A 124,013-nucleotide genomic window follows, 5' to 3' on the forward strand; every position below is an offset into this window, starting at 1 on the left:
TAAATGTGCCAACTTTTGGACTTAATAATACCACTTCTAGGAATTTATCTTAAGGAAATAATTAAGTGTATATAAAAATCCCATGGACAGAGGAGCCTGGGTGGGCTACAGTCCATAGGGTTGCAAACAGTCCCACAGGACTGAAGTGATTTAGCACACATGCACACAGAAAACCTTATTACCTAGTATGATCATCAAAAGAAATCATTAAATTTTACACTAGAATTGTAACAGGAGGGAAATGGACAGGGCACAACTTTTGAAAGCATGACATAGATAAAACATAAACTTATTAGAATCAAATGGGTCCAAGATGGAAGACAAGTTGACTTCAACTCGACCTTGATCCTCAATCAGCAAGCTAAATGACACACTCAGAGGTGCCATGACAGTTCCAAGGCACTGTCAAAAGACCAAGCAGTGGGCAGTGGCCCAATTCCTGGAAATCCCCATCCTTTCCCCAAAATAGTTGGAATAATCCTCCCACTCATTAGCATATGAAATTACCCAGCCCATAAAAACTAACCATGCCACTGTTCGCCACTACATTTACCTTCTGTGATGGCCCACACTCTGTCTGTGGAGTGTGTTTCTCTCTAAATCCACTTCTTACCTATCACTTTGTCTCTCACTGAATTCTTTCTGCGGTGAGACATCAAGACATCTTGTTGTCTGTTTTTCAAGACAAGAACCTGAGCTTCGTTAGGTCCTGAAACCAGGTACTATGGGTTTTGGCTGGGTTTGAGTCCCAGCCATGTGGATTAGAGTCCCAAGCAGGGTTTTGGCTGGGTTTCATTCCCATACACGTGTGTTCAAGTTCCAGTTTAAGGTAAACAATTTCAGAATATATTCACTTAATGCAAAAGGCAGTAAGGAGGAAAGAGCAAAAAAGATATGAAACAGAGAAAACAAACTCAGAATGCCAGACATAAATCTAACCATATCAATAATAACATTAAATGTGAATGGTATCATAGATGGTAAGAAAGCTGATTCTTTAGCTCCTGTGTTTGATCTGGCTGCCCACTATAAAATTTCAAAACTTGCCTCAAAAAATAAACTTATAGTCCTGAGAGCGAGATAGCTTTTCTGTTTCACTTTGACCTTTACTGACTTCATCCAAAAATCCTCCTCAAATGACCTATCTGCAGACTTTCTGCCATCAGAATTCTAATAGGTCTCTGATTCAACATGAACAAACCTTTGTTTTCTCATCCACCCATCACATTCTCTCAGTATGCTTCACACTGCATCTCAGGGGACATGCATATTCCATGCCTTAGCAGTGAGCCATCTGAAAATATAACCTATTTTTCAAATATAAACCAGGTTACAAAAGTGGCCCCTGGGGAACCTGGAGTATGTTCAGATTGCCAATCAAGAACTATTCCAAATATTTTCTCCCATTCTGAGAGGTGTCTTTTTGCCTTGTTTATGGTTTCCTTTCTTGTGAAAAATCCTTTAAGTTTAATTGGGTCCCAGTGGTTTATTTTTGCTTTCCTTTTCATTATTCTAGGAGGTGGGTCAAAAAAGAAGCAACAGATAAACACAAAAAGAAGCAACAGACAAAAAGGAAGCAACAGACAAAAAAGAAGCAACAGACAAAAGGTCCAAAATAAACAGCTCATGGAGCTCAATATAAAAATAAAATCCAATCAAAAAATGGGTGGAAGACCTAAATAGACATCTCTCTAAAGAAGTCACACAGAACATACAGATGGCCAAGAGATATGTGAAAAGATGTGCCACATCACTAATTATTATCTAAATGCAAAAGAAAACAATGAGGTATCACCTCACACTGCCAGAAAGGCAATTATCAAAAAACCTACAAACAATAAATGCTGGAGAGGGTGTGCACAAGAGGGAACCCTCTCAAACTGTTGGTGGAAATGTAAATTGATACAGCCACTATGAAGAACATTATCAGTTCAGTTCAGTTCAGTCGATCAGTCGTGTCTGACTCTTTGTGACCCCATGAATCGCAGCACGCCAGGCCTCGCTGTCCATCACCAACTCCCGGAGTTCACTCAGACTCACGTCCATCGCGTCAGTGATGGAGGTTCCTTAAAAAACTAAACACAGAACTACCATATGACCTGAGGCCCGAGTGGGCAGCTGGCTTTGACAGGAGAGGCAGACCCCGGCCCAGGCCGCTGGGTGAATCATTCCGACCTCCCCAGGAAGGTGGCGGAACTGGGAGCGGCCGCAACCCCCGAGGAGGCCCCTCTCAGACTGTCTCCTCCAGGCAGGCACTAACCTTGCTGGGGCGCTGATGGGGAGTGCCCACAGGGCCCCTTACTCGCAGCTCATAGGAGCGGGCCACCAAGCCCGGGCCGAGCCACCGCCCTCCAGCGGTCCCTCGGCGCCTCATTCGCACGCGCCGTGGCTAGATGCCGCGCGAGGGCCGAGCGTCGAGGCTCAGGAGGCAGGGCAGGGCGCGCACCTCCCTGCCCGCGGAGGCCGTTGCGCGCGTGCGCACGCGCTGCAGGCGCGCGGCCAGAGGGTGGTGTGCTCGGGGCGCGCGGGCACCCTGAGGCCCCCTCCATCGGCTGCTGCGCCTCAGCGTGCTTCTCTGCCTGTTCCGCCTGCTCGCGGCACTTGGCCAGCCCCGGCAGGCGGGAGACCTGCAGCCCCGGGCTAGCGTCCCGCAGCCTGACCTTCCGGTAAGCGGGGACGGGGGCGGCGGGGAATGGGCAAGCACCATGAGGGGCTGGTCTGCGGGCAGCGGACAGCCCTCCGTGGACTCTGAGGTGTGGTATTGCGGCCGCCCCGGAGTGGTCCCTTTGTGAGTGGATGAACCTCAGGTGTCCCTACTTCTACCCTCTGGGAGCGTGCCAGAAGCGGAGCTGCCACACGGGGAAGACCTCGTGTGAATGGAGACTCCGGGGCGCTCTCTGAATTTGCTGCCACGGGGAGGCCCTGTGCGGAGGACGCTAGATCGAGACCTGTGAGAAGGCAGGGGTGGTCTCTGCTGTTGTTTCAGTGGAAGACGATTCGGGAACAGAAGGGAGCCTCAGGAGCCTGCACCGTGGGGATGGACCCCGCAGAGGACTGGTATACGGGAGGACCTGAGTTCTGCCCCAGAACTGCCTGGAAGGAATCTAAGTGGTGGGAGGGATTCAGGAATATCTTCCGTTATGCCCAAAGATCTCTGGCCTTGACCTCCTTCAGGGTTTAATGTGCCCTAGGTTGTGTCCCTCCAACATGGTCGAGAGGCAGGAGCCCTGTGGGGCTGGACTTTTGTCCATTCCTCCCCCAAACCCTGTTAGAATGAGTATGCTCTGTGGTAGCTCAGTTGGCTCCAAGCCGGATGTTAGTGTGGAGGCATTAACTTCTATAAGAGAACAAGGTTAGGGGAGTTGGGGAGGACCAGCGAGTCCTCTGAAATAAAGAAAGGAGATTTGAGACCCTAGACTTGACCCTCAGGAAGAAAATGGTAAAATCAGGTAGAATAACTGACTCTGGCAGGTCCTGTAAAGAAAGTACTTTGAAGGAAAAAAGAAAGGAAATGAAGGGTTATTGAGCACCGGTGTGCTAGGCACTACACTAGCAATGTTGAAACCTATGACTCTTAAAATAACCTTGTGAAATTATCCCTTGAGGTATAATTAAACTGAGACAGATTAAGCAATTTGAGAAAGGTTATAAGGATTAGAATCATGAAATATGGTTTTCAGATTTTATTTGGAAAGTAATATCAGAGACTGCAACGAGAATGTATGTTTGTCTAAGATCTAGAACTATAAAACTCTTAAGCGAAAGAAGGAGAAAATCTTCATAGTCTTGGATTTGGGAATGGTTTCTTAAGTATGACATCAAAAGCACAGACAACAAAAGAAAAAATAGAAAAATTGGGCTTTATCAAAATTTAAAACTTTTGTTTATCAAAGGACACTGTCATGAAAGTGAAAAGACAACCGTGGAATGGGAGAAAATATTTTCAGATCTACAGCTGATAAGGGGTTAATATCCAGTTAAAAACAGAACTTTTACATCTCAACAAGAGCAAAAAATCCAACCTAATTCAAGAATGAGGAGAGGACATGACATGAATATACATTTCTTCAAACAGAAGATATACAAATGGTCAACTAGCACATGAAAAGATGCTCAACATCATTAGTCATTAGGGAAATGCAATGAGATATTAAAAAAAGTCAAACTGTAATGAGATATTCACATCCACAGAAGGCTGTTCTTGAGAGAAAAAAGGAATATAATGTGTCTGCAAGGATATGGAAAAATTCGAATCCTATTGCATTGCTGGTGGAAGTGTGAAATGGTGCAGCTACTGTGGAAAATATTTTGTGGTTCTTCAAAATATTAAAAAGAACTTCCATATGACCTAGCAATTCTACTCTAGGATAAATATCCAAAAGAAATGTGATTGGTTATGGAAACTGACTAAATTCCAAAATTTAGTAGCTTTCTCCCATGAGCAGAGAAATCATATCTGTTGTATTGGTTACCTAACATCATCCCTGCTAACCTTGGCTCACCATTTAGCCTCCACCTCTAGGAAACACAATGGATATGATGAGCTTGTGATTGCATAGTTTCTAGAAATGAGTTCTGAAGAATTGGCCTTCTCATCCCCCTTTAGCCCACATTGAACTAGAGAGAGGGTCTGACACTGATAAAAAAAAAAAAACCTTTTAGTTTTCCTTACTCATCTTTTCAACATTTCTTCAAGAAAAATTTATTGAATACCTACTCTGTGTAAAGCTGTGGGAACTATCTCGATTGTTCCTCCTTCCTGAACTGAAAAATCTGGGGCTCCTTTTTCTGTCTGTAAAACCCTTTGTTTTGGGTTGCTTCCCGACTTTTCAAAAGTTTCTTTTGTGTTTTCATTTCTTGGAGAATACCCCTGTGCAGGTGTGCTAAGTCACTTCATTCATGTCCGACTCTGTGCAACCCTATGGGCTGTAGCCTGCCAGGTTCCTCTGTCCATGGGATTCTCCAGGCAAGAATATTGGAGTGGGTTGCCATGCCCTCCTCCAGGGGATCTTCCCAACCTAGGATTGAACCCAAGTCTATTATATCTCCTGCATTGGCAGGCAGGTTCTTTACCAGTAGCACCACCTGGGAAGCCCTGGGGAATACCCTTCCACATGTTCTGAAGATCACGTTAATTATATTTTTGAGCCTTTTAGGAATGTCTGCATGAAGGCACAAAAGGATAACTTAACATTTAATATGCAGGATGAGATGTTTCCAGCCCTATCAGGAGGGCTGCAGGCTCTCCCTAGCTACATGTCTTTATAGAATAAGCTGAGGGAGAGGAGTTCCCTAGATGCCTTCTCCTCTATTTCTTCCCTGGCTCATACTGTGGAATTAGGGTGTGCCTTGCTTATGCACAAATTCCATACTGCAGACATATGCCTTACTGCCTTACAGATGCTTCTCTTTCATGGTTCAGATCATATCAGTCGCTCAGTCGTCTCCGACTCTTTGCGACCCCATGAATCACAGCATGCCAGGCCTCCCTGTCCATCACCAACTCCTGGAGTTCACTGAGACTCACGTCGGTAGAGTCAGTGATGCCATCCAGCCATCTCATCCTCTGTCGTCCCCTTCTCCTCCTGCCCCCAATCCCTCCCAGCATCAGAGTCTTTTCCAATGAGTCAACTCTTCACATGAGGTGGCCAAAGTACTGGAGTTTCAGCTTTAGCATCATTCCTTCCAAAGAAATCCCAGGGCTGATCTCCTTCAGAATGGACTGGTTGGATCTCCTTGCAGTCCAAGGGACTCTCAAGAGTCTTCTCCAACACCACAGTTCAAAAGCATCAATTCTTCAGCGCTCAGCCTTCTTCACAGTCCAACTCTCACATCCATACATGACCACTGGAAAAACCATAGCCTTGACTAGACGGACCTTTGTTGGCAAAGTAATGTGTCTGCTTTTGAATATGCTATCTAGGTTGGACATAACTTTCCTTCCAAGGAGTAAGCGTCTTTTAATTTCATGGCTGCAGTCAGCATCTGCAGTGATTTCGGAGCCCAGAAAAATAAAGTCTGACACTGTTTCCACTGTTTCCCCATTTATTTCCCATGAAGTGATGGGACCGGATGCCATGATCTTCGTTTTCTGAATGTTGAGCTTTAAGCCAACTTTTTCACTCTCCACTTTCACCTTCATCAAGAGGCTTTTTAGTTTCTCTTCACTTTCTGCCATAAGGGTGGTGTCATCTGCATATCTGAGGTTATTGATATTTCTCCCAGCAATCTTGATTCCAGCTTGTGTTCCTTCCAGTCCAGCGTTTCTCATGATGTACTCTGCATATAAGTTAAATAAACAGGGTGACAATATACAGCCTTGACGAACTCCTTTTCCTATTTGGAACCAGTCTGTTGTTCCATGTCCAGTTCTAACTGTTGCTTCCTGACCTGCATATAAATTTCTCAAGAGGCAGATCAGGTGGTCTGGTATTCCCATCTCTTGAAGAATTTTCCACAGTTGATTGTGATCCACACAGTCAAAGGCTTTGACATAGTCAATAAAGCAGAAATATATGCTTTTCTGGAACTCTCTTGCTTTTTCCATGATCCAGCAGATGTTGGCCATTTGATCTCTGGTTCCTCTGCCTTTTCTAAAACCAGCTTGAACATCAGGAAGTTCATGGTTCACATATTGCCGAAGCCTGGCTTGGAGAATTTTGAGCATTACTTTACTAGCGTGTGAGATGAGTGCAATTGTGGGGTAGTTTGAGCATTCTTTGGCATTGCCTTTCTTTGGGATTGGAATGAAAACTGACCTTTTCCAGTCCTGTGGCCACTGCTGAGTTTTCCAAATTTGCTGGCATATTGAGTGCAGCACTTTCACAGCATCATCTTTCAGGATTTGGAATAGCTCAACTGGAATTCCATCACCTCCACTAGCTTTGTTCGTAGTGATGCTTTCTGAGGCCCACTTGACTTCACATTCCAGGATGTCTGGCTCTAGGTCAGTGATCACACCATCGTGATCATCTGGGTTGTGAAGATCTTTTTTCTACAGTTCTTCTGTGTATTCTTGCCATCTCTTCTTAATATCTTCTGCTTCTGTTAGGTCCATACCATTTCTGTCCTTTATCGAGCCCATCTTTGCATGAAATGTTCCTTTGGTATCTCTGATTTTCTTGACGAGATCCCTAGTCTTTCCCATTCTGTTGTTTTCCTCTATTTCTTTGCATTGATCGCTGAAGAAGGCTTTCTTATCTCTTCTTGCTATTCTTTGGAACTCTGCATTCAGATGTTTATATCTTTCCTTTTCTCCTTTGCTTTTCGCTTCTTTTCTTTTCACAGCTATTTGTAAGGCCTCCCCAGGCAGCCATTTTGCTTTTTTGCCTTTCTTTTCCATGGGGATGGTCTTGATCCCTGTCTCCTGTACAATGTCACGAACCTCATTCCATAGTTCATCAGGCAGTCTATCTATCAGATCTAGGCCCTTAAATCTATTTCTCACTTCCACTGTATAATCATAAGGGATTTGATTTAGGTCATACCTGAATGGTCTAGTGGTTTTCCCTACTTTCTTCAGTTTAAGTCTGGATTTGGCAATAAGGAGTTCATGGTCTGAGCCACAGTCAGCTCCTGGTCTTGTTTTTGCTGACTGTATAGAGCTTCTCCATCTTTGGCTGCAAAGAATATAATCAATCTGATTTCGGTGTTGACCATCTGGTGATGTCCATGTGTAGAGTCTTCTCTTGTGTTATTGGAAGAGGGTGTTTGTTATGACCAGGGCATTTTCTGGGCAAAACTCTATTAGTCTTTGCCCTGCTTCATTCCGTATTCCAAGGCCAAATTTGCCTGTTACTCCAGGTGTTTCTTGACTTCCTACTTTTGCATTCCAGTCCCCTATAATGAAAAGGACAGCAGTGTATTTTCTATTACTGGGTAAGAGATTAGTGTAGATATAGTTTAAAACAGCCTACAATTTATTGTCTCATAGTCTCTGTGGCCTCAGAGGATAAGATGGTTAGATATCATCATTGACTCAATGGATATGAATCTGAGCCAACTCCAGGAGGTAGTAGAGTACAGAGGAGCCTGACATGCTGCAGTCCATGGGATTGCAAAGAGTCAGACATGATTTAGTGACTCAACAACAACAATTTCTGTGGGTCAAGAGACCAGCTTGGTCCCCTGCTTAGGGTCTTACAAGGCTGCAGTCAGTGCAGTGTTGTCTGGGCTGTGCTCTCATCTCGAGGCTTGACTGGGGAAGAATCTTCCAGGGTCACTCAGCTTGTTAGCAGAATTCATTTCTTTGCAGTTGTGGTACTGAGAGCCTAGCTTCTTGCTTGCTTTCAACTGAAGACCACTCTCAACAACAACTAAAGGCCACACACAGTTCCTAGAGGCCACCTGCAGTTCTCTGCCACATGGGCTTTCCCAGCATGGCCACTTCATCAAGACAGGAGGTAGTTTGTAGAGTGAGTATGCTAGAAGACTGTCTTATGTAATATAATCATGCAGTGGCATCCCATCACCTTTGCCGTGTTCTGTGGATTAGAATCAAATCACATGTCCACCCATACTCAGGAGGATGAGATTACACACAAAGCATGAACACCAGGTGGGAATCATGAGGAGAAGCCACTTCAGAGACTTGCTTCTAACATGGAAAGGTTTAGGTTGTCATTGGCTCTCATTTTTTCCATTTCATTCTGCCAAATGGACCTATTCAGCTTTCAGGTTCCACTGTTATTTGCCACCACCTTCCCTTGCCCCTTGAAGATTTTTCCAAACTATTCTCAAGTTACCAGTTTTTTCAGTATTCGCATTGTCCATATGATAGTATCTTCTCTCTTTCTTGGTAAGGACCAAGAAAGCCTCAGTTGCACCTGTCAGTTAAATAAGTAATAAATAAGCATGCTTTGTTGAGGCTTTGTTAATTGATTTCCTTTTTAACTGGAGTGTCTCCCCTGGGACTTCTGGTACAGCTAAAGCTGGTTGGTTTTGTTTCCTTATTTTTTTTTTTTTCCTTCACCAGCCATTTATTTTTACCCATTGCTAATCACTGTTGAGAGGCAAACCACCTTAGGCCTTTAGGATTCCTGAATGTTCTTACTAGGTATGCCAAGACTGCAAAACCCTGTTTCCCAGACCATTTCTCACAATTGAATTTGCAACACGCTACCTTGACAGATAAAGCAACATCTCCCCTGGACAAAGATTAGGCCTGCTTCTTCTTACTATAAAAGCAGTGAATCACCGAACTTCATTGCCACACACATTTGCCTCACTGCCTTACAGATATTCCTCTTGTAACACAGCCCACTGTATGTGCAGGCATCTACCATATATCCTGTGCCAACCCCTTGGTACTTGGTAGGCATGGGAAACTGATGCAAAAACCTATGCTAAAGCTCTTGCTATGCCTGTGCTATGAGTAATAAAATCCTTTACGTCAGACCTAGGAGTCTTACGTCTTCTACCAGCATTCATGGAAGAGTAACATGATACTTAGTTAACTTACAAATAGAGTAAAATCTCACTCTTTGTGCAGTACTTGACAATCATGTTTATCTAGATGGTAAGCTGATTTTGTTAATTTCTCAAGCACCTCATGTGCATATCATGGAGCTTGCAGCCCTGAACCAACCCCTCTCTTGGTCCTGCAACCAACCTGGGTGTAGACATTAAGGAAGGGGACACAGAGATTCGAATGGCTGCACATATGACATGTGAGTAGCCACCTAAGTGTTCCAGTCTGTTGGGTAAGATTTGGGCTTGATGAACTCTTGATGGAGCCTAGGTGGTATTGGACAGTCTCTGCAGTGGCTGATGTACAGAGGTGTGTTACACCAGACGTCCTGTGCTGAGGGTGAGGGTGAGGGTGAGGGTGAGGGAGGTGCATGTGACTCCCTTTAGCTTTACTTGCTGATGAGCACAGAGTGAACACACTCTGTGACCAGATCGAGACCTAGAGGAGAGGTGGGAGATGTGCTGTCCACCCCTACTCCCCCAGTGTCGGCAGCCACCTCTTTAGGACAGGCACACGGGCCAGGCTCTGGGGTAGCGGTCCTAGTTGTGGGTTCACCAGTCTGGAAACCCCCACATTGGGAAGAGCCCGCATTCCCTTCAACCCCAGGCCCATTCATTCCTGCTTGACGGGGGTTCCAGGGCAACAGATGCTCCCAGCTTGGCAGGCAGGAGCCAGGAGGGGTATGGCAGGAATTTTAGCCCAGAAGCTGAGCTAGTCCCGGAACAGGGCTGGGGGTGAGCTGGGCCCCTGAGGGCTCATACATCTAACAAGGGTCAAAGGACCTGGGTGCACTGGTGGTCCTGGGCTCCCAGCTGAGTACTGAGGCCACCAGGGATTGGGTGCCCTGATGACTGTGCAGATGTTATTGAGGGAACTGTAGGGTCCCTGGACTGCAGATGACCCTTTCCTTCCTCAGTGTGTGAGGTTTCTGTGCTCAGTGTAGTTGCAGACATTACCCGATGTGTGGCTGCCTAGGGTCAGGGTTAGCGTTAGGACTATGCATGGAATCGCACTGACATAGTCGTTACAGATTGCAAGTAAAGAGTGGTAAGCATAAGGTAATGTAAAGATTTTTTTGGTAAAACCTACTAGTATTACCTTGATGGAGTAGGTCTGTTTGGTTGACTCTTCCTTTAGATTCTTTTTCTGTTGCATCGGAGAGACTGACTTAGAGTCAGGGCCTTGCAGCAAACTGGGGACGCTCCTGGGGGTGGGAATGGGTGTGTAAGTGAAGGATGGGGCTGCTGAAGAGTACTAGGGACTCACTTGCTGACTGTGACATTTCTTCAAAGCACACAGCCAAGTTGTTGAAGGCAGAGGTATGCACGTGGATCCAAGACTGTCCTTATTAAAGGATAGGCAATGGGACAGAAATTCCAAATTGGAGTTTAGAGGTGGATGAACAGGCCTGGGCTGAGGTGGCCTAAGAGGATTTATGGAGGAGAAAGACTTTACAGGCTGGATTTGGAATGCATTTGTGTTTGTGGCCTGGAGGATGGGGGCTGTGCCTGTTCCATGTGTGTGGTGCCAGGGTCTGTGGAGCATGTCTGACGCTGGGTGTCTATGAGTCTATGGAGGTGTGTTTTCTGAACTTGTCTCTGGCTACTCCGAGTTAGTCTCTGAGTGGCATCACTGAAATTATGTCCTCTTGTGTCTGTAACCGTGTGTCTTTGACTGCAGTGAGGCTCTGCTCTGGCCTCTCACTTTCCCCTGCCTCTCTCCTCTAATGCACCCCAGCTGCCAGCGCTGTTTACCGCAAGAGATGGTTTCCTTTCCCTTCCCGCTGTCTGGATTCCCATGTGTCCGGCTGCCTGCCCGGGGCCCTGCCCCTGGGGCCTCAGTGTGGGGCTTGACCTTGGGAATGATACACTCTGGAAAGCCCCCAGTATGCTCTCTGCCTGGCTGTGGACCCAGAGACGTTCCAGTGGAGGAGGGGGACAGGGTGGGAAAGGGGGGCAGTTGGCAGCAGGCATCCCTCCTTCTGGAAACAGAGATCACCTTCTGGCCCCTTCTCAGGCCCCCTCTCTCCTCCCGTGCTCCCATCAGAGCAAGTACGCAGGGTCCTGGCCTCACTGTGTCTGTGCCTGGGAAGGGACAGTCCTCTCCAAGCCCCGTTAGGCACGGGTCCTCGGTCTCCCCCAGCACCTTGCGTGCCTGCACTGTTCTCACTCCTCATGTCCCCGCCTGCACTCGGGGCTGTCCTCCCTTCTTTCCTCTCCCTGCAGTGGACTCTGTGCTTCCTTCTCCGACAGCCCAGGCCTCTGCCCTGAAGCAGGTGCAACAGGCTTGGCTGACTGGGGAAGAGCAGAGACTCAGCTCCTGTCACATGGCACAGGAAGCAGCATCTTCAGTGGTGTTTATTCCTGTGCCCACCCCGTGCTTGTTGAGATGGTACAGAAACGAAGCAGCCACGGTCCCTGTTTGCTGAGACTCAGTGTTTTACAGGAGAAGTGATTCTGTGGAGAAGCCATCCCCCCACTGCAGGAAGTTGGTTGCCTGAAATCCTCTCTTTAGAATTCTGAAAGGCTCTCTGCAGAGATCAGGCTAAGGGCTCCATGTCAGGACTGGGTGGTACCTCAGAGCAGAGAGGCAAACTCCAAAGTTCCCAAGCAAGCACCACTGTATTCCTAGCATCTGCCAGCAGTTCTGGAGTTTGTGCTCTGCCACGACTGTTTTCATTCTGATTTTAGCTCTTGAGCCAAGGGGGAGCTGGATGGTGGGGCTTGTGCTAGGGTTATAGGATGGGATGAGTGAGACTTCATCCCACTACACCACCCTGCGTGAATCCTAGGCTCTGAGCCTGTCTTCTCTCAGCTCTTGATTTTGCTGAGAAATTGAGAATCCTGAAGGTCTTGGTTCCAGCTCATCTCTCTGCCCCCAGCCCTTTGTTGAAGGACTTGGTCAGCAGCAGATGCCAGGGCTGGCATCCAGCAAGTAGGATACATCGGAAGGACCTGCTCCACCTAAGCCAGGATGTTTGCACACTAACCTCAGCTTCCCACTTGATGCTTAGTCAGTTCCCTTCATTTGGGCCTCCCTCTCCTCTCCTCTGTGGCTCTCTTTTCAACTCCCAGCAGGCTGGCAGGATGTGCCTGCCAGAAGACCTCCTCTGATCTTTGGGGATGCTTTAGGGAAACAATGGAGGGTGTGACTCAGCAGGCTGGAGCCTTGTGCCTCCTCCCCTTGGGGGGCACAGTATCACCATCCAGAGGGACACTCATGCTTCTTCCCATCCTGGCCTTTCTGCATCCTGCTCACAGGACACAGTGTGCTACATGCTGGGTCCTCACAGAGGAAGAGTCCTGCCTCCACCTCCTGGTCTGATGTATGTTGAGCCATCCTGGATTTCCTTAGGAATCAGTGAGGCAGGGGCACCCCACAGAGCCCCACACCATATCGCAAGGAAGCTGCAGCACTTCCTGTCCTTACTGCAGCTTTTGGCTCCTCTGTGGTAGGTCAGAAGGTGAGAATGCAGAAGTGTCACCTTGTGAGAGAAACGAGGTGTGCAAAGCAGAGGTCCCTCCCATCCACTCAGGGCAGCCTCTCTGTCTTTCTGCTTCCCAGTTCTCTCTTCCCATCGGCAGACATCCCTGGTTTCTGGCTGGACACTAGGATGCCACACCTGTAATATTTCTGTGTCTCTAGCCTCATGCCCGAGGCTGCATGCATCTAGAAGATCTCTGCAGTCTTTCCTGCTGCTCCTGCTTCCAGGAGCATCTTCTTCACACATATGATCAGCAACTCAACCACCTTGGACACCTAGTGCTTACGCTGTAATAGTAATTTCTGATGGTAACTTCCAGAATCCATCTCCACCTTTGACTTTCAGCTTTGGTTCTTCATACTCCCGTCCTCTACCCTCAGCCATGGTCCCTTCTCAGCTCCTCTTTTAAGATTGTAAAAAAAACTTAAAAAAAAGTTTATTTATTTATTTGGCTGTGCTGGGTCTTCATTGCTATACTCGGCTTTCTCCGTTTTTGTGAGCGGGGGCCTACTCTCTCTTTGCAGTGTGCGGGCTTCTAGTCGCGGTGGCTTCTGTTATTGCAGGGCATGGGTTTTAGACTGTGAACTTCGGTATTTGCTGCATGCGGCCTAGTAGTTGTAGCACATGGGCTTAGTTGTTCTGTGGCACGTGGAATCCCTTCACACCAGGGGTCAAACCCTTGTCTCCTGTGTTGGCAGGTGGATTCTTAACCACTGGACCACCAGGGGAGTCCCTCATTTACCCTTTAAGTCTTTGCCCAGGCTGTCTTACATGTGGGAGCAACCTTTCTTCTAATGTTCAAAGTCTATCTCATTAATGGTTTCTTCTCTCTACTAACCACCAGCCAACTGTCTGTGCTTTTTCCAAGACCAGCTCCAGGACTTGGATATTTGCTCCTATCTCCTCATCTCTACACCACCACAGGGCTCCAGCCTTCTCTCCTTCCTCTCCTGCAGTATCAGTTTATCACTCCTCAACTGCATCATTGATGCTAGCATCCAGCACATTATGTCTGTGGGTGCTTAGTCTCTCAGTTGTGTCTGACTCTTTCTGACCCCATGGACTGTAGCCCTCCAGGCTCCTCTGTCCATGGGGATTCTCCAGGCAAGAATACTGGGGTGGGTTGCCATGCCCTCTTCCTGGGGATCTTCCCAATCCAGGGATCGAACCCAGGTCTCCCACACTGCAGGCAGATTCTTTACCATCTGAGCCACCTAGGGGGGTTGCTCCCCTTTTTAAAAAACCCCTCCCTGGGTTGCATTTCCTCTTATAGCTATATCCTTGTTTTTCTGCACCTCTGTGGAACAAACCTCCTTGAAGGAATTAATTACACTTTCTATCACCAACTGCTCTCCTTTCATTCTCTCTTGAATCCACTCCAGTCATGCTGTCACTTCCATCACGTTTGAGTCTGTTCTCAAAGCCGCGAGTGATCTCTGTGTTGTTAAATCTAGTGGTCAACTCTGCATCCTCATCTTACTTGGCCAATTCGCAACTTTTCGTGCAGTTGACCAACTTTCTCCTTGCCATATTGCCCGCTCTTGACTTCCAGTATGCCACACTCTTCTGGATTTCCTTCTTCCTCCCTGGTTACTGCTTCTCAGTCTCCTCTGCTTCCTGGTTCTTCTTTTCCCTTCCAATTTCTTAATGTCAAAATGTCCCAGAGTCCAGTCCTCAGATCTGTCCATTTACACTCTTTCCTTTGGTGACCTTATCTGGCCTCATGGTTTTATATTCCTTTATCTGTCCACCCATCTATCATCTGTAGCCAGTACCCTCCCTGAGCACATAAGGCTTCTGTGTTGAAAATAGACTGTATGGTCTCAGAAAGAAGCAGGGTGATTAGTTATAAAACTACTGCTGCAATCATCATAGCAGAGGAAGCAAGAAGGGGTTTCATTTTGTTTTTGGTTCTGGTTTCATTTTGAAGGCAGGGACAATAGAATTTACTGATGTACTGGAAGCTGATTGTTAGAAACGAAAGTCAGGGATGACACCAGTATCTTTGGCCTGAACAACTGGCAAGAGACAGGTGCCATTAACTAATGTGGCAGATACAGTGATTGGAGCAGGTTTAGTATGTGTGATTGGGTGGTGGGACAGGGATAAACAGTTTTGAGGTAAACATTGGACATCCAAGTATATTTTGATTAGACGGTTTGTGCATGTGAGACTTTCTACCCCATAAGATAATGACCTTGGTAGAGGCAAGGCGTGTGTCTTGGTGACTGTTATGTCTGCCACAGTTCCTGGCACATGGTAAGTACTCAGATATTTTAATTGTTAAATGAAAGATGCCTCCAAGGTCATTTTTATTGTGACCCCTTTATGCCACCCTACTTTATTTTTTGGGCTCCAAAATCACTGCAGATGGTGACTGCAGCCATGAAATTAAAAGATGCTTACTCCTTAGAAGGAAACTTATGACCAACCTAGATAGCATATTCAAAAGCAGACATTACTTTGCCAACAAAGGTCCGTCTAGTCAAGGCTATAGTTTTTCCAGTGGTCATTTATGGATGTGAGAGTTGGACTGTGAAGAAGGCTGAGCGCCGAAGAATTGATGCTTTTGAACTGTGGTGTTGGAGAAGACTCTTGAGAGTGCCTTGGACTGCAAGGAGATCCAACCAGTCCATTCTGAAGGAGATCAGCCCTGGGATTTCTTTGGAAGGAATGATGCTAAAGCTGAAACTCCAGTACTTTGGCCACCTCATGTGAAGAGTTGACTCATTGGAAAAGACTCTGATGCTGGGAGGGATTGGGGGCAGGAGGAGAAGGGGACGACAGAGGATGAGATGGCTGGATGGCATCACCGACTCGATGGATGTGAGTTTGAGTGAACTCCGGGAGTTAGTGATGGACAGGGAGGCCTGGCATGCTGTGATTCATGGGGTTGCAAAGAGTCGGACACGACTGAGCAACTGAACTGAACTGAACTGAACAGTCATCCTCATCAGCTGAGTACTTCCTCCTGTGGCAGGACAAGACATACCATAGCACTCATCACACTGATGTATTAATTGCTCTGCTCCCTCAGTCCAGACTTTGCATCAAGTACTATTAAGGTATTGCTATGCATGTACTAGCCACTATTCTAAGCCCTGGGGATACTGTAGTTGTTCAGGAAAGACAGGGTGAGAAACTGAACTATAAGCAGAGACAGTAAAAAATAGAGGAAAGGGGGGCAACTTGATATCAAAATTAGAACCCAGTGACTGACTTGGTGTATGGTCTGAGTAGATGTATAGTGGCATCCATTCCCTGACATTAGAAAACAGTTTGGTGGTGTGGAGGATGTTTGGAAAATTTGGCTTAATTTGCACTGTCTTTGGAGCAAGACAGAGCTTCCCCTGGCTATTGACTGTACAACTAGGGCCCAGAGGAATGGCTAGTGCAGAGAAGTGGCTTTGGGAATTACCAGCACATTAACAGTGAATGATGTTTTGGGTTTGGATATACTGGTATTCTCTCTCAGATGAAGAAACGAGCTCAGAAATATTAAGTAACTTGTCAAATGTCAGATTCTGACTCTGATGATTTTTTCCACATTCCATTCTTGTGAAATTGACCTTAAAGTCTGCGTCCTCTCCAAGGGTCACACATTTGGCCTGAAAATTTCAAAAACACATGCCCAGGGATTTTGTAATGTTTTCCTTGTGTTGTGATTTTGCTGCCCTTTATTCATGTTTATCATCGTTGTCTGAAATGATTCTCTGGCCACTTTAGCCAGAAGTTTCCTTCCAGAGGGAAAGGGGTGATCCAAATCTTTTACTTATACTTAACCTTAAATTGAGTAGAACAAGTACAGCCTTGAGCTATGCTGTTCTGCCATGAACTACTTAATGGTCTGTGGTTCCAGTCTTCCTTCCAGGGAGACCAGTTCCTGCTCCAACCTAGTTAACAGGAGAATCTAGGACAGGGTCCACTTATGCCTCCTCAGGAGGTCAAGGGAATATGAGTATGAAGGCCATTCTGGCGCTTCCTTGGTGGTCCAGTGGTTAAGAATCTGCCTTGCAATGCAGGGAACACTGGTTCAATCTCTGGTCAGGAAAAATTCCCACATACTGCAGAGCAATTAAGCCGGTGCACCACAACTACTGAGCCTAAGTGCTGCAACTACTGAAGCCTGCACATCATAGAGCCTGTGCTCTGCAACAGGAGAAGCCACTGCAACAAGAAGCCTGCACACTGCAACTAGAGGGTAGCCCCCACTCACAGCTAGAAAAATACTGTATGCAGCAAAGAAGACCCAGTGCAGCCCCAAATAATATATATATATAGGCTTCCCTGGTGGCTGAAGTGGTAAAGAATCTGCCTGCAATGCTAGAGACCAGGGTTCAGCCCCTAAAAAGAGATCCATTCTGTGGCCAGGGTCTGGTGGTTGTGGATCATGCATTGGGTGGTGGTGCTGGATGTGGGGGTGGGATGCAGGCTGACTGCACAGGAAGCAAGAAAGAGCTCTAGGAATATCTCAGTATGGCAAGTTATTCAAGAGGCTTCTTATAACAGTATGTAGGAGGAACTCCATTCAATCTAAGGGTTTCAGAGAATTTCATGTAATTACATTAATGATAAACAGATATTTCTCTGAAGTACCCAATTATTGGACATCGTCAGAGAGAAGTAAAGGGGCCATAGACCCTCTTCTGTTCTGAGCATTTTATCTGATTTTTGAAGATTCATGTGTGGCATTAAATTCTAGATTCCTGGCCACTTTCCATGTCTGTTTAATGGAACCAGACACTTTCCAAAGCCTTAAAAGTTTTCTTTTGACAGTCAAGGTGAATCATCTGGTGCTTTCTGCAATGCAGTAAGACATAATCAAGAAATGGGGAATGATGACAGGAGTGAAGGGCTGGAGCTAGCAAGGTTATATGATGAATCTTTGACTGGGGAAAGGACAGGAGTCAACCTCTGAGAGGAAAGCACCAGGCAAATCCCGGCAGGGGCCACAGCTGACTTGAATTTAGCACCATATAATATGCATATATAAATATATACATGAATATGCAGGGAGGTAAGGCTGGTGGAAAGGAAGAAAGTGGAGAAGGATCCCAGGAGTAGGTGGTGTAGAAATGAGACACAGCAGTAGGGCTGAGCGTAGGCTGCTGGCAGTTAACTCGACCACAAGGACCTGTTCAGAAAACCTTGTGTTTGTGGTACTCTCCCAGAAGCTTCAGTGCTAAACTCACTGCTCTTTATTACACTGTGGGCAAACACTGAAGCTGAGATTTACTTACCTTCTTCTTCCAAAAGGAGGACCTTGAGGTGGCTTCCTGGCTCAAGGTTCTTTTGAACCAAGGTTCTTTCGCTGGTTTTAGATAGCAAACTGTCCTTTTCTCTTATCATGCCCTCTTCAGGAACATGTCAGTTTCTATCCCAGGTACTTAGATCCCCATCTACACGATCTTTCTTTCTGTTTCTCTTCCTGCATACCCTTAAGGGAAGGGTCCAGCCCCTTCCCATGTCCTGCTTCCGTGGACTACTTTCCATGTCCCTGATCTTCACTCCAGGTGCCATTCACTCCATGCAGCTGATAGGCAGTGGGAGTGGGATACAGGCAAGAGAGCTCCAGCAGCCTCCCAGGTTTGTGCATGCTAAGTTGCTTCAGTCACGTCCAACTCTTTGTGACCCCATGGACTGTAGCCTGCCAGGCTTCTCTGTCCATGGGGTCCTCCAGGCAAGAATCCTGGAGTGGATTGCCATGCTCTCCTCCATGGGATCTTCCTGACCCAGGGATTGAAACTGTGTCTCCTGTATCTCCTGCATTGGCAGACAGGTTCTTTATCACTGCACTACCTGGGAAGCCCAGAAATATGTAACCAATATCCAACAGGGGCATAGAGGAGAGATTCTACCATTTGCCTTTGACATTTGATTATACTGTCGTTCAGTCCCTCGGTCATGTCTGACTCTTAGAATTGAAAGACATGACAGTAGAAATTTTTTTAAAAAGTAAACAATATAGAGTTTTTTAGATAGATTTGAGGAGTCTTCCATAAAGAAAAGTTCAAAGAAAGAGAAACCAGAAGACCCCCTGGACTGCAGCACACCAGGATTCCCTGTCCTTCACAGTCTCCCAGAGTTTTCTAACTCATGTCCATTGAATCGATGGTGCCATCCAACCATCTCATCCTCTTGTTGCCCCCTTCTCTTCCTGCTCTTATTCCTTCCCAGAAGCAGGGTCTTTCCCAATGAGTTGGCTCTTAGCATCAACTTCAGCATCAGTCCTTCCAATGAATATTCAGGGTTTATTTCCTTTAGGATTGACTGGTTTGATCTCCTTGCAGTCCAAGGGACTCTCAAGAGTCCTCTTCAGCACCACAGTTTGAAAGCATCAGTTCTTTGGTGCTCAGCCTTCTTTATGGTCCAACTCTCACATCTGTACATGATTACTGATTGATTATGTTATCCTGCTTTCCCTGTTGTTTCCTTCTGGAACAGCTATTTTTGGCTATTATACTTCCTTCCTTGTCTCCTGGTTTCTCTTTCCGTGTGCTTTTCTTTCTGGAAGACTCCTCAAATCCGTCTTCAAAACTCTATATTGTTTACTTTTTTAAAAATTCCACTGTCATGTTTTTCATTTCTAAGATCTTATTTTTTGCTCTATGAATGTTCCTTATTGATACTATCTTGTTCTTGTTTCATGGCTACAGCAGTTTTGTCTGTCTCTCAAGATATATTAATGAAAGATTTTTTTCCTCTGCATAAGCTCTATTTCCCCAAGTTGATATTTTCCTGTTTTATTTGGTCTCCATTTTCCATGTTAGAACCTTTCCATAAAAATCCAGTGGTCCTTCGATTGTTCAGAGGAGCTAACATCCTAAATGAAAGCTCAAGTGATGGGAGCTATTTACCAATTTTGAACTTTACGGTAGGGTGATGGGGGCAGGGTCATTTCTTGTAAAGGTCTTTCCTCTTATCTGGTCAGTATTCCAGGGGAAAGTTTTTCAGTCTCTGAAAGATAAAGGCATCAGTGTCCTGAAAGCTGAGTGGGTAGTGTTAGCTTTTAGTGCTGAGCACTCAGATGACATGTCATTTAACTCCCCTGCTTTTTCAATAGTACCAGCACACTCAACCATGCCTTGTATAGCCCCCAATCTAGCATCCTTGTTTTACTGCAGAATACAGATCTCCATACTTAGCTCAGAGTAGTAATGGCATAGCATGAGAGGATATACTTAGGGATAAAACTTATACTTAAGGATAAAACTGCTTCTCAAATTGCTTTCACCCCACCTTCCCTTATACCCCAACCCCTAGTTCCAGAGGTACCTGCTTCTGCCAGTTCCTGAGTCTGTTGGGAAACCTGCAGTGTAAACCTAGATTGCTCAGTTTCCCCACACTACTAGCTTAGGATTCAGCCTTCTTAGGTTAACTCAGTTCCAAGTTTTCCATCTACTTTCCAGCTTCATAATTTTGTCCCTGTTCTGCCTTTCTGGCTCTGATTCTTTAAAAGAAAAATGCATTTGATTCTAGTTTCAGTGGAGTTCTAGAGGAGAAAAATGATTGCCATCACACCCCGGAAAACATTCAATATTTCTGCTTCTCAACTCAGTTATCCCCAATCTTTATACCTTTCTTAACTTCCTCAGCCCATGTTCATGACTATAAGATAGATTAAATCAGATTTGCTTCAGAAATGCAGTTCTTTTTTAGTTGTACTCTATTTGTAATATTTATTTTAATTTTTTAATTAGAGGGTAACTGCTTTACAATGTTGTGTTGGTTTTTGCCATACAACAATGTGAATCAGTCATAATTATATGTATATCCCCTCCCTCTTAAGCCTCCCTCCCATCCCATCTCACCCTTCTAGGTTGTCACAGAGCACCAGGCTGGGCTCCTGTGTTATGTAGTAGCTTCCCACTAGTTATCTATTTTATACATGGTAGTATATATATATATATCATTGCTGCTTTCTCAATTCATCCCACTCTCTCCTTCCTCCACAGAGCTGCAGCTATAAAGGCAAGAGGTAGACTACAACACATTTCTGCAAGGACAACATTTTATCCTTAAACTTCAGCACACTGGATGGTCAAGAACAATTGGCTACATACATTCTTTTTCTTCTGTGAGATTTGGCCTGCTCACATATAAATGGCATTTATAATGTTGGTATCATGCTCCCCTGCTTGGAGCCTGGAGGGGAGTATATCAGCAGTAAGTGGTAGTCAGGGGTGTAGGACAGAGCAGGGGGACCAAGGCCCCCTTCCCACAGCAAGCTTCCAGGCTGAAGCAGGCCTGAACTGGATCAGGGAGAGGATTGATACTGCTCTGTCCAGCTTTGAGTTTTGATTTCTATGTGAGAATTCTCTTCTAAATCGTCTATGGTTGCAACTTCTCACCCAGGGCAGGGGTTTTTACTTGGGGCCATGAACCCACTGGGTCTATGGGTAAAAAAAATCTCTATTTCTACACTGAATGGGAAAAAAGAATGTTTATTTACTTACTAAACTAACTGGAATTTAGCATTTCATTTAGTATAAAATGCTAGCACCAAACCCCAGGAGGATTATTGGTATCTGTGACTGTGTCACAAGTAGAAATCACAGATATTTATAATTTATATTAGGTTCTTTGCAGATGTCTCAGAATACAATTTACCTTCATCATGATGTCAAAATAATGGTGGTTAATACATGTGCCATCAGTTCTTGTAATTTAATGTGCCAGTAAAGCAGCATCAATACCTGATAGCTCAGTTAGTAAAGAATCTGCCTGCAACGCAGGAGACCCTGGTTCGATTCCTGGGTTGGGAAGATCTGTTGGAAGGGATGGGCTACCCACTCCAGTATTCTTGGGCTTCCCTGGCGGCTCAGCTGGTAAAGAATCTGCCTGCAATGTGGAAGACCTGGGTTCAATCCCTGGGTTGGGAAGATCCCCTAGAGAAGGGAAAGGCCTACTCCAGTATTCTGGCCTGGAGAATTCCATCTACTGTATAGTCTATGGGGTCACAAAGAGTTGGGCACAACTGAGAGACTTTCACTTTGATAATGTAAAATATCACAACATTTTTATTTAAAAAAAATTTATTTCTTTGAACTCATTTCATTCTTTTCATTCGTTTTTTTTGGCCATGTCATAAGGCTTGTAGGATTTTAGTTCCCTGACCAGGGACTGAACCCAGGCCCTAGCACAGAGTTCTAACCACTGGACAGTCACGGAATTCCCCACAACATTTTAAATATCTTGGGAATAATCTTTCAATATCATTGGCTTCCTTAATAATCTTATCTATTTTATTTTATTCATTTAAAAACATTATTCCAAGGGGATCCTGAGTTTCAGAGGAGTCTATGACATAAAAAACTCTTGAGACCTTGATCCAGAGGAATATGAAGTCATGAGGCTGCTGAAGTGTGCACTGAGGGTGGGGAAATCTTTACCCCTACTCAGTAAATTCTAAAGGGCTGCAGGAGACAGAAGTCATCCAGCATGTCAGGTACACAGGTAACCTGCTCATCACATGCAGTCTGACCAGGCGCTGTGATGGGCATTGGGATAGAAATCATAGGGGGAGAGGCCCTAGCTCAGATCCCAGGGTTGGGCATAGCTGCTGGGAGTCTCTGAATTGAGATGTACAGGACAGAGAGGAGTTGGGCAGGCTGATGCTGAGAACAGACAGAGTGGTGTTCCATGCAGAAAGTGGAGCTGAGTAAAGGGCTCGAGGAGAGAGAACAAGGCTTGACAGGAACAAAGCTTTCCTGTGCCTGATTGGGGGCTTTGGGGTGGAGAAAGGTGGGGAGGAGGCAGAATGTGGATCTTCTTTGTTTATTAAGTTTGTTGTCAACCCCTACCAGAATATAGTCTGCTTAAGATCTGTCTTACTCTGCTTCCCCCAGGTCTAGAATTGCACCCATGACACAGGCTCAATAAAAACAACTGAATTAGTGAGAGAACAACTGGGAGTCAGATCACAGAGGGCCTGAGAGGTCGTGTTAAGAAATTTTGGGATTTCATCTAAGAGTAAATATATCTGTTTCTGAAATGACTGATCAAGAATAGATTTGTGACGAATTAAAGAGCATTAATTTTACTCCTAAAATTACACTGGAACTCATAAAACTCCCTTTGAAGAGATGTTTATCCAGCTCTTGAGTTCTACCCTGCTTTACAGCAATGGGAAGATGTACCAGAAAACTGAAATTGAAAAATTTTCAGAAAGTCAAAATCCTAAAGACAGTGAAGGACTCTATAAAAATGTATGCCAAAGGCCATGAAATGTGGTTCCTGAACTGTCAGCCTGAGAGGTCACAAGTCAAAGGTCCTTAGAACTAAATTCCCACTCTATGGAAATTTAAGAAATATAAATTCTCAAATAAACCTGATAAATAAATGCAGATGAAAAATTAGAACTGGATAGTTATTCCTAAGTTTTGCACTTGAAAATTTATCTTACTGCATATTTTCAAGTTGAAGCAAGGATTTGTGCCTATTTCCTATTTTCAGCTATGAAAACATCTTACTGTCTAGATCTGGAAAGAAAAGATATTATTTTAAGGCTTGCAAAATATGCTTTGTTGGCGATTCATTCCTATCCTGTGGACTTTTGGATATATACGCTGGAAATCCTTGTAAAGAGGCATCATAGTATATAAACATAAAGGTTGGTTTCCACTTAAATAACCCCAGTACCCACCATCATTTTTATTGTCATGTAGATCTGAAATCCCAGTTGGAGCTTTTCTTCCTTTTAACTACTTCATCCAGTCACCCCTTAATAAATGGAGGGTCTGCATTTACAAGGATTCCATTCTAGTTTTCAGGCCCTCATTTTTCTCTCAAAAGATTTATTTCTCTTTTATGGTTCTGGTTCAAGATGATGGAGTAGAAAGACATACACTCATCTTCTGTGAGACCAACCAAAATTGCAACTAGCTGTTGAACAACTATCAATAGAAAGACACTGGAATCCACCCCCCCCCCCCCAAAAAAAAAAAAAAATACACCACGTCTAAAGACAAAGAAGCGGCAATAAGATGATGGAGGGGTGCAACCAAATAAAATCAAATCCCATACCTGGCGGGTGGGCAACCCACAAACTGGAGAGCAATAATAGCAAAGAAGTTCTCCCACTGTTGTGAAGGTTCTGAGCCCCGTGTCAGGCTTCCCAGCTTGGGAATCTGGCAGAGAAACTGAGAATCCCTAGGGAATCTAACCTTGAGGGCCAGTGGGATTTGATTATAGGACTTCCACAGGACTGGGTAACACAGAGACTCCAGTCTTGGAGGGTACGAACAAAATCTTGTCCGCACCAAGACCCAGGGGAAAGAAGCAGTGACCCCACAGGAGACTGAACCAGACCTGCCTGCTAGAGTTGGAGGGTCTCCTGTGGAGGTGTGGGTCAACAGTGGCTCACCTTGGGGACAGGGGCACTGGTAGCAGCAGTCCTGGAAGGTGCCCCTTGGCATGAGGTCATCAATAACCCTATCATAGAGCCCACATATGCTAGGGCTGGGTCGCCTCAGGCTAAACAACTAACAAGGAGAGAGTGCAAACCCACCCATCAGCAGATAATTGGGTTAAAGCTTTACTGAGCATGTCCCTGCCTACTAGAGCAAGACCCAGTACTCACCTCCAGTCCCTCCCCCATCAGGAAGCTTACACAAGCTTCACAAGCTTCTTAGCCTCATCCACCAAAGGGCAGACAGAAGAAACGGCTAGAACCAAAACCACATTAAAGAAAGTTAATCAGGATGAAAAAGCAGAAGGTTATGTCCCAGATAAAGTGACAAGAAAAACAACTAAATGCAGTGGAGATAGGCAAGCTTCCAGAAAAAGAATTCAGAATGATGATAGTGAAGTTGATCCAGGATCTTGGAAACAGAATGAAGAAGATGCAAGAAATGTTTACCAAAGACCTAGAAGAACTAAAGAACAAGGAGAGATGAAATGATTATACTAGAAGTAATCAACAGCAGAATAACTGAGGCAGAAGAATGGATAAATAGCCTGGAGGACAAAATGGTGGAAATCACTGCTACAGAAGAGACTATAGAAAAAAAGAATGAAATAAAATGAAGACTGTGTAAGACCCCTCTGGGACAACATTAAACTCACCAACATTAGCATTATAGAGGGTCCCAGAAGGAGAAAAAAGCACCTGAGAAAATATTTGAAGAAATAATAGCTGAAAATCCTAATATGGGAAAGGAAATAGTCAACCAAGTCCCTGTTGCTCTCTCCAAGCACAGAGAGTCCCAGGCAGGTTAAACCCTAAGAGGAACATGCTGAGATACACAGTAATCAAAAGGACAAAAATTAATCTACACCACCTTTATGGCAGAAAGCTAAGAGGAACGAAAGAGCCTCCCGATGAGGTCAAAGAGGAGAGTGAAAAAGCTGGCTTAAAACTCAACATTCAAAAAACTAAGATCATGGCATCTGGTCCCATCACTTCATGGCAACAGATGGGGAAACAATGGAAACAGTGACAGACTTAATTTTCTTGGGCTCCAAAATCACTGCAGCCATGAAATTAAAAGATGCTTGCTCCTTGGAAGAAAAGCTATGACAAACCTAGATAGCATATTAAAAAACAGAGACATCACTTTGCCAACAGAGGTCCATCTAGTTAAAGCTATAGTTTTTCCAGTAGTCATGTATGGATGTGAGAGTTGGACCATAAAAAAGGCTGAGCGCCTAAGAATTGATGCTTTTGAACTGTGGTGTTGGAGAAGACTCCTGAGAGTTCTTTGGACTGCAAGGAGGTCAAAGTAGTCAATCCTAAAGGAAACCAACCCTGAATATTCATTGGAAGGACTGATGCTGAGGCTGAAGCTCCAATACTTTGGCCATCTGATGCGAAGAGCCGACTCACTGGAAAAGACCCTGATGCTGGTAAAGATTGAAGGCAGGAGGAGAAGGGGACGACAGAGAATGGGCTGGTTGGACGACATCACTGACTCAATGGACATGAGTTTGAGCAAGCTCTGGGAGACTGTGAAGGACAGGGAAGCCTGAGGTGCTGCAGTCCATGGGGTTGCAAAGAGTTGGACATGACTGACTGAACTAAACTGATCAAGGTGCCAGGTACTGTTCTCAGCACTTTCCTTACATACACTTATTTAGTCCTCATAACCACTCCATGAAAAAGGTACTGTTATCATCTCTGTTTTACCAACGAAGAAGCTGGGGTACACAAAGGTTAAATAAGCTCCTTATTCACAGTTACTGACTAGAAGGTTCATGAGGCAAGGTTCAAACCCAAGCAGGCTGGCTACAGAGCTCAGACCTGTGGCCACTACAATATACTGCCTGTTATTCTGTTGTGTGTGTATGTCTCTGGGTATGTGTGTCTGCAGAAACTCTGCAAAGCCTGCCTTATTTAAACAGTTTTCTTTGGTCACCCATTCAAGCACTGTGTATAGCAGAGGGGAGGCAGCAGCAAACAACAGGGATAAAGCTCAAAGAATATGTCTAGTTAAACAAATACGGGGTCAGTAAGGATGCTGACCAGTTAGAAAGGGTACTAAACAAGTGAGCAGGTAGCCGCATCCAAACCAGGATGAGCAGGGAAACTTCCTAAAGGAAGTGACGTTTAAGCTAAAGCAGAAGGAGAAGCAGGAGTTAGCTAGGCAGGGTGTGTTGCGGGGGCCGTACAGAGGGGTGTCAGAGAAGGGGCCTAGCCCAAGGTCATGAGAATGGCCAGAGTATGTCCTGCCAGTTTTCTACTAAAGCCTCACTACTCTTGGATATCACACCCCAAAGCTGGTCGGCCTGTAGCCCCGCTGGTAGAGAGGACGAGATGTGCCACAGTAGCATACACCACCCTTTTCTTTCCCAGCTAGCTGCCCGGGCCAGGGTTTTAGAGGCGCAGTTTCATGTAGGCACATCCTAGAACTAAAGTTACTTCAGCAATGCCTGCAGCAAAGCTGGAGGAAATACCAGAAGACCAAAGCAAGTGTTTTAAACTGAATTTATGATGCAGAAAATATAATGTATTCTTTAGACATTTGTACTACCATAAATTACACATTATGGGATAATTATTAATGGTTTGAAGAGAAACAGTATAAATGAAATACAGCCAATATTATGAAAATGTAAACCATGTAAATCAAAAATAATTATTTCATTACTTAGAGGTCTTCTTAATATATATGTATGAAATTTCTTACACATACATACAATAAAAGCCCACGAAAACCATGACTCTGAAGCTAATCACTGTACAAATATGAAAATAAATCTTTATCTTTAAGCTCAATTTTATATTCAGCAAGAGGGTTGTGTGGTTTGGGCCTTATGCAAATCACATTTAGTATTAAATAATCAGATGTCACATATGTTATATAAAGCAGCAAGTGGAAAAAAATAAATTATGAAAATGCACGAGGCTAAAAGTTAACAGGGAAAAATGTCTCTATAGCCAGTGTTCTTTTCATGTCGAAACTAAAATAATATCCAGTGTGTCAGGATACATAAAAAAGAGTGTAGTGTAATTGTGATTTTAAAATCTCTACAAGGAATAATTGAGACAAGATGAGTAGAGTAGCAAATTAAGTTCAAGTTAAAAACACTAGCTTTTTGTTATTACCAAAAATAAACTCTTAAATTTGGGAACAGCTTCATAAAATCAAATGTTGGTAATAAACTTAGTTTCCTAGCAGGGCAGTGAAAGAGCTAGCAGTAGCTTTTCTTTAAATAGGATCGCTAACCAGAGCTGTAAGTCTAATTTGAAAGTTGTAAGTCTAATTTGAATTTTGTTGCAAAAATATTTATCCACATTAAGATAGTTAAAGATGTTTGCTTCATTTATCATAGGCACCTATGTAATCTAATCGGTTTGGGTTACTGCCCATATAGTCCAGAAGCAAAGACCAAGATAATACTTCTGTATCAAAGGTATATACTATTATATACATATTGTAAGACAAATATAGACACTGGGGGAAAATAAATAAAGACAACACAGTAACATGTATACTAACACAATTTTGTGCAACTGCACCAAACTCCTAAACTTGAATACCATATATCAACACACAGGTCTGTTAGGTCTGTTCTAACCTGGGCTCCACAGATGCCGAGGCAAACAGCAGTGGTAAAACTTTCATCGCACCATGGCACAAAAATAACCATCCCTCCCTGAATCAGTTTGACAGTTCCCCACCAGCAAGGTATTTCTTTTTAGTAAAAAATGTAAACTTTTTTTCCCTCTCTGGGACCAAAAAACAGGAAACAGGAATCCATGGTAGAGTTGTTGAAGACAGAACCAACTTCCCAGTGAAAAAGAACAAAACCGAACTAGATCTCACCAGTAGAGACAAGGCACACTTTGAAAAGCTAAATGGATGTTGTGACTATTTATAAGCTGTTAACATACTACCCAATTTTCATTAAAAAAAAAAAAAAAAAAAAAAAAAAACCTTGGAGAATTTAAGGTCTGATCATAAAAATTGTAAGTAGAGTTGTTTTAATTCCATAAGAGGGCTGTTTTTAGCTTACATAGTACAATAAATAAGAGCTATTATTTTTTTCAGCAGGCTACTTGGGGCCTGGACCTATGAATCACGTTAAGTTCAAGTCTTTCTGGTTGGGAATAACTTAGTTGGTTCTGGCCACTGAAAATTGAAACCAAAGACCACGCCTGGCTGACCCACTCTGGGGTCAGATATTGACTCCTTTGGCTCTTGGAGACATTTCAGTGGGGAAGTCTGGGAGGCAGCACAGCTTCTTAGGAGAGCAAGACCCCTGAGGCTGTTGGTGAGGGTGAGTCCCGAGTCACCTCAGACAAAGGACTGACTCACCTGTACCCTAACCACAATTCCTCTTCAAAAGAGATGATTTTTCAAAACTACACATAACATTTCTTTCACTGTTCATTATTTAAGGATGTGAATGCTGGCAGCCAAGGTGTTAGGGTATCTGTTATAGAAAAGACATTATGCTCTTAAGCCATGGGGAGGTTTGAATTTGCATATTTTCATTTGGCAAAATGATAAATTAAACTAGTATATTTTAAAAACTATATATACACACATATATAGCTCACATACCATAAAAGTCACCATTAAAGTATATAACTTAGTATATAATTTAGTGGATTTTAGTATATTCACAAAGTTGTGCAACATTAGCACAATATAATTCCAGAACATTCTCATCATCCCCAAAGAAACTATATACCCATTAGTACTGCTACTACTAAGTCATTTCAGTCGTGTCTGACTCTGTGCGACCCCATAGACGGCAGCCCACCAGGCTCCCCCGTCCCTGGGATTCTCCAGGTAAGAACACTGGAGTGGGTTGCCATTTCCTTCTCCAATGCATGAAAGTGAAAAGTGAAAGGGAAGTTGCTCAGTCGTGTCCGACCCTCAGCGACCCCATGGACTGCAGCCTTCCAGGCTCCTCCATCCATGGGATTTTCCAGGCAAGAGTACTGGAGTGGGGTGCCATTGCCTTCTCCAACCCATTAGTAGTCACTCTCAGTTACTCCCTTTCACCAGCACCTGCAGTCGCTTGCTGTTTGTTTTTTTTTTTTTTAAGTGAAGTGGGACAACTTTCCTGGGCATTGTCTTTTCAGTAGCATGTGGCTTTATATTTTTCGTTAGAATTTTTAGCAGTGAATTCAAACCATGGTCTTTATAAGTATTCTGAGATTATAAAACACCCTCTTTAATATACAAACTATTTTTGTCCCCCAAATGTTTTCTTTATATATAAGACAATAGATTTTTCTATCTCCACTGGAGCATAAAACATTACCATTTTTTTCTCAATTAAATTCTGTTCTTGTACAAGAAGTGAGAAAAATTGATACTTAAATATTTAAAAAGATGAACAACCAGAGTCCTTATAAACCGTGGGCCATCACACTCTCCTTCTCACTCCTTAAAGAGCTTCAGAGCTGAGAGCTGAGGCCTCAAAGGCCAAGCTGCTCGTTTACAGATGAGGAAATGGATCTAATGTGGGTTGGTGATAGGTTCAAGACCAGAAGGCTAGTTTACAGCAAAGGTAGGAAGGTAACCCCTTTTTACTAGTTTTCTATTGGGTTGACCAAAAAGTTTGTTTGGGTTTTCCTGTAAAATGGAGAAAAACCTGAACGAACTTTGTGGCCAACCCAGTAGTACTGAATATTGGAAGTAAATGTCATCTACCACATGAATCTAATTATGTCAGTGAATTTCTTTTATAGCTTTGATCTGAGCATAAAAATACTTTCTAAAGATAAGGCAGGCATATTTAACCAGGGGGCCCAAATCACTCATCGAAACAGCAAAAAACAGCTGAGATTCTGGAGGGACCCAAGAACACAGTTCAGATTCCTCGCACTGTAACTCTCCACGCAAGTGTCTGTAGGATGTACCACTTCACGTAAGAAGCAAATAAGTCATGTACATTCAGTACTCTGGGAATGAAGGCTTCGTGGGCCGAGGACGTTTTGGAGTTAACCATTGCAGCAGTTCTTCATCTGGGTTGACTTTTTGGAACTAGTGCCACTCAGATTGGTAATGGATTTGCTGTCATCCTCATCAGTTCTATTTTTCACTTCCCTGGAGAGAGAAAGAGAAGCATACAGACAGAGAAGATTACTGAGGTATAAAATAGAACCATAAACAACTCTGTAGAAAAAAACTGCACTGCTAAGCATTTGCTGTGTGCCATCCAGACAGAGTGCTAAATGCTTTGTAGGTGTTGACATTTAATCCTCACAGGTATGATTTTACTGTGTCCCATTCTATATGTGAGAAAATGAAGGCAAACAAAAAACGTTAAGAAATTTCCCTTAGGTCACATAGCTGAAGAAGTGGCAGAACTTGGATTGCAACCATGCAGGTGAACTCCAGCCATTTGCATTCTGAACAGTAGGCTACACACTCATGCATGTACATAGAAACACATACCCAGGTGCATACACACATGCATACAGACTACTGTTGCTCTCTCCTGTGGTCATGCATGGTGTATAGTTTGCCACACACACAGCTCATTCCTTAGGACTCTGGAACCTAGCTTCCACCCCCAGCTAATGCTTAACATTAACAAAAGCAATGATGGCTTTATAACCATTTTGTAGTAATACTTGATCATGGAGATAACAGCAGATGGTTAAAATCCAAAAAATCTTTTTGTCTCTTCCTAAATTTCTTTTAGAATTAACAGAGGCACTTTTAGAATTAACAGAGGAACATTTCATGCAAAGATGGGCTCGATAAAGGACAGAAATGGTATGGACCCAACAGAAGCAGAAGATATTAAGAAGAGGTGGCAAGAATACACAGAAGAACTGTACAAAAAAGATCTTCACAACCCAGATAATCACGATGGTGTGATCACTCAGCTAGAGCCAGACATCCTGGAATGTGAAGTCAAGTGGGCCTTAGAAAGCATCACTACGAACAAAGCTAGTGGAGGTGATGGAATTCCAGTTGAGCTATTTCAAATCCTGAAAGATGATGCTGTGAAAGTGCTGCACTCAATATGCCAGCAAATTTGGAAAACTCAGCAGTGGCCACAGGACTGGAAAAGGTCAGTTTTCATTCCAATCCCAAAGAAAGGCAATGCCAAAGAATGCTCAAACTACCGCACAATTGCACTCATCTCATACGCTAGTAAAGTAATGCTTAAAGTTCTCCAAGCCAGGCTTCAGCAATATGTGAACTGTGAATTTCCAGATGTTCAAGCTGGTTTTAGAAAAGGCAGAGGAACCAGAGACCAAATTGCCAACATCCGCTGGATCATGGAAAAAGCAAGAGAGTTCCAGAAAAACATCTATTTCTGCTTTGTTGACTATGCCAAAGCCTTTGACTGTGTGGATCACAATAAACTGTGGAGAATTCTTCAAGAGATGGGAATACCAGACCACCTGACCTGCCTCTTGAGAAACCTATATGCAGGTCAGGAAGCAACAGTTAGAACTGGACATGCAAAAACAGACTGGTTCCAAATAGGAAAAGGAGTACGTCAAGGCTGTATATTGTCACCCTGCTTATTTAACTTATATGCAGAGTTAAATAAGGCAGATGAAGCACAAGCTGGAATCAAGATTGCCGGGAGAAATATCAATAACCTCAGATATGCAGATGACACCACCCTTATGGCAGAAAGTGAAGAGGAACTAAAAAGCCTCTTGATGAAAGTGAAAGAGGAGAGTGAAAAAGTTGGCTTAAAACCCAACATTCAGAAAACGAAGATCATGGAATCTGGTCTCATCACTTCATGGGAAATAGATGGGGAAACAGTGGAAAGAGTGTCAGACTTTATTTTTGGGGGCTCCAAAATCACTGCAGATGGTTACTGCAGCCATGAAATTAAAAGACACTTACTCCTTGGAAGGAAAGTTATGACCAACCTAGATAGCATATTCAAAAGCAGAGACATTACTCTGCCAACAAAGGTTCATCTAATCAAGGCTATGGTTTTTCCAGTGGTCATGTATGGATGTGAGAGTTGGACTGTGAAGAAAGCTGAGCACTGAAGAATTGATGCTTTTGAACTGTGGTGTTGGAGAAGACTCTTGAGAGTCCCTTGAACTGCAAGGAGATCTACCCAGTCCATTCTGAAGGAGATCAGCCCTGGGATTTCTCTGAAGGAATGATGCTGAAGCTGAAACTCCAATACTTTGGCCACCTCATGCGAAGAGTTGACTCACTGGAAAAGACTCTGATGCTGGGAGGGATTGGGGGCAGGAGGAGAAGGGGACGACAGAGGATGAGAGGGCTGGATGGCATCACCGACTCGATGGACATGAGTTTGAGTGAACTCTGGGAGTTGGTGATGGACAGGGAGGCCTGGCGTGCTGCAATTCACGGAGTCACAGAGAGTCGGACATGACTGAGCGACTGAACTGAACTGAACTGAACTGAGGCAACACTGCACCAAACATCTCCATGATCCTGTGAAAGCCCCCTAAGGAAGTCTCCTACCCCTGGGGATGCTTGTGAAATACACACATTCTGAAGTTCTGCCTTAGACAAGCTGAATGGAAATGTCATGTGGTGAGGAGTGTGTGACAGCTTGTCCCCAAGATGGCTGCAGAGAATTCCACCTTCCCTGTCAGTGTCTGCCATTCCCCCATTAGTGGTGAATGAAGCTTGTGCTTCTCCCCCGTGGTCAGGACCGGCTCTGTGACCGCTCAGTCCAATGGAATGGTGAGGGAATGGTGTGCTGGCACTTCCACATGAGGCATTAATACGGCCTGATCATTTTGAGCTGCCATGTAAGAGGCTGAGGCTCCTCACTGGATAGAGAACAGCAGAGAGGTCATGGGGGCTGAAATGCCACCAGGAAGGAGCACCTTGGCAACACATAGCAGACCCAGCTATGACCGTAAATGCATGAAACACCCGAGGGAGTGCAGTCAAGGCCCCTCCAGTGAGATCCAGTCTCTTCTGGTAATTTCAGAAAATAAAAGTTGGTATTGTTCTGGGGGACTACATTTTGTGTGCTTTGTTCCCAGATCCTGGGAACTGGCATGTTCCCAGCATAGCAGTGCTATTTAATAGAATGTAATTCATATATGTAATTAAAAAATTTTTAGCAGCCACAATAAAAAGTGTAAAGAGAAATAGGTGAAATTAATTTCATTAATATATTTTAATCAACTTGGTATTACAACAATACTATCACTTCAGCATGTTACCAATAAAAATATTCCTGAGGTATTTTACAATTTTTATACTGACTTCAAAACCTAGTATTTATTTAATACACCTAGCACATCTCAGCTTGGATAACCACACTTCCAGTGGATAGCGGCCACTAAACTGGTCAGCACAGCCCCAGAAGGAGCTGATGTGCTAAACTTGGAAAACCACTGCACCTGAGTAGGAAAGAAAAGGGAAACTAGTTCTTGCTGAAGACCAGTTAATAAATGCCATGCTACATGTTTTCACGTAGTCCTTATTACACACAACACACACACTGTCACGTGACAGGTGAGCATCACTGTCTTCACAGATGAGGAAACAAAGACCCAGGAAAAGGAGGAGGATGTACAGTTCAACCCGTAACACCCTATAAGACCTGGTTCAGATTTATGACCTCCTGAACTATATTTGTATTGCTTAAACCACTAGGTTAGTAGGAATTTGTTACAGTGACAACAGAAAACTAATACAGCTTCCAAATGCAAAATCTTGACCACTGGGTCATTCAACAAGTGTCCGACTTATGCCAGGCTCTGGGATCCTCAACTAGTGAGCTCTGAGAGCCAGATAATCCTCTAAATAAACCGTTACCAGGTCCTGAAAGCTGCTAACACACAAGCACAGTGGAGCCGACCTACTGGCAGGATAGGGATTCATTTAAAGAGGAAGGGAGGTTCCAGGTTCGCGGAATAGCTTGCATAGAGACAAAGAGGAATAAAAGAACCTGGCCATGACTGGAGGCAACCTTGCTGTGTCTAGAGATTATCATTCATTTGGGAAGCAAGAAGAGATGCAAACAGAAAGGCAGGTGAGATCTGGCTCTGGGGGACTGTTAGCCACTTGCTAAAAGAGACAGGGTTCTTTGCTGTAGGTCGGACACCAATGTGGGGTGCAGGCAGGAAAGTATTAATTGGATTTTTATTTACAAAGATCACCCCGATTAGAGAAAGAATATGGACAGATTGCAGAAAAAGTGCAGAGAGGTCACTGAATCATTAGGGCCTCAGAACCCACTAGAGGCAGATGATGAAGAAAAAGGAAGAAGTCAAGACTGACTCTAGGTTACTATTTTTTTTTATTATAATGTTAATAGTTTCCTGAAAAGGGGAGTATAGAGTGAAGAACAATTTTATAGAAAACACATTAGGATTTAGCTATGTTGGGTCACTCAGATCTATGGAATTTCCATTTGTTGGTGGGTGGGAACATGGAATTTTAAAAAAGATGGGAGTTAAAAAAAATGGGAGTTAAAAATAAAGAAATTGGAAGTCACCTTCTAGACACAGTTTTAGGAACCATGGGGATGGAAGACATTAGGCAGAGAAAGTAAGAGCAAAAGAGTGCAGAATAGAATCCTGAAATTGCCAGCATTTAAAAGGCAAATCAGAGATTCAGAGTAGTGCAAAGTCCTAGTTTTGCCACTTAGTAGCTGTGTCACTTTGAGCAAGCTGATAAAGCATTCCAATGCTCAGTTTTCTTGTCTGCACAGTGGGTACAGTAAACACAGCATCTTCACAAGACAACTCACATCTCTCTCTTCTGGGAGGTCCAACAGGCCCCTATCAGCTATGTATCATATGGCTGCCTGGTCATATTTTTCTTTTTTTCCTCTAATTTTAAATTGAACAGCCTATCTTACATACCCTGATATCTCTACAAGGCCTTCATGCTGAGCACTCATAATAATGCAGACATTACTGAACCTTGAAAGCAAATATTAAGGGAGAAAAACAGGCTGTATTTTTCACTTGGCCTTCGGTTTCCTTAAATCTACTCAAAATGCAGGCATTCCCACTTTAAGGGAATCAGGAAAATACAATTCCAAACATCTAAAACAGGTTTAAGTTTGAGAAAACTAAATTACCTCACCCCAAACTGCCATATGCTTAACTGCATTTTAAATGAATCAGTCTTAGGGACAGATTTACACCCAGTGGGTTCAGCAACAGTGCTGAACTGATATATCAGCCTGAGCTTTTTATGTTTTTCTCAAATTTCAGGCCACTGACCAATTTGATGCTTGTTGTACTTGAATCTATTGCAAAATGTTTAAAGCCTGTGCTCTAGTGGCAGCAGACTGACTTACTGATGGACAGTAGTTGGAATGAACGTCCTGTCAGCCCTACAGGGAAACTGAATTTCTAGGAACGACTTTTCCTGGAATTGAGATGTTTTTCAAGAAAAGGCAAAGGAATTCAGGTTCTTAACCAAACACTTATGGCCTCCCTTTAAAAACAAACACTGTTTCAGACAGTGCAAATCCATAAACTTTTCTAGTTCAGGTTTTAAGACATGACATGGTATGAAATGGAATTATGGGAACTATCTTATGAGATCAAGTCAAGAATTTTTTTTTTTTTTTTTTGGAGGAAAGGAAAGTTTGCTTTATTTTAGATGCTGGCAGCTGGTGAGGGGGGCAGTGGTGGAAGTCTGTCCAAAGGCCAACTCCTGCCACCCGACAACCAGTGGGGCAAGAACTTTTTTATAGACAGATGTTGGGGGTTGTGGGAGCTACACGCAGAAACAGCACAGTTATCCCTGACAGTCATTTTCAAATCCGTCATTGGTGGTCTGACCAGCATCATCTTGATTGTTTTAGGTATAGTTAATCTCCAATTCCAGGGTCCATTTGTTTCCATTTCTTTGAGGCCAATTCTTAGAATTATAGCAGTTTATGTAATGAGTATAGTCTGGTCATCATGTAGTTAACTTCTTCTGCCTGGTGTAGTATCTGTAAGGCAGTTCACAGGAGATGGCTCAGAATATTATCTATAGCCCTTGAGAAGAAAGGTCCTTGACTATGCTTAATGACTACATTATTATTATTTGGTCTCCTTTGACTGTTTCCCTTTGTTTCTGCATGTCTCATTTCTCTGATTAAACTTATTCTTTGACCAAAGTTTTCCACAGACAGAAGGCAGGCAGAGGACATGGGGTGGTGGGGGGGTTGGGAGGAAGGCGCATAGGGTCCTGCTCTGTTTCAATAAGTACTATTTCTGATTCCCCTTCCATTTCCTTTGAATTACCGCCATCATCCTTTACTATTATTTTTCTTTCCATCAGAACTTCCTTCACAGTAATTAGTTCTACAGATTTGAATCATTGACTTTTCTGGGCAAACAATGCTCTTAATTCAGTGCTCTGCATCACCAGCCAAGATCTCATGGTTGTGGCATCCTTAAGCCCCAAAGGACAGGTTACGTGTTGTATGTTCATGGATTGGAAGAATCAATATAGTGAAAATGAGTATACTACCCAAAGCAATTTATAGATTCAATGCAATCCCTATCAAGCTACCAACGGTATTCTTCACAGAGCTAGAACAAATAATTTCACAATTTGTATGTAAATACAAAAAACCTCGAATAGCCAAAGCTATCTTGAGAAAGAAGAATGGAACTGGAGGAATCAACCTACCTGACCTCAGGCTCTACTACAAAGCCACAGTTATCAAGACAGTATGGTACTGGCACAAAGACAGAAATATAGATCAAGAATTTAATGTTTTGCATTATACACAACGTTTTGAAGGCTGTAAAACTTTAAAGTAATCTTACTGGTGGAAACTAAACCATTTTCATTTAAGACATGGTACTTTGACAAACAATCAGATGACATGGTATAAAGCAAATTAAAGGCTCTACAGATTTGCTTTATTTATAATTTTCCTATTTAACATATTGTTAACATAAGTAACCTAGAGGTCTCAACAACAATTTAAAAAGCTCTCTGATGAGTGATTCACAAGAAGTGACCTTGTTATCAAAATGCTTCTGCACGTAGCTGTTTTAAGTAAAGCTACATTGTGAACAGGGTGGCTGCAAGGCTGACCCAACACACTTATCTATGGACTCGTAGGCTGTCAGGACCAGAAAGCCTTACGGATAATTTTCTTTAGCCCCTTCCCTCATTTTACAGATTAGAAATGCCGGACTTAGTCAAGACTTCACAGGTGTTCGGGGCAGATTTAAGATTGGACTTTGAGCCTCCTGACACTACACTCCTCCAGCGTGCTGGGCAGAAGCCCTCAGCCACACAGAGCGCCTTAGCTGGAGCTTCCTTTCCTGCTCAGCTGGGGCAGCAATGTAGCACCTCCTACCTGAGGTGAAGGTAGTGCTGAGCCCTTTATTCTACTAAAGTTAAGATTCTTATAAAAACCAGAATCTCACAAATGGTCAGAAGAAGAACTACATGCCTCAAGTGGTTCTGCTTTGTCAGCAATTAAAGTTCATTGGCTGGACTTTGATAACACACGTTTTTATATTTTTCCTTTCTTTTTTTTTTATATTTAAACTGTTGGATCAGTAAAGAATCATCTTTTCACTTGTGGCAGAAAACTAGCAGAAGAAATAAGTCTAACAGAAAACATTGTTATTTCCTAAGAATACTGCAAAGATTGAAATACAGTTAAATCCAAGTTCCTCAATGCTGCAGTTTTCATTCTAATCCACATCCCAAAATGTTATTTATTATTAACACCATTGTCTAAGCTTAAAAATTACCTGGATAATAATGTAAACAAAGTGCTTCCAACTGGCATGATATACAATTTGCTTTGTGAAATTTTTTTCCTTTACCTTGGAAAATGTCATAATACATAGTTATATTCATAATGGTCTCTTGTGTTTAAAATCTGATTCCTGGAAATGATTCATACACGTCAGCTGTTAGTTCTGTGGTGACATTTTGCAGAAATGTCAACGACACCTCAGATGCACCTGCTTTTGTTTGGCAGTAGAGGTATTTTCCCAATGTTCACAGGGAACAAGCAGCATTACCAGTTTTTTCAAAAACTGTTTCTCCAACCACTACTGAAAGACAAGACAGCGTTCCCCAATATAGATTCACTTTATGGTCAATATATTTGACACATACAGCAGCTAAGTGAAAATTCAATACCACATTCAGTTTTTCAAATATAAGGCAAAACTTTACCGAGCAAGATGGAGAACAGCTTCCACTATATTTGAACCATCTTTGGCGCTTGTTTCACAAAATAATGCCCCATAGGTCTGTAAAAAAACATATATATATATGTATATACAATTAAATGAAGGCTTTGATTAGGTTTCCTGGAATGTTCACTTTTAAAATCAATAAAATAAAAATATTCCCCTGTTGAGTATGCTAAAAATAATAGTTAAGTAATTGGATTCAAAGTTTCAAGACTTTAAAAAACACATTTGAGCCTAGTTATTCCAGTAACATGTCCTAGTCAAAGAATTAAAAAAAAAAAAACTTTTTATTTTTTATTAGGGTATATCCAGTGGCACCCCACTCCAGTACTCTTGCCTGGAAAATCCCATGGACGGAGGAGCCTGGAAGGCTGCAGTCCATGGGGTCGTTGAGGGTCGGACACGACTGAGCGACTTCACTTTCACTTTTCACTTTCATGCATTGGAGAAGGAAATGGCAACCCACTCCAGTGTTCTTGCCTGGAGAATCCCAGGGACGGGGGAGCCTGGTGGGCTGCTGTCTATGGGGTCACACAGGGTCGGACATGACTGAAGTGACTTAGCAGCAGCAGCAGCATCCAGTTAACAAATAATGTTGTGATAGTTTCAAGTGAATAGCAAAGGGACTCAGTCATACATATACATGTATCCACTCTCCCTCAAATCCCTGTCTCATCCAGGCTGCCACATAACACTGAGCAGAGTTTCATATGCTATACAGCAGGTTCTTGCTGGTTATCCATTTTAAATATAGCAGTGTGTACATGTCCATCCCAAACTCCCTAACTATCCCTTTCCCCCAACCTTCCCCCTGGCAACCATAAGTTCCTTCTCAAAGTTTGTGAATCTGTTTTTGTTTTTTAAGTAAGTTCATTTGTGTAATTTCTTTTTAGATTCCATATATAAGGGATATCATATAATTTTTCTTCTCTGTCTGACTTACTTCACTCCGTATGATGCTCTCTAGGTCCATCCATGTTGCTGCAAATGGTATTATTTCATTCTTTTTAATGGCTGAATAATATTCCACCCAATCAGAGAATTTTTATTTTGCACCCCCTCCAAAACCCATCCCACTATACAAAATTTCATAGTTTAAGGTTCTTATATCCAAGAGTCACACATGCCACCAAATGTTCTCTATCAAATAACTTGAGACAGATAAAAATGATAGCTTAAGGTAACCACACAGGAATTAAATGTCCATCAGAAGTATGTCTCCTTTAGGCCAGCAGCTAACACACCCCTCTTCACCCTATCATCCTTTTCTATTGAGATTCAGCAGCCTTTGTGTTGCTAAAACCAATGGACATTTTCTAGTCCTCTATTATTTAACCTCCCAGTGGTTATACATACAGTCACTGATTGTTATCACTCTTCTGCTTCAGACCTTCTGATGTTTCCCATCCCTCACAAGCAATATTGAAACGCTTACCTGGCTGACAAGGCCTAGGTATGCTTGTATGGGGCCCCAGCCAACCTCTCAGTTCTACCAGTGGCCACTCTCCCTCACAACGCTCAAGTTACCCTGGCCATCCCTCTATTTCTCCAATGCTCCAAATTTTCTCCCACCTGAGGACCTTTCTGGGCTTCCCTTGTGGCTCAGTGGGTAAAGAATCTGACTGCAATGTGGGACACCTGGGTTTGATACCTGGGTTGGGAAGATCCCCTGGAGAAGGGAAGGCTATCCACTCCAGTATTCTGGCCTGGAGAATACCATGGACTGTACAGTCCATTGGAGAAGGCAATGGCACCCCACTCCAGTACTCTTGCCTGGAAAATCCCATGGATGGAGGAGCCTGGTGGGCTGCAGTCCATGGGGTTGCTAAGAGTCAGACACGACTGAGCGACTTCACTTTCACTTTTCACTTTCCTGCATTGGAGAAGGAAATGGCAACCCACTCCAGTGTTCTTGCCTGGAGAATCCCAGGGACGGGGGAGCCTGGTGGGCTGCCATCTATGGGGTCACACAGAGTCAGACATGGCTGAAGCGACTTAGCAGCAGCAGCAGCAGCAGCAGCAGCACAGTCCATGGGGTCGCAAAGAGTCAGACACAACTGAGCGACTTTCACTTTCAGGACCTTTGCACCTGTTGTTACCACTACCTAGGTTATCCTATATCCTTAGTAACCCACTTCACCAGGCTGACTTTTACCTACCTTTTCGATTTTTAGGTAATCCTTCCTTGAAGTTGAGAAGGATGAAGAAATCAGCATTAGGAATTCCTATTACAAAACCTCTTGACATGTATTTTTCCAGCATGGCACTTGCCACAAGTGTAATTGATGAAGTGTGTCTTTGTCTAACAAGCTGGAAACAACTCCTTTAGGAAAGGAGGACTGTGTGTGGGGTGGGGCTAGGTGTGGTTTACCTGGTTCCTGTGTGGGACTGGGAGAGGATATGATGGATACTCTGGAGCAGGGAGAAAGGAACAACCAAACAATGGGGAAAGATTACTGTGAAGCTTTTACTCATGACCCCCTCAATCCACAGCAATGCTAGAATAATTCCCCAAATGAATCTTATTTCTAGTAGAAATGGGTAGTGCTGCTGCTGAATTTCATAGTCAGGATGTTACTGGGTGAAATAGAGATGGCCTTAGAGGATGCAGGAGGGTGGTGGACATGAGATGCATAATAAGTAAGCAAACCTTGGGGAACCAATAAGAAATTTTGGAGAAGGAATAAAGTTGGCATGCGGCCTGGAGTGATGGCTCTCTAGGGGGACAAGTGGATTACATAGGTTTAATGTCTGTCTCCCCTAGACAGTAAACTATGTGAGGGCAAGGATGGTCTCTTTTGTTCTCTACCCTTTGCTCAGCTCACAATAAAGTACTTCTCACATGGTAAATACAATTAAATATGTGTTGAATGGATCTTGTCTGTATTTCATTGCCTAGTTTTAATGTTTATCATATTTGGCTCACAGTTGTAACATTTAAAATAAGAAACAATTCCAACTTAAAATAGGGAAATTGAAACTTCTTTTTAAAGTTCACTTGTTTATGTTATAGAGCAGTCTTTTCATTGATGATGATAGACAACAATGATAGCTATGTCAAATGAGACTGTTATGGTTAAGAGCTTATTTGACCCAAGGGCCATCTGATTCCTTGTTCGGGTAAAACAAGTCATAAGAAGGCCACGAAGATTCTGACACAATGACAATGATGAGAGAATAAGCACTGCCCACAATAGTAATCTGAACAGAAATGAGGCCCATTCCTTATACAAATGCGTAACCAAGAATAATTTTATACTATTCCAACTGAGTACAAATCTTAGAAAAAAGAACATGTCTACCAATTCTCTTCACCCTGTCACCCAGGTGACATACTGCATCATCCGCTGCTCCTTGGCACAGTGACCCTCTGGAACCAAAGTCAGCTTTTCAAAACAGGACACCCATTCTTATTCCTTTACCTGGATCCCAGGACTAGAGGAGGATTCCAGGAACTGGAGAAGAGTGAGGAAGAAGACAGGAGAATTTTGCCTCCTCTTTGTCACTGATACTCAGTGGGGAAAATGATCACATGATTGTTTTACCCCCACAAGGGATTTAATTCTTGTTGTTAATTATTTACATTCATGGGGTGGATAGGGGGCACTGGGAATTCTGTCTGTGTAAGGACAGAAAACCCATCAAACAGAGTGGAGGTTTGTCAAACACCCTTTTCAGCACACATAGAGAAAAGTGAAAGACCCCTTCTAGTATGGACCCACTCTTACTCTTACCATGGCCAGTTTTTCTCCAAAGTACCCTGGGACACATTTTTGTCCCTCTGCTTCAGCAGCGTCACGAAGATCAGCCTTGTTTCCTACCAACATGATAGGAATGCTCTCATGGGCTGCATCCTACCATGAAGAAAAGAAAAAATGGTGCACACATGAAACACTGGACAAGTTGTGAGGATGATGACAGCAGCTGCCATTTCTGAACGCCCCTTGTATGCCGCACAGCGTACAGACAATACCTCTAAACTTCAAAATATCTCTAAAAGGAGACAAACTTTTCCCCATTTCCAGACCAGAACACTGAAATTCAGAGAGGTTAAATAAGATGTTGTAAGGGTGAGGGCTGAGGTCCAAATGACTCCATCATCCTTGCTACTACAGAAATCGATACAAACTCAAGATGCATGACCTAGAGTTACATTTAGCTGTAGTGCTCACACAATTTGCTATAATTTTCACTCCAAACAGAGGTGATAACAAGCCGGCTTCATTATCCCAGGTACAAAACACACAAATATTCCCTCAGCTATGAGGGGACAAAAAAGGAGTCTGAAAGTTCCACACTCACTGCTGTCTGGCTTACAACAGAAGCAAAATACAAAGGCCCTAAAGATCAACATATTTCTTGTGAGGAGTCGATGAGCAATCATTCAAAGTACCAGTTTCTCAGGATAATGCTCCCCAATTAGCACGTGCACACTGTCGCGGCCTTCACAGAGGAGCTGGCTGGCTGACTGGAAGATGTGAGAGGCAGAAGTGAGTTTGAGACTCCACCCCTCCCACCACCTGGCTGCTCACCGGCTGTGACTGCGTGAAATGCAGCAAATCTCTTTCTGTTTCTGACTCCATTTCCCTGTCTGTGAAATGAAGGGGTCAGTAAGCCCCCCTCAGCAGGCTATGATGAGAACAGAAGACTACGTGACTAGAAAAACAGCCTTTTGGCTCCTAAACAAGCGAAGCAGCAGTGGTGACTGACACGTGGGGAAATGACCCTTTGCGGTGCCTAAACACAGCCGGATACTCACCCACTTTGGTGCCACACCTGATACAGCATCAAAAATGAGCCTTGAAACTAAAATTATACTTCACCATTCTCCTCCAACGGAATGCATCAGAGTGAAGTAAAAGCAAAGGGGAGAAGGAAATGAAAAGCCCTCCCCCAGACTAGACCCCACCCATTAATGTGTTAAGTAATTGCATTCTGTGGGGAACTGCTCAGGATCATATGGAAGCCATTAATCAAATATTCACTTAAGCCAGCCAAGACTTCCCAAAGCCACATGGGTAAGTAATGGCACATTCAAGTCTTGACTCAAATATGACCTCCTGGTGCGACCGGCCTGACTGCACTACCTGCCGCACTCTGCCTCACCATAAGGCCGGTTATCCTGGCCTTGTTTGGTTTCTACATCTAGCACTTCCTAGCATTCATTTTATTTACTTATGTTGGTTGCCTTTTACATCTTCCTAACTAGAATACAAGCTCCAAAGGGTAGGGCCTTTTGTTTTTTTTTTAAATGGATATACTGCCAATACATGCACAAAACAGGGATGCCCAAAATATTTTTGAATGTGTAAAAGTCGAAAAGAGATCTCATGTCTCAAGTGTCTCCATTCAACTTTTACCCACATATCCAATTAACAAATTATTCATGACAGGTAAATGGCCATAATTTTAAGATTTTATAACCCAGTGGTTTTCAAGTGAAATATATTAATTATTAATTCAGAGCGTCCATTCAGCACTGACACTCCTGCTTCCCAATCCTTTCATGCATCTGAACTATCTCACTGTTAGTTTTGACCCATATTATAGTGGCCATATAAACTGTCCCAACAGAATTTCCCCAAATGAGAAAAGGTGAGCCATGGTGAAGACTCACTGAGATAAGTCAAAGTCAAATGCCAAGCGACGTCTCATTTTTTCTCCAGTAACAAATTCAATATTTCATCTTGAATACAGTTTTCTCCCTTTTCTGACCCTATGAAAGATAACACCAATAGCTAAATGAATCACTTGCCGCAAGTACGTGCTTACTTATCTAGCAAATTATGGCAGGCGGGCACCTGGTATAGGCCGTAACGTCACACAGGGCTTTTTCCAACCCTATGGCTGACCCTGCCTTTTGTGTCTCCTTGTCTTGAGTATAATCCAAAGTCTTAAAAGGGAGATCAAGTCCAAAAGTTTCAACAATAAACAGTTTTGCTATAGATCCTAAATATCTGTGTGTGTTAGTTGGGATTATCCATTCTTCTCTCGTTGGTCTCCCCAGAGCTTCCTCTGTTCCCTTAAGTAGATGCCTCTCCTCTAGGCACTACCTACCTTGGAGATCCTTTCTTGATATTGCAGAAGTTTTTCTTAACCTGCTGCTCATTCTGGAGTTTCAAATCAGGAGGTCTAATTCTCCCTTCCACTCCAACCTCTAAATGACTAAACGCCAGTGTCATGTACTTTCTATGACTCAGGTTTCTCATAAAAAGTGAGAGCAACATTACATTTACTTCCTTTCTCAGATATGTTACAGAGGTGAATATAACATGGAGAAAATTTTGTGAAATAAAAATACTACATAAATGTCAACATGCTTTTGATGTATATATAATTTTCAGTTATGGTTTTTCAATTGAGCAAAATGCGTATTTATCATTGAGTCTTATTGCCATTTTTCAGTCAATCATTTCTTACATCTTTAGTTAGAAAGAGAACATTTTGGTATTTTACAGGGTATGAAACAGGCCCAACTAAAGAATCTAGAGGCTGACTTGAGATCAGACAGCAATCAGTTCTCTGTTCAGCCACCACTGCACTTAATGCCTGTTAAAAATGATAGATCATAGACATACTTGAAAAATTGTATTAGCCACTAGGTTTTTTTTTTTTTCCCCAAGAGACTATGCTGAATCATGGCTTGAACTGTAGTTTTACGGTGATTAATAATATTGGCAGCACATTAACTGTGGTCAAAATAGTTTCCTACTTTAAAAAATTATTGACCATGAAACAAAGGATATGAAAGCTCCTCAGATGAAAGACACCATCTCATTTGAGCAAAAGAAAGCATAGATAGTAAGCACACATGTTTAAAATACCAATTAGTATGTTAGTAGTACTTTGGGTATGTAAAGACCCAAATCTCTATCAGAGGAAGGCTGAGAACATGGTTCCTATGGAATTTGGACCGGGTGGTGCCAGGTCGTGATGGTATTTCAACTATACTTCTAGCACACGTGTTGGTATGCTTTCACCTATACATCTAGCACACGTGGAAGCCCCTATTACACCTCCAGTCACACTACACACCCAGCTCCATCACCCTCTTGTTTGTGAGAACTGCTTTTCCTTGGGTTGTCTGGATTTTCACTTGCTGCCAATTGGGTTCTGATCATATTAAAACCCAGGACTTCCCCCTCTCCCACCACCACTCAGAAGCTCACTTTATTAGTGTCCTTGGTTCTGTGGGAACTGGCCCGCTACTGAGGAGGAGACCACTGCTGCTAAGTACTATTAGGAACCCTGCCTCCCACAGGTTCTTTCTGAGAACCTAGATCAATGGATCTAGGTTCTTTCTGAGAGCCTAGATCAATGGTTTCTGAGTTCATTTTTACAAAGAGAAACAGCATTTCCTGAGATCCAGCCTATAACTCTCCTGTGTAATTTTTTTGTTGTGTGTTTTGATTTCTTACCTCGATCATATCTACCCATTCTCGTACATTAAGAAAGCTTTTCTCACACGTAACATCATACAGCAGCAAAACACCATCTGCTCTTCGGAAGTAAGACTTGGCAATGCTTCTGAATCTGGAAAAAAGCATGAAGGTAACAGTTCTAATCAGTCAGTTTGGTGTTGCCTCATTCTTCATCTCTTTTATGCTCACTTTCCCACCCGCACTCATCTTTAAAGCAAGCCTTGGGACTTCCCTGGTGGTCCAGTGGTTAAGAATCTGCTTTGCAATGTAGGGGGCGCAGGTTCGGTCCCTAGTCAGGGAACTAAGATCCTGCATGCCTCAGCGTAACTAAGCCTAAGCAAAGCTGCTAACCCCTTGTGCCACAACTAGACTGTGTGCCACAACGAAAGATCCTGCATGGCACAGCTAAAACCCGATGCGGCAAATAAATAAATAAAAATATTAAAGACCGAGCCCAACTGAGAAGAATCTAATGGCAATGTATTTCTGTGAAAGAGTCATCCCCGAGGCCTAGAATGACCTAGTGAAAGGTAACAGAAGAATCTGCGCTAGTGATTTAGAAAAGTCAATCATTTTCTCCACCAAACAATCTCAAGAAAGTCTACAAAGCCCAGCGCATAGTCAGGACAAGGTTGAGAGCGTAACTTCTAAAATTGTCAGCCCCAGCAACAAGCTACTGGAAGCCAGGTGTGGGACACAGAGAAATATGGAAGGAGAGGCACATCCAAGCAAAATTATTTTTTGGGTGGTGGGGAGGGAGTACTGTGGGTGGCTGGAAGAAGACCCAACCATGTGGAACACCACAGGTACACACATGGGGTGTGGGGGGCTTCCCAGGGGAAGAGCACACCTCAACCTATATGTCCTAACTCAACCAAGTATAATATTCTGCAAGATCTTAAACAGGGCCCTGTCAACCACACATTTTTTAAATGCTGCTAGAAAATACGAGCTCCTTGTGGGCAAATATTTGTGTGTGTCTGTTCACTGTTGAATCTGAATACCCTAAGTGGTGCCCCGTTACAGAGGCTGGCAGGTTCCCCCCAACTTTTTTGCTGCACAACCAGATTCAGTCTGTTCCCAAAGAATTAGATAAGATTAAGACCTACTCTTCACACTTCTGTCCATCAGCAATGACAGAAAGGGAGGGTACTGTCTGTTGCCATATGCAGCTCTGCTGTTTAGTCTCTGTCTCTGCCCTTGAACAGAGGCACTGACAGGTCTTCTTCTCCATCTTCTCTGGTGCACCAGCTCCCTAGCTGCTCATACTGTTGCCACTTTCAGGAGTGCTGCCTCACCGACATTCTCTCATTAGGAAAGGGCACTCTCTTTTTCCCAATGGGTCACCAGTTCAAAGGGAGCTTAGAGGGACTCACATGACTGATGATGGAAGAGTGAAGAAGGAAAGGATGTGGAAAAAAGTGAGCATTCTTAAAATTCTAACACTATATCAGAACTATATTATCATGAGCACAAAAGATACCAAACGCCCTACAAGGCTTGTCCACGCAAACCCCAGCAGAATTCAAAGCACTGGGGAGAGCACTTGCCTCTCCTGGCCCGCTGTATCCCACAGCTGCAGTACTGTCCGTTCTCCATCTACGATCAGCATTTTCATTTGAAAATCAACTCCTGAAAAAGAATATAAGAGAACATGGAGAACACAATGTAAATAATTCCCTTGGATTTTACTTTTCAAGCCCTCTTTAGATGAGACAAAAGCCAATAAGGTGAAGTTCAGTGAGACAGAGGAAAGAACCTGGCCATCAATGAGAGTGACCTTCACATAGTAATTATAAGCCAGATCACACTTGTAATCTGGCTTGGGGAAGGATTTAATCTGGCTTGGGGATCGGCTGGCTTGAGGATGGATTTAATCTGTGGACAAAAGGAAAATCTATGTTCTGTGTTCACATAATTAGATGGACTCAGTTTTATGTGTGTGCATGCACACAAATATGCCTATGTATATAAACAGGTATATCCATGTGTGTATGTATATGTATATAAGTACATGTATATGGTGTGTATATATGCCAGGTGCTCTAGCAACTGAACCAAATATTTTAGGCTTTTTATGACTCAAATTGAAGTGAACTTTCAGCTTTGTTATCTTGAAGGGTTATAACACTACCATAAATTTACAAAGACATCCATTGTGAAGAGGGTAACCAATCTGTTTTAGGGTTTCTGGTTATCAAAATAAGAGTTCTTTGCGACCCCATGGACGGTAGCCTACCAGGTTCCACCGTCCATGGGATTTTCCAGGCAAGAATACTGGAGTGGGCTGCCATTTCCTTCTCCAGGGGATCTTCCCAACCCAGGGATCGAATCTGGGTCTCCTGCATTGCAGACAGACGCTTTACCATCTGAGCCACCAAGGAAGCCCAGATAAAGAATAATAATATATGATAATTTGCATATCTTCAACTTCTTTTACTATTATGCAAATGTGGAAATGAGACTACTTTTCCTTGTTCTGAGAGGTATTATTCATGTGTTCCATTGTGAGGGAGGGGAGGGAACATACACTCAGCTATAATTCTGACCCTGATGACAAACTGGCCATCGGTAAGATCACTTTATCAACATCAAGTGACACCTGATCAGAAAGGCTTTCCCTGGGCATCCTGTGCCAAAGGGCACTTCTCCCAAACCTTGTTTTTTAAAATGAATAGCTAGGGCATGGAAGCAACCTAGATGTCCATCAGCAGACGAATGGATAAGAAAGCTGTGGTACATATACACAATGGAGTATTCAGTTCAGTTCAGTTCAGTCGCTCAGTCGTGTCCGACTCTTTGTGACCCCATGAATCACAGCACGCCAGGCTTCCCTGTCCATCACCAACTCCCGGAGTTCACCTTACTCAGCCATAAAAAAGAATACATTTGAATAAGTTCTAATGAAGTGGATGAAACTGGAGCCTATTATACAGAGTGAAGTAAGCCAGAAAGAAAAACACCAATACAGTATACTAACGCACATATATGGAATTTAGAAAGATGGTAACGATAACCCTGTATGCGAGACAGCAAAAGAGACATAGATGTATAGAACAGTCTTTTGGACTTTGTGGGAGAGGGAGAGGTTGGGATGATTTGGGAGAATGGCATTGAAACATGTATAATATCCTATGTGAAACAAATTGCCAGTCCAGGTTAGATGCATGATACAGGATGCTCGGGGCTGGTGCACTGGGATGACCCAGAGGGATGGGATGGGGAGGGAGGTGGGAAGGGGGTTCAGGATGGGGAACATGTGTACACCCATGGCAGATTCATGTTGATGTATGGCAAAACCAATACAATATTGTAAAATAATTAGCCTCCAATTAAAATAAATAAATTTATATTAAAATAAATAAATAAAATGTGTTTCTCATCCACTTCCCTCTTTGTGGGCTGGGATCTAGCTGACTTTGTTTACTGTGTATCTGTGGTGCCTGCAGGGCTTCACTGGTGGCTCAGTCGGTGAAGAATCTGGCTGCAATGCAGGAGACCTGGGTTGGGAAGATCCCTTGGAGGAGGGCATGGCAACCCACTCCAGGATTCTCTTGCCTGGAGAATCCCCATGAACAGTGGAGTCTGGCAGCTGCAGTCCATGGAGTCTCAAAGAGTCGGATACAATTGAGTGACTAAGCAGTGCCTATACAGTACGTGGCTCACAGTAGGATTCCAGAAGTGCTTGCTGAATAAATGAATCTGTCATCTCTGGCGTTAAACTCGGTTTGGTTGATCTCACTGGGTAAGCAGATATCTTAGTCACTTGTTAGCAGATACCTCAGTCCCTTGTTAGTCTTCCTTTCTGAAATTTAGGCCTTGGCCAAAGCAGAGGATTATTCTATGAGAAGGACACATGAACACTGACACACACATGTACATATGTATTATACAGAGGGAAAAGAGAGAGATCTGTGGGTCTGTGAATATAATACCTAAAGAAAATAGAATCAACCTAAAGAAGGTCATTTTCCCATTATCCTCTGAAAAAGAACCGTACCCAGGGTAGCACTTGTGTTTCCTCGAAATTCATTCTTGCAAAGTCTCATGAGGAAACTCGACTTCCCCACTGCAGCGTCCCCGGCCAGCACAATCTTGTAAGCCTTCTGTGAGCTGGAAGATTTATGGCTCTCATCCACCATGTCTGTCTAGGGGAAGGAAGCCACAGTGAGTGACAAAAGCAGTGCCCACTTTCTTCCTAGTAAGTTACATGACATGAAAATGAAGAGTGTTCATGAAGAGAAGTGTCTCTGAAACCACGTACCTGTGGTGAAAGAGCCGAGATGGGCTTTCTTGAGGAGCTAATGATACTGCCTTCACTAGCAGATCCCGGGGGCTTCCAGTCCAGGATGGAAGCCATGCCTTCTGAGCCATATGTCTCTTCATCCCTTATATCAGGAACCTGTTTTTTTTTTTTTTGTTTTTTTAAGTCAGTCATTAAAAAACAAAGAAGGTCTTTCATTACACATGTGAAATAAAAAGAAGAAAAATATGCTGCTGAATCAACAGTCAATGCTGTTAGGGAACAGAGTGGCCACAAAAGGAAATCTATTTTCCTTTTTCCCTAACTTGGTAGAGAAAAATGTTCTCCCAACTATGTTTCACATGTACAAAATGCCCATGACAGATAAAGCTCAAACAATGCCCATGACAGATAAAGCTCAAACAGGGTGGGATATGTATTTCTGTGGAAGAAAGGAGAGCAGGCCTAGGACTTGAAGCCTTTAAAACAATGACCATGACAGATAAAGCTCAAACAGGGTGGGATATGTATTTCTGTGGAAGAAAGGAGACCAGGCCTAGGACTTGAAGCAGTGACTTCAGGGCTTACGTCCGTGTCCGAAGCATCACCCCCAAAGCTCTCTTGCATGCCGTGCGACCTCTGGAATCCCTTCTGGTGCTTGTACTCCACCTCTGAGTCATATTCATTGGAATCCCGCAGGGTAGACAAGCCACTGTCGAAGCAGCTCTCGGGCAGGCTGTCAACATCACAATTCATCCTCTGCATGGGATCACAGAGGGCCAGCGAGTCACAGTCCTCATCCATGTAGGAAGAGCGAGATGATCTGGTAATAAAGGAGAGGACTGTTATACCTGATATAGTGATTCTCAAGATGACACAGCAATGGAATCAAGACAGCAATGCAATCAAGACCAATATTTTTGTTCTTACCAAGAGCTGTAATGTAGTCCAGGATTAAGCATCAGGGGAAATAAAAAACTCAAAAAAACAGTTCATTCTATGCAACAATCAATTAAGATAAAGACATTTAAGTTAAGTCAAAGATTTAATTAAGGAAGTCATTTAAAAAAAATCACCTTCCTTATACAAAAAGAATCAAAATGTCCAGAATGTAAATGCAATCTCAAGTTGTGTTAACAAAAACGTATACAGAACATGGGAACATTTTTATTCTAATGTGATCAGACCATATTCTGAACAATGTGTTCATTTCTGGATAATATCTCTATTGTGACTTGAGACTTAAAACCCTCCAGTCTGAGAAATGATTCAGTGCACTTGGCTGAAGTTGTAATTGTTTCTTCTCTCCTCAAATACTTGGAAGAGTTGACCCTAAGGGCCAACTGATAAACTTTTCAGGGAGTCACATCTCTACTCAACATGGTGAAAAATGACAGGCAATTAGAACTGTATGACCCCAGACTGGTTTGGCATATGAGATGAGTTTTCTGCCACTAAGTGTTGACATGTCTGGGAAGACTCTGATGGGAGGAGGGGCTTCCTAAGAAGGTGTACCAGAGAAAAACTAGAAATCCTGACTTCTATGGATCTTTCCACTTGGGAAACTCCAATATTTTATAAATGTATATTTTCTCATTTTATTTTGCTTTTCCATTTGATTCCCATAAGTATCTAAGTTTATATAGAAAGAAAACAACGTATTTAGTTCCTACTACACATTGGGAACCATACTAGCCACTTGATATGATATCATCAGAAAGAGGAAATGGGAAGGAGACATAGATCTACAGATATGAGAAATATTCTCAAATGAATATTCTTAGACAAGAAAGGGTAATCTTTACAGAAATATATGCCATATAAACCTGAGAAGTCAAAAATATTTTGGTATCATTAGCAAATGTTTAAAATTAACTAAAAAGGTAATTTAATCACCTAACTTTCTGTAAATATGTTGCTCAATTATAAAGTCTTTCTCCTGGGACAGGAATTTCACACAATATCTCAATCTGCTTAGCTAAATGTGTGTACATTTTTTTAATTTGTCTCATCTTTTATGAAACTCTCCTTCTGACACTGATTTTAGGTCAAGCTGTAAGGAACCTAAAGAAACCATTTCATTATAATATAATGAAATATATAAAAATATATAAAAATCAGCTCCATGTTATGATTAGTCAGAACATTTTTTTTAACCTATTTGTATTTCTGATTAGGAATGACAGAGAAAAAAATCCTGATTGAAAAGACACCTTCATACAGAATCTAAATTAAAAATATAGGTATAGATCAGACTTTCTCCGGAGAAGGCAATGGCACCCCACTCCAGTACTCTTGCCTGGAAAATCCCATGGACAGAGGAGCCTGGTAGGCTGCAGTCCATGGGTTGCTACGAGTCAGACACGAGTGAGCGACTTCACTTTCACTTTTCACTTTCATGCACTGGAGAAGGAAATGGCAACCCACTCCAGTGTTCTTGCCTTGAGAATCCCAGGGACGGGGGGAGCCTGGTGGGCTGCCGTCTATGGGGTCACACAGAGTTGGACACGACTGAATCGACTTAGCAGCAGCAGCAGCAGCAGACTTTCTCAAACTCAACTTATATACATACCCTTTCAAAAGTAAACTAGTCTTTCTGCCTGAATAATATTTTCATTACAATTAAATATAAAAAAATATAACACAAGTTATTATATATTTTAGAGTTCTTAGAAAAAACACAAAACTAAAACAAATATACAACTTAAAATCCAATAAGGATGCAAAAGCAATAAATAAAATTAAATTTACAAGATGATTTTGATTAAAAAATTTTAATTGAAGTATAGTTGATGTATACTATTATATAAATTATAGGCACAGAATATAGTGATTCACAATTTCTCAAGGTTATATACTCTATTTATAGTTATTATAACATATTGGTTATATCCCGTGTTGTATAATATATCCTTATAGCTTTTTTTATGCCTAATAGTTTGTACCTTTTACTACCCTACCCCTATACTGCTCCTTCCTCCTCTCCCCTCTAGTAGCTATTGGTTGGTTCTCTATATCTGTAAGCCTGCTTTTTTGTTATATTCACTGCTGCTGCTGCCAAGTCACGTCAGTCGTGTCTGACTCTGTGCGACCCCATGGATGGCAGCCCACCAGGCTCCCCCGTCCCTGGGATTCTCCAGGCAAGAACACTGGAGTGGGTTGCCGTTTCCTTCTCCAATGCATGAAAGTGGAAAGTGAAAGGAAGTCGCTTAGTCGTGTCCGACTCTTAGCGACCCCATGGACTGCAGCCCACCAGGCTCCTCCATGGGATTTTCCAGGCAAGAGTACTGGAGTGGGTCGCCAGTGCCTTCTCCGGTTATATTCACTAGTTTGTTGCATTTTTTTGGATTCCACATATAAGAGAAATCATACAGTATTTGTCTTTCTCTGTCTGATTTATTTCACTTAGCATAACATCCTCCAGGTCTATCCATGTTGCTGTAAATGGCAAAAAATTTCAATCCTTTTTTTTAATGGATGAGTTGTATTTCACTGTATATATACACACTACTGCTAAGTCACTTCAGTCGTGTCCGACTCTGTACGACCCCAGAGACGGCAGCCTACCAGGCTCCCCCGGCCCTGGGATTCTCCAGGCAAGAACACTGGAGTGGGTTGCCATTTCCTTCTCCAATGCATGAAAAGTGAAAAGTGAAAGTGAAGTCGCTCAGTCGTGTCCGACTCTTAGCGACCCCATGGACTGCAGCCTACCAGGCTCCTCCATCCATGGGAGTTTCCATGCAAGAGTACTGGAGTGGGGTGCCATTGCTTTCTCCGGTTATATTCACTAGTTTGTTCATTTTTTTAGATTCCACATACAAGAGAAATCATACAGTATTTGTCTTTCTCTGTCTGATTTATTTCACTTAGCATAACGTCCTCCAAGTCTATCCATGTTGCTGCAAATGGCAAAAAATTTCATTCCTTTTTTTTAATGGATGAGTTGTATTTAACTGTATATATACACACTACATCCTTTTAATCCATTCGTCTGCTGATGGACACTTAGGTTGCTTACATATTGTGGCTATTGTAATGCTACTATGAACACTGGGCTACATGTATCTTTTATAATTTTTTTTTTTTCAGATACATGCCCAGACGTGGAATTGCTGGGTCATATCATTTGTTATTTGTGTTCTTTTTGATGATACCCATTCTGACAGGTGTGAGGTGATATCTTATTGTGGTTTTGATTTGAATTTACCTGATAATTAGTGATGTTGAGCATCTTCTCATATGCCTATTGGCCACTAGCATCCTCTTTAGAAAAATGTCTATTCAGTTCTTCTGTCAATTTTTTAATTTGGTTGTTTGCTTTTTTGATTAAGTTGTATGAGTTGTTTATGTATGTTAGATATTAATTCCTTATCAATTATATCATTTCCAAATATTTTCTGGCATTGAGTGGGTTGTCTTTGATTTTCTGATAGTTTCCTTTGCTGTGTAATAGCTTGTAAGTTTAATTAGGTCCCATTTGTTTGTTTTTGCTTTTATTTCCTTTGTTTTAGGAGACAGATACAAAAACTATTCTATGGTTTATATCAGAGTGTTCTGCTTACATTTTCCTCTATGAGTTTTATGGTACCTGATCTTACACGTAGGTCTTTAATCCATTTTGAGTTTATTTTTGTATATAGTGTTTGAGAATGTTCTAATTTCATTCTTTTACATAAAGCTATCTGGTTTTCCCAGGACAGCTACTGAAGATACTGTGTTTTCTTCATTGGATATTCTTGCCTTCTTATAATAGATTTATTGACCGTAAGTGCATGGATTTATTTTTGGATTCTTTATCTTATTCCACTGATCTATATATGTGTCTGTTTTGATGACTGTAGCTTTGTAGCATAGTCTGAAGTCTGTGAGTATGATTCCTCCAGCTCTGATATCTGTTTTCAAGATAATGTTGGCTATTCAGGGTGCCCTGAGTTTCCATACAAATTTTAAAATTATTTTTTCTAGTTCCGTGAAAAGTGCCTTTGGTATTTTGTTAAGGATTACACTGTTAGGGATTGCATTGACTGTAGATTGCACTGGTCATTTTAACAAAATTAATTCTTCCAATCCAAGAACACAGTATATGTTTCCATCTATTTGTGTCATCCTCAATTTCCTTCACTGGTGTCTTATAGCAGTAGTCCCTGACCTTTTGGTACCAGGGACTGGTTTCATTGGAAGGCAATTTTTCCATGGACCAGGGTGGGAGATATGGTTTAAGGATGATTCAAGCACATTACATTATTGTGCACTTTATTTCTATTTTGTGGCAACCTCAGGATATTTTTGCCTTGACTTTAGGGTTAGGGTTCACACTCCTATGAGAATCTAATGCCACTGCTGACCTGACAGGAGGCAGAGCTCAGGCAGTAATGTGAGTGATGGGGAGTGGCTATAAATACAGATGAAGCTTCACTTGCTCCCCTGCCACTCACTTCCTTTTGTGTAGCCCGGTTCCTAACAGTTACAGACTGGGGTTGGGGATCCCTGTCTTATAGTTTTCCTAGACAAGTCTTTTATTTCCTTATGTAGGTTTTTTCCTATGTATTCTTATTCTTTTTGATGAGATGGTAAATGAAAATATCTCAATTTCTGATAGTTCACTGTTAGTGTATAAAAATGCAACAGATTTCTGTTAAATTGATACAAAATTAATATATAAATTACAAATATAATATACAAATTACATACTATACAAATTTGTATATATTATATAATATTAAAATTTTGTAATATATAAATTACATTAATTAAATTAATATACAAATTAATTTTGTATCCTGGAACTTTACCAAATTCACTGATGAACCTAACAGTTTTCCGGTAGCATCTTCAGGATTTTCTATGTATAGTTTCCTGTCATCTGCAAACAGTGAATTTCACTTCTTCCTTTTCAATTTGAATTCCTTTTGTTTCTTTCTCTTTTCTGAGTGCTATGGATAAGACTTCCAAAATCATGCTGAATACGAGTGGCAAGAGTGGGCATCCTTGCCTTGTTCCTGATTTTAGAGGAATGCTTTCAGTTTTTCATGTTGAGTATAGTATTAGCTGTGGGTCCATCATATATGGCCTTTATTATTTTGAGGTATGTTTCCTCTATGCCCACTTTTTGGAAAGTTTTTCAAATCATAAATGGATGCTGAATTTTGTCAAAGGCTTTTTCTTCATCTATTGAGATGATCATATCATTTTCATTCTTCAACTTGTTAATGCGGTATATCACACTGAAACAGAAAAATCCTTGCATCCCTAGGACAAATTGTACTTGATAATGATGTATAATCATGTATGATCATGATGTATTGTTGGATTTGGTTTGCTAATATTTTGTTGAAGATTTTTTTGCATCTATGTTTATCAGTGATATTGGTCTATAATTTTCTTTTTTAGTGATACCTTTGTCTGGTCTTGGGATCAGGGTGATGGGGGTCTCAGAGGATGAGTTTGGAAGTATTCCCTCCTCTGCAATTTTTTGGACTAATTTGAGAAAGATAATTGCTAACTCTTCTTTAAATGTTTGGCAGAATTCACCTCTGAAGCTATCTGGTCCTGGACTTTTGTTTGTTGGGAGTTTTAAAATTACTAATTCAATTTCATTACTGGTAATTGTTCTGTTCATATTTTCTATTTCTCCCTAGTTTATTCTTGGGAGACTGTACCTTTCTAAGAATTTGTCCATTTCTTTTAGGTTGTTCACATTATTGGCATATAGTTGTTTGTAGTAGTCTCTTATAATCCTTTGTATTTCTGTGGTGTTGGCTGTAACTTTTCTTTTTTCATTTCTGACTTTATTGATTTGGACCCTCTCTCTTTTTTTTTCTGATGAATCTGGCTAAAGGTTTATCAATTTTACCTTTTCAAAGAATCAGCTTTTAGTATCATTGATCTTTTCTATATCTTTTAGTTTCTATTTTATTTCTGTTCTGATCTTTATGATTTCTTTCCTTCTACTAACTTTGGGTTTTGTTTGTTCTTTCTCATTGCTTTAGGTGTAAGGGTAGGTTGTTTATTTGTGATTTTTGTTTCCTGAGGTAAGCTTATATTGTATAAACTTTCCTCGTAGAACTGCTTTTGCTGTGTCCCATAGGTTTGGATCATTATTTTTTAGTTTTCATTTACTTCTTGATATTTTTTTAATTTCCTCTTTGACCTTCTCAGTGATCCATTGGTTCTTTCATAGCATATTGCTTAGTCTCCCATGTGTTTGTGTTTCTTTACAGTTTTTTCTTGTAGTTGATTTCATCTCATTGTGTTGTGGTTAGAAAGATGCTTGATTTGATTTCAGTTTTCTTAAATTTACTGAGGCTTGTTTTTGTGGCCCATCATGTAGTCTATCCTGGCAAATGTGCCATGTACACTTGAAAGAATGTGTATTCTGCTACTTTTGGATGGAATGTTCTCTCTGTATCAATTAAGTCCATCTGGTCTAATGTGTCATTTAAGGCCTATGTTTCCCTATTGATTTTCTATCTGAATGATCTGTCCATTGATGCAAGTTAAAGTCCCCCCCACTACTATTGTGTTACTGTTGATTTTTCCTTTTTTGTCCATTAATATTTGCTTATATATTTAGGTGCTTCTATGTTGGGTTTAGATATACTTACAATTGTTATATCTTCTTGGATTCATCCCTTGATCATTATGTAGTATCCTTTTTCATTTTATGCTATGCTAAGTCACTTCAGTCGTGTCCGACTCTGTGCGACCCCATAGACAGCAGCCCACCAGGCTCCCCCGTCCCTGGGATTCTCCAGGCAAGAACACTGGAGTGGGTTGCCATTTCCTTCTCCAGTGCAGGAAAGTGAAAAGTGAAAGTGAAGTTGCTCAGTCGTGTCCGACTCTTCGTGACCCCATGGACTGCAGCCTACCAGGCTCCTCCGTCCATGGGATTTTCCAGGCAAGAGTACTGGAGTGGGGTGCCATTGTCTTCTCCGTTTCATCTTATAACAGTCTTTATTTTAAAGTCTATTTTGTCTGATATAAGTATTGCTATTCCAGCTTTCTTTGGATTTTCATATGTATGGAAATCCTTTTCCCATCCCTTCACATTCAATCTGTGTGTCTCTAGATCTGAAGTGAGTCTCTTGTAGGCTACACATATATGGGTCTTGTTTTTATATCCAGTCACTCTATGTCTTTTGGTTGAAGTATTTAGTCCATTTACATTGTTGATGGGGTGATTTTAGCAGAAACTAATGTCTATGGCTGGGGATTTGTTATGTAAGTGAACGTCAAAATGTCTCTTGTCAGTAATGTTTGGGTAACAAAAGACATATAAATATGTCTCTGGTCAATAATGTGTTAAAGTAATTATCAATGTGAAGAATCTTCCTGCCAAGCAGGAGACATGGGTTCGATTCCTGAGTCAGAAAGATCCCCTGGAGAAGGAAATGGCAAGCCATTCCAGTATTCTTGCCTCAGAAATCCCATGGATGATGGAGCCTGGCAGGCTACAGAGCATGGGGTTGCAAAAGAGCTGGGACTAACTCAACAAACAAACAAAAACAATCTTATTGTCATTTTAAACATTAATTTGGTCTTGTTTTGTAGGTATTTTTTCCCTTTCTTCTTCTTTTGTTCTTTTTTCTTGTGATCTGATGACTAATAAGTTTTACATTAGCATCAAAAAGAAAATAAAATATTAACTCCCCCCTAAAGGAACGTCAGTCTGGATCATGGTGGCCCTCTAGTGACTGTTCAAGGTTATGAGCACAGAAGCACTACATTCCTGTCACTTTGAGGCAATGGGATATGATGACTTTGTCCCTTAGTCATATTGCTAAGGAGCTCTTTGTTTAGTACTACCAGCCGAATTCATGGTGCCCACTATTTTCAAAAATGAATCATGATGAAATTTCTGAAATAATTTTCAGTAATCTAGCTTTTCCTTTATTTGCTTAGAATTGACCTTAAGCATCAGTAAAGAAAAATAGCATCACACCCATATATGTTAAAAAGTAATATCTACTTCTCAAAAACAGAAAAGCCAGATACCTAGAGATACCATTAAATTTTTTTATTTCACAAATCAGTGAAAAATTCTGGTATTTGGATAAAATTTTATTAAAAGTGATCACCAATAACCTTTGAAAATAGACCTTCTGGAAAAGCTATCTGGCCATTTTGCTGTTGCCAAGATATTAGGTGCATTATTCTTTAGCTCAAAAGTTCTCAAATGAAAAGGGAAGGCACATAAAATATGAAAGTAGCATCAGAAGTGGAGGGCCAGAGATTTACAGTTTATGCACTCACTTCTACCATCAAGCTTTGATACACTACAAAATGAGCCTTCTAAGTAGCAACACTGGACACGTATGGTAAATCTCCTACATAGGAACCTTCAAGTTGTGAACTTTCAAAGATGTGAACATGCATTTCATCAACGTCAGGCATGAGTGAAATTGTCCTCCATCTCCTATTGCTGACAATCCTTCAGTCTAGCATCTGCCACCTCCTCTCCTATCTCCATTCAGTAACTCTTCTTACCTGTTCACTCACTGCCAGCCCCTGTATGCCAGCTGCTGTACTTACTACTGTACTTTCCAAGGTACTGGACTGTAAGATTAAAAATGTTTGCTTTATTTTTTGAGTTTGCTTTCTATGTATTATTTATGTGAAAATATTATAAACTTATTACAACATAGTATTATAGAGCAGGTTGTATTAGTGGGGTACCTAGGCAAACTTTGTTAGACTTATGAACAAACTGGACTTGTGAATGTGCTCTTGGAATGGAACTCATTTGTATATAGGGGATTTATTGTATATGTACACACATGTGTACACAAATATATACACAAATATAATCTTTTAGTTTTCATTGCTAGATCTCAAGCTATAGCAGGGCCAATATTTCACTTCATTTGATTAAAAACAGAGCTAAATTCTCACTTCTGGGAAGCCTCTGTGACTCCTTTAGTACATTAACTCATAAACATCTACTCTCGACATTTCTATTTGTTTTGAAAGTTCCCCTTTCCTTGAACATAGCTTGCATAATATATACTGAGCTGCTAAACATTTACAGATTGTTCCAAGAATCTTAACATCATACACCACAACATCACATATGGTAGTTCCACTGGCTTTCCTGAAACACCACTTACAAAGGGCACTTCTAAGAAATAAGACATTATAGGGATGAAGTAAGGGTGAGCATACATAAAACCAAGTCATGATAACATCTTAAAGAAATCACTTTCGCCTCTCTGAAACATTCTAAAACACTTTAATCTTTACGTGTTTCATGTTTCAGAAATTTATAGAGAGTAGAAAATAAAAATTAGTGCCCCAACTGTATGCTTTTAATTCACCTCTAAGGAAATGTACTTTCCTTTTAACTTTGATCCAGAATTCAAACAAAAAGTTAAAAAGGTGTTAACATACCTGTCATAGCCCAGAGGTTGAGAAGAATGAAGATTTAATTTAGGACTGCTTCTAGAAATTGTATTCCCTGGTGAGATATTATTTATGCGCTGTAATACATAAAATACAGAAGTAATATTTTGTCATTCCATTTAAACACTTTCTATACATTTTAAAAACCTGTAGTACACTAATTTACTAATGTAATTGAGAGTTTGGTATCCTACATGAGAAAATGTAAGCACAGATATCAAGGGAAAAAGTGCAACAAATGCCCAAAGGACTCTCTCTCTTCATCTGAAGTCCAAACCATACCATATAGGCCCTCAATGGGCATCCTGGCCCCCAGATTTGCCAGGACCTTGCAGTACCAGCTTTGGATTAGTCTCTTCTCAAATCATCATTTGACTTAGCGACTGACTCATCCACACCCAAAACTGTGGCACTGGAACCCCAACCTTGAAGCTGACCTCCAAAAGTTACGGAAGAGGCTTTCTGGCTTTCTGGTTGGGAAAAGGTCCTCAAAATTCTAAATGGGCCTTAGCCTGTTTCTATAGGAGGGTTTAAAAGCCCAAGGTTTCCACTCTGGTGATCTCATAACCACAAAGAACAACCAAAGAGTCTAAATAAACTCCTTGACCAGAAGCACTCTCCCTCTTCTCTCTACAGGGAAACAGTTATTTGTACCTCCATGAGACATCTTACTTTTTATATTAGTGGTATCTGTGCACATCTTAATTTCCTGCATGTGTGCAAAGTTGCTTCAGTCATGTCCGACTCTTTGCAGCCCCATGGACTGTAGCCCACCAGGCTTCTCTGTCCATGGGATTCTCTAGGCAAGAATACTGGAGTGGGTTGCCATTTCCTCCTCCATGGGATCTTCCTGACCCAGTGATCGAACCCATGTCTCTTTTGTGTCCTGCATTGGTAGGAGGGTTCTTTACACTACCACTACCTGGGAAGCCCCCTTAAGTCCTTACCATACTACAAACTTTTCCAGGATCCAGGCCACATCTATCTTTCTCTGGTTTTCTGGAACATTGAACAAAGAGTTGGCAAACATCTACACATTATTCAGAGGAGTGGCATATTTTTTAATTTGGGAAAATGTTGCCTCCTTTTATTATATGAAATTGTTTTCTCATTCTTATAAGTTCTAAGACACGATTTGTTGATCAAACTACTCTACCACAAGAAAGAAGAAAATGCATTGTAAAATTCTGTGGCCTACCAAGGCTCTGCTGAGCTTGCTGCAGCTGTTTTCAAGGGCACTCCTTAGGCCGTCGTTACTGTCATGCAGTTTCCTGTTAGCTGTTCTGCAGAGTAAACACATACAATAAAGAAGCAGATAAGGAAAGTATTAGTGGGATTAATGTCACCACTTTCTTTTCAGGCTGTGATGTTCATTCAGAACATGGACCTATTACCTCTTGTAACTTTCTACCACTTCCCTTCAAATCTTCTAAACTGAGATGTTAATTCATTACTAGAAGTGCAATTTAACAATGTGTTAACTCTCTTCAAAGGTCTCCAGGCATTTTAGGAGTGAGTCAGTCATGCTGTGGAAACTGCTTCTCCTTCAGGGAGCTCCACTGTTAAGACAGGTTTGGTGCAGGCCTTTCTGTTCCCTAAAGGCCTGAAGCCAGCTTGCCTCACTTACTCTCTCTCCCCTCCATGCTGGGGGATAGACCTGGTGTGTTCTGTCACACTTCTTTCTCCTGGCTCCTCCTACTTGTGGCCTGGTGCTATACTGCCAGGCACGTTATATACCAGTTAAAACCTCCAATGTTACAGCTATATGCAAAAAAAAAAAAAAAAAAAAGAAATTAGAACACCTCCTAACACCATAGACAAAGAGAAACTTGAAATGCATTAAAGACCTAAATGTAAGACCAGAACTATAAAACTCTTAGAGGAAAACATAGGTAGAGCACTTGATGATATAAATCAAAGCAAGATCCTCTATGACCCACTTCCTAGAATAATGGAAATAAAACAAAAGTAAGTAAGTGGGACCTAATTAAACTTAAAAGCTTTTGCACAACAAAGGAAACTATAAATAAGGTGAAAAGACAACCCTCAGAATGGGAGAAAATTCTCATTTTCTTCCAAAGGAAACAACTGACAAAGGATTAATTTCCAAAATATATAAGCAGCTCATACAACTCAATACCAGAAAAACAAACAACCCAATCAAAAAGTGGGAAAAAGATCTAAACAGACATTTCTCCAAAGAAGACATACAGATGGCTAACAAACACATGAAAAGATGCTCAATACTGCTCATTTTTAGAGAAATGCAAATCAAAACTACAATGAGATATCACCTCACACTGGTCAGAATGGCCATCATCAAAAAGTCTACAAACAATAAATGCTGGATAGGGTGTGGAAAAAAGGGAACCCTCTTGCACTGTTGGTGGGAATGTAAATTGATAAAGCCACTATGAAAGACAGTATGGTGATTTCTTTAAAAAACTAGGAATAAAACCACCATAAGACCCAGCAAGCCCAGTCCTAGGCATATACCCTGAGGAAACCAAAACTGAAAAAGACACATGTATCCCATTATTCATTGTAGCACTATTTACAATAGCTAGCAACCTAGATGTCCATCAGCAGATGAATGGATAAAGAAATTTTGGTACACATACACAATGGAATATTTCTCAGCCATAAAAAAGAACACATTTGAACAGTTCTAATGAGGTGGATAAACCTAGAGCCTATTATACAGTGTGAAGTAAGTCAGAAAGTTAAATATGGTATACTAACACATATATGTCGAATCTAGAAAGATGGTACTGGAGAATTTATCTACAGGGCAGCAATGGAGAAAGACATAGAGAACAGACTTATGGACATGGGGGGAGGGCAGGAGAGGGTGAGATGTATGGAGAGAGTAACATGGAAACTTACATTACCATATGTAAAACAGATAGCCAATGGGAATTTGCTGTATGTCTCAGGGAACTCAAACAGGGTTCTGTAGCAACCTAGAGGGGAGGGATAGGGAGGGAGGTGGGAGGGAGGTTCAAGAGGAAAGGGACATATGTATACCTTATGGCTGATTTATGTTGAGGTTAGACAGAAAACAACAAAATTCTGTAAAGCAGTTATCCTTCAATTAAAAAATAAATTAATTTAAAAAAAGCTCCAATATTGACTCAGGGTTCAAACCCCAACTCAGGCACTTACTTTCCATATCTCTTACAGAAGCCATTTAAACAGCCAGAGCCTCAGCAACCTCTAAAATCAAATAGTCTCTGCCTTAGACACCAGCTACTTTTTCCCTGCTTCAGGTTTATTCATCCTTCAGAACTCAATTCAATTGTTTCTTCCTCCAAAAACACTTCCTGGACCTTCCTGGATAGGAGAATGCCCTTATGAGATGCATGGCTCCCTTTGGCCCCCCTCTCTCCTTTGGCATGTTATATTTAGAAGTACTGATGAGGTTCCATCTTCTTCCCCTAGACTAGCCCATAAGGAGAGAGGCTGAGTGCCTCTCTGAGTGTCAGCTCCTGGCATACCTGAACCATAAAAGGTGCTAAATGAAAACCTGCTGAATAAATGAGTAGGTGAATTAACAGGATTTTTATAACATATCAACTCTATCAGTGCCACAGGTGAGGCTTAATAAGCATTTGTAATGGTGAAAAAATCATCAAGCCTGACCTGACATTACCTGGGGGAAGTAAAACCAGAAGAAAATATTGCCTGGGAGAAAAGAGAGAAAGGGTGTCAGGGAAGAGGGAGGTTTTGTCAGTGAGGCCCTCAGAGAATGGATTCTGCAGCTTAGTTGCAGAGCTGACAGAGCAGGTGCAATATTTCCAAGAGATTTAAAACAAAGAAGAAAAACATACTGCTAAGCAGGCACAATAAACTGAGCGAGAATGATTGTGTGTGCCTAGTGATGTGACACGCACTATGCGGGATGCCTGAAACCTCTCAGTGTGCCAAGCTGCACAGAAAGCTGATGAGGTCAGGGCTGTGTTCTTTACAGTATAATAAATCTATTATAAAGATACACTGGACATACCAACCTGATTTAAGAGGACTTTTAGAGAATTATAACCTTGTTCCTGGATTGGAGGAGTTTATGTAGGATTAGCAGCATCAGAAAGCTAAACTGATGTGCTAAAGTCACCGTATCAAGAGGAACATGTGTGGATCTCTGAACCTAGCCTCTGATACATGGCAACTCGTGTTATATGTGGCACGTGTTTTACTAACAAAATATAAGTTAAATGTAAGTGTGATGAGAAATATGAGAACTTACTGGAGTATTTCAATTTGCCTCTCAAGACTATTTCGATCTTCTGTGTATTCTCGGATTATTTCCAGATCCCTGTAAAATTACATTTTATGTTTGAATGAGCATTAGGTGTTCAGTCCTGCCTTACCTGTATCTACTCTCCCAGACTCCTTTCCATCTCTTCCAAAGTCCTGCGTCCTTGACCATGGTTTCTATCTCTCCATGCTCCTGCTCCGATTCTCTCAGCCCATTAGCAGCCTCTTCTCCCCTATGAGCCACAAGCATACCCACACCTCTGCTTCCTCCTGCAAGGCTCTGCTTCCTCCATTCCCCCTTGCAGCATCCACAGCTCCTCCACCCCAGCCTACTGCCCTGGCTCTGGTCCTTACTGGGACTGAACCCCTGGCCTTCTACTAAGCCTGCTGTCCACAGGTGCTCACATTACCCATTCAACCCAACTCACTCTCTCACCTCTGACTCTTCTCTGCTCATTCCAAGCCTTACTGCTATTGCTGCTAAGTTGCTTCAGTCGTGTTCAACTCTGTGCGACCCCAGAGACGGCAGCCTACCAGGCTCCTCTGTCCCTGGGATTCTCCAGGCAAACACTGGAGTGGGTTGCCATTTCCTTCTCCAGTGCATGAAAGTGAAAAGTGAAAGTGAAGTCTCTTAGTCGTGTCCAACTCTTCGAGACCCCCATGGACTGTAGCCCACCAGGTTCCTCCATCCATGGGATTTTCCAGGTAAGAGTACTGGAGTGCAGTACCATCAAGCCTTACGCAACCCCTGCTGCTGCTGCTAAGTTGCTTCAGTTGTGTCCGACTCTGTGCAACCCCATAGATGGCAGCCCATCAGGCTCCCCTGTCCCTGGGATTCTCCAGGCAAGAATACTGGAGTGGGTTGCCATTTCCTTCTCCAATGCATGAAGGTGAAAAGTGAAAGTGAAGTAGCTCAGTCCTGTCTGACTCTGAGCGACCCCATGGACTGCAGCCTACTGGGCTCCTCCGTCCACGGGATTTTCCAGGCAAGAGTACTGGAGTGGGGTGCCATCGCCTTCTCCGTACGCAACCCCAATCCCAGCTATGTTAATACTCCTTTCTCATCTCTGTGCTCCCAGTCCTGCTGGCCCAATCCCAGCTATATTAATACTCCTTTCTCATCTCTGTGCTCCCAGTCCTGCTGGCCCTCCCCTCCCTACCCTAAGCCACAGAGGGATCCACAGAACTAGGCTTTCTCTGTTCACTATAAACTCATGCTCAGCAAGTCCTCTGTTGCTGTATTATGAAGCAGTCCTGGGCTTCTCCTTAAAATGTCCATTCAGAACATCAGCCACTTCCCTCCAGCCCCTATCCCACCCCAGCTCCATTTCTAAGCAGACAACCCCCATCCCTATCTTCCCCAGACCCCCAGGCTGTCAAATTTTGTCCATAATAACTAACTTGCCCATTTGCACTCTTGATAAAGCTACAAGTTTCCCAGTTGTCTCTAGGAATTTAAGTTCCTTAGCCAAAAATTCTGGGACCTTACATTACAGCCTTAAACTAGTTTTAAAACTTTAAAATTTTTTTAAACTTTTGCCTTTCCATTCAAAATATCTTTTTCTGTCCACTGGCCTGACCACTGTTCCCCAAACTAGTCATGTCCCTCCTTATGTCCTTGCCTCTGCTTTGGGTTTTGCCACACATGGAATGTCTCTGAGACTCTTTTTCCATCTGTAAACTGAGGATAAGGAAAGGTCCTATGGCATAGGAAACTGTGACTGAGTTAATGCTAATGAAGTACTAAAGGCAGTGTCAGGCAGTTGTCAGTGGGACCTGTGTAACTCAAGTGTCTCTTCTTTAATAAAGTCTCCACCTTTCTGAACTAAAAGAACACTTTGTCTACCATCTCATGGCAATAAACCCAACGTGTGACATTGCTGGTGGTATTGTTTCTGACATTGTTGAGTTCTTATGCTGTTTAACTCTGTAACCTTTTGGCTTTTAAGTTTCCCAACTAAATTTGAAGTTCTCAAAGAGCAGAGGCCACATCTTTTCTTTTTTTAAAATGTACTCCACACTCATAACTCCTTATCTAGCTCAGGGACCTGCATATAGTAAGCACTTAATAAATGTATGACTGCTTTTCACTGTGCATTTGCATTCTCAGTCATGTCCGATTCTTTGCAACCTCATAGACTGTAGCTCACCAGGCTCCTTTATCCACGGAATTTCTCAGGCAAGAATACTGAAGTGGTTGCCATTTCCTACTTCAGGGGATCTTCCTGACCCAGGGACCAAACTCGGATCTCCTGCATTGGCAGGTTGATTTTTTACAACTGAGCCACCTGGGGAAGCTTTCCATTACAGGATCTTAATTCTGAATAAGGTTGGCGAAACAACAAACAAAACACAAGGTATTTTTCTCAACTGTACATGTACTAGGGGATACATGCATATAGTCATGCATATAGATGCATTTTCATATTTATAATTTTGTTTTTTTTAGAAGTCACTCAGTCGTGTCCGAGTCTTTGCGACCCCATGGACTGTAGCCCACCAGGCTCCTCCGTCCATGGGATTCTCCAGGCAAGAATACTGGAGTGGGTTGCCATTTCCTTCTCCAGGGGATCTTCCCAACCCAGGGATTGAACCCGGGTCTCCCGCATTGCAGGCAGACGCTTTAACCTCTGAGCCACCAGAGAAGCCCATATTTATAATACCCCTATATAAATAGCTACGTGTATCTTCCCTATGTATAATTACATGCCTTTGTGTGTAGATGTGTGTGTTAGATCCTATATTATTAACACCATATTGCAAAACTAAAGCATAGTAAAAATAAAATGACTTGCCTATGTTGCAGGGTTGGAATTTCTACCTTCAAAGCACCTCAGTTAGCACTGCCTCTTGATACTTTAGGTATATTCTTCTGCTCCCATTTAATTCAAACATTTCTAGGCCCTGCACTGTTCTGTGCAGTCAAAAATTAAACTAATTAATCAGTTTGTTTTTTAAAAAATTAAAAACACAAAAATCACTAGATCTGACACTAAACATAAAATCTTTAGAAAGCAAAGAAAATATTAGCAAAGTTAATAAATAACCCCTTATTACTACGTAGCTAAGCTTCATTCACATGGATGTTACCCGAATAAACATTCCATTCAAAGTACAAAGTAAAATGTGAAGTTTCATACCTTTCAGAATTCAGACTCTGATCAGCATAATCACTTTTCAAAGAATCTAATTCACTCTGAAGAAAGGCTATGTTTGTCTGTGCTTCCAAAAGATCTTTCTTAACTTTCTGATTTTCCTAGAGGAAAGGAACAGTGCAGGTCATTAGAGTTTCTTCCACAGGGAGACGTGAATTCAAGTAGTGTAACTTTCCCACATGTCACTCTCATCCCTCCACAGTCTTCAAACCTTGGTGTTCAAAGAACTAATTATCAATTCAAGGTAATTTTAAATTTTAGTAAAATATTAAAATGTCAAAATTAAATCCTCAAAGTTGTTGTTCTTCTTCTTTTTTAAATACTTGGGCATTTGGTGCAAAACTACAACAGTAAGAGTTTATCATGATGATACTTTAACATGTCATTGGTAAAACAATGGAGACCAAACATTTAAACATCTGCTTTACTTAATGAGAGCTGTGGAATTACTGATAGTGTGTGGAATTGACAGTATCTATTATCAGGTAGACGGGCTACTTTTCATAATAAATCTTATCACCTAACATTGTTAAGTTTTATACTTAAAGATAAGCCTGTGTGGTTAGGAAATTTCTATATTTTTCTTAAAAACAAAAGAGAAAGAACAACAACAAAAAATCACTGGAAGTTTCTGGTTAAATATGGTAGACTGGGCACAAGAATTAGTCTTCTTTCCCTTTTGAGACCCTATTAACATGAAATACCAAAGAAAATAAACTAATAAAAGAATGGAAGAGGGGCCAGTCAACAGTCAAGTGATCTAAAAACATTGCTGGAAAAAGGAAACTGGATGGCAATGCGCTGACAAAGGGAAGAAAGAAGGGGAAAAGGAGGTCCAGATGATAGGTGTTGAAGGTTCTGCTGTAGAGCAGAGCAGAGACAATTGGTCAGGCAGAAGCCCAGAGAGTGAGAAGAGGGCTGAAAACAGAGATTAAAATTGTATATTAAGTCATGCTGCCTCTCAAACCCATACCTGCTCTTACTTTAGGAAAGAAGAGCAGAAATCCAGAGCTGATTCCAAAGGCAACAAGTTATTTAAAAATAACTGAATGATTCCCCAAAGGAAAGCTAAGGCTTCTCTTTGTACATATCCATGCCTCATGCATATGGTACCTGGGGTTCCATGTTTGACAGCCAGCTTCACATAGAGAGCTCCAAGGAGACTGTCTTTCAGAAGAGAGGCCCTGAGGTAAACAGATCTATTTGCCTAGCTGCACAGGAATCATACATTGGCTACCTGAAATGGTTAGAAATTCCAAGGTGACATTTGGGTAGCAAATTTAAAAAGCAATCAATCCAATAAGAATTGAAATCTCCTGGACTCCAAAACTTCTCCAATATTTTCAGGAGAAGAAAAAACAAATTCCATGTACTGGAAAGAATAGATAGAAGTTGCAAGGTATCAGGGATATGAAGATGACAGAGTTTCTTTTTATAAGTAACCAAAAACCCCACCAAGAGAATCCAAGAGAAGTAAGCAACTCTTTAAAGTCATGATTTAAGCACAAAACCAACTAAGAGGTAGCAAAATCTGGAACTGGTAGTACATAAATGGATCCTAACCACAAACCTGGGGGACCTTCTCTTTTTGAGTGGCACAGGGATAATAAGTGGACAGAAATAAATGCAATTCTAGCTCATTCATGCTCACTTCTTGGCTCTGCAGGGGAGAATATTTAGATTCATAATAAAGGAAATATTCATTATTGGCTTTCAGTGTTTGAGTCAACCTGGAAACTAAAGAAAATAATGATGATGAAACAGATATAGATATTATCAGTTCTGGGAACACAAATACTAGAGATATTGTCAGCAGAAGATGGAAAGGGACAGCAAGAGGAAGGATAGGGCAATAAGACCTCATCTTACAAAGCTAGGGAAACAGATCTGAGTTGATGTTATATGAATGCAGGGGTTAACTAATAAATGTTTAAAGGTCACATAATCATTGCTCTGAGTGAAAAATAAAAGCATTTACAATAGGTATTAGGTAATAGACTGAGGGAAAAGTCTGCCAAAAATGTAACACCTTTAGTCAGAGGTATTTCAAAGACTCTCTAACTGTAGTATTAATTTCTCTTTAAGTTTTTATTCCTGGAACACTGAAATCATAGCATGATTTTATTTAAGAAACATTAGTCTAACAGGGAATACATTACTGAAAATGAAAAGGTAATTCTTACCATTGATAAGTCATAAATTTGTTTCTTTAATGCAGCCACATCTTGTTTCTGACTTATGTGTTTTGATTGTTCTTCTAGCTGAAAGAGCAAGTAAAAGTTGAGCATTTACAAACTCACTTTTAGTTGGTTCCACTAAGTTTAGGAATATATTCACATTCAGATATGGGAATTCTAAACATCTTCAATTTTGAACATTATACAACCACATAAATCATTAAATTAAATGTAATCATAAGAATTTGAAATTTTGCTTTAAATAATTAAAATATTTGAAACAGGGGTTTATTTATTTATTTTTGCCAGTTCCTACTTTAAAAAAAATTATTTAATTGGAGGCTAATTACTTTACAATATTGTGGTAATTTTTGCCATACATTGACATGAATCAGCCATGGGTGTACATGTGTCCCCCTGTTCCGAACCTCCCTTCCACCTCCCTCCCCACCCCCTTCCACCTCCCTCCCCATCCCATTCCTCTGGGTTGTCCCAGTGCACCAGCTTTGAGTGCCCTGTTTCATGCATCGAACTTGGACTGGTCATCTATTTCACATATGGTAATATATGTGTTTCAATGCTATTCTCTCAAATCATCACACACTCGCCTTCTCCCAGAGTCCAAAACTCTGTTCTTTATATCTATGTCTCTTGCTGTCTTGCATATAGGGTCATCATTACCATTTTTCTAAATTCCATATATATGTGATAATATACTGTATTGGTGTTTTTCTTTCTGACTTACTTTACTGTGTATAAGAGGCTTCAGTTTCATCCACCTCATTAGAAATGACTCAAATGCGTTCTTTTAATAGCTGAGTAATATTTCATTGTGTATATGTACCACAACTGTCTTATCCATTCATCTGCTGATGGACATCTAGGTTGCCTCCATGACCAGGCTATTGTAAACAGTGCTGCGATGAACACTGGGGTACATGTGTCTCTTTCAACTCTGGTTTTTTTGGTGTGTATGCCCAGCAGTGGGATTTCTGGGTCATATGGCAGTTCTCTTTTGTTTTTTAAGGAATCTCCACACTGTTCTCCATAGTGGCTGTACTAGTTTGCATTCCCACCAACAGTGTAAGAGGGTTCCCTTTTCTCCACACCCTCTCTAGCACTTATTGTTTCTAGACTTTTTGATAGCAGCCATTCTGATCAGCATGAGATGGTAACTCATTGTGGTTTTGATTTGCATTTCTCTGATAATGAGTGATGTTGAGCATCTTTTCATGTATTTGTTAGCTAACTGTATGTCTTCTTTGGAGAAATGTCTGTTTAGTTCTTTGGCCCATTTTTTTGATTGGGTCGTTAATTTTTCTTATATTGAGCTGCATGAGCTGTTTGTATATTTTTGAGATTGATTCTCTGTCAGTTGCTTCATTTGCTATTATTTTCTCCCATTCTGAAGGCTGTCTTTTCATCTTCCTTATAGTTTCCTTTGTTGTGGAAAAGCTTTTAAGTTTAATTAGGTCCCATTTGCTTATTTTTGTTTTTATTTCCAATACTCTGGGAGGTGGGTCCTAGAGGATCCTGCTGTGATTTATGTCAGAGAGTGTTCTGCTTGTTTTCCTCTAGGAGTTTTATTGTTTCTGGTCTAACATTTAGATCTTTAATCCATTTTGAGTTTATGTTTGTGTATGGTATTAGAAAGTGTTCTAGTTTCATTCTTTTACAAGTGGTTGACCAGTTTTTCCAGAACCACTTGTTAAAGAGATTGTCTTTTCTCCATTGTATATTCTTGCCTCTTTTGTCAAAAACAAGGTGTACATAGGTTTGTGGATTTATCTCTGGGCTTTCTATTTTGTTCCATTGATCTGTATTTCTGTCTTTGTGCCAGTACCATACTGTCTTGATGACTAGCTTTGTAGTAACTTTGAAGTCAGGCAGGTTGATTCCTCCAGTGCCATTCTTCTTTTTCAAGATTGCTTTGACTATTTGAGGTTTTTTGTGCTTAAATACAAATTGTGAAATTATTTGTTCTAGTTCTGTGAAAAATATTATTGGTAGCTTGATAGGGATTGCACTGAATATATAGATTGCTTTGGGTAGTATACTCATTTTCACTATATTGATTCTTCCAATCCATGAACATGGTATGTTCTCCATCTATTTGTGTCCTCTTTGATTTCTTTCACCAGTGTTTTCTAGTTTTCTATACATAGGTCTTTTGTTTCTTTAGATAGATATATTCCTAAGTATTTTATTCTTTTCATTGCAATGGTGAACGGAATTGTTCCCTTAATCTATTATGGGCAGTGTGGGGTCAGTTCAGTTTAAGATAGTTCCTTGTTCCAGCTTGTACTTGTTCTCAAGGTCTATAGGCCCCCTCCAATCCATAGTCAATGTTTACTACAGGGTTTAATCTGTTGCATCTGTCACTTCCAGAGTAGTTCCCTCTTGTTTGTTTATTTTGCCTTCCTCTGTTTGCAAGTCTCTTCAGTCTCTAATTTCTGCCCTGACACAAGGGGAGAAAGGGGGTCACTTATTTAGGCTCACTTGTTCAGCTGTGTTGTGGGGAGGGAGGGACACTGCAAAAAAATATTGCTGGGTGTGTGTGGGGAGTGCTTGCAGTGTATGGACCACACTGGGTCTGTCACAGCTCAAGGCAGCATGTGCTTCCTGGGTCTACACTGCTCAGGCTCCAGCGTGCTCTGCAAGGGCACTGTCTGAAGTGGGCCCTACGTTTCATACATTTCCCAGGTCTAAGTCCGTCAGGTTCTCATGTACTCTGCAAGGGCATAATCATGGATTGGTGTGCATTTTGCACCCTTCCCAGGTCCGAGCAATTCAGGTGACCAGGTGCCTGGCGAGCACACTGTCCTGGGAGACCGTGCATCTTAATCACCCCCCTGGTCCCAGCCACTCAGGGTGCTTTGCGAGAGCATCATCTCAGCTGTGCCATGTTGTCTCCTCTGGGGAGCTGATCTCAGGCTGCAACCCTCCTGGCGGATGTCAACCATCCAGGATCCCATGAAGACATAGTTAGCAACTGGAAGCATGCTCACAGTTTGGTGGAAGATGCTGTCTCTGGGGCCGAGACTGTAGCAGCCCCTTGCCTTCCGGCTCTGGCTGTCACATGCCTGCCTCTGGGAGGATGGGGCGAAGGGGCTTGTGTGCAGCCAGCTAGCTCTCCTTTGGAATTCGTTCAATCCGTTGTTTTGTGAATGGGCCAGGCTGAACATTAGAGCTTTTGTGGGAAAGTTCTTTATTTTTTCTCTCTCTGGTGATCCCACAGTTCGGGTTGCTTACCTCAGGTTAGCTTCCTCAGATTGCCCTCAGGCATTTAGGCCCAGTCCTTACTTTAAGCACTGATGATACAGCCCACATCTCCCTGCCCAGTGCCCCACTCACTGGTGGTGGATGCAGGCGTCTGGGCTACTTCTCCACTGGCAGTTGCGGTTAGGCTTTGAACAAGCTATTAAACCTGGAACTCAATGTCCTCAGCTGTAAAAGTGGGAAACTTATACTTTCCTCAGACAAAGTTTGAGAATTCGATTTTCTTAAATAATGAAGAAGAGGGTTAATAAGCTACACAGTCAATAAAATGTCAGTTATTATGATTAGACAGGACAGTTTATTATTAATCCCATTTTACAGATGAGAAGCTAACCATCAGAATCATGAAGCCAATTGTCCCAGGTGTTACAGGAAGGAATAGACACAGCCTCAATAAAGACTCAGGTCTTATCACTCCTGACTCTTACTGTTCAGTGCCTTTTTGGTCTTCATCATTATGTTGTATGAGGGCAAGAAATTCTTGTGTCTCCTCTTTTTTTATTGAAATATTTATTTATTTATTTTTGGCTGTGTCAGGTCTTAGCTGTGCATGTGGGATCTTTGTTGTGGTGGGTAGGCTCCAGAGTGCTTGGGCTCAGCAGTTGCAGCCTGCATGCTTAGTTGCCCCATGGCATGTGGGATCTTAGTTCCCTGACCAGGGACTGAACATGTGTCCCTTGCAATGGCAGACAGATCTTAACCACTGGATCACCAGTGAAGTCCCTCTGTGTCTCCTCTTGCAAACATAATCTTAGTATAATGATTTGGGATGACATGGAAATAAGTAAGGACAGGGACTAGGAGAATCTATGACTCTAGCATAAAGCAAAGGATTGGTCCATTCAAATTCTGTAATACACGCATTGTATTATGGTCTAATGACCTCTGGAAATCACATATAAGGTTGACATTGATAATACTTTTCCAGGAAGAATGCTGGGGATAATTCTTAATATGTCAGAGGTTTAAATTACAATAACCCACAAAATACAGTTGTCACTTAATCTCATTCAGTATGAGCACTGAAAGGAGCATTAAAGGTTATCGTATGACCGATCAGAGAAGCAAAGTGATGTGCCCACATTCACAGTGCCACTTGCAGGGACGATTATTTTTTAAGTACCTATTTTCATTTTAGCTAAGATATTTCCATTAGTTATGGAGACAATCCACATGCAGGAAGTGAATCCAGTACTGTGCTGGAGACAATGTATATCAGCAGGTGAGAGCCTATTTATTTTAAGCATCTCTTCCCAAATTGCATTCAGTGATGTCAACTTGGCAGCTTGAAATTGGTAATGGTGGAAATATTTATACTATGGAAATTGGTAAATATCAGAAATACTCCTTCTTTTCTTCCCTTTCCAGGGCCTGCTTTTTTTTTCTTTTTTTTAGGCTGTGCCAGGTGTGGCATGTGGGATCTTAGCCCCATCTGGGATCTAACCCACAACCCCTGCAAGGGAAGCTCAGAGTCCTAACCACTGGACCACAGGGAAATTCCTCCAGAGCCTGTTGTTAAACACCTACCAGCAAACCACACGGTAAAATGGACCCTAATCTTTAGAAAACAAATAGAACAAAGGCCAAAACCAATCACACCTTTGCTTTCACTTCAACAGGTTCTCTCCCACCCTGTGCTCTGATCAGGGGTCCTCTAGATCTGGAACTTGCTACAGAGAAGAGAAATATTCATTTCATTTAATAAATATCCAGTGAATACATGTAACCTGTAGTAAGCTGGGTGAAGGACTACATGACCAGGAAAGACTGTTGCTGCTGTCATGAGAAGACAGTCCACCAGACACGTGGGACTCGAGGGCACTTGGTAAAGACATGGAAAGAAAACTGAGGTTTGATGGACAACTATTCAAGGGATCAGAAATATCCATTAGATCTATGCAAAAGATATGCTGCCCTTAGAACCCAAAGCAATTTATAGATTGAATGCAATCCCTATCAAGCTACCAACGGTATTCTTCACAGAGCTAGAACAAATAATTTCACAATTTGTATGGAAATACAAAAAACCTCAAATAGCCAAAGAAATCTTGAGAAAGAAGAATGGAACTGGAGGAATCAACCTGCCTGACTTCAGGCTCTACTACAAAGCCACAGTCATCAAGACGGTATGGTACTGGCACAAAGACAGAAATATAGATCAATGGAACAAAATAGAAAGCCCAGAGATAAATCCACGCACCTATGGACACCTTATCTTTGACAAAGGAGGCAAGAATATACAATGGATTAAAGACAATCTCTTTAAAAAGTGGTGCTGGGAAAACTGGTCAACCACTTGTAAAAGAATGAAACTAGAACACTTTCTAACACCATACACAAAAATAAACTCAAAATGGATTAAAGATCTAAACGTAAGACCAGAAACTATAAAATTCTAGAGGAGAACATAGGCAAAACACTCTCCAACATACATCACAGCAGGATCCTCTATGACCCACCTCCCAGAATATTGGAAATAAAAGCAAAAATAAACAAACGGGACCTAATTAAACTTAAAAGCTTCTGCACAACAAAGGAAACTATAAGCAAGGTGGAAAGACAGCCTTCAGAATGGGATAAAATAATAGCAAACGAAGCAACTGACAAACAACTAATCTCAAAAATATACAAGCAACTCCTACAGCTCAATTCCAGAAAAATAAATGACCCAATAAAAAAATGGGCCAAAGAACTAAACAGACATTTCTCCAAAGAAGACATACAGATGGCTAACAAACACATGAAGAGATGCTCAACATCACTCATTATCAGATCAGATCAGATCAGATCAGTAGCTCAGTCATGTCTGACTCTTTGCGACCCCATGAATCACACCACGCCAGGCCTCCCTGTCCATCACCAACTCCCGGAGTTCACTCAGACTCACGTCCATTGAGTCAGTGATGCCATCCAGCCATCTCATCCTCTGTTGTCCCCTTCTCCTCCTGCCCCCAATTCCTCCCAGCATCAGAGTCTTTTCCAATGAGTCAACTCTTCGCATGAGGTGGCCAAAGTACTGGAGTTTCAGCTTTAGCATCATTCCTTCCAAAGAACACCCAGGGCTGATCTCCTTCAGAGTGGACTGGTTGGATCTCCTTGCAGTCCAAGGAACTCTCAAGAGTCTTCTCCAACACCACAGTTCAAAGCATCAATTCTTCGGCACTCAGCCTTCTTCACAGTCCAACTCTCACATCCATACATGACCACAGGAAAAACCATAGCCTTGACTTGCCGGGAGCCGGCGAGAGACATTCCACTCATGACAAAGGTCATGAGGAAGGAGGCTCGACATACGCAAAGGCGGGATCGAGCCTCGGGAGTGCCCCCGGATATTCTCGAGCATCTACCCCCAAAAAACCAGAGTCTGCCTACTTTATTGATTTGTGCTCTCACCTCTGACTTTACTGGGGGCTGTCCCCCACCATCATCTCGCTCTCTCTGTCAAAGAGCTAACTTACAGCTCCAATTAATAAAGTTCCTGGGCAATTAGGAGTGTTTAAATCCAAACCCCTCAGATGGCTCTCTAACTCGCCTGACAAGTTTACCCGGACACCTACAGCTATGCATACGATTGTTTACAGTCTCCCAGCCTCGAGAGGCATGGGAAGCTTAAGATATTCAAATAGCTTAGAGCCTCTCAGAGAGTTAGAAACTGTCAGAATAAAACTAGTAAAAGATTTCATTGATGAGCCAATGTTTGTTGCCAAGTTTTCACATCCCCTGAATTGTATCCTTGAATGTGTATTAATTAATATAGTTGGTATGTAGAAAAAATAAGTAGTGGCCTTGGTGTTAGTAACTTTAGACCCTTAAGGTAATAAATTCTTTCCTTTGTAAACCCATTACACCTCCGCCCTATAGGAAGGCAATTTTATCTTGGAAGATGGCGCCAAACCTTAAAATAATTACTCTTAGAGAAAATAAGTCTTTGTTGATAAGTCCTTGTCAAGAGTCATAAAATGTTAATAGGCCTTCTGGCCAGAAGATGATGTAAATCACCTAAACCATTTGTATACAATAAATTTGCAGGAAAGAAACCCTGGTTTTTGATAAGCATCAAAGACTGCTGACTTTGCATCCCCTATTATCCTCTATGTGTAACTTAGGGTATAAAAGCCCCTGTTGAAAATAAAGCTATGGGCCTTGCTCACCAACGCTTGGTCTCCCCATGTCATTCTTCCCTTTAACTTCCAGCTGAGTGTCCATCTGGAGCGCGGATATCCTCTGCGACCATTTATTTGCCTGGGCTTCTAAGACCCACTCGAGAAGGTGTCTAAGGTGGGGCACCTTCCGCTATTCGAGAGGGTGCCTGCGGCCTCCGTGGTCAGAGCTAACCTGGTGTCACGGGTTATATTGATTTTCCGCGTAAACCAAGCCACTCAGCTTCTTTTCTCCACTGAATTTTCCTACTGAGCTATCCTCATTCTATTACTCTTTATTATTTCTAATTAACATTTGAATAGGTCGCCTAGCCGTCTCTCCTTCGAATACCCTGGATCAGCCGGGGCTGGACCTCGGCATTGACTAGCTGGACCTTTGTTGGCAAAATAATGTCTCTGCTTTTGAATATGCTATCTAGGTTGGTCATAACTTTCCTTCCAAGGAGTAAGCGTCTTTTAATTTCATGGCTGCAGTCACCATCTGTAGTGATTTTGGAGCCCCGAAAAATAAAGTCTGACACTGTTTCCACTGTTTCCCCATCTATTTCCCATGAAGTGATGGGACCGGATGCCATGATCTTCGTTTTCTGAATGTTGAGCTTCAAGCCAACTTTTTCACTCTCCACTTTCACCTTCATCAAGAGGCTTTTTAGTTCCTCTTCACTTTCTGCCATAAGGGTGGTGTCATCTGCATATCTGAGGTGATTGATATTTCTCCCGGCAATCTTGATTCCAGCTTGTGTTTCTTCCAGTCCAGCGTTTCTCATGATGTACTCTGCATGTTAAGTTAAATAAACAGGGTGACAATATACAGCCTTGATGAACTCCTTTTCCTATTTGGAACCAGTCTGTTGTTCCATGTCCAGTTCTAACTGTTGCTTCCTGACCTGCAAAAACTGCATACAAATTTCTCAAGAGGCAGATCAGGTGGTCTGGTATTCCCATCTCTTTCAGAATTTTCTACAGTTGATTGTGATCCACACAGTCAAAGGCTTTGGCATAGTCAATAAAGCAGAAATAGATGTTTTTCTGGAACTCTCTGTTTTTTCCCATGATCCAGCGGATGTTGGCAATTTATCTCTGGTTCCTCTGCCTTTTGTAAAACCAGCTTGAACATCAGGAAGTTCACGGTTCATATACTGCTGAAGCCTGGCTTGGAGAATTTTGAGCATTACTTTACTAGCATGTGATATGAGTGCAATTGTGGGGTAGTTTGAGCATTCTCTGGCATTGCCTTTCTTTGGGATTGGAATGAAAACTGACCTTTTCCAGTCCTGTGGCCACTGCTGAGTTTTCCAAATTTGATGGCATATTGAGTGCAATATTTCTCATTATCAGAGAAAGGCAAATCAAAACCACTATGAGGTACCATTTCACGCCAGTCAGAATGGCTGCTATCCAAAAGTCTACAAACAATAAATGCTGGAGAGGGTGTGGAGAAAACGGAACCCTCTTACACTGTTGGTGGGAATGCAAACTAGTACAGCCACTATGGAGAACAGTGTGGAGATTCCTTAAAAAACTGGAAATAGAACTGCCTTATGACCCAGCAATCCCACTGCTGGGCATACACACCGAGGAAACCAGAATTGAAAGAGACACGTGTACCCCAATGTTCATCGCAGTACTGTTTATAATAGCCAGGTCATGGAAGCAACCTAGATGTCCATCAGCAGATGAATGGATAAGAAAGCTGTGGTACATATACACAATGGAGTATCATTCAGCCATTAAAAAGAATACATTTGAATCATTTCTAATGAGGTGGATGAAACTGGAACCTATTATACAGAGTGAAGTAAGCCAGAAAGAAAAACACCAATACAGTATACTAACGCATATATATGGAATTTAGAAAGATGGTAACAATAACCCTGTATACGAGACAGCAAAAGAGACACTGATGTATAGAACAGTCTTTTGGACTCTGTGGGAGAGGGAGAGGGTGGGATGATTTGGGAGAATGGCATTGAAACATGTAAAATATCATATATGAAATGAGTCGCCAGTCCAGGTTTGATGCATGATACTGGATGCTTGGGGCTGGTGCCCTGGGACGACCCAGAGGGATGGTACGGGGAGGGAGGAGGGTTCAGGATGGGGAACACGTGTATACTTGTGGCGGATTCATGTTGATATATGGCAAAACCAATACAATATTGTAAAGTTAAAAAATAAAATTAAAAAAAAAATTCTTGCCAAGGAGTCCAATTTGATTCTGATATCTGATCCATCCACAGCTTCAATATGATCCCCTATGTTTTTAGTTGCTAAAAATTTAGACATACTGAGATACTGAAGCTATCCCTCAGTCGAGCTGCCCTATACCTACCTTCTTGAGTTTCTTTATAGTCACCTGTAGGTCTCCTACTTCTGTTTCATATTGACGCCTGAGGTCACTGAGGGCTTCCTCAGCTTTGCGTTTTTCCTGGGGGGAAAAAAAAACACAACAAAACCAACTTGTTGATTTAAATAGGCTTTTCAAAATACTATAGGTGAGAACATTTTGTGTCAAACCAAGAGAGTTGGACTATAAAGAAAGCTGGGCGCCAAAGAATTGATGCTTTTGAACTGTGGTGTTAGAGAAGACTCTTGAGAGTCCCTTGGACTGCAAGGAGATCCAACCAGTCCATCCTAAAGGAAATCAGTCCTGAATGTTCATTGGAAGGACCGATGTTGAAGCTGAAATGCCAATACTGTGGCTACCTGATGCGAAGAGCAGACTCATTGGAAAAGACCCTTATGCTGGGAAAGATTGAAGGCCTGAGGAGAAGGGGATGACAGAAGATGAGATGGTTGGATGGCATCACCGACTCAATGGACATGAGTTTGAGTAAACTCTGGAGTTGCTGATGGACAGGGAGGCCTGGTGTGCTGCAGTCCATGGGGTTGCAAAGAGTCAGACATGACTGAGTAACTGAACTGAACTGAACTGAAGGGTGATTCCAAATATTCTACACAGAGATGGGGAGAAGGCATAAGGGACGTAACCAAACTTAAGATGCCCAGCACTTCCAGAATGGAAACCTACAAGAGTGAAGGAACTGCGGAATCCTACAACCTATATACACACATTACCTGGGGTGACACCTCTAAGGCCACTACTTGATTTTGATAGAGGGCTGTAGCACATTGATTAACTAGCTAATTAAATACTGCTATGTTTAATGAAAAGCTCTGGCTCAGCCAAGGGCCCCATCACTTGCCCGAGTCCCATCATGTTATCAGGACTCAGGAAGACCTGGTGTGTTCACTGTTTTTCCAAGAGTCTCCCTGGGCTTCCCTGGTGGCTCAGATGGTAAATAATCCACCTGTAATGCAGGAGACCCAGGTTTGATCCCTGGATTGGGAAGATCCTCTGGAGGAGGGCATGGCTACCCACTCCAGTATTCTTGCCTGGAGAATCCCATGGATAGAAGAGCCTGCTGGGCTACAGTCCATGGGGGTCACAAAGAGCTGGATACAGCTGAGTGACTAACACTACTACTATACCTTATTTAAATACAAATCACACCAACTGCAAATTTCCATGCAAAGTGCTGCTCACAGGCTGGTACTTCTCATATGTATTGCCCCTGGTGCAGAGAATGGCAAAAGGGCACCTCTGGAGGTCAGGGGCTGTAGCTCTCATGAGCCTAAATAGCTCTTAATTTTCTTTTTCTCTTAACATATTGTGGAATTTTATATCCTGTGTTCTGTATTCAAATAAAGTTTTAAGTTTATAATGTAAAACTGAGTGTAATAAGACCTAAATAAACAGAGAATATATCAAGTTTGTAGATCATTCATTGTTATTAAGATGCCAATTCTCCTCCAATTGATCTATAGATGCAATGAAGTCCAGCCAAACCCCAGCAGAGTTTTTTTTTTTTTTTTCTTTTAAGAAACTGACAACCTGAGTCTTGGAGAAGGAAATGTCAACCTGTTCCAGTATTCTTGCTTGCAGAATTCCATCGACAGAGGAGCCTGGAAGGCTACGGTCCATGGGGTCGCAAAGAGCCGGACACAACTTAGCGATTAAACAACAAACAACAACCTGATTCTATGGAAATTGAAGACCTAAAATAGAAACTTTGAAAAAGAACAAACCTGAAGAATTAATTTTATTTGATTTCAAGACTTATTTATGAAGCAACAGTCATCAAGACAATGCAATACCAGCATTGTTGCCATTGTTGTTCAGTCGCCGAGTCGTGTCCAACTTTTTGTGACCCCATGGAACAGAATGGAAAGCCCAGAAATAAACCCAACACAGATAAAAATGATTTTGGACAAAGTGCAAAGGCAGTTCAACTGAGAACAGATAGTATTTTCAACAAATGGGCTGAAACAATTAGATATGCACATGCAAAAAAATATGAACTTTGATCCATACCTTGCGAAATGGATCCTAAATGTGAAACCTAAAACAATAAAACTCATAGAAGAAACATGGGAGAAAAATCATTGCAACCTTGGGGTAGGCAAAGATTTCTTAAATATCAAAAGCAGGATACATGAAAGAAAAAGCTGACAAACTGGACTAAAAAAAACCCTGGCTGGGGATTTAAGAACCCACACATTTTGCCCTGTGCGTGGCGAAATGAAAAAAAGAAAAAGAAGACAACCAAACGGAGTTTTAAAAATGAACAAAATATTCTGACAGATGCTTCACTGGAGAAGACACCAAATGGTTCTGACAAGGAGGAGCCGAGAGGGAGGCATGACACAGGGGCATGGAAAGCAGTAGTACGTGAATGTAACCATTACCTTGACTGTGATGGTGGTTCCTCAGTATATACATAAATCTCATCATATTCTACTCCTTGAGTATATACCATTTATTGCCTGCCCATTACACCTCCAGAAAGCTGTTAAAGCATATTTTTTTAAAAACCCTAATTGACACAATGGGATAAATACTACCTGTGCAAGAGGAGTCAAGGTCAGGAGGAGGTGAATGTGGCTGGAGGACTATGGCAGGGCACTGGGGAGAAGGGAAGGCTTTCTCTGAGCTTTGCAAAATTTAGGAAAGTGGAAAGGAGTCATCAAGGCCAAGAAAACAGCTGGAGTGAAAGCAGAGCAATGAGCCGTGGAGAGCCAGGCGAGACATGCTTAGTAGAGGTAAGTTACGGAAAGTCTTCAATCAGCCTAGACATGTTATTCCAGACAGACTAAGAGACTGGGACAGACTAACAAACAGGTGTCATCCCACGGTCAAAGGAGCTCTGTTGGCAGCGTGTGCTGAGGTTTTCAGAGACTGTGTCCGAGCAGTGACTCACTGGCTGCGTATGCCATTTCTGTGGAACACAGCAACGCTGCTGTGGATGCCACGTATGCACCGCCCCTGTACCAGAGCCAAGGAAAGCGAGGAAGACGTTATAATGAACAAAACATGAAGTTGTAACGGGTGGCCTGTGGTCAGGTATCCACTGTGTGCTAGTCTGTGCTTAGTCATGTCTGACTGTTTGCAACCCTATGGACTGTAGCCCACCAAGCTCCTCTGTCCATAGAATTTTCCAGACAGGAATACTGGAGCAGGTTTCCATTTCCTACTCCAGGGGAGCTTTCCCACCCAGGGATCAAACCAGCATCTCTCTGTCTCCTGCACTGGCAGGAGGATTCTTTACCACTGTACCACCTGGGAAGCCTGGGTATCCATTACCAACAACCAATTTGGGAAATGCTTAGCTGGATGAGGCAGAGATTTATTGCAGAACAAAACATGTGCTTGATATGTGCAATGAATGAATGAATGCAGATTAAATGGCTGGAGAGGGGAAAGGCAGAAAAATTAGGATGTTATTGTTTTTAGACTAGAAAGATAAAGGGCTAACAAAAGAATGAGATAACCATTACATTAACCCTGGACCATGGACTCTGAGCCATTTACATGATATCCAAACAGTTATTAAATGTGTTATTAAGAGATAGGAGAACAAAGAGACCTGAAGGCATATATGTGGTAAAGCAAAGCAAGGTGAAGAATCTGAAAGGTCATAAGGTATACAGAGCAATGGGAAAGAGGAGAATGGTAACACCCATGGTGCCCCTATCACACCTCAGCACTAGGCTAGGCATGTATATAGACCATCAGGCTCCACCCTCCTTAAAGCAGGTTGGTGGCTTATCCTATCTAAAGTTGGAACAACAAAGGCTCAGAGGCTAGGTAATTTTTCCAGTGCCACTTAACTGAGATGGGGCAGGGCTGGGAGGCAAACTAAGGCCTGCGGTTTAGTTGCTAAGTCCTGTCCGACTCTTGTGACCCCTGGACTGTAGCCCGCCAGGCTCCTCTGTCCATGGGATTCTCCAGGCAAGAATACTGGAGTGGGTTGCCATGCATTCCTCCAGGGGATCTTCCCAGCTTAGGAATCAAACCCACATCTCCTCTATTGCAGGTCTATCAGAGGCCAATACCCAGGCCCTTCTCACTCAATTTTCTCCTCAGAGTTAATGGGGAAAATGAACAGAAAAAAGAGAACGTGCAACCTAACATTAGCTACTCAAAGAAATATGTCTCTTTTCTGTTTGCAGTAAACATTAATCACTCAAATATATTTTATGAGGAAGAAAGACAATTATTTCTCCTATGGAAGTCACTAAAGGTAACACCCAACTTCCAACTATGAGAGTTCCTGTATTGATAAGTAAAAGCATATCCCACCGTAACAGTGTTTTAACTTCATTGTAATCTAGATTTATTTACTTTATATTATTTATTTATTTGACTGCCCCAGGTCTTAGTTGCGGCATGTGGGATCTAGTTCCCTGACCAGAGATCAAACTTGGGCCCTCTGTATTGGAAGCTTGTAGCCTTAGTCACTGGACCCCAGGGAAGTCCTTGTAATCTAGATTTAAAGCAGTAGTGGCCATGGGCTGAGAGACAGTGGTATTAAGGGTGAAGCCAACCTCCCCTACAAAGATGGCTTCTCCTTTAGGCCTCAGCTCTCTTGTCCCATCTTCAAGGAGGTCCCTGACCTCCAAGTCTGAAGCAGCTTGTCTACCACACATGATGTTTCTTTACTGAGCTTGTTGCCATCTGAAATTAGCCCCTTTATTTGACTGCTTATTGTCTCTCTGTTTGTTTTTCCTTAATCTATCCCCCTCAAAACCACCACCAACAAAGCCCTTGTTGAGAGTGCCTGTGGCAATCTGGATGTGCTGTACCCAGAGAATGCCCTGTGCCCTGTACATAAAAGGTAGTCCAAGGATTCATTGCATAAACAGGCCAGTCCCACAAACTCACATCTTTCCGTGTCTTGTGTTCTGCAGCCTGAATCCTCTGATCCATTTCCTCTTCCAGCTCACTCAACTGCATGGCTGCCTTGTCCTGGGCTCTGAAATTCAAGAGGGTACACACCTTTTCATTATACTCTTGGCCTTGCAGCATGAAGAGAAAATTCTGACCTCAGCTATTTCAAGCTATTTTACAGATGAGAAACATACCATTTAAAATAATATTCCCCATTCCTTCCACATAATAAAGTGAGATTGGCAATTGGACCAGCTGGGTGTAAAGGGACATTGAAACTAGATATTAAATAAATGGAACAGAATAGATTAAATGGTATTAAACTATACTGTAGCAAAGAACAGAGAAAGATACCAGATTACTGAGAGGCTCTCAGTAAATTCTGAAAATCTTTTTTGCTGCTGAGCTACAACACCGGATTTAAAAAAAAAAAAACCCTCCATGGATAGATACGATTCTGAAATTTTATTACATGAAACACACAATGCTATATGCTATAGTTAAATGGGAAAAAAGATCTCAAAAATTATTTCTAGTCAGTTTCCTAAAGTTTTGCAATGTAGATATTGTTGGCCTTTAGAAAATTCCTGTTTCTTTTATGAATATAATCAATGAATCATATTTCTGTGGGGGCAGAGCATACTGAATTGCCAAAAAGTTAGAAACAGGAAAATTTCTTTGAGATGATGTTCAGATAGTTTTATTTAATAATTGTCTAGTATGAAGACATCTGTCACTTTACAATAATTGAGGCTTCAGATTAAGCCCTAAAATTTTTTTTTTGTTCTATTTCAGCTCTATGTCCAATTATCTAAATTTTCACATGCATATGTCTTGCCTACTCAACTAGATTGTGACTTAAAGCAGCCACCATGAGACTTAGAGTCAATTTACTTGCCCCAATGATATGGTGTTGATAAAAGGAGAAACAGGATTCAGTAGAAGGCCTTTGTCTTCCAGTCTAATGGCTTCCACCACACCATCCTACCTGCTTTTAATTCATTTACCCCCTCTCATACAATTTGCTCATTAGTTTAATTTCTACAAAAGGTTCCAAACAAGCATTGATGGGTGGAGGGAAGACCCCAAAGTAAAATTCTGGGTGACTTATCACTGTTTTCTGCTCCCGTTAACTTCCTCCTCACCTTACAGCCCGCTGAGGTTATGTTAATCAAGTTTGGACTGTCATCTAGTTTTAGTCTGTTTACAAACACTTGCTATTTCAAATGCAGGCACCATGTATCTCCACAGAAACTTTCAGGTTTTATTGGTCAGCTCTGGGACTGTAAGTAGCTAAGTCACACATTTGTTTCTCCCTTTATATGTTCATTTTCCTCAGCCATTCCTTCTAGACATCCAGTGCCAAACATCTGGGCATTCAGGACTGCTCCTGAATGTGTCCCCTCTGCCTTCTTTACTTCTGAACAACTCTTTTTTTCTTTCTTTCATTTTTTTTTTGGAGGGTTAAATCAGGGTAGTCTATAATGACACATTGTTTGCCCCATAAGACTCAGTCAGTCAGTCAGTCAGTTTAGTCGCTCAGTGGTGTCCAACTCTTTGCGACCCCATGGCAGTAAGACTCAACTCCCAGTAATGTGTCCAGCATGTTGGGAATGCCCACTTTAACCTTAGTCCAGGACTCCTACTAGGACACTGGGAATCCTTTCTTCAGATGCAAGGGTGGAGTAAAAAGACTGAGGCCCTCCCCCAACCCAAAACACATGAGGACGGATGGTCCTTAGTCAAGAAGGTAAGAGAATGTTTACAGGAGTCACCTAAACACCTCAGTGAGGTTTCTGTCAGCTCAGAGAAGCGGCCTTTAAGAGGCCTTGTGCTTAGACCAGAGCCTGACTTCGGCTCCCACGCACAGAAGTAGAGGGGAGAGACGCCCCAAGAGTTCCACTCCCTCTACAGCAGAGAGCAGCCTGGCTGAGAAGGAGAACAGAGGGGAGAGAATGCCATTCTTTCTTCCTGATGGCTTTACACAGGACTATCCTTACAGGCCACCTGTGTGAATGTGTGTATATCTATGTGTGTCCCATGTATCTGTGTGGGTACATGTACATACAGGGAGTGAGTGTGTTTTCACTGATGTTTGGATTGTAACATATAAATTATATTGCAAATATAAATTTTTCTTTGGCACTGCATTGCTGTTAAAACCGTTAAGAAAGTCTGTGTGAGCCAGCTGTGGCTTTCATAAACTCTCTGATGGGAGTCAGGGGCTAGAGGTTTTCAGGTTTTCAGTTTAAGCTGGTGAGGAGGGCTAGAGAGAGGGAAAGGAGCACTGCTGAGCACTCGCCATGTGGTAAGCCCAGTGCCAAGGGCATCACCCATGACTCACCCACGAAGTCTCCACACCCTGAGGATGTGAAAATTTATAGCCTCACTTTGCAGATGCAGAACCTGAGACTCAGGGAGAGTAAGTAACCCACCCAGAGTCACTCCCCTGTCAGCGACAAGGTCAGGCTTCAAATGAAGTCTCTGCCTGTCTCTCTCTGGATGAAAAGTTTCCTGTAGGTTTCAAGTGGCTGGATATAAGATAATGGAACTCTTTGAACAGTTCTGTATGGATCACAGCCCTTGAAAGGTTTATACGATAGGATCATGGGGACATGCTGATGGACTGCTGGCTGACGCTACAAAGTACTGCCAGACTCAGCTTCCCTCGTGCTGGTTTAGTTCAGAAGGCTCCAGATTCCTCAGGTTTGGGCAGTCCCCCCATATCATAACATGATAATGTTTCATCTTTGCGCCACTCAGTCAGAGAGCCATTTAAAGGACCCCTTCTGCCATGGAGAGAGGAAAGACTTTAATACCTCTTCACTGCAATGGCCAGGTTTTCCATTTCTGTGCTCTGAAGTTTGATCTCACGGATAAAGTTCTTTATAACATGTTCATATGGTTGAATGAGTCTTGGCTCCACGAGGTTGATGTTTTGATACAAGGTACTGACTTGCTCTTTTCTGTCCAAAAAAAATTAAATTAAAAATTAAATAAAACCAAGTAAAAAAATTCAAATTTCAGAATATGTTTCAGAAAGAGATATATAAGAACCAAGGAAGAAAAATGTAACAACAGAATGACCAGAATGGAGGGAAAACAGAAGTCAGAGATATTAATGCATTATTCTACATATTATTATTAAACAGTGAACAGCAACTTCATTTTTTCCCAGCTTTATTATGATTGACAAATAAAAACTGTATATATTTAGGTTGTTCAATATGATTATAAAAGGTGTACAATGTGTACAAAGTGGTGATTTAATATCAGAAGATGGAGGCCTTCTTCACAGGGAAGGTCTGATCAGATCAGATCAGGTCTGATAGAGAAGGATATTTTTTGTCACTGCTGGCTATTTCCTTTCTTTCACACAGAGTTATAGAAAAAAATTTGGCAACCAACTAATTGCTTATAACATGTTCCACCAACCCTGATAAGATGTATTTCAGACTTTATGATCATAAAAGTACATACACCTATCATTTTATAGTCAGTTAAAAATTATTTCATTTATTTATATGTGACAATCCTCATACCTGTTATTATTTGTAAAAGCCAAATATTTTGGGGTCATTTCAAAAGAAAAACTGGCAAGACTGGGCAGCTGATCTGCTAGGGGACAAAGGACTGAGTCAGTGAGGCTAATGGTGTCCTTGACCCAAGTCTGGGAGCTCACATGCTGAGTAATACCGAGGGAAGACCATGTGAAGACATGGTTAGACGGCCAGTGACAAGCCAAGGGGAGAGGCTCTCACCTCCAACCCTCCAATACCTTGATCTTAAACTTCCAGCCTTCAGAATTGAGAGAAAATAAATCTCTCTTGTTTAGGCCACCCAGTCAGAAATATTTGCTATCAGAAATTCCTAGGCAACCATAGCAAACAGTGAAAGTTTCCAAGGTCATACACTGAATGGTGGAGTTGGGATTCAAACTCAATTTGATACTACAGATCACATGGCCAACCATTACATTATATTGCTTCCTAGTGGTGTCAGACATCTGAAACTTGGCAGAAGAAATGGGATTCAAACTCATTCCAATAACTATGAAACACTGCAAAGTGTCAGGTATACATTAACCCGAAGCTTAGTTAAGCATGGCCCTGAGGTGTGTCCATGTAGCTATAAACTCTCCCAGGGTTTGCTCTTAAAAATAAACTGCTTGATGTGTGTAGAGGCCAATTATGATCCAAAAGAATGGCTCATGTGAAGTATTATTAATAAATCTGCAGGAATATGTCAATTTATTTGGTGATACGAGGTACTCATTCCTATCAGAGCTGAGTACAAACACTGCCCACAGTAGTGAGCCTTATATTAAAGGGCAGCAAAAAAAAAAAAAAAGTCTACTTTTAGATTGTCCTGTACTTTAACGGATCACTAACTTCTTTACCTTTTTTCGTTTACTGACTACCAGTGGTATACAAAGCATTAAAACTTTCTTGTTAATAGGAACCTGCCTGTGAAGGATGGCCATTAAGATGGTGCTCTGTGACAACCTAGAGGGGTGGGATAGGGAAGGAGGTTCAAGAGGGAGGGGACATATGTATACCTATGGCTGATTCATGTTGATATATGGCAGAAACCATCACAATATTGTAATTATTCTCCAATTAAAAATAAAATAAAAAAAACAGATAGTCACCAAGAGTCCTTATCTCTTGGATAACTGCACAGCAATAAAATGTTCAGAAGTAGATGTCTCATAAGATTCCCTGAATTTCTGAAAATTTCTAAAATAAGAAAGAAGCATAATATATGTACATTCTCTTGGGTCCTTTGCTGGTCCTGGTATTACACAGAATGTCAGAAATAGTTTACAGTGAAGCGTACAAATAGGTTAATTGTAGGAATGTCTGCCATTAGCAGGAAATATGTTACATGGTTAACATATTTCATATGAATGAAACATGATACATAGTTGTATCAGGGACTAGCTGGGATCTACCCTGCTTCTTTTTTTTTCTTTAATTAATTAATTAATTTTAATTGGAAGCTAATTACTTTACAACACTGTAGTGGTTTTTGCCATACATTGACATGAATCAGCCATAGGTGTACATGTGTTCCCCATCCTGAACCCCCCTCCCACCTCCCTCCCCATCCCATCCCTCAGGGTCATCCCAGTGCACCAGCCCTGAGCACCCTGTCTCATGCACGGAACCTGGACTGGCAATCTATTTCAGTTCTAATGAGGTGGATGAAACTGGAGCCTCTTATACAGAGTGTAGTAAGTCAGAAAGAAAAAACACCAATACAGTATATTAATACATATATATGGAATTTAGAAAGATGGTAACAATGACCCTGCTTCTTTTTATAGGGGAGAACTGATTCTTCAGCACCTAAGGCAGGTAGGCTGGAGCCATAGTTGTGGCCCATGGAATGGGAACAGAAATGATGTGTTTGCCACTTCTGTGCTTGGCTGCTAAAATCCTTTGTAAGATGCTAGCTCGAAGTTAGCTGATATTCATTCTCATTATCTCTTTCTTGTATCTATTTTGCTTGCACTCTCACACCCCTGCCCTATTTCCTCCCCACCCCCACCACTATCTGTCTCCTCCTTTGCCTCTCTCCTCCTTTCCTCACCCTCGCAGCTGAAGTGAAAATCTCTAGCATGGCCAAACACGTGATGAAATGTGTTTGGATCACCTCACTGAAAGACACTGCCTGACTACATCAATCTTCCCAACATGAGAGAAAGAAGTTAGTATTTTGTAGAGCTTAAGACTTGGAAGTTCTTTGTAAAAGTCAACTTGGACTTAAAAAGTTGGCATTACACTTTCCTATTTTGTTTTTTTAATCATCATCTTCCATATTAAATTACCTTCTTCCTTCCTTCCTTGATAGCTTCATATTAACTAAACAATAAAGCTTCTATGACGAAGGTAAATCTTTACTGCTACCATCTACTCTCTTTCAAAGGAATAAAAGACTATTCTGAAGCATTTATATAGTGAAGCAGACATTTATTAAGCTCCTTGTATATGTAGTCCTGGGGTGATCTCAGCATTTACATGTACTAGTCACTTAACGTTCATGACAACACTATGAAGACGTTATCACTGGTATGCTATTCACCACAGACGAAAGGAGGTAAGTACCATCCTGGTCTCAGAGCCAGGATTCCAATTCACCCCACCTGGCTCCAGAGTCTAGCTCTCAGGGAAGAACTATCTCTAGGCCTAGAGTAAGCACTAATGTGCTGTTCAAGGGTCCAAAGGGCATACTTCCAAGAAAAAATATTGATGTACCAAGATGTTTTGAAAATTATTTTAGAGGAAGATAGGTATTACCACTATAAGGACCATCTATATTACAAAGGGACTCCTTTAAAGAATGAAGGCATGACTAAGACTAAGATGAGATAACCTTACCAATTCTTATTTACCTAAAGCTATTCGGGGAAAGCACTACTGTACACAGGGGGCACACTTCCAACTCCCCCTCCTTTTGCCCGCTTGCTTCATCTAGTCCGTATCTGTGAAACTAGAGAACCACTGGGATTATGCCAAGAGACTTGAATGAAGTGCAGTTGGAGATTTTCATACCTGATGCAAAAAACAAAACAAAAACAAAAAATACTTTATCTGAACAAAAGATGATACGTGGTCCCTCTATGTAAGACCCTGTATAGGCAGCTAAACACCTATGGATTCTTCAGTTCAGCAGGCTGGGCGCCATTACTTGGTGCCAAGACAGTCTTTTGTTCTGCTGCCAAGAGGACAGGAGCCCCCAGCGTCCTCACTCCTGACGTCAAAGTTTAGACAAGCAGACCGCACGACAGTGTACACATAGCTCTTGTTTTCTCCTGGCCCTGACCCAGGGTGGCACCTCTGGGTGCTAAGAGGGGTGCCCAGTAGTGACAAGGCTCTGAACATTTTGAATTCATTAAATCCAGGATCTCATATAAGACAACTGGGCTTGGATTCACAAACACCGTGCAGACCTGTTTACAGGTGTAGTGGACAAATACTGGGTAAAAATTTAGGGTTGGGTTGTATGCGTTAGTCAGCCAAGATGAAAAACGGTTTTTTTCTTCTGTTTAGAGAGAGTTACTCACTAAAAATTATCTAATTTATATGTTAAGGAAAGAGATCAGATGAAGTGAGAAAAACACGCCCTGGATTACCAACTGGTTTTAGATGTCTAAAATCTGAGCCTTTTCATCTTCTTATTCAATAAATTACAAGACTTTGTATGAAAGACAGTGCTAGAGGCAAACTGCTGATGAAAAAGTCACAACTTAAAAACGTAAAATTATCCCTGGAAAATAGACATTGTAAATCGTAAATATTTCCATTAAAGCTGAGAGGGAAATTGTCTGAATTTAGGAGAAAAAAATTGGTATCATTAAGATGGGTAAAAAAATTTAAAGGTCACACACTTCCACAGGATTAACGTTTTACATATTTAATATTTAATATTACATATTAACATAGCACATATTTGTCTATGTTTATATATTGTTAATGTAGTAGGGCCACAGATGGTGGAGAATCTGCTTGCAATGCAGGACACCTGGGTTTGATTCCTGGCTTGGGAAGATCCCCTGGAGAAGGGCACAGCAACCCAGTCCAGTATTCTTGCCTGGAGAATCCCATGGACAGAGGAGCCTGGTGGGCTACATACAGTCCATGGGGTCACACAGAGTTGGACAAGACTGAGCAACTAACACACAATGTAGTAAGGCCAGTATTCAGAATGCCTGGACCCCTTTAGTCTCAGGACAACCCTGGGAAATAGTTAAGTACAGGCAACACCACTCCAGGCTAAAGAACATGGTGAACCAGTAAGGTTGGTAGGAAAAGTTGGCCCTTAGATTCCACATCTTGCTGTTTTAAGCATTGAAATACAGAGCTAAACTACTTATTTAAACTATAAGTTACATATATTTAAAACTTTAAATGACTTTCTGTAGACAAAAGCAAAGAGTATTCAATGCCAATGTCTACATCATTCTACATTCAGTTCGGTTCAGTCACTCAGTCGTATCTGACTCTTTGCAACCCCATGAACTGCAGCACGTCAGGCCTGCCCTGTAATCATTCTACATTAGGGATGGCTGGAAGAATGGGAAATGAAATACCCACACAATCCAAAGGGTACTATGTTAGATCCTGGAAATAAAATGCTAAGAAACAGACTGAGTACCTTCCCTTATGGGGCTCACAATGAAGATTAAGTATAAGATGCTCTGACAGCCCAGAGCAGGTGAATGAGACCAAGCCTTGGGGGATGATGACCTGAAACATGACTAGATGTGAATGAGGCAGAAGTGGGGTATAGGTAACCTCTCCCAGGAACCAATAACCATAGGCTGAGGGGTTTGGAAGCAAGGGAGGGGCCAGCAGAAGTTCCTGTAAATGGAAGAGGCTGGGGAGCTTGGAGTGGGGGAGGGGCCAGCAGCATTAGATTAGGATAGGTATTAACAGGAGCAAGCAACTGTACAGAGACTGAAAGCATGGTAAAGATAAGACATGCAAGGGAGCAGTTATCTTGAGAGGGTGGTAAGACACTGGAAGGTTTAAAAAGGAAGAGATGACACGATCAAGTATACATCTTAACTATTCCCATCTTCACAAAGTTCTGGCTGAAGCAGAGAATTAACCAAAGGATTGTGAAACAACTTTACAGATACAAAGGTAAACCTCAGTCTACTGTAATTTAATCCAGCAATGTGGGGCCTCAGGAATTTTCATGAGCTTCTAGTTTCCTTTATTATAGAACATGTAAAATTATAGACAACTAAATGGCAGAAAGTGAAGAAGAACTAAAGAGCCTCTTGATGAAAGTGAAAGATGAGAGTGAAAAAGTTGGCTTAAAGCTCAACATTCAGAAAACTAAGATCATGGCATCCGGTCCCATCACTTCATGGCAGATAGGTGGGGAAACAGTGGGTGACTTTATTTTTCTGGGCTCCAAAATCACTGCAGATGGTGACTGCAGCAATGAAATTAAAAGATGGTTACTCCTTGGAAGGAAAGTTATGACCAACCTAGACAGCATATACAAAAGCAGAGACGTTACTTTGCCAACAAAGGTTTTTCCAGTGATCATGTATGGATGTGAGAGTTGGACTATAAAGAAAGCTGAGTGCCAAAGAATTGATGCTTTTGAACTGTGTTGTTGGAGAAGACTCTTGAGAGTACCTTGGACTGCAAGGAGATCCAACCAGTCCATCCTAAGGGAGATCAGTCCTGGGTGTTCATTGGAAGGACTGATGTTGAAGCTGAAACTCCAATACTTTGGCCACCTGATGCGAAGAGTGAACTCATTGGAAAGACACTGATGCTGGGAAAGACTGAGGGCAGGAGGAGAAGGGGACAACAGAGGATGAGACGGTTGGATGGCATCATTGACTCAATGGACATGGGTTTGGGTGGACTCTGGGAGTTGGTGATAGACAGGGAGGCCTGGCATGCTGCGGTTCATGGGGTCGCAAAGAGTTGGACATGACTGAGTGACTGAATTGAACTGAAAATCTGATTGTACAGACAAACACATCAATGGAACAGAAGAGACAGCCCAGAAGTAGACCCACGTAAGTAGAGTCAGCTGAACTTTGACAAAGGAGCAAGGACAACACAATGAAGCAAAGACAGTCTTTCAACAAATTATGCTGGCACAACTGGACATCCACATGAAAAATGATGAACCTAGTTACAGATTTTATAATCTTCATAAAAACTAGCTTAAAGTGGATCACAGATCTGAATGTAAAATGCAAAGTTATCATACTCTTAGAAGAGAAGCCTAGGAGAAAATCAGAATAGGCTTGGATATAGCAATGCCATTTTAGATTAACACCAAAGGCATGATCCAAGAAAGATGTAATCAATAACCTAGTCTTCATTAAAATAAACTGCTCTGCAAAAGACAATGTCAAGAGAATGAGAGGATAAGTCAAAAGCTGGGAGAATATATTTGTAAAAGAAACATCTGATAAAGTTACACAATATATAAAAAGAACTCTTAAAGCTCAGTAACAAGAAAAACGACCTGATTATAAACTTGGTCAAAGACCTTAATTGATACCTCATCAAAGAAGATATACAGATGACTAATGAATATGAAAAAGATACTCTACATCATATGTCATCAGGGAAATACAAATGATAACAATGAACTATAACTCTATACATATTACAATGGCCAAAATCCAGATCACTGATAGCACTAAATGTTACTGAGGATGTGGAGCAACAGGAACTCTGGTTTGCTACTAGTGGGCATGCAAAATGGTATAGCCATTTTGAAGACAATTTCGCAAATTGTAATAAAACTAAATACTCTTTTACCATATGATCCAGTGATCGATTTCCTTGTTTTTTATCCAAAGGAGATGAAAACATAAGTCCACACAGATTTATTCTTACAGCAGACTTATTCATAACTGTCAAAATTTGGAAGTGACCAGGATGTCCCTTAGTAGGTGAATGAATTAATAAACTGTGGTATGTCCAGACAATGGAATATTATTCAGCAGCCAGACAATGGAATATTTTTCAGCATTAAAAATAAATAAGCTATCAAGCCATGAAAAGATATGGAGGAACTTTAAATATATATTACTAAATTATTGTTGTTGTTCAGTTGCTAAGTTGTGTCCAACTCTTTGTGAACCAATAGACTGCAGCATGCCAAGCTTCCCTGTCCTTCACCATCTCCTGGAGCTTGCTCAAACTCATGTCCATTGAGTCAGTGATGCCATCCAACCATCTCACCCTCGGTCGCCCCCTTCTCCTCCTACCCTTAATCTTTCCCAGCATCAGGGTCTTTTCCAATGAGTCAGCTCTTTGCATCTGGTGGCCAAAGTTCAACTACACGACGTAGGCAAAAAAGGAACATTTCGAGGCAGTAAAAGTACCAGTGGTTGTCAGTGGTTGGAGAGCAGGGAGGTAGATGAATAGGTGAAGCACAGAGGATTTTTAAGGCATTGAAGATACTTTGTATAATACCATAAAGAAGGCTACGCATCATTGTACATTTGTCCAAAGACACAGAATGTACAACAGCGAGATTGAACCCTAATCTAAAATAAGGAACTGGGTGATGATGTATAAATGTAGGTTCATCAACTACAACAACTGTACCAATCTGGTGGGAGTTGTTGCTAATGAGGGAGGCTGTGTACGTGTGGGAGCAGTGCGGTATATAGGAGATTTCTATATCTTCCTCTTAATTTTGCTGTGAACTTAAAACTGCTCTAAAATAAAGACTTTTTAAAAATCTGATAGTTATTTCTCTCTGGGAGTAAGAATAATAAATATATTCCTATTCAGGTAACACCAGCAGATGTTTTTAGTTGCCTTGAACAAACCAGACTGTCATATGTCAATTGAGGGGACATACAAGTTAAATGAAAATGAATGATTTCAAAATGTATTTTCATTACATAGTACACATACTTTCAGAATAAGCCCAACTAAGTGGAAAATAAATTCCAGCAGCCAAACTGCAGCAGCGCTGCTAGAACAGGGCAGCATTCGTTCCTAGCATTAATTCAAGGCTTGCTTTCCAGACAGGATATGCCTCTGCCTGCTAACAGCCTAGCGCCGGCTGCCTGTAACTGGAAGTGATTCGAGTCTCTGTTCTCACAATAGGTTTGGATCTTCATTAACTCAGTTACAGAACTGTGACTGGCTCTCCCTTCTAGAGAAAACAAACATTGGTTTATTCAACCTGGTGCTGCTCCCCCCAGACTGGGAAAGACATCCAGCAGTGGCCTGGGCTTTTTCCAGTTGTTTTGATGCTGCAGAGTCAGAGGATGACCTGGTCCAGGTATTCAACCACTGTTGAATCCCTCAGTTCCCCCAGCCCGAATACACCTCCTGTAGGTAAAATTCCTCCTGGGTTCATGCCACCCTCAAAATATCTTACTTGCCTAAGTACTTACAGGCAGTGAAAGGTCCCTGGAGGAGGGCACGGCAACCCATTCCAGTATTCTTACCTGGAGAATCCCAAGGACAGAGGAGCCTTGCGGGCTACAGTCCATGGGGTTCACACAGAGTTGGACATGACTGAAGCGACTGAGCATGCACACAAAAGTACTTATTTGGGTAACAATTCCTCGTAAAGGCTTAAAATGGAAACTTCCTGGAAGACGAGCCTGTTAACGAGATGTTATTAAAAGTCTAGAAATAATTCAAATTGAAAATTGCTTTCTATGTAAAATCACTGAAATTTAGTTTCAATGGGAGTTTGCCAATGGAGGGAGGAAGAGCCAGCAAGAGGCACTGTGCTGAAGGTTTAGAGATGGCCCACATCCAACAGCTGAGGGCTTCTGAAGTCAGGAAGGAATAGTGCATGGGGTATGCCTGACAGCCTGGCTAAATTCAAATGCTTCCTCAGCACATCCTGGCTTGACCCAGGGCAAAACACTTAATCTCTTGAGCTCCAGTGTCCTCAGGTACAATGTGGGTATAGTATTGGAATCTACCACGAAAATGAGGATTAACTGTACTGAAGTACACTCAACAGCACAAGGCATGCTGTAGGTAATTGGTAAATGTTAGCCACTGTTATAATCTGTTATTCTTTTTGACTCTTCTACTCAAATGAGTTAGACAGAAGTAGGTGGTAATTTCCTGTCCGCTTCTATCAATACATTGTGTTTTGGAAAAAGGCTGAAAGGAAGAAAGTTGTGTGGTGTGGAAGCCCCTTGGACAGAAATGTTGTCTTCTGGGACCAGTGCAAAGGAAACTGACAAATGAGAGTTGGGTCACACTTGAGGTCAGTCTGCAAAGCATATATAGTCCAGGGGTCAGTAAATCTTTTCTTTACAGCACCAGATATAAAATATTACCATCTTTGCTGTTACTACTTAACTCTGCTATTGTAGCATGAAAGCAGCCATAAACAACAACCAATGAATGAGCTTGGTTGTGTGCTGATAAAACTTTATTTATACTAACAGGCAAAGGGCCAAATGGGCCTTACTTTGATTCCTTTTATAGTCTATTAGCATAAGGCCCTGAGCACAGGAATGGGGATGGGGCAATGCCCAGGAAAATAAGCCTTTGCTCACATCTTGATCCTGGGTCCATACCACATTTTTTCATTTATGGACATCACATTATCAATGTGCTTATATATGCAGACAGTAAACAGGGCTTCCTTTGTAGCTCAGTTGGTACAGAATCTGCCTGCAGTGCAGGAGACCCGGGTTGGATTCCCGGGTTGGGAAGATCCCCTGGAGAAGGAAATGGCGACCCACTCCAGTATCCTTGCCTGGAAAAATCTCATGGACAGAGGAGCCTGGTGGGCTGCAGTCCATGGGGTAGCAAAAAGTCAGGCATGACTGAGTGACTAACACTTAAACAGGCATATGTGGGAATATGCACCTTTTAATTTCAGAATTCTTAACTTATAATGCACATCCATTCTCCCAATATTTCTCTTCTATCAATTTACCTCAAGTCAAGTCAAATGTAGGCATAATCTAGTAATGTTAGTGCAATTAGGTGTATTATAGTTATTTTTCATTGAAAATGTCTATTTTGGCAAGAAAGAGAGGGACTGGGAAAAAACTAAAGAGTGTTATGTCAGTTTCTATGCTAAATTTTCCCTTCAGATGACATCTATCACCTTCTCAAGTTTGCCAGGAACAATTCCAGTTTAAGCCTGTTGTCCTGTATTCAGTCCACTTTAGTATTTATCATTTCGCCTTTTCGGTAATCAAAAAGTTACATTAGCAGTAACTGTTATTATACCGTGCATTAAAGTTATTAACAGCTGTGTTAAAATAAGCCAAGATGAGTTGGTGGATGTGCGCTTTTCACCTTTGCCGTTCAGCTGGTAGTGAGACATCCGTGCAGTTGGAAACATTCCCATTAACGTGCAGCTAAATCAGAAGACAACCAGTAATAACTCATCTCTCCTTTCCTGACTCTCTCCAGACACAAGATAACTACGATTTTCCTTTCAGGAGTGGGGAAACAGGAATACTCACTGATAAAACAAATTAAGCATAGGCAAGAGAAGCTGGAGACAGATCACTCCTACTGGTCTCAGTGCTGATGAGAACGATGGAGAGGGCTGCCCTGCAGGCCACCAGGAGAACCCGCCCGTGGTGCTGCTACCTGCAGATGCACAGTGCTGCAGGGCAGCCTTTCAGCCAAACTGACAGGAAATGAGGAAATTACAGGCACAGTGTATGTGAAATGGGTAGAGAAAACAGAAGGTGGAGAGTCCTGCTACAGAGCAACAGACAGTAACTAGAGTGTCCTTGCTACTGTGATTTAACTATTTTTAGTATGGCTTAATTGTATTGGTAATACTTTTTATATTTGGAAATAAATCCTTTTAGAGAAGCAATGTCTTCACAAAACAAAAGTGCATGCCTAATGCACCAAATTTCCTGTTCTTAATAGAGATGGTGATAAATGTGTAATCTGCTTGAAATATTTAACTGTCCAAGATGGCCAAGAGGAGCCTAAGGAGATATGACAACAAAGTATAATGTGGTGCCCTGGATGGAATGATGGAACTAAAAAAGGACACCAGGGAAAAACAGGAAATCTGAATAAAGTATGGACTTCATTTGCTAATGATGTGTCAATATCATTTCAATGACTTTAACAAATGTACTACACCAATGCAAGATGTTAATAATGGGGGAAAGTGGGTACAGGTTATATACGAACTCTCTGTACTGTCTACACAATTTTCCTGCAAATCTGAAAAGATTCTTATAAGCATCTTTAAGATTCTATAAGCTTAAAAAAAATGGAGAAGGAAATGGTAACCCACTCCAGTATTCTTGCCTGGAGAATCCTGGGGACAGGGGAGCCTGGTGGGCTGCCATCTATGGGGTCGCACAGTCAGACATGACTGAAGCGACTTAGCAGTAGCAGCAGCAGCAGCAGCAGCAAGCTTAAAAATACGCTTATAGGGGCTTCCCTGATGGCGCAGTGGTAAAGAATCCATTTGCCAATGCAGGAGACACAGGTTTGATGCCTGATTCGGGAAGATCCCACATGCCACAGGGCAAATAAGCCTGTGGGCCATAACTACTGAGCCTGCACAGTGTAACTACTGAAGCCTGAGCACCCTAGAGCCTGTGCGCTACAAGAGAAGCCACCACAATAAGAAGTCTACACAACGCAGCTAGAGAGGAGCCCTCGCTTGCCTCAACGAGAGAAAAGCCTGTGCAATAACAAAGACCCAGCACAACCAAAACTAAATAAATAAAACAGAAAAAAATAAGCTTATAAAAAAGTCTGTCAACATTTATTCTCCATATGAACCAGAAGACACAAATCTGAAGAAGCATAAACATCAATATCTTTGATACACCTTGTATCAAAATAAAATGAATTTGAAAAGGCCTATAATTTTGAAGCATCAATGTATGGGAAAACATTCAAGGGTCTTCAATGGAGACAACTTACTTGATTAAGTCTTGTCTCATAAAAGCTAAGAAACTTGTCAAGATATTTGTCAAAGAAAGTACTTTGAAGGGAGGCAAAAACATAGAATTTGTGACAATCAAGGGCTGAAATATTTACAGAAGTCAATATTTATACATGTCAATATCAAAAGAAAAATAGAATTGAGAATATCTTCCATTTTGTAGAATCTGCTCTAAGCTTATCACATAATTTGCTCTTAAAAGTGCTCTTCAGTCCTTGTACAGAGAATAATTTTCTTAATTAAAATATTATGACCTACAGAGAAGAATCAATTACTGACTCCAACAATTTCAAGTTTAATAATCATAAAATATAACTCTAAAAAAGATTACAAGCAATTTTATGGGGGAAAAAGCATAATAAGGTCACATTGAAAAATATATATATTCTTCAAAGAAAAAAAAAGAATTATATATATAATTCTTTCAGAATTATATTCTGAAAGAATTATATTCTTCAGAAAAGTATTAGAGGTACACATGAAAAAGTAACTGATTAAAACACTTACCTATTTTCCAAAACTAACTATTCTGCTTATGTAATTTTAAAATATTCATGGAATTAACAGAAGATTTTCTTTGTGCTAATACACCTAAAATTTTTATGTTTTAGAAATAACTTTATTTTTTATTTACTAATAAACTTTTTATACAGAACTCTTTTAAAGGACAACATATATAATAAAAATAAGTTGTCAGACAATAATATAATATTTAGATAATATTAGATAATTTAAAATATTAGTCCTCATTTTATTCATAGGAAAATTCTGGTTTGTAAACTCATTCTATGGCCACTCTACTTGCCTATCTCATCTCCTTCAATTTTCCCATTTTCTAAACACTCTTAGATGCTCACAGTCCCAAGTATTTTGCACCATGCCCAACAAACAATACATAAATTTTCAACAAAGGAGACAAATGTATTATCTTAGTTGATCTCACTTCATCCCATCCCTTAACTATTTTTTTTTTCAATTTTTGAGACTGAAAAGTGTTGGGAAACAGCTTTATCTTTTAATATTACTCTCTGACCAAAACCCAAACTTTTTGCATTTCCTACCTAGAAACCAAACCCTGCTTATCAGTCAAGGCTCTCCCAAAAGTCACCACTTCCATGAAGCATGACCTGACTGATTCAACCACAAGAAGATTCTTCCCCTGCCATTTTATGAAACGCTATGTACTGAGTTTTTTGTGGATGTCTTATATCTTTCCATTATCTCTTGAAGCACTCAGAGATCTGACCAGCAACAGATCCCGCATGAATGAGTGAATGAGGCTGGAGCCTGGGGAAGAAGGGCACAGTGGGAGATGAAGTGAAGAAGGTGGAGCTTTGTTTGGATCTGAGGCAGGCGAAGGACTCTGTCTTACGGAGGGCAAAGAAAACAGTGGTGAGGAGGGATCGGAGGGGACTTCAGGGCACAGGATCAGAAAGGAGACACACTATGGTGAATCTGATTGCCAAGCTGAAACAGGTCAATCCCCTTCTGAACACAGTGAGAAAGGAGAGATTCTAGAAAACACACCAGACTGCATCTGAAATCTACAGGCAAGAGATTTCAAAATCTACACTCCTCTTCAACCTGCTGGCCGCCTTTTGCCTTCATTTGATTTTCACCTTTTTCTTTTCACGTTGTTTCCAGCAGGGGAAGTGTCCAATATTTGCTATGTAACATTTACTAAGAAAGCTGAAAAGAGTCAGAAATGGTCAACTGGAGAAACTGTCCTAGGAGGATTTCTAATATTTCTGATATACAGAGGCCCCTTCATTTTCCTCCACCTTGGACTTGTGTTTTTGTGGGTTGAGGATTCTGAAATCAGAACTCCAAGCTGAGTGGGCTACAACAATGCTGTGAATTCCAAATATATTTCAAGAAATTAAACTAGAATGCATCTTAAACAAATTAATATTTATACTTAAGTTTATAAATACTATTACATATATATGTGAATTTCAAAAACATGAATTAAATCACATGATTTAATGAAGATCAACACGGACTTAAAATATTGTATTACATAGATAACTCATCACGTTTCTATAGAAGATAAGGATTTGCTTGTCTTTCTAAAATCTCCTGAACTTCTTAACATACTCCAGAATCATGCGTTCCAAGAAAGAACTCATTTTCTCTCCTAAAATTAGCATATTCTGGGATATAAGTGTATTCTATCTGTTACCTCAGCAGTAAATTTATTTCTTGAATTCGTACTTTAACATACATTGAATACCTACTACTAACTACTGAATGACTGGCATTTCACTCTAAATTATTATTGATATTATAGAACTGTTAGGTGCATAAGCTATAGTCACATTTTCTTCAACAGTTAAATCTCGACCTTAAGCTTGAGTATACATCATACTGGCAAGAAGATCTGTTGGAGATTATACACGACTTGCTCTAGCCTTCTTTAAAGTTTTTCTCACAGGTTGTAAGAATCTGCTCTGAAAATCATGTAATTAAATGAGAATTTCTTTTCTATTAACATGGCATCTTTGAACTATCTTAAAACTATTTGTAAACATTTAGTTTTTTTTTAGTTATTGTATAAAAATAACACAGAAGAATTTTTAATCAACTTTAAGAATCATTGCCTTTACCTACCTACCTTGCTACCTAACCATCAAACACAAAGATAAACCAATAATGGTCTTTCAGTCTCTCTGTGCAGAGATGGACCAAGAAATATTAAACTGAAACAAAATTAGTTGTAGAGATTTTCTTACAAATCTTCTTGAACACACTTCCCCTTTAAAATAAAATGTTGTTGGGACTTCCCTGGTGGTCCAGTGGTTAAGACTCCCTCTTTCAATGCAGGGGGCATAGGTTCAATCCCTGGTTGGGGAGCTAAGATCTCACATGCCTCGCAGCCAAAAATCCAAAACATAAAACAGAAGTAATGCAACAAATTCAATAGACTCTAAAAATTGTCCACATCAAAAAACCTTAACATAAAATGCTGACATCTTCAATTTCAACATTCCAACAGTTAAAACCGTTTGAGAGGTTCTTGGTCTCATTCAACAATGCCTGGGGTGTATTCTCCACAAGGTGGAAGTTTCCTGAGATAAGAGGAGGAACTTTGACCTTCATTTCTTCCCTAGCAAACTGCAGGAAAGTTTAATTACTTTTCATTTGGTTTTCTGAAGAACTATAGGGTGATTTTCTGAAATGTGATTTAAAAAAATGGTAGCCAAAAATCTGTTGAAGTGTGACTTTCTTACATTATACCAGGATCGGTTGTGCTGAAGAGTCTACTTTTGTGCTCCCAGAGCCGCAACCCATGAAAAGAGCAAATGATCTGCAGATCCTCAAATCCTATCTCCTGATGGAATCTAACCTCAACCACTCAGGAGAGCCATGCAAAGAAAAACCAGTCTTAACTGAGTCATCATCTTAATTCACTGGTTCATTAGATCATGAAAAAGCAATTTCAGTCAGCTGTGCATTTACATTTATTTCAGTTTACATTTTTCACCCCAAACTTTTATCCTTCCCTGTTTTCCAAGTCTTGTTCCTGAGGTATGAGCTACCCTCTCTCACCAAGGTGGGCAACATCCCTTCTCAGCAGTACAAATGGCCTAATAGCTACAAAACAAAATGGAAATAAATGCTGAATGATTGCTTTAAATACAAGTGATACTGTATTTAGTATCACTAAATACAGTAGGAACTGTAAAAAGGTTATTGCAATAATCCACAAGTGGCCAAGAGGAACCCACACACCAGTAGTATCTGTTTACCTCCATGTACAGTTTTTGTAGCATTTCCCCAACACTCAAAAAAAAAAAAGAACATTAAAAATAATTTGAATAACAAACCTTCGGGCTAGGGGCCCAAGATCCAGGTGCAAGCTCACATCTTGTCAGACTCCTGTGGATTCATCTCAGCTCTCACATGTATTCATAATAATATAAACGCACGTTTTGTGCTTACTTTTCTAGATGGTATAACTTCTACAAAGACAATTTAGAATTGCAGTGTCTACCTTGGGGAACTTTCAGAATGAATAAAAGGGGGCAAGGAGTTAAAATATAAATAAAAATGGAAGAGGAACAACACTACAAATAATAATAATTTTAAAACAAGGGCAGCATTCCAGCTATCTGAAACTCAGTTACCTGGCACCATAAAGAATTCAAAAGAAGACTGAAAATCAAGAAACTGTGAACAGCAGCCTGTGAGCCACCTCGCCTTGGCACAGGAATAACCTGCATTCAAAAGGGGGTTTTAAAACACAATTCTAGTATATCTGATCATTTTGCTTTTCTGCATCTTCAGCATACTAAGGTGCCCAGGAAGGACGGAAGGAAGGAGGGACTGACAATAGTAAGTGCACAGAAAATGCACACAGGAACTCAAAGAGCCAAGCTGGACTGCCATCCCCACAAACGCTGGGGACACATTACACCAAAGTCCAGGATGAAACTCGACTTCATAACGATGACCCTGAGTTAGCAAGGAAAGCTGAAGTTATTTTGTAAACAGTTATTGAAAGCAAGGCATTGGGAGGGGTTTCCCTGGTGATCCAGTGGTGAAGAATCCGCAAGGGACACCGGCTTGATCCCTGGTCTGGGAAGATCCCACTTGCCATGGAGCAACTCAACTTATGCACCACAGCTACTCAGCCTGTTGCTCTAGAGCCCATGAGCTGCAACTACAGAGCCCACGTGCCCTAGAGCCTGTGCTCCACAACAAGAGAAGCCACCGCACCACAACTGCGGAGTAGACCCCACTCTCTGCTACTAGAGAAGGCCCGCATGCCGTAGCGAAGACTCACCACAGCCAAAAATAAAAAATAAATAAATCTTTTTAAAAAAGGAAAAAAGAAAGCAAGGCATTGTGTGAGCCCATATGCTGACCAAAAGATGTGTGACAGATGGCCCACTGCAGCACGATATGTAATAGCCACAAAGTAGAAATGACTCAAATGGCCATGCACTGTGAAGTGGATAAATAAGTTGTATCTTCACACAATGAATACTCTACAGCAGTGGGAATGACAGAGCTGCAAGCATAATGTTGAGTGCGAGAAGCCAAACCATGTAATAAGGAAAAAACACATAGGAGGTCAGGCCTGGAGGTCAGGGAGGGGCTGTAGTGATTGGAAGGGAGCACAGAGGCTTCTAGGTAACATACTGTCTCTTTTTAAAGTTCTTTTTAAACATTATTATTTATTTGTAATTGGAGTATAATTGCACAACAACAGTGTGTTATTTTCTGGAGGGAGGGGATGTATGTATACATAAAACTGATGCACGCTGTTGTTACAACATGCTGTTTCTTGATCTGGATGCTGTCAATGTGGAGTCAGCAAGCTGTACACCAAGCTCCATGCACTTTTCTGTAGGTTTATTTGTCTCTGAAGAACACATTGCCAAAATAATATACAACAGATTTGATGAAGTATAAATTTCTTTCCTTCATGGGGAATTCAATCACTAACATTCACAATTCAGATTTCAAGTTCAGAGGCAACCCAAGGCAAAAATTTTGAAGCAGGTGATGTTTATCTTTTCTACCTCAGTTCCACATTCTCTTTCTGGGGCTTTTCTATGTTGTTGTTGTTTTTTTTCATCATTTTCACTTTTCTGGGGTTGTGCTGGGTCTTCACTGCTGCATGCAGGCTTTCTCAAGTTGCAGAGAGCGGGTGCTACTCTCTAGATGTGATGCATGGGTTTCTCATTGTAGTGGCTTCTGTTGTTGTGGAGCACAGGCTCCAGGGTGTACAGGTTTCAGGAGTTGCATCTAATGGACACTAAAGCACAGGCTCAGTAGTTGTGGCACATGGGCTTAGTTGCTCCATGGCATCTGGGATCCTCTCAGACAAGGTATCAAACTGATGTCCCCTGTATTGAAAGTGGATTCTTAACCACTGGACCACCAGGGAAGCCCTTTACCTTTTTAACAGGAATTCTCGACCACATCCCACACTCTCACTTCACATTTCTTTATCAGAGCTTAAGACATACAAATCACCCAGGGACCTTGTTAAAGCACAGATGCTTCAGTAAGTCTGTGGTGGGGCCTAGTGTCTGCATTGCTAGAGAAGCTCCCAGGGGTGGCCAGTGCCCCTACCCTAGTCTGAGGCCTCAAGCTGCAGAGAAAAGACGTGATTTAAAAACCAGTGTCTGCCGAGCTCCTGGGAGCGGAATAATGCCTGGTCCTAGGAATCTGAGCATGGAGCTCATCGCTTTCTTATGGCTGAATTTTAGGACCTAGATCCGGTGGAACATTCTGGGCTTCCCTATGCCTCTTGGCTTGCACCCCTGTTATTAAGCTACCAACTCAGAGACAAGAACTGGTAGCTGGGGACAGTAAAGTAAGAACTGTTCCTACCCTAAGGAGTTTTGTACTGTTTCTCATTCAAACATCATCTTTGGACTTCTGAGTACAGTGCTTTTCCCACAGCTTGTGCAGAAGGGAGGGAGGAGGGGAGGGAATAAAGGAGGGGAGCAGGCAGTTCATTTGCCTGAGGAAGTGTAGCAATGGTAAGTGCTGGTGTGACTTGCTAGACGACTGAGGCTGCTTAAATTCAAGATGTGTCTTCCATGAGGGGCTCAGTGTGGTTACGGACATTCTAATGAGTGAGACTGGAGGGTGAGCATGGAGGGGTAGACACCAGGGTGAATAAGCCCTCTTCTCCCAGGGGGTCATCTCGGAGCCATGAACACAAGGAGGCAAAGCCTTTCCTTGGCAGACAGAAAAATGTTAATAAATTTTAAAGCTGCCTCAGAAAATTGGAAGTGTTTAGGCATTTGGAAACAGTGCAAGGGGAATATAATGTATGTGGGATTTTTTTTCAGATTTAAACAAATATTTTAAAATTTTCTAGTGCACATATTATAAGTTGGAAGCAATAAAAAATGCTCTCTGACCTCTCCAGAGGTGATTCCCATAAAACAGGGAATCCCAAAAACAGAGTATCTGGAGAAGTTTTTTTTAGCAGCTGTGATGGTTAATTTTATGTGGCAACTTGGCTAGGCTGCAGTGCTTAAATACCTGGTTATACATGTCTGGATGTTGCTATGAAGGTCCTTTTTAAATTAAATTGATTTTTAATTGAAGGATAATTGCTTCATGAAGGTGTTTTGTACATGAGATTAACATTTCAATCTGTTAAGACTTTGAGTACAGCAGATTACCCTCCAGAATGTGGGCAGGCTTCATCTAAAGAGTTGAAGACCTTTAAATGAAGAATGAGTACCCCCAAGGACGAGGTAATTCTGCCAGCCCACTGCCTTGGGGCTCAAACTGTTGTATCACATCTTCTCTAGGTCTCCAGTCTTCTGGTCTACCTTGCAGATTATAGACCTGCCAGCGTCCACAATGGTGTGAGCCAATTCCTCAAAATAAATCCAACCCTGCCCCTCTTGCTCCTTCCACACTCCCCATACTGTTCCCTAGCCACTACATCTTACTGGCTCTATTCCCTTGGTGAAGCCTACTAACACAGTGGCTTATATCACTGTACTTTCACTGGGGTTAATCACATAAACAAACGCACCAGCTTCGCAGTGAATATATGCTAGCACTGCTTAAAACAGTTGAATCAAAAATTGAATTCAATAAGAACTGAATTATTATTCAGTTGTGGAATAAGAACCTTAATTTTAAATATTACTCAGCAGAATAGGTCACTTTTTAATGGTCCAAATGCTCACCTACAACATAATATTATAATAATTCTCATCAGGGTTCATTAGGATTGTAACAGCCTATCTAACAGATCTGTGGACTTTTGTGGACAGATATCTATTCGCCTGAAGACAGCTTATTCACTGTAATCTTTCAGCAGACAGGCAGTGCATTATCCTTTTTAGTTCAGTTCAGTTGCTCAGTTGTATCCTTTTAGACCAATGTAAAACCTCTGGACTCATGCACACAGAATCAATCTAACCCTCATTTTCGGCTTGGTGCCTTGCTTTAGTCTCCCATGAATTTATATTCATGACTAGGACTGCTCAGACACAGTGCATGTTCCTACAGCATCAATTAGCTTTCTCCTACATTAGTAGGTGAATGATTAAAAGACGCTTACTCCTTGGAAGGAAAGTTATGACCAACCTAGATAGCATATTCAAAAGCAGAGACATTACTTTGCCAACAAAGGTTCATCTAGTCAAAGCTATGGTTTTTCCTGTGGTCATGTATGGACGTGAGAGTGGACTGTGAAGAAGGCTGAACGCCAAAGAATTGATGCTTTTGAACTGTGGTGTTGGAGAAGACTCTTGAGAGTGCCTTGGACTGCAAGGAGATCCAACCAGTCCATTCTGAAGGAGATCAGCCCTGGGATTTCTTTGGAAGGAATGATGCTAAAGCTGAAACTCCAGTACTTTGGCCACCTCATGTGACGTGTTGATTCATTGGAAAAGACCCTGATGCTGGGAGGGATTGGAGGCAGGAGGAGAAGGGGACGACAGAGGATGAGATGGCTGGATGGCATCACTGACTCAATGGATGTGAGTCTGAGTGAACTCCGGGAGTTGGTGATGGACAGGGAGGCCTGGCGTGCTGCGATTCATGGGGTTGCAAAGAGTCGGACACGACTGAGCGACTGATCTGATCTGATCTGATGCAGAACTGGAAGTTGCATTTCCCAGCATGTCAATGCTCTGCGCCCAGGTAACAGCCACCCAATGCAAGCCCATTACTGCAGCTGAAGGCAGCTGGCTGCAAGTGGACATGGTGTTAGACACAGTGCCCACTCCCTGGGCTCTTCTTGGCACAAACTGTCCACATGCTTTGTCTTTGTGCATTTTGTCTTGTCCCCGTAACTCAGCAACCACAACTCACATACCTCCATCCATGAAGCTACCTTCACCTTAAAAAATAGGCTGCAAAATGCTATACTTTCATTGTTTAAAACAGTAACAGTTTTTCTGTACTGATATTCTGGACTGTTGCATGTTTCTATTAGGCATCTAATGTGACTTTTTAAAAATTTTGCTATTATTTTTTTTTAGTTTTATGGATGCAAATCTGTATAGATACAGAGAGATCGGCCCCATCCCTATTTTCTCCCTCATACATCATTTGTGTGCTTGCAGAACATCAGGTTCTTCTGAAATACAGATACTGTGTTAGAGCAGAAACGTGTGACCACACTTCATTCATTAACATCCCCAACCTAACTATATCTGCCAGACTGAATTACATGCCATGCCAACAGATTGTCAAGGAGGAAAAGAAAACATATTTGGATCATAAACATGAACACTAGTTTATGGCAAGTCCATTACAAACATGGCATACGAATGTCTTAAAACATAGATTTTCTTTTTGTGTGTGTGTCTTTAGATATTTATATTGTCAAGTCTGAGAGGATATCCAGGAATCTGTAGTTTTTTAAAAAATTAATTAATTTATTTTAATTGGAGGCTAATTACTTTACAATATTGTGGTGATTTTTGCCATACATCGACATGAATCAGCCTCAGATGTACATATGTCCCCCATCCTGAACCCCTCTCCCGCCTCCTTCCCCATCCCATCCCTCTGGGCCATCCCAGTGCACTGGCTTTGAGTGCCCTGTTTCATGCATCGAATTTGGACTGGTCATCTATTTCACATATGGTAACATACGTGTTTCAATGCTATTCTATCAAATCATCCCACCCTCACCTTCCCTCACAGAGTCCAAAACTCTGTTCTTTATACCTGGGTGTCTTTTGCTGTCTCGTATATAGGGTCGTCGTTACCATCTTTCTAAATTCCATATATATGCATTAATATACTGTATTGGTGTTTTTCTTTCTGACTTACTTCACTCTGTATAATAGGATCCAGTTTCATCTACTTCACTAGAACTGATTCAAATGCATTCTTTTTAATATCTGAGTAATATTCCATTGTGTATATGTACCACAGCTTTCTTATCCATTTGTCTGCCGATGGACAGTAGGTTGCTTCCATGTCCTAGCTATTGTAAACAGTACTGAGACGAACACTGGGGTACATGTGTCTCTTTCAATTCTGGTTTCCTTGGTGTGTATACCCAGCAGTGGGATTGCTGCATCATAAAAACATGGATTTTCTAAGCAAATGTTGGTTGACTCCTCAAGAATTCTTCCACCTCAGCCAGGGCAGACTGTCACTCTGTTCTACAGGAGCAAGAATTATGAGGTCACACCTGGAGATAAAACTGTAGCCATCATGCCCAAGAAGATGGGCAACAGCCCAGCACCTGCCACAACCTCCCACCACTCCTCCATGTGGGGACCAGGCAGTCACAGGAGGCTTGCAGCAGGTGAGACTTCCACCACTGCATCCGGATTCAGAATAAAGAACTGATTTGTGCTTGTTTGTTTTTGAACCAGACATTAAAAAAAAACAAAACAAAACACTCTAGGTCAGAGGTACCATTGTAACAAAATGGCCACTTGAGCATGCTCCATAACTGTAATGCTCACGAGGTGGTATCATGGCTGAACATTCCCATAAAATGTCCCCCAAAACTAAAACTGAAGAGAGTGGTTGTTTTCAGTATATGTGGTGGGAAGGAGCACCCAGAATGTGTCATTATCACAAATGTTTCTGCTCAGTTACCTAAACATGACAGGTGTGAGTACATTTAAGGGACAACCCTTGAGGGAGCCTATATTCGGGACTGATCCAAGTAGATATGAGACATAGAGCCTTTGTAGCTATCCAGATCTTTTACCTCTGTAAAAAAAAGAAGTTTTACACTCTACATGTTTGCTTTTCTTGTGGTTAAGAAGCATATAACATAAATCTATGTCCTGCACAAACTTTGAGGTGTACAGTGTTGTTGCCTACATGCCTATTTTCATGCAGAGCCTTTTCCACGTTGAACGACTGAAATTCCATAACCCACTGAACAGCAGCTCTTCATTTCCTAATCCCTGGGCTCCTGGCAATCACCATTCTACTTTCTAAAAGTTGTCTACTTTAGACACCTCATATAAATGGAACTGTACATTATTTGTCCTTCTGTGACTGGCTTACTTCACTCAGCATAATGTGCTCAGGTCCATCTGGGTTGTCACATACTGCAGAAATTCCTTCTTTTTGTATAGCTGAGTAATATTCCATTGAAGTATATAGCACATTTTCTTTATTCATTCCTCTGTCAATGGGCATGTGAGCTGTTTGCACCTGCTGGCTATTGTTACTAATGCTGCAATGATCACAGGAGTGCGGATATCTCTTCAAGATCCTGATTTCAATTTTTTTGGATATACATGCAGAAATGAGATTGCTGGATCATATGGAAGTTCCATTTGTACTTTTCTGAGTAACCTTCATACCATTTTCCATAGTGGCTGCACCAATTTACATTCCCACCAACAATATACAAGGGTTGCGATTTCTCTATATTCTCAGTAGTACTTATAATTGTTTTTTTGATAGCAGCCAATAAGTGGCAATTTCCATTGCAATTAAAAAAAAATTTATTTTTAATTGATGGGTAATTGCTTTACAGTACTGTGTTGGTTTCTACCAAACATCAACATGATCTACTGCAGTTTTGATCTGCATTTCTCTGATGATTAGTGATGAGCATCTTTTCATCCTCACAGAAATCTTTTTTGACTGAAGGACAAAATATTCCAATAATGAAGGGATATACCATTATGTTACCAGAAAATATAACCTCTTATCACTAAATTCCCTTATTTTTATTCCATGCCAATTGATTTTTTTCCATGTCTTAAATCCGTGACAAATACATTCAGCTTCAAATGACGAGAAGGAAAGACATCAGGGTAAAAGGTGTTTTGGACATCTCAGTGCTTTCAGAGCTCAGCCCTCCTCCCCCAGGGACGCACTTACCAGAGCAGCATAACCGGGAGATAGAAAATACTGTACAATAACATCTGATGGGCTTGAACTTGGTAACTCGGGAAAGTACAAGAACATGCAAGAGCAAAAAAGAGAGTCAAGATAGACTACCTTTGGGTCAAAATACTATCCCACAAACTTGGACGGGGCAGAAGCAGCATGGTTAAGGTTCTAAGCTACAGTGCCATGGAACCACGTATTCACATCAACACGACCTTCAAAGCAAAGATCACATCTGACACTTGAACTTACCAGTGCTCGTTCTCAGGCAGGAAACAGGGGCTGCAAACTGGGAAAAGTATCTTTCCCACTTTTGTGCTCTGTCCTTCACAGAGAACACAAAATTGGAAATACCCACATAAAACCTGGATATCTTACCATGCTTTCTAAGTTGGCATCAGTGACAACACCAGGCCTCCCTCCTGCACGGCAGCACGTGTGTCTATACTAGCAGATGATGCAGAGGTGGGTCCTGGGCCCCAGCTCCATTCCCCCGGGTCAACGTTAGCTGCCTAACCCCGGAGGCCTCGGTGTCTATGAGCTCCCAGTCCATTACATTAGTCACAGTCCACCAGAGGGACAGAGGTGATAATCTGATCAGAGCCTAGAGTCTCTCTTGTTGGAACTGTAACACTAACATGCAAGATAACTGCTTTACTAAAGAGAAGAAATAAACTCCCTGAATTTAGTTCATCTGCTTGTTTCCTGACTCCCACTGAGAGCTGGACCCAGACTTTGTGATTTTCCCTCTTCATTACATTCTCTGGTACCATCACCTCTGGAGAGAGAGCAAATGGCCAAGAAACTCTGATTTTTTGACTGGATATAATTTTAAAGCACCCAGTTTCTAGTGCAGTCCCAGGCACACATGGATTACAAAAGTATTTTAAATGAAACAGCGAATGAATGACGTAGGAAAAAGGCAAGAAGAGTTTCTTCTTTGGGCAAATAACAAAAATGATCCTTAAGACTGAGAGCAATTTAAGTTGAACTTCTTCCACAATATTGATATTATGCCTTCAATTTATTATTTTTTAAATTAATTAATTAATTTTAATTGGAGGCTAATTACTTTACAACACTGTAGTGGTTTTTGCCATACACTGACATGAATCAGCCATGGGTGTACATGTGTTCCCCATCCTGAACCCCCCTCCCACCTCCCTCCCCATCTCATCCCTCAGGGTCATCCCAGTGCACCAGCCCTGAGCACCCTGTCTCATGCATCGAACCTGACCTGGTGATCTGTTTCACATATGATAATATACATGTTTCAGTGCTATTCTCTCAAATCATCCCGCCCTCACCTTCTCCCACAGAGTCCAAAAGTCTGTTCTATACATCTGTGTCTCTTTTGCTGTCTCGCATATAGTGTCATCGTTGCCATCTTTCTAAATTCCATATAGATGCGTTAGTATACTGTATTGGTGTTTTTCTTCCTGGCTTACTTCACTCTGTATAATAGGTTCCAGTTTCATCCACCTCATTAGAACTGATTCAAATGCATTCTTTCTAATGGCTGAGTAATATTCCGTTGTGTATAGGTACCACAGCTTTGTTATCCATTCATCTGCTGATGGACATCTAGGTTGCTTCCATGTCCTGGCTATTATAAACAGTGCTGCAATGAACACTGGGGTACACATGTCTCTTTCAATTCTGGTTTCCTCAGTGTGTATGCCCAGCAGTGGAGTTGCTGGTTCATATTATATCTTGAATTTAAATGACAGACAAGATTGATATGCAATGAAAACCAGGGAAGCTAATGTTTTCCATCTTATATAGTTCTTGAGAATTTCAAGTCCTTTTGAAACAGTATTTCTCCCACTTGATAAACATGTAGTCCTTAATAAGAAAATATCTCCTATGGATTCCAGAGGTGACATAAACATTGTTTATATCATGTTACTTAAATATGAACAAACATAAACCAGATATAAACTCCTTATACTTACAGCTCCCAAGCATTTATGTGACCAACACATGTTTGGAGAATCAAGGGAGTGAGAATGAGAAACATTTATTTAATCTGACAAGGGACACTCCGCTACTGAAACTACAGCCCCAAAGCCAATAGCATCATGGTCCTGGAAGCCTGTGTGCTGCACTCTCCAGCCACACTCACAGGATCAAAACCCTGTTCCTCAATCACTTTTCGACTAAGAATGCAGACAACCCAACACTCTGTGTTGCTGGTCACTTTCAATTTACATGGACACGTCTCTACACTAGGCCCATAGCTGTGCCTTCCTCACCAGCCCATGACAAGAACAGCGTGCTGTGGATGCCACACAACCTTAAACACCACACAGGCAGGTTCTCAGTCAGTCAGTAATCTGTCACGGCACAGTCATCTAGGTGATCCCAAATCTGCTCAAATTAATTTGTTTTATATTATCAGATAATGATAACATAAAATGAAAACAAAACTGTTTAGTCTTCTAAGATTCCCAAGCACACATGTAAAGACCCAAAGGGCCCCCAATTTGAGGAACTATCTTGCCATGAAATTTCTACATTTTGGAGATGTGCCCAAAGGTATTTTTCTGCATATATTATACTGCATCTCAGCTCCTTTGGGTGTCAGAAACTCCTAGGTATTCAAAAAGGTGATAAGCTCCTTGAAGGTCAGGGTCAGGTCTGCAAGGGAGTCTCTCTAGCGCCTGGGACATGGGCAGGCACATGAATACTGGGGGAATTAGAGAAAGAATGAAAGAAACATGCCTGAGCTACTGCATCTATATGTCTTGCTTTTATAAGGCATATAGACGAAGGCCTCAAGAGTTAAAATTCACCTTTCTCTTTTTATAATTACTCTGACAGAAGCAATTATAATTTGGAAGACCCCACATATTTACCAGTTGAACCAATGAAACTGTTTTTTTTTGAGGAACTAATATCAAAGAAGTCATACATATCATTCCATCATTACAACTTTACTCTGGGAAACAGTGTTTACTTTCCATTTTATAACCTGATATGAGACTAACAGTTACATAGGAGCAGCCCGAATACCCATGATAAATCGTCTCTTCCCATTTCTTCCCTCCAACAATAGACTGCAGTCAGGTACAACTAAGCTTTAACAAGCTATATGGGAAGCAAGAAAGTATCTTCTGTATATTCTCTTAGGAGAAAAATGCAGACATCTGAATCACCTTGGCACCCTAACCTCACCATCTTCTAAAGGCTCTGCCATCAGCCTCTACGCTTCCATTCCAGGAAGATTAGCCAAATTTGGCTACTTCTGTTTTACGGATAAAATCAAATCATATAACCTGGGAAGAAATCCAGAAACAGGTTTTACATGCTCAAAGTGATAGGAGTAGCATGACTGAATTTCAACAATGATTTAGGAGAGGAGTAAATGAAAAATTCAGGCTAAAAGACAGGCTAGAGAAGAGTCTGTAGTTCTTGGAGAGCAGCCTTCCAATGGCATCCCGTCTTAGGCACTTTACTTGGTACCCACATCATAAGGGCAGAGCGAACAATCTCTCCTCAAAACCTGACAGCAGTGCTTTGAACAGTCCGTGAGATCCGAGTTCAGAGCAGCCCCCTGTCCATATGGCCAAAGCCGGCAGTCCTCTAAGGCTGGGAAGGCCAGAATACCTTTCTGGGGCCAAGAGGCCAAAAAGAAACTACCCTGAGATGAAATTCCAATATCAGAACCAGAAGGGGCCACCACCAGCAAGCAGAGGTCATAAAAGGTAAGCCACACAGAGACGCCTGCCGGGCCCAGGAGGGAGGTTTGGAAGGTTCAAGGAAGGGCTGTAGTCTTAACAGATAGGTTTCTCCCACTCAGCAGTAGGGTAATGACACAGATAATTGTGAAAAGAAAAAACAAAAAGCAACAGACAAGCAACAGTTAGAAATAAAGACATATATAATCTATATAGAGATGTACAGACACATAAAAATATATAAAATATATGTATTATACACACACACACACACACACACACACACACATGTGGGCTTCCCAGGTGGCTCAGAGGCAAAGAATCTGCCTGTCAATGCAGGAGATGCCAGTTTGATCCCTGAGTTGGGAAGATCCCTGGAGAAGGAAATGAAAACTCACCCCAGTATTCTCATCTGGGAAACCCCATGGACAGAGGAGCCTGGCAGGGCTACAGACCATGGGGTCTCAAAAGAATCAGATATGACTTAGTGTCTAAACAGCAACAACACTACACACACACACACACACACACACACACAAACTCCCAGGTCTGAATGAAGAAAAGTCAGAAAATCTCTGGAAAGCTTGTGGCTAGCACTGATAGGCCCCAAAGTTAGTGCCAAAGGTAAGTATCACACACAGTCAAAAACATCTCTGAACGTCTTCCAGGACTGAGGTCCAACCCGCTCTGGTACCTCAAGGTTAGAGCAAATCTTTATTTCTGGATGAACACCGGACATGACTGGTCACATGAGTGACAAATATGTTTATCTTTAAACACTACAAACACCATCCAAAGCACCAGATGCTCACATATGGAAGATACTTTTAAGAGCTGTGCTCAAGCAGAGAAGAGCTAATTTAACTCTGGCACTTAAAGCTGGCTCAGGGCCAGAACCACACTGAGTGGGCAGAGAGGGGAAACTGAGGCACTACCTAATCAATCATCAGTGTCTCTCCATCTGCCTGCTAGTCTTCTGCCTCCTCTCACCCTGCCCTCCTCACGCTGGGTCTCCAGCCTTTTCCCTGTGTTTACCTCTCTCTGTGCATCCCTCTCTCCTCTCCCTTTTCCATCTTTCCAAGCACCACATCTTGAAGTGGTGAAGTGGGCTTAGGAAGCAACTGCACTGTTACAAAAGAAGACAATCAGAGCCCAAAGTGGACCCCAAGAAAGGGAAATGTAAAGGAAACTGTGCCTCTGCCTACTGTAGCTTCGTCCTACAAGTTAAGTGGCATTGGTGTCAGCCGTTGTATTTCCACTCCATTTTAGCTGTCATCCTCATAGTTACACAGACATGCTGAAGCAAACTGTTTTGATGATCCACATGACAGTTCACATGTGGGTAGTTCTGGCTCAATTAAATTTCTTGTTTCTAAGCCATTCAGCAAAAGACTTCTTCAACACTGTGCACACAGAAAGGGCACAGACCATGTGAAACAACTGACCACGTGGGTCTAATTTTGGTGCCTGAACAAATCCCACCCTAACCCTGTCTGGCAGGTCATCAGCTGTGCGAACCCTTATTACACCAGAGGCACCCACTCTGGGTCTGCTCTAAATACTGTGGCAAAACTCATGCCCGTTCACAAGTCCATCATGGTTTTGGTGCTGGCTGGACCCTTGTGCTTCTGTTTATGAGAATGTGGGGTTCTAAATTATTAAAGTTAATCAGTCCATAAGTGAAACTCAGAATTTCTACAGATGGGACTAAGAACACTCTGAAAAGTTCTGGCTCTGACTAGACAAGAGAGATGAATTCCTGCCATGCCCCCTCCTCGGTCAAATGGTCAATGCATGCATACACACACACACACACCTTGTATCCTTCTCTCCTTGCCAATCTCAGGACACATGAGCTCTCACTGGGAACTTGCAAATAAAGGGAGGGAACCAACAAAAGAAATGAAGAGAATGCATACAGCACGAACTAACTGCATTCTCAGGATATGAAGCAAGGAATCAAAGAACACTGAACAAATATTTACTAAGTACCCACTGTGTAAAAACCTTCCCTTCACCAAGATAATGCCTGGGGCCCCAGAAATTGGCTCCACTAGGTGGTTACAAGTCTGGTCTCTGTTTCTCCCCAGACATTCTCTCCCCACTTCATGACTTTTTCTTGGCCTGATGCAACCTTCCTTCTGGAATTCTCTTACATAACTACACTGCCTTGCCCATTCTGGTTTCACCTGACGGCTGACCTTGTTCCAGCTTACCAGGAAGTGGCAATGGCCCATCCTGACCCTCTGGACCATTTACACATGTCCACCTCAGGTGAGCAGGTCACGTGGCTACTTGGGATGCTTCCCTCCCCAGGCTTGAAGGCAAAGACTCCCTCAGTTTTCTAAGGGAAAACCAACTTATGAGGGTATTAACACATATCTCAGAGACTATTTTTATTCTTTCACAGTACAAATTATTTTTCTCTAATATCACAATTATCAATGACTGAGGAGTTTAACCCAAATTTGCTTAACATTTTCATCTAAGAGCTTGAATGATCTTTGAAATGGAAATCACCACCACCAGTTTTGCCTCTATAGGAACCAAACATTCCTATATCTGATATCTGTTCTCCTCAAATTGTACATGAATAGTCCCCAAAGACAGGCATGGGACAGGGGGCTATCCGCAGGAAGATGGAGTGCCAGGTGGGAAATTAAGGCACCAGGTGAGAAATTAAGGCACCAGGTGAAATGGCACACCTTCCCAGAGAGACAGTTTTTTCTCTGGAAGAAAATATAATATTTTACGTTAAACCAACTCGCAAGATATTATACAGTAAAATGAACAAATACATGACTTCTTTTTTTGAGATAAAAATTCAAAACTTCAAAGAAAGTTCCTGCTTGCTGGCAGTCTGTTGGGCTATGCCCACAATTCATGGCATGCTAAGTCGCTTCAGTCATGTCTGACTCTTTGTTACGCTTTGGACTGTAGCCCGCCAGGCTCCTCTGTCCATGGGATTCTCTAGGCAATAATATGTGAATGGTTGCCATGCCCTCCTCCAGGGGATATTCCCAACCCAGGGATCCAACCCCAGTCTTGTGCAACTCCTACACTGCGGACAGATTCTTAACCACTGAGCCACCAGGGAAGCCCACAATACGTGGAGTTTCCTGCAAAAAATTTTTCTTTTACATGCCCTCTAAGGAAATTTTTGAGAAATATTTTACTCACACTATGAACTACTTGAGGGCATGAGCCACGGTCTCCTGCTCTTTGTCTCCAGGGACCTAGGACAGTACCTAGGACAGTGGTTGGCACAAAGGAGGCACTCAATAATGTTTGCAGAATTAAAATAATGACAACGGCATTGTCAATAACAACAGATTTTTATCAAGTTTGAATGGGAGAAAGAGAAGGTGAACAGCTATATGAGGAAGTGGAATAGAAGGAACCCAATTTACCCAAACAGCTAATGGCTGCCATAGAAACAATCAGATGAAGCGACTCAGTTTAGTTCTTCAACAAGTACAGGAAGGCAAATATTGTATTTGTTAATCTCACAGAAGGCAAGGGTGGGGCTTAGGACACAAGTCTACCAGGTGACACTGGTGCCATTAAATTTAATAGGTTCTCAAGAATTGGAAAGGCACAGTGATAAGAATAATGCCATCAATAATTTTAAGTCCTGGTTGTACGCTGACCTTAACAAGATCATTTTGATCATTTAGAGGCTGAGTCAAATATCTGCTGCTGAGACCTGACAACTCTGAAAAGTAGTTTTGTATGTGCGTGTGTGTATAAAATATGGTGTGGGTGTACCTTTTCTTATTCTTAATATTGTTACCTTTTTTACCTAGCTGGACCCAAACCAAGTTACAGATGGAAGCTGATTCAAAGTATGTATGTGTGTGTGTGTGTGTGTGTGTATATGTGTGTGTGTGTGTATATATATATATATATATATATATATTCAAAGTGTTTTGTTTTTTTTTTAACTTCCCTGATGGAGACACTGCATTTTCACTCATTTGTACATAATAGGAAAGATGGGTATCACACCCACTTTCTCTACACAATTCCTCTTATACTGCAGTGAGTCACTTTCCATGCCCAGTACTCCCTGAACTTTTCAAACTGGAGGGAGAAGAAGCTGGGCGGTGGAGGAAGTGAGAACTCCTAGCCCTGTAGGTGTAAGCTGTGAATGGGTGAGCCAGGTCACTGCTGCCTTCCAGAGCTATTTCCTTTTCTCAGTCTTCTGTCTCAGATATGTGAACTGCCAACCAAATGATGCCTTTCAGATCTTCCCAACAATGACAGCCAGAGACCCATACAATTTCAATGAAAATCCAGAGAGCAGAAAAACATAGCATTAAGATGTTTGTGGTGCCCGAGGAAGATGTGCGAATGGCTCAAGACATACAATGACTAGAAGCAGAGACAGATGCAAATTAATCTCAATAAAACCTGAGTATCTTTCCCACCAAGTCCTGAACCTGCAGGCATCCCCCTTTTGCCTGAAAAGTAACTTGATCCTATGCTATTTCTGTCAGAGCCACAAGAGTAGTTTATTGTGTGATTTTATCATTTTATTCTGTGGTATAAAAAGTGAGAGGTTTTCAGTTCACAACATCTGGGATCAAATACTGCTCTTTCAGCAACTGGACAAGTCCCTTAACGTCTTTAGGTCGAAATTGCTCCATCAATCAAAGATAAGAAAGTCCACCCCCAAAGTTACTCTGAATATTAAACAAACTTGTAAAATGCTCAGCACGTAGCAGTGATGAATATTTGTATGCCGCAAAATAAATGCATAGCAAGGCTTTGTTTTCTACGTAGTAGGAGAAAATACCAAAAACTACTATAGAGAATGCCAAATTGGCTAGCGGCCCGGGTCACCGCTCGGGGCTGCCGCTGCGACTGCAGCCTGGAGGCCAGGAGTAAGAGACGATATAATCAAGTCGCCGAGGTTTGGGGAGCACTCCTAAACCAGAGTCCTGGAAGAATCTCCGGGCGCTGCGGGTTTCACTCTGGACTGTGTAACTAAGTGCCCTTTGCAGCTGAGAGGATTCTCGTTCCTTAAAGAGTCTCATTTGGGAAAAGTTAAAGTGAATCAATAAATGGAGACAAGGGAGAGACCGGATCCACGGCGTCTGCCCACTCCGAAGGTAAGGGGGAGAGATGGTAGGGTCCCGGGAAGAAAAGGAAACACCACCACCACCTCCCGCCCTCCAAACCACACTCGTACCTGGGGATGAACTTGACCTCGTCCCCGAGTCTCGCCTGGAAGTCCTGCCAAGCCTGGCCGGAGCTCGCCGGGTCCCAGGGAGCGGCCAGAGCCGCTGCCGTGTCCTCGTCGCCCTCGTCCTCCTCGCCGGACCCGGAGTCGGACCCCACCTGGGCCGCGGAGGGCGCGGGCTCTCGCGGCCCCCAGCCCCGGCGCGGACCCCCGCGGCGGGCCCCGCGAAAGCCGCGCGCGAACTCCTGGAAGGTGATGGCGCCGTCGCGGTTGGCGTCAAGCCGCTGGAACACGGCCTCGGCGTCGGCCGGCCGCACGCGCAACTCCGCGCACAACGCGCGGAACTCCTCACGCTCCAGGCGCCCGGAGCGGTTCGCGTCGCAGGCGGCGAAGACGGAGCGTAGCCGGGCTAGCTCCTCCAGGTCCCCGTCCGCATCCATCCCGCTCGCGAGGGCTCCGGGGCGCGTGGCCCACCTCGGCTGCGGCGACGGCGGGGAGTCCGGGGCCACCTGCTGCCGCTGGGAGCTGAGGCAAGTTCGGCGAGTCGGGCAGGTTAGGCCACTGGCGCGGACGTCGGGGCGGGGCGAAGCGCCTGAGTGGGTCGGTACTGTGCGCTCCGACGCGGCTTCGCGCGCCGACCTGTGCCGGCTCTGGCAGTCCCAGAGCCCTGCGAACGCGCCTCTGGCCACCCTCGGCCCGCTCAGCAGCGCCTGCCGCGACTGAGAGCCCTGCGCCGCCGCACGCACTGGTCCGGAGGCGCCCGGCTCCGCCCCGCCAGGAGGAGGAGCGACTGGCTCCAGTTCCCACGCTTTCGCGTGTAGGGCTCTGGAGCCTGGGTTTGGGGCTTCTGGAGTTGGGGGACCCGGTTGGAACTGGGGGGAGGCAGTAGCGTTGCCAGGCCCTTGGCGTAAACAGTGTTTGCTCGGGTAAATCGAGCGCTGGTATGAGGAGCTAACTACTGGATAGAAAGAGGAAAGGAAGGTTAGGGGTAGGGTTGCAAATTAGTTAACGTTATGTGTGTCTTATTATTTTCTGATTCTGGAAAATCGGTAAACATCTGTATATCCCAAACTAAAGTGTGAGATTTACCAGAAGACCCCGTTTTCTGATATTACGGGCTTTCTTTTTAAAAAGCATTTATTTTTGACTGCGCTGGGTCTTCGTTGCTGTGTGCTGGCTTTGTATACTTGCCAGGAGATGGGGGTTTCTCATTGCCCTGGCTTCTCTTCTTCGGAGAACGGGCTCTAGGATGGGGGCTTAGTTGCCCTGAGCATGTGGGATCTTCCTGGACCAGGTATGGAACCCGTGTCCCCTGCCTTTGTAGGCAGATTCTCAACCACGGGGCCACCAGGGAAGTCCCATGGCCTTTCTTTAATGCATGTCGGTCCAACGTCGAGGTCCAACTAGTTAATGCACATTAGGAATCACATAGATCTTCCAGATCCTCAAATCCAAGTAATTTTTCTCAGTCCTTGTCTCCTCAACCTGAGAGAAAATTAATAACCAAAATCTTTCAGGCAGCAATATTTAAACAAGGACTGAGGTATTGATAGCTTTTTTTTCTTTAAACAAATCTTATGGAAATTAGGCAGTTGTATTTTATCCTTTGATCTTAAACATTTATTTCAACAGTGCCATTGTGTCTTTGATATTGGCTGCTTCCTGGTTGTGGAGAAGGAAATGGCAACCCACTCCAGTATTCTTGCCTAGAGAATCCCAGGGACAGAGGAGCCTGGTGGGCTGCCGTCTATGGGGTCGCACAGAGTCGGACACGACTGAAGCGACTTAGCATGCATGCATGCATGCTTCCCGGTTATCAGATCTTTAAAATTCATCTATTTTTATCCTTTAAAAAAAATCTTGTCTTATTTCTGAGAGACCCTCACTTTGTCATATGACTTATGTGTATGTGTACTTTGATGATTCTCACAGCCTGTGAAAATGCATTTGGATAATTTTTACTTTATTCATATAAAGTCCCTCCACTCTTAAGACGTTCTTTTATTTATTTTCACTTCTTTTAGTTATGACTCTGTATTTCATTTCTTTTCATTCTCAGTTCAGTTCAGTCACTCAGTCATGTCCAACTCTTTGTGACCCCATGGACTGCAGGATGCCAGGCTTCCCTGTCCATCACTAATTCCTGGAGTTTACTCAAACTCGTGTCCATTGAGTCAGTGATGCCATAGCCATCTCATCCTCTGTCGTCCCCTTCTCCTCCTGCCTTCAATCTTTCCCAGCATCAGGGCCTTTTTCAATGAGTCAGTTCTTCGAATCAGGTGGCCAAAATATTGGAGTTTCAGCTTCAACATCAGTCCTTCTAATGAATATTCAGGACTGATGTCCTTTAGGATGGACTGGTTGGATCTCCTTGCAGTCCAAGGGACTCTCAAGAGTCTTCTCCAACACCACAGTTCAAAAGCATCAATTCTTCGGCGCTCAGCTTTCTTCACAGTCCAACTCTCACATCCATACATGGATGTGAGAGCTACTGAAAACACCATAGCTTTGACTAGACAGACCTTTGTTGGCAAAGTAATGTCTCTCCTTTTGAATATGCTATCTAGGTTGGTCATAATGTTCCTTCCAAGGAGTAAGCGTCTTTTAATTTCATGGCTGCAGTCACCAAATGCAGTGATTTTGGAGCCCAGAAAAATAAAGTCTGTCACTATTTCCACTGTTTCCCCATCTATTTGCCATGAAGTGATGGGACCGGATGCCATGATCAACTTTCTCACTCTCCTCTTTCACTTTCATCAAGAGGCTCTTTAGTTCTTCACTTTCTGCCATAAGGGTGGTGTCATCTGCATATCTGAGGTCATTGATATTTCTCCAGGCAATCTTGATTTCAGCTTGTGCTTCATCCAACCCAGCGTTTCTCATGATGTACTCTGCATGTAAGTTAAATAAGCAGGGTGACAATATACAGCCTTGATGTACTCCTTTCCTGATTTGGAACCAGTGTTGTTCCATGTCCAGTTCTAACTGTTGCTTCTTGACCTGCATACAGATTTCTCAGGAGGCAGGTCAGGTGGTCTGGTATTCCTATCCTTTGAAGAATTTTCCACAGTTTGTTGTGAACCAC

General features: G+C 41.9%; 1 protein-coding gene and 1 long non-coding RNA gene across 2 annotated transcripts; one reads left to right on the forward strand and one right to left on the reverse strand.

Annotated features, from left to right (window-relative positions):
* The first annotated feature begins 2,544 nt into the window (after positions 1-2,544).
* Positions 2,545-23,127, forward strand: LOC129651674 (uncharacterized). The gene is made up of 3 exons (XR_008714265.1): positions 2,545-2,666; positions 22,231-22,401; positions 22,802-23,127. It is a non-coding gene; the product is annotated as an uncharacterized LOC129651674 (long non-coding RNA).
* A 6,953-nt stretch (positions 23,128-30,080) lies between these two features.
* RASEF (RAS and EF-hand domain containing) lies at positions 30,081-121,594 on the reverse strand. Its single transcript, XM_055578880.1, has 17 exons — positions 120,938-121,594; positions 87,649-87,795; positions 84,824-84,914; positions 79,931-80,026; positions 70,166-70,243; positions 67,968-68,083; positions 64,817-64,885; positions 61,769-61,853; positions 60,559-60,647; positions 50,761-50,995; positions 50,194-50,331; positions 49,930-50,077; positions 47,480-47,561; positions 45,927-46,041; positions 42,243-42,362; positions 38,489-38,565; positions 30,081-30,457 (listed from the first exon to the last, which is right to left on the reverse strand). Exons 1-17 carry the CDS (start codon positions 121,366-121,368, stop codon positions 30,352-30,354), a joined length of 2,223 nt encoding a protein of 740 aa, XP_055434855.1. The 5' UTR covers positions 121,369-121,594; the 3' UTR covers positions 30,081-30,351.
* Positions 121,595-124,013: the final 2,419 nt, after the last annotated feature.

This window comes from Bubalus kerabau, chromosome 4, assembly GCF_029407905.1.
Source record: "Bubalus kerabau isolate K-KA32 ecotype Philippines breed swamp buffalo chromosome 4, PCC_UOA_SB_1v2, whole genome shotgun sequence".
Classification (NCBI taxonomy): Eukaryota; Metazoa; Chordata; class Mammalia; order Artiodactyla; family Bovidae; genus Bubalus; species Bubalus kerabau.

Coding starts and splice junctions, on each gene's coding strand:
- RASEF (XM_055578880.1), bottom strand. CDS start 121,368: ATGGATGCGGACGGGGACCTGGAGGAGCTAGCCCGGCTACGCTCCGTC. Junction 60,648..61,768: donor GCAAGCTCAGCAGAGCCTTG/GTAGGCCACAGA, acceptor TATGTATTACAG/CGCATAAATAATATCTCACC. Junction 46,042..47,479: donor GATACAGCGGGCCAGGAGAG/GCAAGTGCTCTC, acceptor GCTTTTTTCCAG/ATTCAGAAGCATTGCCAAGT.